Here is a 121,896-nt window from a genome sequence, read left to right on the forward strand (position 1 = left end):
GGCACTGTGCGCTGAGAATCCAGTTTTGCTCTTTGACCAGTAATCTAAGGCAACACGGGCCATCAGCCCAGGAGCAGGAAGAATGGCCCTGGTGTGACAGCCACATGGGAGGGAGGAGAAAATAGACTGTACCCTACTGGGGAATCAGAGCGCTCCAGGAGGGAGCTACACCGCTGTGCCTGTGCAGTCTGAACCCACGGACGTGTCAGCATGTCTGCAGCCAGGGCCAGTTGCAATGGAACACAGATTCTGCCCCCTAGCCCAGAGGACATTGACCATGATGTTTGTGCGTCCTGCTGCCAGCATCGTCTCCAGCCCCAAATTATTTTTGTGCCTCTTCTCTGCATCCTTTCCAATTCTTCAGCTTCCTTTTTAAAATGCACACACCAGAACTGTACCCAGTATTCCAGCATCAGTCTCACCAATGCCATACACACAGGTAAAAATCACCTTCCTACTTACCACTCTCCTGTATCACATCCAAGGATGGCAGATCAGCCCTTTTTGCCACAACCCCCCTACAACCTAAACCTTCTCCGAGTCACTGCTTCCCAGGGCAGTCCCCCATTCTGTACTGATGGCCTGTATCCCTTATTACTAGATCTATCACTCTGCCTTTGGCTCTGTACGACTGCCCTGTCCTCATCATTTATCACTCTGCTACTCTGTCATCTGAAAATTTTATCAGCAGTGATTTTATTTACTCTGAGATCACGGATGAAATGCTGAAGAGTTGGGCCTCATACTGATTCCTGCAGAACCCCACTAAGAGCACCCCAGTTGTGACCCCACTGATGACTACTTGTTGAGATCAGTCAGCTAGCCAGCTCTTAATCCATATAAACATAGGCTTTAATATGGTATAGCACCCATTTTAATCAGAATCTCCTACACTTCAAACTCATTTTACCGTAATCTGCGTTATATCTACAGTTACCTGTATCAGCCAAACTCAATCTCAGCAAGGAATGAAATCAGGTTTGTTTGACAAGTCCTATTTTCCATAAAATTATGTTGACTGGCATTAACAGGATTTCTATCCTTTAGCTATCAATATCAGCTTTTCCATCATTTCACCCAGGATTGCTATCGGGTTAATAGGCCTGAAGTTACCCAGGTAGCAGGACATGGTTGTGCAGGGACTTCTCAGAGTCCCTGAGGGTCAGATTCTCAAATGTATGTAGACTCTAGTGGGATTTTCATAAAAATCTGGCCCAGTGGGTCTCAGGACACTGAGTCAAAATTCCTGACTCACCTTTCTGGGCCCAGTAACAGCTCAACTCAGCATTGTGAGCTAACAGATGGTATAACGTGGCTGTTGCTAATCTGGTCCAACTGCAGGAACCCACTCAAGGCTAGACTTGGAAGAAGTTGCCCTGCTGCAAGGAAGTACCCAAGGAAATCCAGTTTGCTAAGCTACATTTTCTTCCTCCTAGGATTCAGCAATTTCTTTTCTGTGCGACAAAGAGACCCAACAGCAAGGGACCCCCCCCATGAGAGACGGGTGGGCAGAGGGTTTGGTTTTAGGAAGGTGCAGAAGACTAGGAAGCATGAGGTATTATGACGGTGGAGAAGCTATGTCACGGCAACAGATGAGCAAATGGCATTTGTAAGCTTTACTGAATAATCTGGAACAAAATACATTTGAGGAAATCTTAAACCACAGGCTGCATGGTCTAATGAACAGAGCACAAGACTGGAGCACAGGAGACATGAGTTTAACTCCTGCTCTGCCACTCACTTTCTGGGTGACTTCCCTTCTTTGTGTCACTATTTCCCCATCTACCTTTTATCTGTCTTGTCTATTTTGACTGTAAACTTTCCAGGGCATGAACAGTCTCCTTCTTAAAAAGGTACAAGCACTGCATTTCCTATCCCCTTCCTCATTCTTGCTATCATCTCTGCTTTTCCCAGTCCCCACACACACCTCCCTCCCTCAACTCCATACATGAGAAACTTTTGGGAAAGACGACTTTGGTGAGGGATGGGAGTAAAAAAGATCCCACGAGTCTTCTACTGTAACTGATTTTATTAAAAATAAAGCAATAGAACTGTGCCTGAAATCACAGACTTATTATTCCATTTTATTTCAACAAAAAATAAAATCAATTAACTGGATTCAAGTTAACAGCTTCCTAGATGGAGTTTAGGGATCCAAACAAGTTCATTTTTCACACAGACAGGTTCAGTAAGATTGACAGCCATAGCACTGTGGTATTTTAGAGGTAGCTCCAGAACAAAGAAATCTGTTTGCACTTAATACTTCTTACAAAAATGGAGTATGATGCAATTTCTGGACACAAGACAAGGGCTGTACCAGCACAAATAAAGATATGCCGCCACATGGGAGCATTACATGACTTGAAATCAATCAGAAGGACAATAACCATTTTCCATACTTCCAGCTAGGCCATTGCTCTCACAAAGTCAAATATGCTTAAATGAAATTTTTAGATCCATTCGGTATGTGAAATCTGCCTTTTGCATCTTGTTTATTAACAGAAAGGCAACCACAATCCTTTGTGTTTCCATGTATCCAGTCTTTGCAGCTCTTCTGTATTCATATATTATCCAATTTCTTTAAGATGTATGGAGCTGAAAAAGAATGTACAATCAAGATATAGATTTTTAGTTCAACTACACAGGATTACAAGTTGTTTTAGGCATACAATTTGCTCTGCCTATCACAAGAAAAAACTAAACTTGCTGTTTGTCCACAAATCGACGATCTCCTATTCAGCAAAGCAAGAACCTGAGCAACACCTGAGCAAGAACCGCAAGCAAGGTCTTGAAAGGTGACCTGCAAAGAAAAAAAATGGGTGCTTGCACCCCATCCTCCCTCCCCGCCCAGTTGGCTTCCTATGGTGTATGAAAGAGGCTTGGAAGTTAGGAGGATTTTGCTTGCTTTTTACATTATAAATTCAGATCTATCTACACTAACTAGACTAATTTCTTCATCCTGCCAACTCTTCCAGAAAGCAGAGTGCCAAGGAAGTTAGACTTGGGCCTTCTGTACATTAGAAAGGGTCTGGAAGTACAGCTATACTGGCAAACCCTCCTAGTGCAGATGCAGTTTACACTAGCAAAAATGTGCTTTTGCTGGTATAGCTTGTACCACTTCCATGAACAAAATAAACCGCACCAGCAAATGCAATTTTTGCAGTATAAAAAGGTCATAAAAAACCAACAAAGCAAGTTTCTAGTGCAGATCAGACCTGCATGAAGAGTAATTTTTATTGAGATTGTTAGTAGATTTGTTAACACCTGTTTAACTTACTTTGGAGGAAATCTGTCAGTTTCAACATTGCTCTAATTTTCAATGAAGGGTTAGGGCCCTGATCCTGCAAGCTGTGCCACAGGCAGACCCCTGCAATTGCACAGAATCCCACTGAGTCCCTGGAACAGCTTGCAGCTTCAACGACTGAGCAACTTCCAGTCTTCTTCTACAGCCCCCAACAACACTCCCAGAAAAACCACAAGAAACAGAACTTGACATGTTATTTTTACGGCTTAAAAAAACCCAACAAGCAAACACATCAATCCATTCAGGCTCTTGTACATGATAAAGCAGCAGACACTGGGATCAACCTAGTTTTCCCTTTGCAAGTCATCTGTAAAGAGGATAGTAGTGTGTCTTCCTGTAAAAATATTCCTTTACCCATCTAATTACATGTATGGTGAATATTTAAAGGATCCTAACTCAACGAATTACTCATACACACCAATGCCTTTACATGAACATACAATGCACACAGCAAAACAGTATTATGTTGCTGCGTTTTCTTGCCTTTGTAGTAAACTATATGTCAGTCTCACTTTGCTTTGCTGACAAGGGGTAATTATTCCATCACTTGACAAATGCAACACACTATAATGGACAGGAATGCCCTCAGGTAACTTTTGGTGTGCCTCCCTCTTACTCTTAGCTTTTTTCTTTATTAAGGGTGATCGATACCTTAATGCCGTGAGGGCCTGCAGAAGTACAACTTCAGAGTTACAACTTATAACTTCACGTTTTAAGGAGCTGAGTGGAAGGTTTACTTTGAAGACAGAACTAGCGTTAGAGAACCCAGAATTTAAGAAGCTATTCTGAGGTCTGAAAGCCAAAGAGCTGCACCAGGAGACAGTCACCCCGGGCACGTTTACCGAGACAACCGTGGGGCAGACAGATCCAGGAGAACGACCCTTGCAAAACGAACGTGAGCCGCTCCCCGTCCGCGCCGGACCCGGCGAACAATTCGCTGCAGCGACAGGCTCCAAGCCCCGCGGGGCAGCGCAGGCTCGGGGCCGTACACTGAGGCCCTTAGTTTTTTCTGTCTTTTCAGGCTTTAAAACTTGACACCTGATCTGCACATGCGAAAAACCGGGAGACTTTCCCGACGCCCTGTTTTCGCTGCCGCCGGGCGCGCCCTTCGCCGGGGGCAGGAGGTCCGGCCGGCCCAAGGCAGCCTGGGGTTTTTGCGGGGGGCTGCACCCCAGGGTCCCCGCAGCGTTCCCATCCGGGGTGCAGCTGGCCGCGGGGTGCCTGCACGGCCATCAGCAGGGGCCGCGGCACCAGCACGGGCCCCGGCGAGCAGCCCAGCGCCCCGGCCCCACGCCCCGGTGCTGCCGCCCCGCCCCAAAGCCGCCTTGCCCGCGCTAGCCCTGGCCCCGGCCCCGGCTTTGCCCGCTCCCCGCCCGGCGAGCCCAGGGGTTCCCCGCGCCTGCCGGCTCCGCGCTGCGCCCCACGGGCGGGCACGGCACGCGCGGAGCGCGCCCCGAGCGCCGGCCGGGTCACGGGCGGGGGGAGGGGGCAGCGCGCGCCCACGTGGGGCGGGCGGCTGGTGGCGAGGCCCTGGGGGAGGGGAAGGGCCAGCGCGCGCCCCGCCCGTCACTCACTGATCCGCAGCAGCGCCACGTAGATGAGGAAGGTGCGGACCGAGCTGAGAACATCCTGCCGCATCTTCCGCTTCAGCTCCTCCGGGTCCATCTTGGGCCCCAGCCCCTCGATCCGGAACATGGCGGCGGCCAGGCTGCTCGGGCTTTGTGGCCGGGACTGCTGCGGGGCGGCGGGCGCTGCTGCCCCGCTCCGCCCTCTGGCCCCGCCCGCGCTACGGCGCCTCAGCAGGGACACTCCCGGTGACAACCCCTTCACCGTCACTCCGCGCAGGGGCGGAGGAAAGGCCGGGAGCGAGTCACGTGACGACGGAGCGGCGCGGCTCCCATTAAGCCGTCGCGGGAGCATGCGCGGGAGCCGCACTGAAGCCTGGCTGCCCTCATGGGGGGGGGGGGGGCAGGAGGTGCTGTGCATCTAGCGGCCCTGTGGGCGCGGCAGGGCGGGGGCGGGTCTGGCTGGCGCGCGGCTGTGTCGGTTCAAAGCCAGGCGGGACCACTGTGAGCCTCTAGGCTGAGCCCAGGCCGAGCGCAGGCCCCGCAGTCCTGCCTAGCGCCGCGTTGTGCCAGCCAAGGCACTCACAAGCTTCAAGGGGCCTTTATTTGCAAAGTGGACACCTCTTTACCAAGCTGCTGCTGCACCCTCGGTAGCTCTCTCCGGGCACTCAACTCCTCTTCCTGTTTCCTGGCCTTTCAGGCTCCCGACAGCCCGCGCGCCCAAGGCTGATAGTTACAAGCAACATCTAGACACCACGTTCCCGCCTCGCTTAAGAAACCCTCCCGATTAAAATAAACATTTTTGTTCTCACCACAGGAACAAATATGAAACAAGACACTATACTGTTGGCAGAACTATTACACTGAAAACAGCGTAGATACTACATAACGTAGCCTCTAGTCCAGACAGGTGGCCGTCTGGGTCTGACAGGCCGTCTTTCAAGCCCCGGTTCCAGTGCAATGGCTTGTGTTGGTACTACGGTGAAGTCATCCGATGCAGACTGGGTGTTGGCATCATCTCCTCATAGGCAGGTGCAAGATAAGAAGCATTCCATACCCGCCCACCCGAAAGTCGATAGGTCCCTTCTTCTCTATGATTTTAAGAGGAGCTGTGAATTTATGGTCCCCTTTGCGTAAAATTCCAGGTTTTCGTATTCTAACGAAGGAACCACTCAAACTTTGGTTCCTTAGCACCCTGCCGCTTGTCTGTGAAAGCCTTAGACTTTGCTTGGTTCTGTTCAACTGTTTTTCTCACATCATCCTCATTTGGGGCATCAGGTCGTGCATTTAACAATCCAGCAATGTTCAGTTTAGTATTCATCTGTTTCCCATGCAGTAACTCTGCGGGTGATCTTTGTGTTGTGGCATGTCGTGGAGCCCAGTATGCTTGCAAGAAATCAGTAGTGAAGGGTATCCACAATCGCCCTTCCAGTTTAGCCGTTTGTAAACTCTCTTTCAAACGTCTGTTAAACCGTTCGATTTCCCCATTGGCTTGAGGGTAATATAGGGATGACCTTCTGTGTAAAATGTTCCTCTGTGCTAGAAAAGTTTCAAACTCCAGGGAAGTAAATTGACTACCATTATCTGAAACCAGTTCTTTGGGGTTACCTTCCCTGTTAAAAACTAAAGAGAGGAACTTAATTACTCTAGCAGAAGAGATTTGTGATGTAAATGCTGCCTCAGGCCATTTACTGAAATAGTCTATTAAAGTGATGGCATAACGGCAGTCAATTGGAGCAGTATCAAAGGGTTCTACAATGTCAATCGCCACTTTTTCCCATGCAGATTCAAGAAGAGAAACAGGCTGTAATGGAAGGGTACATGTCACTGCTGTCTTATCATGCATTTGGTAAGTGACACAGGATTTTATGAGTGCTTCAGTTTGAGAAAAGGAGTACTTGTGGCACCTTAGAGACTAACCAGTTTATTTGAGCATGAGCTTTCGTGAGCTACAGCTCACTTCATCGGATGCATAGCATATCGTGGAAACTGCAGTAGCTCACGAAACAAGACACTATACTGTTGGCAGAACTATTACACTGAAAACAGCGTAGATACTACATAACGTAGCCTCTAGTCCAGACAGGTGGCCGTCTGGGTCTGACAGGCCGTCTTTCAAGCCCCGGTTCCAGTGCTGTAGCTCACGAAAGCTCATGCTCAAATAAACTGGTTAGTCTCTAAGGTGCCACAAGTACTCCTTTTCTTTTTACGAATACAGACTAACACGGCTGTTACTCTGAAACCTGTCAGTTTGAGAGTCCATCCCTGGCCACCAATACAGATCCCGTGTCGTTGTTTGGTTCGGACAATTCCTTGATGAGAATCGTATGCCAGGTGTATGAGTTTTGACTGTAATTCTTCTGGCACAAGGAGCCGGTGTGTACCTTGTAGCACAAAGCCATCAAACAAAGAAAGTTCATCCTGAACTCTAAAATAAGGCAGCAAAACTGGGTCAAGGTTTTTAGGGTGACTGGGCCATCTCTTTGTCAGAAATTCCCGTAGTTTTCATTGAATTGGACACGCTGAACAAGCAGCTTGAAATTGTTCTCTTGTAACTGCAGTGAGAGTGCTTGTAATAAGCGCAACCACTACATCCTCATCCTCCAGTGGACCATCTGGTGAAAGCAAAGGCAGGCGAGAAAGTTTCCAGGTTTATATTCCAGTTCATAATTGAAAGAGAGTAGTTCCAGTTCATAATTGCAGACCATCGAGCAGTACAGTATCCTGCTCTTCCCAGTCCTTTCGTGGTGAGCAATGTCGTCAAAGGGCTGTGGTCTGTGAGCAACTTGAACGTGCGGCCCCACAGGTAAGTTCTCCATTTTTCAGTAGCCCAGACACAAGCAAGTGCTTCTGTTTCAACTGTAGAATATTTTCTCTCAGCATTACTTAGTGTCCTTGAAGCAAATGCAACAGTCTGCTCTGTGTTGTCCTCATGCAGTTGTGTGAGAACAGCCCCAAGTCCATAATCAGAAGCATCAGTAGTTACAATTGTGGGCAATGCAGGACTGAATAGTGCAAGTACTGGACTATGTACAATCAAGTCTTTCACCGTTTGGAAACTAGCTTGTGCATCTGTTGTCCACACTAAGGTTGAACTTCTCCATAGTAATTCCCATAATGGTTCAATGACAGAAGCATAATTGGGAATGAATTTTGCATACCAGGAGGTAAGACCCAAGAAGGTTGGAGGAGGAGCATTTGAAATTGCCACGATATGATCTGGATCAGGTTTTAGTCCAGCCTGTGAAATTGTATGCCCCAGAAAGGAGAGTTCAGTTTGTCTAAATTTGTATTTGGGCCTATTGAGCTGGAGGCCTGCTGTGCTGATGCAGTTTAGTACAGACTGCAGGTTATTGTCATGCTCTTCAGACGTATTTCCAAACACAATAATATCATCCAGATAGAACTGAACTCCATGTTGATTCTTCAGAATCAATGACATCATTTTTTGGAAGGCACTTGGGGCAGATGCGAGACTGTATGGAACATGTTTAAAACGAAATAGTCCCTCGTGTGTAATAAATGCTGTGAGTTCTCTGCTATCTTCATGCAACGTAACCTGGTGGTATGCGCTCTGCAAATCAAGAGTAGAAAACATCTTTGCTCCATGGAGTTCTGCAAATACTTCTTCTATGAGAGGAAGAGGATGACTGTAAATCACAATAGTTTGAGTCCACACAAAGGCAAATGCCTCCACCCTTCTTCTGCGTCACTACAATAGGTGAAACCCATTCCGAGGAGTCGATCTCTCCAATAATGTCCTTTTAAACAAGTTTTCTAAATTCCTCTGAAACAGCTTCCCTGACTGAAAATGGTAAGTGCCGTAACTTCTGTCCTACAGGCATCACGTTATTCCGCATTTTAACTTTATGCAGAAACCCATAAGCACAGCCAAGTTTCTCCTCAACCTGGTGTTGGGTCTCAGCTGAAACTGTTGTGTGTACCGCAAGAGTGCTTTGCTGAGGAAGATCAATTCATCCATTAACTATCCTGAGATTTAAAGCAGCCAATAAATCTCTGTCAAGGATAGGAGTGCCTTTGTGGACAATGTAGAACTCTGCAGTTACACAGCAATCACCAAAAGTAACTATTACTGGCAGGTTTCAGAGTAGCAGCTGTGTTAGTCTGTATCCGCAAAAAGAAAAGGAGTACTTGCGGCACCTTAGAGACTAACACATTTATTTGAGCATAAGCTTTCGTGAGCTACAGCTCACTTCATCAGATGCATTCAGTGGAAAATACAGTGGGGAGATTTATATACACAGAGAACATGAAACAATGGGTGTTACCATACACGCTGTAAGGAGAGTGATCAGGTAAGGTGAGCTATTACCAGCAGCAGAGAAAAAAAACCTTTTGTAGTGATAATCAAAGTGGGCCATTTCCAGCAGTTGACAAGAACGTGTGAGGAACAGTAGGGGGGGGAATAAACATGGGGAAATAGCTTTACTTTGTGTAATGACACATCCACTCCCAGTCTTTATTCAAGCCTAAGTTAATGGTGTCCAGTTTGCAAATTAATTCCAATTCAGCAGTCTCTCATTGGAGTCTGTTTTTGAAGTTTTTTTGTTGAAGAATTGCCACTTTTAGGTCTGTAATCAAGTGACCAGAAAGATTGAAGTGTTCTTCGACTGGTTTTTGAATGTTATAATTCTTGACGTCTGATTTGTGTCCATTTATTCTTTTACGTAGAGACTGTCCAGTTTGATCAATGTACATGGCAGAGGGGCATTGCTGGCACATGATGGCATATATCACATTGGTAGATGTGCAGGTGAATGAGCCTCTGATAGTGTGGCTGATGTGATTAGGCCCTATGATGGTGTCCCCTGAATAGATATGTGGACACAGTTGGCAACGAGCTTTGTTGCAAGGATAGGTTCCTGGGGTAGTGGTTCTGTTGTGTGGTGCGTGGTTGCTGGTGAGTATTTGCTTCAGGCTGGGGGGCTGTCTGTAAGCAAGGACTGGCCTGTCTCCCAAGATCTGTGAGCGTGATGGGTCGTCCTTCAGGATAGGTTGTAGATCCTTGATGATGCGTTGAAGAGGTTTTATTTGGGGGCTGAAGGTAATGGCTAGTGGCGTTCTGTTATTTTCTTTGTTGGGCCTGTCCTGTAGTAGGTAACTTCTGAGTACTCTTCTGGCTCTATCAGTCTGTTTCTTCACTTCAGCAGGTGGGTATTGTAGTTGTAAGAATGCTTGATAGAGATCTTGTAGGTGTTTGTCTCTGTCTGAGGGGTTGGAGCAAATGCGGTTGTATCGTAGAGCTTGGCTGTAGACAATGGATCGTGTGGTGTGGTCTGGATGAAAGCTAGAGGCATGTAGGTAAGTATAGCGGTCAATAGGTTTCTGGTATAGGGTGGTGTTTATGTGACCATCGCTTATTAGCACTGTAGTGTCCAGGAAGTAGATCTCTTGTGTGGACTGGTCCAGGCTGAGGTTGATGGTGGGATGGAAATTGTTGAAATCATGGTGGAATTCCTCAAGGGCTTCTTTTCCAGGGGTCCAGATGATGAATATGTCATCAATATAGCGCAAGTAGAGTAGGGGCATTAGGGGACGAGAGCTGAGGAAGCGTTGTTCTAAGTCAGCCATGAACATGTTGGCATACTGTGGGGCCATGCGGGTACCCATGGCAGTGCCGCTGATTTGAAGGTATACATTGTCCCCAAATGTGAAATAGTTATGGGTGAGGACAAAGTCACAAATGGCAGGCAGCCATGTACTGGAATATGGTTTTTCAAATAGCACAACAAGTGAAGTTTGAGTTCAGTAAGAGGCATATCTTTAAAGAAATGCAGATAGATGGAATCAGGTAGTATAGATACTGCTGAGCCAACATTAGCTGAATAGAGTGTGGTTTGCCTGTGGGTATGGCGGAAACATTTACAGTGCACTTTATCTGTTCTGGAATATGTGCAGTAGTGATTTTGTCCACGCTCAGCACAGTAACATCTGGTATTGTAACTGCATGCACCTGTTGATTGAACTGGCTGCTGCGACATACTTTAGCAAAATGTCCAATATTTTTGCAATGATTGCACTGAGCTACTTTTGCTGGACATCCTGTGTAGCTTGCAAGGTGTTGTGGGGATCCACAGTGAAAACATGCTTTTACTGTATTTTGAATTTGCTTATTCAGTGGTTTTTCATTAGTTTTCCTCTTGCAATTGTGTGTCTGCAGTGGTAGAGAACTTTTCTGCAAAGGAGTCACAGCCTGGACTGTGCCTCCTGTATCCATGCTCATTATTTTGGCTTCAGCTGTAGCTGACGCAATCTGAGTAGCAATGGTTATTGCGTTTTCTAGTGTAAGTTGTGGTTCTAGAAGTAAGCGTTCTCTTACATGAAGCATGGTTGTTTTCTCAATGAGCTGGTCTCTAATCATCTCATCTGCCATACTCCTAAAGTTGCAAATTACAATCAGACTCCTCAGGGAAGCAATATACTGCATTATAGTTTCCCCTGGTTTCTGCTCACGCTGGCGAAATCTGTAGTGATTAGCTACTACATTCACTTTTGGCACAAAAATTTTTTTTATTGCAGTGAGTGCAGTCTCATATTTATCATCTGCAAGGGGAAAAGTGTAAAATATACGCTGCCCTTCTGCTCCAAGGCAGTGGATTAGCAGAGCATGCTTTCTTACTTCAGAAATCTCTGTAGCACTGATTGCAAGCAGATAAGTCTCAGACATATGGATCCAGGCAGTAAAAGCAATTGGAGGCTCACCTGGGCTTTGCAGAAAGGGTGCAGGTGGGTTCAGAGGCAGAAGATCCATCCTCGTCGCCAAAATGTTGTATCAACCAGGCAAGGTACTAACAAGCTTCAACAGGACTTTATTTTCAAAGTGGAAATCTCTTTACCAAGCTGCTGCTGCACCCTCTATAACTTTCTCCCAGCCTCTCAACTCCTCCCCCCTCCTTCCTGTTTCCTGTCCTTTCAGACTCCCAACAGCCAGTGCTCCCAATTCTAATAATTACAAGCAACATCTAAACACCACATGTGGTGCTTTCAGGACCTCGTCCGCGATAAAACCAGACAATCGCTACACTCTGGAAGGAACTCACACAGGAAAATGATAGAAGACAAAGACACCCTGTCACCTATGGGAGAACACTTTGCACGGTATCTGATCCCTCAGTCCTCATCCCCAGAGGAAACCTGCACAACAAAAGACGAGCCTGGGAGCTTAAATTCAGAACTTTGCTAGGCACAGAAAATCATGGTCTTAACAAAGTAACTGGATTTGTGGTTTATTGCAACAACCTGTAACCCACTAACCCCCCTTTTCTCTCCCGCTTTTGTCCTATGACTGCAGAGGTGTTAACAGGCCACTCTACCTTGAATGGTCTCTTATAGCAGTGGTTCTCAGCCAAGGGTACACATACCCCTGGGGGTACTCAGAGGTCTTCCAGGGGGTACGTCAACTCATCAAGATATTTGCCTACTTTTACAACAGGGTACATAGAAAACACTAGCAAAGTCAGTACAAATTAAAATTTCATACAGACAGCGACTTGTTTATCCTGCTCTATATACTATCCACTGAAATATAAGTACAATATTTATATTCCAATCAATTTATTTTATAATTATATGATACAAATTAGAAAGTAAGCAATTTTTCAGAATTAGCGTGCTGTGACACTTTTGTATTTTTATGTCTGATTTTGTAAGGAAGTAGTTTTTAAGTGAGGTGAAACTTGGGGTATGCAAGACAAATCAGACTTATGCTAAACAATCTGTTCCACTCTATATTCAGCTGTGATGCTTGGAGTGCCTTTCCCAGACCTGAAGAAGAGCTCTGTGTAAACTCAAAAGCTTGTCTCTTTCATCAGCAGAAGTTGGTGGGCGAGGTAATATTTGTTATTGGACCTTGCCTTGCTGATAGTCCAAGTGTCTCATTCCTATTCCCACTGTATTAAGCTCATCCGTGAGGCCATGGCAGCTTCCCTGCCCACCTTGAGAAATAGGAACAGCAATAAGAAGCGCTAGCTAGCGAAGTGGAGCACAAGTACTTTTCAGGGACGATGACAAGTAACAGACCAGGTTTTGACATCTGCTTCTGTGTCCTCCATAAACCAACAAAGTCACAAAATAAGTGAAAAGAGAGTTGCAGCCAACCTAGCTGTAATGTGTGGCAAGCATTCTGGGTGAGCAGTACTCTCGAGTCTACAAGACATGAGAGTATCTTGTGAATTAAGACTCTGGAGTGTGTGTTATGATTTTATTTTATATGTAACCATTTGCTTCCGATACTTCCGCTTGCTACTCAAATTCTTGTGCTTTGTAAAATGAACTTACGCTTGATCTCACTATAAACATATCTAAGTGCTAATCTCACCATAAACATATCTAAGAACGATGATCTGAGGTGGACCAGCTAAGCTGGGATGCCCTGTTTCTTTGGGAGCAGCAAATCTCTGAATACTTTGGGTGTCCAGTGGGCCAGGGGCTGGACACTCAGGGAGATGCTTGAGGGTTGGAGTGGGCCTATCACTAGCCTGCAGAGTGACAACAGGGCCTGCAAGGCCTAGAGGACAGGGCTTATGTTGCCTGTGGCCGGTGGAGTTGGGGAGCTGACTCCTGGCAGTCACACACAAGGCTTCCTCAGGCTAAGGGCAGGTTGTAGTGACGCAACTCACAAACCTGGGTACCACCAGGAAGCATCACACTATCAAATAGAAAACATGCGTGAGAGAAGGTGAATAAAAGACGTGGAAAAGGACGGGAGGGAAAACAGGCACACAAGGTTGGGCAACTCCATTACCCAGGAGGCTCCAACAATAATCAGCTGGGAGCCACTTGTCCCTTGGTGATCCTAGTAACTACTCCTTTAGCTGTCAGAATGTGGATGTCACCAGCACCCACCCCAGAGCCACTCATCAGATATGGGCCTCGGGACTGTATGGCATGGCTGAGCAGTGTGGCAGAAGGCCTGGGCGTTACCTCACCAAGGCAGCCTGTCTTAGAAGGGTGCACTAACATGATTAATTAATCGTTCGTCATGTGTGGGTTCTGGCCTAAAGGCAGCAACGCTGTCATACTAAATTCAATATCCATCTTCATTCTTAAGATGAAATCAATAGAGGTGGTGGCTTCTTCTTTCTAATTAGCTCTGTGTTCCATCCCATGGAGGATCACAGTCAGCTCTGGAGTGGATTCAAGGCAGTAATTCACCTCAGGGGCTCAAGCAGCTTTCTCATTGCTTATGATATCAGCAGTTTTCACAGAGCCTAGAGAGTAAATTCAGCTGCATGTTCACACCGGTGCAATTAGTTGTTATCTATTATTCATTCTCACTCCTTGGGCTGGCAGGGCCTGGGAATGCTGCAGAGGCAGAGCACTGAGCCCCAGGGAGTTAGGGGAACATATCACTTCTCCGGTGGATGCATCAAATCATATTCAGAGGAGGCTGCCTCTTCTGCTTAATTGGAAGTGTGGGTCAACATGGCATTGAGCTGTTCGGGGAGTGGGCAAATGGGATTGGGGGTCCTTTTCTTTGGACTAAATATGACATTTTAATATTTCATTTTTAAACTCCTTAACCTTTATTATGGCCTAGTGGTCAGAGCACTAGATTGTCACACAGGAGGCCTGAGGACTCTTCCCAGCTCTGCTACTGTCCAGCTGGGTTACCTTGCACAAATCACTTCATCTGTCGCAGCCTCAGTTTCCCCCTCTGTAAAATGGGAATAATGATACCTCCTTTGGGAAATGCTTTGAGATCTACTGATGAAAAGTGCTATAGAACAGCTAAGGATATTATTTATTATGTTTCCCTTTGTAGCCCAATCTTTTAGTGGTTATTGATTATTGATTTCCAATTGATACTAATTTAAAGAGCTGGGAGATTGTAGGATTCTAGTCCAAGAATCAGGCACAACAAAAACCAAGGTGATCTAGTTCAATATCTGGTTGGGAACTCCGATGTATACAACAAAGACACACTGAGGGCAAAGCAACTTTTATTAACACAATTAGAAAAGACACCAAAGCACCAAATCACATAAAAAGAGCAAAAACAGAGTTCAGGAGATGTCTCGTACTGTTCCTCACCCAGATACACAGATACTCACACCCTGCCTTAGGGATCTGGAGGTCATAGACAAAATAGCTGCTCTGTCCCTGGCATGCCGACGACTATGATGGTCCAGATCCCGATCAACCAACAACGACCCCCTTTACATGGTGATCTGGCCTATTATGGGGCTTACGGGCTGTCATGAATATTCATTCAGCCTCCCTTGTCCATATCCAACTTCCTCACCCTAATAACGTTGGGGTGCCTTTTATCCCATAGGTTAGTATATTAATGATTTTAGCTTATTACCACATACGTCAATTTGTTGCCAGGGCAAATTCATGGTTAAGCATCTGCCCACAATCTATCCTAAAGTATCCAAGCCTAGTATCAGTTCAGTGTTCCTGCCTGTCAAGTTTCCTTCCCCACTCTGAACTCTAGGGTACAGATGTGGGGACCTGCATGAAAGACCCCCTAAGTTTATTCTTACCAGCTTAGGTTAAAAACTTCCCCAAGGTACAAACTTTGCCTTGTCATTGAACCATATGCTGCCACCACCAAGCGTCTTAAACAAAGAACAGGGAAAGAGACCCCTTGGAGATGTCTTCCCCCAAAATATCCCCCCAAGCCCTACCCCCCCTTTCCTGGGGAAGGCTTGATAAGAATCCTCACCAATTTGTACAGGTGAACACAGACCCAAACCCTTGGATCTTAAGAACAATGAAAAATCAATCAGGTTCTTAAAAGAAGAATTTTAATTAAAGAAAAGGTAAAAGAATCATCTCTGTAAAATCAGGATGTAAATACTTTACAGGGTAATCAGATTCAAAACATAGAGAATCCCTCTAGGCAAAACCTTAAGTTACAAAAAGACCCAAAAACGGGAATATACATTCCCCCCAGCACAGCTTATTTTACCAGCCATTAAATAAAAGAAAATCTAACGCATTTTCTAGCTAGATTACTTACTAACTTTACAGGAGTTGGAAGGCTTGCATTTCTGATCTGTTCCCGGCAAAAGCATCACACAGACAGACCGAACCCTTTGTTCCCCCCACCCCCACCCCGATTTGAAAGTATCTTGTCCCCTCATTGGTCATTTTGGGTCAGGTGCCAGCGAGGTTACCTTAGCTTCTTAACCCTTTACAGGTGAAAGGGTTTTGCCTCTGGCCAGGAGGGATTTTATAGCACTGTATACAGAAAGGTGGTTACCCTTCCCTTTATATTTATGACACTGCCATTACCTGGTATCATTATGGGCAAACTGCCCCCTTAAGCACGCTGTTCCCAGTTCCCCAAAAGTCAAGGTATAACAGTTGAGCCATTTATCTATGCCAAAGTTCACAAGCCTCAAAGCCTTATGCTAATGTATGCTAACTGCTTAAGCAAATGTTTTACAGGACACAGGCCTGTAGGTTCCTTGCGTCACTGCCAAGCAGAATAAAATGCAAAAGCTAGCTTTATCCGCTATACCTTTCAGGTGCGATTGGTGAAAGGCTGCTACTGTTGTGCTGGAAAGTGATCTACATCCGGCTTCTTCCAGAGCAAAATCTTGCAATGCTATTTTTATAGTTCAAGGCTGCAGATTTTCACCATCTAATGAATAACTGCTGTAAAGAATGACCTTACATTTCCTTCCCATCACTGGTCTCAGCTATGAACGGATCTTGTATAAGCAAGGGGGGGAAAGATTCCGGGGATTTTTTTTTTCTGCTGTCTAATTTAATATAAAATTATGTTGTAACTTAGTTTGTTGCTAGAGGAAATAGATACTGATGTCGCAAAGTGCTCTGTTACCAGTGCAGTCCCTAAAGAGAACTTTGTGGTCCATTTCATTGCTAGACAAGCAGTACAACTGCTACAGAGTTGCAGGCACTGAAGCATGGACCAGTTTTAGCCCTAATGAAAGGTACAGCTCCCAGTGACTTCAATAGGAGTTGCATCTGCTTCAGTGCTGAATTTAGATCATGCTGTATATAGCCTCTGTGGGTCCTAATCCAGTTTTACAACAAATACCCACAGCCACATATATTAATTTATAGCACATGTTGTTCATAGAAAGTACCTGAAATAAGCAATGGGCTATTTCATTTTTAGCCACATTTTGGAGAAGCTGTAGTAAGGCCAGCTTCTGACTGGAAATACTACCCAGCTCTTAGTTTGTGCTTTTCAGCAGCTTGTTTTGCAGCTGGGGAAACTGAGGCCCAGGGCAGGGAAGTGACTTGACCAAGGTCATCCAACAGCCCAGTGGCAGAGCTATGGCTAGAACCCAGGTGTCCTGAGTCATAGTCTAGTGGCCTGTCCACTGGCCCACACTGAAGTGTCTGGTGACTGCCTCCATCTCAGGGGTGGGGGGGTGAGGTATTCCAGCAGGGCACAAGGGCTCTTGGGGTGCAAGAATCAGTAGCCACAGAGTCCTTGCTGCAAGCGAGTAAGAAAAGCACAGACTGCCATATGATTATTCTGAACCGTCCCTGATGCTGGCTAGCAATGGACCATCACCAGCTGGAGAGCTACATTTGGTGCAGAAGCACATCCATGGACGGCATGTGTGGGTGAACCGGAGCATGTTTCTGAATAAGCAAGACCTTTCCCATCTCTGGGGGGAGCTTGTGCTCTCACTGGGATGCAAACCGCCTACGACAGCTCTGCGCACCTTATGCAAGAAAGCAGGGATTGCTTTATGGGAGCTGGCAATCCTGAATGCTACTATCCTGGATCTGCATTTGGCAATCCAAGCCATGCAGGCGTGTGATCAAAGTGCACAATGCCCCAGAGTTCCTGGAGCTTTTCCACATCTAGATTTGTCAGTCTGTGCTGGGGTTAACCCACATTGCCATTTTAGAGCTATCCGGCTACGTCAGCTGGGAAAGTGGCCACTCTGTGGTGCTGCGAACCCTGGTGAATTGGAACAGCAGATTCCTCAATCTGCATAGACTGGCCTGGCAAAATGCCTGGATTCGGGCAGATCCCTGGGCTGATGAGCAGGGTCAGAATGGCCCAACCCAGAGCCACATCCCGGCCACCATTCATAGGTCCTCTCTCCCCGCTGCCATTCTGGGAGGCTTTGCCCAGTTACTGCATCCCTGGTTTACGAAGCCCTACCCTAATTACACTGTCAGCGCCTGTGCCAGTCGGCACGAGCGGAACGGCCTAGTGCCCTTCAAGGCTCCCAGCTAGGTGGAATTCCCGTCGCTGGCTGAGCAGGGCTGCTGTTGGCTAGGTTGCCTTTATGACTCCTGCCTGCCGCATACGATGCAGCATGTGTGGAAACAGAGGGGAAGGATTAAATAATGAATGGCCAGGCCAGGCAACAGCCTTTCCCCGGCCAGAGTCTGAATGAGGAGCCCACAACAGCTGGCGCTGACAGGCATATTAATATAATTAGGGGGGCCGTCTGTCAGTGCTTTGCAAGACACCCTCTCGTGGAGACTAATCCTGGCCAAGAGAATGCTGGCGGAGAGGGGGAAGGGTGCCTCTGCGCTGTGTGTGTGAGGGTGGGGTGGATGACCCCAATGCACAGTCCTGTCTTGATGCTGGTCGGTGGTGCTGTACTCCCCTGTGTGGTGCCACTGGGGGGCACGGGTGTTCCTGGAACTGGTCAGAGCAGCACAGTGAACATTCGACTCAAAAGGATTGGGGGATTTTTTAAATCAAAGCCAAGGTTGTGTTTATTGAGTCCGAAAGCAGCATCATGGACAGCCCGTCCAAGCCATGCACCATTTGTCAGACGCCACCGGTCACAGACCCCAGGAAGGGGAGCATGGGGAGGCGCAGGCTGGAGATCGGAAGTGGGGGGAAGGGGTATGTTGTTGGGGTCTGGGCTCTCCCTGGAAGGCAGGCACTGACTGATGAGGGTACAGCTGTGTGGGTGACGGCGCACGGGAGGGGACATTCGCCGCTGGTGACAAGCCATGGAGGAGGAGTCACTCAAGGGGAGTGATGGTGCTGGCCAGCAGTGCCAGCAGCATTGGCTCACCCTCTCCAGAGGGGATTCAGTTTAAGGGAGCCCCTTCATCTTCTGATCCATGGCTCTGGAACGTGGCTCCATTTCCAGCACGCTCCCATGTCATCTCCCATTGGCACCCACATTCTCTGCTTCTCCTGCGTAGGCATCCCAGTGCCACTCTCAACCCACCAGGTCAGACTTTGTTCCCAGGCCCTCAGTGTTCTTCTCCTTGCATGGGTCTCCTGGCCACAGGCACCCTCCTTTGCGCTCCTGTCAGGTGGGCCAGCCTGCCCCATACCATCCAGCCAGGGACATGCCCATCCAAGCACGAATGGACTGACCACAGCCATGGGAGGGAGGGAAGAATCATTATTTTACACGTAGGAAACTGAGGCACAGAGAGTTTAAGTGACTTGCCACAAGTCAAACAGGGAGACGGTGGGAAACTCAGGGATTGACCCCAGCTCTCTTGAGGCCCACTTCGGTGCGTTAGCTCTGAGGCTGCCCTTTCTCCTATTCTAGTATCAGCATCACAATAAGCAATGGAAAGCAGCAGTCGTTAATGGACATGTAAAGTGCATTTGATTTCCTTCCTGTGTGTTTCAATCATGCCCTGTATGAAGGCCAGGGTGCTCCCGTAACAGGACCTGGACCTACATGCCTTTATTCTCCCCACCCCGACCCGATCATACATCGTTCCCTTTCCCTCCCCTGGCCAGGCAGAGAGCCCAGAGCCACACAGGAGATACAGTTTTGCAAGAAAAAGAAACACCTGAATTTTTTGATGTTGGGTCCATGAATTACCCTGCACCAGCACACCCTGCCGCTTGGCCAGCCTCGCCCCCCGCCCAAGCTCCCAGAGTGCTGGATAAAAGGCCTTGGGCAGACCATCCCTCTTCTCCAGCTGTGGGCTGCCGTGAACGGGCCCCTGGAGTTCTGGTCTCAGAGTCGGTCCCCGGCCCTGTCCCTCTCCTGCCTCACCTCCACATCATTCCCAGGCATCTCTGTGCTGTCCAAAGTCACATCAGGACCAATGGCGGGGGGGGATTGAAGAACAGAGCAGGTCTGCCTCCCCCTCAGAGAGCTAGCTGGGGTCCTGTAGCTCCCTCAGACAGACCAGGCCAAGGCAGCCTGAATCTAAACTGTCCCCCTGCCCAGGCACTCCTTTCCTCTGATGTGAGTCAGTGTCACGGGGCTGGACCTGCCAGGGAGGCAGAGGCCCAGCTGACCTGTGCCAGGCTTCACTGAAGGGAAGGAGCCAGCCCAGGCCCATGGGGAGAGTGACCCACTAAGCACTTGGTAGGCACTTAATCAAGGCAGGCGCACCTGGGCCTAATGAAAGGCTTAGGAGAGCTCCGCTGGAAAAAGTTCTGGAGGAGAAAGGAAGCTCCGGGAAGGGACCTCACAGGGAGCCTGAGCTAGGCCGAAGATCTCCAGGCAGGGAGACCCGGGAGAGACCCCGGGAGAACAGGGGAAATGGGGCAGAGCTCTCCAGGTGGGGAGACCCAGAAGAGGCCCCGGGAGAACAGAGGAAAGGGGGCAGAGCTCTCCAGGCAGGGAGACCCGGGAGAGGCCCCGGGAGAACAGAGGAAAGGGGGCAGAGCTCTCCAGGCGGGGAGACGTGGGAGAGACCCCGGGAGAACAGAGGAAAGGGGGCAGAGCTCTCCAGGTGGAGAGACCTGGGAGAGACCCCAAGAGAACAGAGGAAAGGGGGCAGAGCTCTCCAGGTGGGGAGACCTGGGAGAGGCCCTGGGAGAACAGAGGAAAGGGGGCAGAGCTCTCCAGGTGGGGGGACTTGGGAGAGGCCCTGGGAGAACAGAGGAAAGGGGGCAGAGCTCTCCAGCAGAGGGAGCTGCCACTGGAACTCAGAAACTTGTTTTGGGACTTTTTAAGTTTTATCTGGGCTCTGAGGGAAGAGCCTGCAAACCCTTGTGCTTCTTTCCAAAGTGTGTTTTAAAGGGGGTTACACTGCTGTAAAGTTGTCTTCTCCTTGACTGGAGAGTTGCCAGTTTTGGTCGGACGTGTTCCTGAAGATTTAATCCATGACATAATCGTTAATTAAAGATTAATCTTTAATTGCTGGATATTCAAGGCCAATCCTGGAGGGTTGGCAACCCTATTGATTGGGCTAGGTGACATCATTGTTACTTCATTGGATGGGGGAACCTGAGGCAGGCAACACAGCTGCAAGGGATGCTCGTGAGATGGCGGTGTCCCTTCTACAGTCAGCTGGTCTTGATAAGTCATAAAATCAGAGAAATGTCAGGCTGGAAGGGACCTCGGGAGATTATTGAGTCCAGCTCCCTCTGCTGAGGCAGGGCCAAGTAAACCTGGACCTTCCCTGGCAGGATTTATTGAATTTCATACTGTTCTTAAAAACCTCCAGTGACCGGGATTCCACAACCTCCCCTGGAAGCCTGTTCCAGAGCTTAACCACCCTTAGAGTTAGAAAGTTTTCCTAATATCTAACCTAAATCTCCCTTGCTACAGATTAAGCCCGTTACTTCTTGTCCTACCTTCAGTGGACATGGAGAACAGTTGATCTCAATTTTCTGTATAACAGCCCTTAACATATTTGAAGATTATCAGGTCCCCCATCCAACTTGTCTTCTCATGACTAAATATGTCCAGGGTTTTTTTAACCTTTCTTCATAGGTCAGGTTTTCTAACTCTTTCGTCATTTGTGTTGCTTTCCTCTGGACTCTCTCCAATTTGTCCACATCTTTCCCAAAGTGTGTGCCCATAACTGGACACAGGACTCCAGCTGAGGCCTCACCAGTGCTGAGTAGAGCAGGACAATGACCTCCTGTGTCTTACATAGGACACTCCCAATACTACACCCCAGCATGATGTTAGCCTTTTTCACAGCTGCATCAGATTGACTCATCTGTGATCCACCACAACCCCAGATCCTTTTCAGCAGCAGTGCCACCGAGCCAGTTATTCCCCATTTTCTAATTGTGCATTCAATGTTTCCTCCCTAAGTGCAAAGTACTACACTTATCTTTATTGAATTTCATCTTGTTGATTTCAGACCAATTCTCCAATTTGCCAAAGTCATTTGGAATTCTAATCCTGTCTCCTAAAGTGTTTAAAACCCCTCCCAGGTTGGTGTCTGTGACGCTGGCAGACCAGGTGCCAGCGCTTGCCAAGATTTTAGGCCTCAGCCAAGCACTGATCATTTCATTGCTGGAACCAGTCTGTTTCCTCTCTGTGTTTAGTCTGGCTAAGATGGGTATTGACTTACAACAATGTGTTTAGCATTTAGACTTTATGAAATGTTGTACATTGCTGCTTACTTGTAACATCTTTATCACATACTATATGGTAACATTTAAGTTTTTGCTTTATAACTGTAACAAGTGTTTGCCCTGAAACTGTCAACCTGTCAGAAGGGATCATCTCCTGCTCATCAGGAAAGCCTATCAAAACTAAATGAACCATTGTGGGACATGACAATACAAAGACTTTGCTAATTGTCCCCCTGCACACCTATGAAGAGGCTAGCTGTAAAAGGGTTCATCCCATCAGCTGGAATTCTTTCAAGAAGGTAGAAAAGATAGTGAACAAGAAATTTTTTTGTCAGTTTTGCTGTTTGAACTCTCATGGGGCCGGAGCTATGAAACAGAAGCAGAGATCCCCAGGGTCAACCTGGGTTAGTCCTAAAAGACATTCAGTGCTGACAGATTAGTATGTCTCCGTCACCCTTTGGAACCACAGACTGTAACTCATTTGTGTGTATATGTTTGCCTGCTTTAACCTGTAAATAACCCTCTTATTTCTTTTTCCTAGTTAATAAACCTTTAATTAGCTTATTACAGGATTGGCTGCAGGCGTTGTCTTTGGCATGAGATCTAAGGTGCAAATTGACCTGGGTTAAGTGACTGGTCTCTTGGGACTGGGAGTAACCTGAATATTTTGTGATCTTTGGTGTATAGCAACCAACTATCACAAGTCCAGTTCGCCTAGGTGGCAAGACATACCGGAAGGGGGCTGCCTGGGACTCCGTGGTCAGACAGCTGTAGTGTTTCAGGAGTCCACATTTGTTACTGGATTGGTGATATCTAATCACAAAGCATATCACCAGTTTGCGGTGTCTGCCCTGCTTTTTGACAGTCTACCCTGAGGTTGGCACTCATGGTTGTGAACCATTCCAGACAGTGTGACAGTGTTGTCTGCAAATTTTATAAGCTTCCTCTCCATTATCCAAGTCATTAATGAAAATATTGAGTAGTACCAAACCCTAGACTGACCCCTGCAGGACCCCACTAGAGACACCCTCCCAATTTGACAGCAAACCATGGATAACCACTCTTTGAGTACGGTCTTTCAACCAGTTGTGCACCCACCAGGGAGTAATTTCATCTAGACCTCATTTCCCTAGTTTGTTTATGAGAACATCATGCGGGACTGCATCAAAAGCATTACTCAAAAAAGTCCCTGAGCCCCAGCTGGGCTTGGTAAATCCATGCTGCCTAGCTGCATTTGCTCCTCCAGCTTACATTACTTTCCTCCGTCTGGTTCCAAGATCTTGTGGAGCTGTGAGGGAAAATTGACATTTTGGCCTTGTCTCTCGCTAGGCGGCACAGCCCAATTGCCCAGCACTTCCCAAAGCCCCGCGGGGTGCTAGGCCTCCTCACAATGGAGTTCAGCTCAGGCTAGCGCTCATTGTCGTCCCAGAGCCCTGCTGATCTTGGGCTCACCAGCAGCACGATCATGGGATGGCTGCTGTCTGGAAGGCCTGGTGCTGACCACCAAAATGAGAGGTGATTTGCCCACAATCTCACTGAAGGACAGTTCAAACGTGAATGCAGGTTCCCTGCTGGGGTGTGTTGTGCGTGTGCATGTGTTAAAAATGGAAAAATCCCCAATTTGAGTAAAGAAAATGTCTCTTAAGCTGTGACTCTATATGTTCCAGCCCAGATGCTTATCAGGAGTAAATTTGTATGACTGAATTCTAGAGAACCCCTGAAATTTCTAGTGTAAAAGAGAAACATGGATTAGCTCTTAACAAAGGTGGGAGTGGCAGACACTGTTGTAACACTCTCTAGTATATATTTTTCTGCTACCTTTTTGCTTTCAGAGGTCAAATGTATTTTATGCTTGAAATGCCCCATTTTTCGGACATAATGAAACTTTCCCTGCAGTGGCATTACGACCACTCCTGGTGAATTTCATGTTGCTTCTGGGAGGAGAATGCGATACTTTATGTAATCATCACATTAACATGTATCCCTTTGTGAACTCTTATTGAATATCATGGGGAGTGAGGCACAAAGCTATAGCAGTACCCAGAGGTGGAATTACTGGAAAACTTGAAGGAAACATTTGGACTCAGGACAGAAGAGAACTTACGCACATACGAGTCATTTGGGAATCAGCTTAAGGCAAATGGCATAGAAAAACAAAGAGAGACAGGATCTGCAGATGAGCCTTGCAATCGACACTGTTATGGAAACACAATCGCGGGGCTAGAATTCAGCAGCTTCATTGCAAAGGCAAGCAACCAAAATGGCACAATGTTACATGCAAAACATCATTCATTAAAAGTAGAAAATACTCCGCTATAAATGAGGGACAGAGCATCTGACAGTAAATTTGGAGCATACTGAGGTTGTCAGCTCTTTGGGGCAAGGACTGTCTTTTTGTTCTGTGTCTGTACTGCGCCTAGCACGGTGGGGTCCTGCTCCAGGACTAGGGCTCCTAGATGCGATGGCAATATACATTATAAATAATAATAGCTCCAAGAGACATTGGGTGGAAAGTGTAACCCCGGGTAAAATAGAATCTGGTTCTTCCCAGTACTTCATCTTGAAGGTGTTTTAGTGCGTTTTACAACGCAACAGCTACTGCAGCTCAAGATCTTCCCTCAGATGTACATACCTGCTGCCCCATTGACATCCTGATCTGAGTGGCACAGCAGGGAGAATTAGGTGCTGCATGGACAAAGGGAACAATTATCATGCGCTCAGTGATCATTTAGCTCTGCTTGTTGTAGCTTCTCATTTACAGAGCTCCATTGATGTCAGCGGACTTACGTCATAACTGAGAGGAAACTTTGGCCCAGTGACTTTCAGCATCCATTTCACTGACAGAAGGAAGACTGCACAAGGACATCGGCTACTCATTTTGAAAACCACTGTGTATCTTACTCCTGAGGTGGGCAGACGGGGCCTGAAACCTATATCTGTGACAGCTACCCCAGCCCCATACAACTCCCAGGAGTGTCGGCCCTGGTTCTGAGCCTCGGTCCTTGTGTGGACCTTAAACCCCAACCTTCTGAATTCCAGGTAGGCCGTAACCGGCTTAGCCATTCTGACAAGGAGAAGTGGGGACAGGACGCGCCAGCATGAGCCCAGCTCCAGGACACGGAATGAGAAGGATGGGCTGCCATAGCACAAACTCCGAGGGACTGGGGCTGAGCAAACTGGATTTGCTCAAACTGAACCCAAACCACCTGGAGTTGCCACAAATTTCCCCATGTTCCTTCATTTCCTGGTGTTGGTTGAGTTTGTAAACAACAGTCTCATAGGCCAGGCCATTCCAACATGCTCCCAGGCAGAAAGGACCAGGTTGTTTGGAACATAAGAAACAACAGCTGTATAAGGAAGCTAGTTTGTGTTCATACTTTTCAAATCTATTATACTTTTTCAGATACACGTATTTCATCATACACTGTGTATGCTTTTAAAATGTGTATTAATGTTTCAATTTCAATTCAAATTTCCAAACAGTCACTAAATTGGCGTGGAACTAGTTCACAAAACTGGGGGTGGGCGGGTTGGGGAAATTCAGGGGGGGTGTACACCCCCCCAGGGAGTGTGTAGGCAAATCACTGCTGTGGAAAGACCTGTTCCTGTGAGATTTGATGCCCAGATTCTAGACCAAAGAGGTTGGGATGATCTCTGAAACAACTGAGCTTCAGACCTCTTGTGGGACACCCTCTAGATGACCAGGCACAGGTAACCTTGGCAAGGTACATATCTGATCCAAGAGGAAAGGGCTCAATCTCTTGGCTATCTGAAGATGAGAATTGGCTTGTCTGGCCACTGGCTCTACCTGAGAGTCCAGGAACAGAGCAGTTTGATGTCTTGGGTCTTGGATTAATCTCTATCAACAACCAAGAGGCAAAATTCCTCAGTTGAGGGCACAGTTACATCCCGTCCTGGTTCCTCCAAGTATCTTCCTCTGCCAGAACCTGTCTCCTCCATTCTGAGCTCAAGCCAGCTAATTTCCATCAGCTCCTTTGGCCAGGGTGAAATATATGTAAATCAGTTTACTACAGTACCTAGAAAATGCCTGTCATTGTCTAATTACATTAGTTGCTGCATGAGTCGGCACACCGGATGGCTGGCGTATGGCTTTGTTATGCCTCCTGTCCCTTCCTGAATGACACATTTGTCCTTGGCACTGCTATTATAGCATTGTACCAGCAATGCTGGTGTTTGTTATTAATTCATTCATTCATTAGTATTATGGCAGTGCCTAGGAGCTGATGTATTAATTTAGATGGACTATATGGGCCAAAGGTGTTAATATAACCCAGTCAAAGTCCAACATTAAACAGGTTTAAACGAGGTTCAGGGTTTGGTATGTGTTTGTGTAGTGCCGTGGCAAACAAACACATCATTAAGCGTCCTTTTAACATTTTATTAAAGATCAAAGAAGGAAAACCAGTTAAAGCATTTGAAATGTAAAGTGTTAAATAAAGCTTCCATTTTAACAGCATCCCAGCTTGTTCCCTTTCCCTTTAGCTGGAGAGTTTTAGAAGGAAAAGCTCCCTCGTTGGCAAAGTCTCTTAAATGGTATCAAAGCTGGTAATAACCGTCCTTTGTGGGAAGAGAGTTGAGATGGGCTGCTGTGGTTACAGTCCAAGCCTGTTTAAACTCATGTCATGTTTGGGATCCAGCTGGAGCTGGTAGGGATGTGGCGTTATCTGGATCCCTCTCTCTGGCCCGACCTTGTCAGGACAGCTCTCCGAATGAGGACAGTGAAGGTCAGTGTTCCCTCTAATTTTTCCCACCCATGTGCGGAATGAATTTTTGTGATGTGCACCAATATGGAGGTGACGTGTGACACATCACCTCCATATTGGTGCACATAACAAAATTCATGTGGTGGGGGTGGGGCTGAGGGGTTCAGAGTGTGGGAGGGGGCTCAGGGCTGGGGCAATCGGTTAGATGCAGGGGGTGAGGGCTCCGGCTGGGGGTACGAGCTCAGGGGTGGGGCCGGGGATGTGGGGTTTGGGGTCCAGGAGAGTGCTCCGGGGCTACGGCGGGGAGAGAGAACTCCCTCCAGCACTCTCTCCTCGCAGCAGCACCTGGACTGAGGGGGATAGGAGCCTGTCCCCACAAGGGGAGCTCTGGGGCTAGGGTGGGGGCCACGCCTGGGTCCAGGCCAGCGTTGGGTTCGGGCCGGGGAGGGGCACCCCTCCCCTGGCAGGTCCGGGCAGGTTCCCTGAGCACCTGCGCAGTGCTAAATAGGCGGCCACATGGCTGCGCCGCTTACAGGGAATTTAGGTGAAGGCCGATGGTCCCAGGAGATGGCGGGGGTGGCAGCCAAGTTGGTGAAGCTTGCTCCAGTAGCCTCTGTCTGTTCTTCCATAAGGGTCCAAAACGGGAGCGATGGGTGGAACAGCCCGACCCCTTGTTGTTTTGTTGACCACTTAGGCCGAGTTTCTGACACACCGATTTTGGTTCATTGATTTCCAGACCCACATTTTCTTGGTTACCATGCATGATCTTAACACAGTCTTGAGTTATATCCAGAGACCTTTTTGTTTAGACTAATTCAGTTTTTCTGTCTCCCCATCAACATTTGTTATTAGACTCCTAACAGACTTTACTGTCAGAGGGGACCATCACGATCATATAGTCTGACCTCCTGCACATTTCAGGCCACAGAACCTCACCCATCTCTCCTGTAACAGACCCCTGACCTCTAGCTGAGTTACTGACGTCCTCAAATCATCATTGAAAGACTTCAAGTTCCAAAGAATCCACCATTTACACTAATTTAAACCGGAAAGTGACCCATGACCCATGCTGCAGAGGAAGGCGAAAAATCCCCCAGGTCTCTGCCAATCTGATCCGAGGGGAAATTCTTTCCCGACCCCAAATATGATGATCGGTTAGACCCTGAGCATGTGGGCAAGACCCACCAGCCAGACAGCTGGGAAAGAATTCTTTATAGTAACTCAGAGCCCTCCCCACCCAGGGTCCCATCACCAGCCACTGGAGATATTTGCTGCTAGCAGTCACTGATGGGCCACATGCCGTTGTAGGAAATCTCTTCATACCTTCCCCACCATAAACTTATCAAGTTCAGTCTTGAAACCAATTAGATTTTTACCCCCCTGCCGCTCCCCGGGAAGGCTGTTCCAGAACTTCACTCCTCTAATGGCTAGAAACCTTTGTCTGATTTCAAGCCTAAACTTCTTGAGGGCCAGTTTACACCCATTTGTTCTTGTATCCACATTGGTGCTTAACTTAAATAACTCCGTTCCCTCCCTGGTATTTATCCCTTGGACGTTTTCTAAGTTATTGTGACATCTCTGATGAACTTTCACCTATTTTTTACAGTTGAGCTCATGATTAGAGTTAATTTGTGGATCCAATTATCTCAACAGAGCCCAGCCGCAGACCTGGACCCAATGCGCTAGATGCTGTATAGACACAGACTGAAAAGACAGTCTCTGCCTCAAACCACTGACAATCTCAGTATAAGACAAAAGAGAACAGTTGAATTCAGACCAACAGATGGGGGAGTACAAGGCAATATTGGTCAGCATGACAAGGAGTGGTTGCAACACACCAACTGCTCACCCTTACTGTGCAGGAGGCATTTTCCCTAGAAGCCCTGGCTTTTGGGGTACTGATAACTGTCTGCCAAATCCCCCTTTGGCCAGATTCAGAACAATCTCAGAGCAAAGGAGATTTGTGTTTGTTGGCTTAGCTTAGTTTAATAAACTTAATTCGGGCCATTTGTGTGTTGTCTGAAGGGGGGAAATAATGGTGTTTTGTAGAATGAAAGAAAAAATTAAGTGTTTGGATAATAAAAAAAATGACAAACTGCCTCCCCCCCAAACCCCCCCAGAAAAAACCCTTCCAATTTTCCGTGGATGCAGGCCTGAGCCAGCACGCCCTTAAGCAGGGGAGTGGCCCCATTCTCCTAAGGACCATCAGCAAGGAGATCAGTGCCCTACTCAGACTGTCAGTTCCCTGGGGAAGGGACTGTCTTTTTGTTCAGTGTTGTACGGCATCTCGCACAGGGTCATCCTGGTCCATGGCTGGGGACCTACACACTACAATAATACCAGCAATAACTCACCCTCCTCCTCCTCTGCCTCAGAGGGTTGGCTTCCAGAGGAGAGGGGGGCTGGTGAGAAGGTACCTCCTGGGTCTAGAAGAGGCTGATACACTTGGCAGATGAATGGTGTCCATGGCCAGACTCTTCCACCGGGATGACTGGAGCAAGTCACACCCCGAGCTTCCTTTCTGGACAGGGCTGCAGGCAGCCACCTGCCACTTTGACTTGGGGCTTTTGAGGTCAAAGTAAAGTGGCTTGTGGGGGCACTTAATGCACAGTAAATATCCCAGGAGAACCACAGATAAACCCTCGTTAGTGACCCTTAATCAGAAAGGTGCCGATGTGCCTTCTTTGAGGGCTGGGACCAGCTTGGGGGGGGGAGTGGGAGCAGCGGAACCAGACATCCTGAGCGATGAACCAGACCCTCAAATCTGATCAACCCCTCATTTTGGAAATATCTCTGTCTCAGCTGTGTGGGTGGGGCCCATCTCATCAGGACAGCTCTCCGAATGAAGGTCAGTGTTCCCTCTAATTTTTCCCACCCATGTGTGGAATGAATTTTTGTGATGTGAACCAATATGGAGGTGACGTGCGACACATCACCTCCATATTGGTGCACATAACAAAATTCATGTGGTGGGGGTGGGGCTGAGGGGTTCGGAGTGTGGGAGGGGGCTCAGGGCTGGGGCAGAGGGTTGGAGTGCAGAGGGGTGAGGGCTGGACCTGGACCTTTCCTGTCTTTCTCATGTAGCTTTGGGAACAAGCCACTAGGAAAATCTAGGTAAGGGACACTTAATTGTCTGGATTAAATACAAACTCCTAATGACCCAGTTCAGTGGCATGACGGGGACAGGGGATACAACAGCCGCACAGGGAGGCGAAAGGGTTAAAGGGGCGCAGGGTTAGGCCAAAAGGATTGTGTGCTAAAGCTGCTAACACAGCACAGCCACCATTGCTGTCTGGGCCCACAGGCCCAGCCTCTCCGTGTCAAAGGGAGCGCTGGAATCACGGCCTTCCTCGGGAGTGGGCAAAGATTTTTATGGTGGGTGTACGGAAACAGGCCAGAGGAATCCGAAAAAGGATTTCATTCAACTCAACCTCCTGTGACCTGAAACAAAGCCAATTACAGAGCAGCTGGGATCATGTTTCTTTTGCTTAATGAGGCTAATTGCATCATCGTTGGTCTGCGCCGGCATCCAGCTCTCTCACCTTCCGTTGCCTCTTCAGGAGGCGAGAGCTAGACAAAGGGAGGCGTTTCCAACCTGCCGATATTTCCTGCAGCATGATGGTTCCCAACGATTCATCAATTATGCTGACAGGGGCCTTAGCTGTTGAGCCTCAGCAACAAATTAAGGAGAAATCGGCACAAAACCTTTTGTTTGTTAAGGAAAATGTTAGATTCTCCATCTTGAACTGGGCAGAGTATGTAGGGGTGCTCTGGAGGAAATTAAAACAATAACCGGCTGCATGTTCAGCTCATGTAAGCCAGCAGGAATTTAAATTGGACGGTTTTGGAGGGGCACGTTGTATGCCCCCCGCTGCGGCCCCGGGACCAGAGGAGCTCTGTGACCCCACCATAGCTCCTCATCTCCCACCACAACCCTGGAGCGGGAGGAGCTGCCAGCTCCTGCTGGGGCCAGAGAAGTTATGCCCCCTGCCAATTTTTGGGGGGACATGCCCCTGCTTGCCCCCCCTCGTGCACGCCCCTGTAAGCCAGCATTGCTCCACTGATGTCCAGAGAGCTACACTGATTTGCTCGAGCGTAGGTTACTGGGACAAGTTCTACGGCCTCTGTAGGGCAGGAGGCCAGCCTTGATGCTCACCCTGGCCCCTTCTGGCCTTAGAGTCTGTGCATCTGAGCCAGTATTTCTAGCTAACTGACCCAGTGGGACATGCTTTTCCCTGTAAGCAGAAGTGACAGTCTCCAGTGGAACACGGCTCCATGGCAGAGCAGGAAGCTAATGTGACTCGGGGCAGCGGGAGTTATCCGAATGCCTTTGAGAATCAAACACTGCTGGTAAAAAAGGCGACAGCTGGGAGGGGAAAGAAAGAGCAAACCTCTGGGCCAGTATTTCCAAAGGTGAGGAGTGGTGGTGGGTGCCTCCGGGGATTTCCCTAGACTCCCCCTGAATTTCCCCAACACCCCCCCCCCACCACCAGGTACATGCAGTGTGCCGATTTAGTCAGTTGGACATTTGAATTGAAATGGAAACATGAATACACACTTTAAAAGCATACACAGTATAGGAGAAAATACTTGTACCTAAGAAAGCAGAATGGGTTTGAAAAGTCTGAACAAAGACTAGTTTCCTCACACAGCTGTTATTTATGCCAGTGTCGGCACATTCGTTTCGGCTATATTGGACTACCTAATCCTTTCAAATGATTATTTGTAAGCAAGGTCTGAAGGAGCTCTCCCCTGACAGCTCATGATGAGCTGGGCTGGGTGGAAAGGCATCAGGACCAGACCGTATTTACGGGAACACACCTACTCTGCCTCGCTATCCAGCAGACGGAGCTGTGCTGCCCAAGAGATCAATTTCGGCTGGTGCTGGGTTACGAATCACTGAAATGTTGTTCTCCTTATTGTCTGACTACAGGGCAGCAGAACTGTGCTTAGCCTGCCTGAATGAGGGGGTCTCCCTCCGTGCTTACTCTAGGCTCCAGCACCTCTAGGCTCGGCCATTCAGAGCCCTGGGACCTCTGGGCTTGTCACGTCAGTTATGAAAGTAACAAACGTGCTTGAGCCCCGGCACCTGTTTGGTTACAAATTAAGCCCTGGTCACCCTCCGCTGAACGGCACTCCCCAAGCAGGAGGTTTGGATGCCATCGCCTGGTGCAGAGAGAGAGGGTGGGGCACAGGTGTTTTGCTTGGCGGGGTGGGGTCTGCCTGTGAGTCAGAGGCACTAGTTGACCTGCCCCTCTCTCCTGTTTAGAGAGAGAGCTGATTAGGCTCCATAGAGAGTCTTGGTTCGTTAAGTTTCAGAGTAGCAGCCATGTTAATCTGTATTCGCAAAAAGAAAAAGAGTACTTGTGGCACCTTAGAGATGAACAAATTTATTTGAGCATAAGCTTTCATGGGCTAAAACCCACTTCGTCAGATGCATTGGTTTGTTAAGTGGCCACTGGAGCTGAAATCACTGATAATCAGGGCTAAGTGCGGACAGCATTTCTGTGGAGGAGACAGCCCAGCCTGCACTAGCACCGAGGTTCCCCGACTGAGAGCTGGCAGACCCTTGAGAGACCGACTCACACAGACGTCACAGTGACAGGTGGCAGAAGAAGGCGACAGTGCAGGGCCATTGGGACGGAGCAATAGAGTGAACAGGGGCACAACAGACAACAGCGGCCAGAGCATTGGACTATGTTTTAGTGACTTCACTCCAGAATGCTAGGTTTGTGACTGGGAAACTTATATAAATATACATTTCCTAGTAGGTCAAGATTTTTTAAATGTATTATTTGCCAAGGTCATTATCTCACATCATCGCTATCTCAAGAGGTCATTATCCTGGGGAGTTTCTGTACTAAACGTTTTTATTATAATTATTTTTTATGTAAGAATGGCCATACTGGGTCAGACAAATGGTCCATCTATCCCTGGATCCTGTCTTCTGACAATGACTATTCAGACAGTGCTTCAGAGGGAATGAACAGAACAGGGAATCATCGAGTGATCCATCCCCTGTCATCCACTCCCAGCTTCTGGCGAACAGAGGCTAGGGACACTCAGAGCATGGTGTTGCATCCCTGCCAATCCTGGCTAATAGCCATTGAGGGACCTAACCTAGTTATTTTTTGAACTCAGTTATAATTTTGGCCTTCACAACATCCCTGGCAACAAGTTCCACAGACTGACTGTGTGATGTGTGAAGAAATACTTCCTTTTGTTTGTTTTAAACTTGCTGCCTATTAATTTCATTGGGTGACCCCTGGTTCTTGTGTTAAGTGAAGGGGTAAATAACACTTCCTTGTTCACTTTCTCCACACCAGTCATGATTTTATAAACCTCTGTCATATCCCCTCTTAGTCGTCTCTTTTCCAAGCTGAAAAGTCCCAGTCTTATTAATCTCTCCTCATCTGGAATCTGTTCCATCCCCCTAATCATTTTTGTTGCCCTTCTCTGTATCTTTTCCAATTCCAATATATCTTTTTTGAGATGGGGTGACCAGAACTGCACGCAGTATTCAAGGTGTGCGCGTACCATGGATTTATATAGTAAAAGTGGAGGAGCTTGGTTTGCCAAACTGATCGGATAAGCCAATACTGACAACCTATATGAAAAGGCTGCAAAACACCATGCCTCTGGACTGCATCAACATGCAGAAAGCCTTGTAAGCCAGTCACTGTCAAAACCAATTTTAGAAGAACTTAATGAGGCTGTTAAGAACACTGGAGACACAACTCAGTTTATGTGAACCAACATGGCTGTTGCATCATACTTTCTATTTAAGCAAGAGATACCACACACTACAAACTGGAGGCCAATGTTAAGTGCATTGTCACTTGTTAATCCTGAAGTTGGACACTGATTTTGAACAAGACTGGCAAATGCTCACTATCTTTCTGAAAAAACTCAGCTGACTCTCTAGAAGCATGCGGTGCAACAGTGAAAGACTCAGCAGTTGAAAAGGTGAAGAACTCTCTCACCATATCCAAAATATGTGCATACGTGGCTGATGAATGCACCGATGCAAATAGGCATCAAGTATTAAGTCATTGCATATGTTATCTTGATGTCCGTGGTAGGCCAGTAGAGGTGTTCTAGATGTTCAGGTTATAGAAGACACATCGGCTGCATCTGTGACATCTTAGAAAAGTTAAATGCTTGAAAATTGAACCCCAAAGAGACGGCTGCTTGTGCATTTGATGGAGCTACAAACTTCTCTGGAAGACATAATGGAGCACAAGCTTTGTTCAGAGAAAAGTGTCACCCTAATCTCTCCTATAAACACTGCAGAGGCCATCTACTCCAGCTAGCGCTAGTACAAGCTGCAGAATGAAAAGACATTAAAAAGCCATAAATGTAATGGCTTTTTTATACTCTATTTTCCAGCAAGAGTCAAAAACAAATAGAAAATACACTGGGATTGAAGTTCAAATTAGTCCAAACTGGGAAAACGTGCTGGCTTTCTCATGAGCGATTCTTGGCTGTTGTCTTAAAATTATTGCAACTGTTATTATTGGCTTTGGAAAGTATCTACCAAGATAGGACAGATCTAAGTAGTGAGGCTGGTGGACTACTTTTGTTACTAATTTCAGAGAAGACTATCACCATTCTGTCTCTTGTAAGTCTACTGTTGAAACCACTTGGGTCATTAAACAATGTCATCCAGGCATCTGCCACAACAGTATTTGATCTCTTTCTCCCCTTGGATCAATCAGAGGTATCCACTGAAAATGTACTGGAAGAAGCAAAGACTTCAGTACAGAAGTTGACTAATGAAGGCACTTATATCGACTCCTTAAGTGAAGAAGACAAGAAGTGTTTGTTAAGCCAGCTGAAAAAGTACAGACTTGATTCTTACAAATCTACAGTAGCGATTTCTGGATTCTACTCAACTGCCATGTAGCTTTTACAGATGCCTGTCTTATAAAACACCTGCAGTTGAGTGACATATTGACCCTTCAATCCCATCAGAACAATCAATAGTGATACAGACGTTAACAGCAGTTTTCTCCCGCTGTACAAACCATAAAGCGCGCTCTCTCCCTCGCTGGCTATTCTGCCTTGTCACTCTAAGAACTTTCACCGTGAGCTCTGGTGTGATGGGTCAGGCACTAAGTTCCAGCAAGGGCATAACGAAATGGTGCATTTCCTGGGGTTAATAAAAATGCCCCAAAATTAAACTAGTATTCCTGCCTATTTAAACTACACAAAAAGATCCCCACCAGCCCTCTGGCCCCAGGCACTTCAGAACGTTCCATGCCCCTTTTTTAGGGTGACCGGATGTTCCAATTTTATAGGGACAGTCTCGATTTTGAGGGCTTTTTCTTATATAGGCACCTATTACCTCCCACCCTCTGTCCCGATTTTTTACACTTGCTATCTGGTCACCCTAGCCGTTTTCTAGGTCCAGAGGCCAACCGTCATGTATGCCACAATAATTGTATGTGCATTGTGTATGCAAACATTCGTTTTGTGCACACACATTGACACTTGGTCATGACATTCAGCTAAAGGCTTAACAGCCTCTTTGTCTAATAGCCCTTTATCAGAGCTGCATGCACAAACCCCAGGTCATGCGGACTGCCCCTCCACGTGCATGTTTCCATATGTAAATGGTGGGTGTAGTGACTGTGTGTGCGTTTTTGCCACAGCACCTGCTGCTCTCAGCTTTCACAATTTAACCCGGAAGACGTGGTTGCAGTGTAGATGTGACAAAGCTTCTTTTGAGTTATTCATCTGAATATCAAATAGCAGCGACTGGTATTTGGGGAGCATGCAAAGCAGTTGCATAGAGCAATGTCTGCCACTATAGGATTTTCTATGGAAACGGCCCATTGGTCTAAATATGGAATCGGTTAAACCAGTGCAAACCCCTGTGGGGATGCACTTGTACCAGTTTCAGACTAGTTGTATTGATTTAGATTGCATTTGAATTGACAGGTGGATTTGCAGGCTAAATCAGTGCAATTCTCCCACGCAGCCCAAGTAGTGACGATGCTAGACCGTAGAAGATCAAGCTTCAAGGATTTCACTGGCAAACTCTCACCAAGTTAAACACATGAGCCCCAAAAATAATTTGCAAGAAAATACCTTATAGTGGGAGACTTAAAATCGCCCTAATATGTCCCATCCTGGGAGCTCTAGTGTAGACAAGGTGCTGGCAACCACAGGTTTATACCATCTAAGGGTAGGGTAGACAATAAGATAGTGGCTGATGTGCCTTGTCTACGGTAGAGGTCCCCCTGATGGTGGCAACAGTAGGGAAATACTGTAGATACTCCGTCACTCAGTGGTAGAAGCTGGAACAGAAGCTACCTCTCCTGACTCCCAGTCCTGTGACTTAATTTAACTATAAGATTATTTTTCCTTCCCTAATGAATAAGCAGAATGGGCTGACAATATATTGTCCTTTTTTTTGGTCAGAGGATGTTAGCAGATAGATAGTATAATGTAAGTATCTACTAAACCCTTTTAACAAAAAGGCAATGGATTGCAATAACTTTCAAATGTACATATCCAAATGCAGGGACAAGCAATTAAAGGGAAAGCAGTGTTACCTAGTGGCTAGAGCACTCAAATGGGACTCAGGAGACCTGGGGCAATCACTTTAAGAGCTCCATGCCTCAGTTTCCCCATCTGTAAAATGGGGATAAAGATACTGGCCTCCTTTGTAAAGTACTTTGAGATCTACTGATGAAATGCTATCTAAGAGCTAGGGATTACTATTATTGTTATATTTCTTAGCAGTACATCTGGGAAAATTATATAGAAACCTGAGTAATCCAAGTTATTAGAGAAAGCAGAGAAGGCTAGTCTCGGTGGACGTAACTGGTGTGTGGTGCATTCCTCAGCAGTCACTCCCTGCTCAGCCTGCACGTGGTAACTGGCAGCAGTCGGTGGCAGCTTGTGCACTGAGCTGCCTGACCGTCAGGGGCAGATTGCGGCTGTTACACAGGCGGGGAACTGAGCCCAGGAGCCCCTACAAAGGGACCCGTCTGTACCTGCTGGGCTTGGGCACCACGGCTGCTCCCTGCTATTCCCCCCCACGGCCTCCCAGCACCTCACTGTTATGGGGTGTCTCTACCCCGTGCTGGCCTGACAACCAAGGGGCTGATGCAGGAACTGCCTGCCAGGCCGATGGGCAGCCTCAGAGCAGCCAGGAGATTAAAACAGCTGGGACGCGAGGGTCAGGGCAGCTGCCAGAGGAGCAGGCAGGCTGGAGATGGAAAGTCCTGCAGCAAGCTGATGAGAAGCCACCCAGAGACAGCCCAGAGCAGGGACCCGACTGGATCTATGGGCTGGAGAAGCCCATAGAAACCCAGGGAGGTAGGAGCAGGTTCAGGGCCAGCAGGAGGAGTTGTGGAGGCCTGATTCCACCTGCCTGGTTTCAGGGCCCTGAGCTGGAACCCAGCAGAGTGGGTGGGCCTGGGTTCCCTCGCCGACCCCTTAACAGTGACTGAAGAACCAAAGAGGTTTCCAGACACCCTGAGGACCAGGCCCAGCTGATCCACCAATTATAAGGGGAAACCTGCACACCCCAGCAGGACTGAAACTAACCCCCTTCACAGCCCAGAATGGGACTGCCCTAGAGACCCGGATAAGAGGAGCTGACTGACCACCCTGCCAGATACTGCGGACTCTATGCAGTGCTCCATCCGACCAAAGAGGGCGCTGTCGCATTAGCACACCAGCCCTCACTCAGGCACCATGAATTCCCACAACTCAGCCGTGTGAAAGGGAAGGATCTTCAAGAGATGGGGAAGGAAGCAAGATGTGGAGAAGAAATGATTGATTTACTCAGGTCACCCAGAGCAGAGCAGGGAACAGAGCCCAGATCCCCTACGTGCCAGTCCAGTGACTTCCCCACGAGCCCACCCTGCCCCTTTGGCTGGACATAGACTGAACATCCAGCCAGACCTAGGTACAGATCGATCTGGAGGCTACAACCCTTTGGAATTTGCCATGATGGCGACAATGAACCCTCTTAAACAGCCAGGTCTGCTATGACAAACACTGATTGCTAAATAAAAGTGCCCTGAGCCCTGGGCATTAGGTGATTCAATATATTTTGTACCATGGTTCTTGCTACTGGCAGACAGAATCACCCCTAACAAAGAGAAACACAGTTGCACCCTATTGGCCTCACAATTAGTAAGAGCCGGGCAGAAAATTAGCTGCCCAGCTGAAACCACTTAGCAGAGTCACTGAAAACGTCCAGTGGGCTCAGTGCAGCCTGTCATGAGGCATGTTTGAGCTTCCAGTTGGGTGGGCTGGCTGGCCCATCCTGGGGCTCTGTGACCTGGTGTGGGGTCAGGGGCTTGGATCCCTTGAGCCCACCTCACATGCTTCACAGAGAGAGCTAAAGCTCTTTTGACTTTTTTTCTCCATGCCCCCAAAGGATGTTAGATGTGGGGGTGAGCCTGTGATGCCAGACAGGGAACCAGCCCGTAGTCTGTTGCATGCCTAGGAATACAAATCCCAAGTATTTCATCCCATCATAGCTGTGTATTAAACCAGCAGTGTGTGGGGCTCTTCGTTTGGAACAGAGTTCAAATCCCATTGCTGTGGAGATAGCTCAGAGAGCCCCCACTCCACAGGGTCAAGAATAGATTCACATACCCACATCAGGCCAGGTGTCTGGAAGCAAACATACAACATCCTTCAGATGCAGAGCCCTTGTGCTGAGCTATCGCAGATGGCATTCATCATCACTCCAGCAACCCCATAAAACGTATCCGGCCTGGTTCTGATACCCGTACTCTGCAAAGGATCCCATAAAAGGCAATAGTGGAGTGAAGAGCTGTGAGTGGTGTGAGATTAGACAGTTGTAAATTAGCAACTAGCAGTTCTTAGTCCAGACCCGCCAAACACAGACTCATTTTGTAGCCGTTATGTCAGGCTTGTGAATTGGTGTCCAGTGAATGTAGGACCATGTCAGGGCAACTGCTTAGCGCTGGGTGGGATAGATCTCCCTGCCAGCCCCTTGCTGCGCAAGCCACACCCTGTTGTACAGGTGGAGGAGGCCGACCGTGGATGGTGTCACCAGAGTCTGAGACCTCCTGGGCTTCAGGTAGTGGGACTGGGTGATTGCGTGGTGCTAGCCTGGCTAGTCCATGGGGCTGCCCACACCGCATGTTGTCGGCCCTGTGCTGCAGGAGGCGAGGACAGCATTGCCTCCCAAGTGGGTCCATCCTTCCCATCCACCCCACACCCCGGCCCTCTGGTCATTGAGCTGCTGCCTCATAAGCCCCCTCACAGCCACCTCCAATGCACTACCCAAGGAGGCTGAATGCCACCCAGCCAGCCCCTCTCTGAACCAGGCCTCGCAAGCACCTCCCTGTGCTCATTCACTCCCACACCAGCCACTTCCTCGCCCTCATGTCCCACCCTGATACCAAGTGGCAGGACTTGCTGCCACCCGTGGAGGGTGGGGAGCCTCGGTGGGCCAGCCTGTACTTCACCCTGGCCCCACAGCCCACCAGGGACATATGTTGGCAGCTGCTCATGGAGCCATGAGCAAAGGTGCCTGGCTGACGGGGTTCACAGTCTCCTGTTGCTGCTTGCCCATTCTGTGTAGTTTTCTAGTTCCTCCGGAGTGTGCTGAGGGCCTGTCCGCACTTTTCCCCACATCTCCTCAATTGCACCTACACCATCCATGGCGCCACAAAGTCACAAGACATCCTCATCGACCTCCTCCCAGCACCAGCCAAGATGGCCGCCCACCAGACGGGAGGAGGAAAGTCAGCAGGGAGGGGCTCGGTGACGGTGGGACCTATTTCCATTCCCGACTAGTTTCCTGTCTCCAGGCAGAGTTTCTCTGAGCAGCATCCACTGACTCCTTGAACTCTTCACAGAGCTGTGGGCACTGTCTGGGGTTCTTTGCTCAGTGTCCTCATCTGGTGCCCTTGTTTTGAGCCTTTGACCATCAGTCCTGTCCCTGTTTTCTCATTTGTTGTCCCCGGCAGTTAGTTGTGTTCTGTGTCTCCTCCCTCAGTTGAGGAGATGGGCCTTGAGATTTGGGTGGCCCTGGGCCCACCTCCACCCAATGTTGGGGAGCTACTTAGATTCACACTACACTGAGCATGATCTTCCATGAGGCATGGGTCATCATGCTGCCATCGAACTGAATACAAAACTCCAATTAACATCAATGGGAGCAGAACCTGACCTAGTCTATTTATGCCAGGGGTTCTCAAACTGGGGGTCATGACCCCTCATGGAGTCGCGAGGTTATTATATGGGGGGTTGTGACCTGTCAGCCTCCACCCCCAAACCCCACTTTGCCTCCAGCATTTATAATAGTGCTAAATATAAAAAAGCGTTTTTAATTTATAAGGGGGGGGGTCGCACTCAGATGCTTGCTGTGTGAAAGGGGTCACCAGTACAAACATCTGAGAACCACTGATTTATGCTGACTTGTTCTGCCACTTCTCAAGCCACAAAAGCTGCTGCCCTGACAGTCTGTGTTGGTTCACGTGGTCGGATGATGCAAATCTGTTTCCATCAATAAAAGCTTGAAATGGAACTTCCGGCCCCGGAGATCTTTAAACACAATCCATTGCTGAATAGCACTGGTGTCTTGAAGAACCTTACCGAAAACAGATCCATGTGGAATAGGATCTTGTACTCAGTCAATAATGTGGCATAGGACAAGAGAAATGTAAGGCAATGTGGTCATAAAAAAATATGGGATTTTCCTTTGACATGGTCACAATATGTGTTGTCCAAGCTGACCTGGTCACGTTTTAGTGACGTGTAATGGTCCCGCCCTTTACTATGAAGACAACAAACCTGGACCGCTTCTAGAAAGATTGCCACGGCGAAGATCAAGGTTTTCACTATGATTACACTGCAGATTGCTCACTTTAATTAAGGGCTCCCCCTCCAGTGAGAGTGGAATGCCAGCTTCCAACAGAAGCCCCTCTCTCTCTCCGTTGCTCATAGCGGGGAGCATGTGCATTTCTTTTGGGCTGACATTTTCTGTTTTCTCCCATTTTTTGTTTCAAAGTACACACCCGCTGAGCTGCGCCATTTTTGAGTGATCAGAGATCGAAAAGGCCCGTTTCCCCCCTACGTTCCACTCAGAAATGTGTGATGAAGCTAGAAACTGGGTTGATTTTCTATATCTCGTTGAGTTTTGAAAGGTAATCCCTGTCTGAAGAACATCACTCGAGCAGGTTTCTATTTCTATTCCTTCCCCCCTCCCTCCCACAGCCTTTTGAGGAGGAATCTTCAGGGCACGGCAGCTCAGAGGGCTGTAAACTCCGTAGAGTAACTAGCACTATGGCAATCTACAAGCTCTGCCAGCAACGGTGCACATAAGCACCACGCGTTGAAGAGGTCCAGATCAAGTGCCTTACACGGTCTGATGGGGAGGCTGACAGTGCCTATAAGCAGAGCTGCTAAAAGTTTTCAAAATTCCAACATAATTCTTTTCATTAAAAGTTGTCACTGTTTTCCAGCAAGCTCTGTCAGTGGCCCAAGCCAAGTGGTTCCAGATTTCTTCTTGGGGGGGGTCTGTTATAGGTCAAAGGCAGCATCTTGAAGAACTCCATCAAGAGACCAGTTGGTAACAAGAGCAGATGTCAGAGTTCTGACGTTCTGGGCTCGCTGCTGGAAGTGCCACTGAACAAGCGCTAGCTGATGTGTCTGGCTAGTTTTAAAGCATGTCCCTACAGCCCAATCTCAAAGACGACAAAATTGCAGCTAATGAAGGACAAGAAATATCTGGTAATGTCCTGGAAGTATCTCCTCCAGATTCCTGAGCAGGAATGTAGAACAACCAAAGAAGAGATCACCCCCACAACATCTACCCCAGTTCTCCCTCTGGACCCTGTGCATGCTGGCACATGTTCAATATATCTGACGGTGTGGAGGGCGTGCAGATGGCCCCTTTCTAACAGAGCCAGCTTTTGGGCCCCCAGAAAGAGAATCCTTTTAATTTTCTAAACTGAAGTTTCTAATATCCCTTGTGCAGGTGGGCCGTGTGCAGCTGTGGAAATGTAAACTGATGACAACCTATGTGAGGCCTGGAACAAAACAGCTGTGATCTGTTTCTGCAGCAGGAGGCTGGGGACTTAAAGATGCCACTCCAAACGTATGCTGTTTGTCAGTGCTTAATTTGTGCCAGAGTTTGCACAGGGGGGAGCCCTGGCACCGCTAGGCTTGGCAGTTCATAGCCCCGGCACCTGTGGGCTTGCAGCAGCCATTATGAAAAGTAAAAAATGGCTTGAGCCCCGGCACCTCTTTCATTACAAATTAAGCCCTGCGGTATGTACATTATAAGATATTTCTTCTCTCTGCAGCATTCTTGTCATTCTTCATTACCCATGACTTTGACTCATTGGGTCTGGATTCCAGCAGAGCCCTCTCGCGGGGGATACACCTTGTTTCCCCCGATTCCTCAGGCGTAGCATGTTGCTGAGCGTAACACGTTACGGTCAAACCCCAGGAGTTTAGCCGCGGGCTCAGGCTTTTGTGGCATTTCTTGGGCTTGCCTCCAAAACTGCGGGGTTTCCAGGGCTGCAGCTGTGAGAGCGGCACTTAGCCAAGCAGAGGAGAGCTGCAAACATGGGGCCTGTTTAGGCCGGCTGTGAAGAAGACAGCTCTAGAGCACTGCGAGATACCCCATTGCCAGAGTCCCAGGGAGCTGGGAATATGTTGGTCTCTGGAGCAAAAGCCATCCGTTTCTTTTATCGTAGGCAGAAATTCTTGGGAGACGGGGTCTGTGCTGGGGACTGTGGGCTGCTCGCTGGTGCAGCACCTCGCAGAAGGGGCCCCGTTCTTGGTTGGTCCTAGGCACTGCTGTAATGAACATGATTCACCACCATCATCAAAGGGGTGCAGGGATGAGCCACGAGGAACATCTCAGGCTCTGCACGTCCCCACTGCAGGCAGATACCCTGTGGTGTGGTAACGGGGGCCGGAACTGGCTCTCAGAGCCCCCCGCAAGAGTTAAAGCCAGACCTGCTTGTTCGGACGGTCATCACTGCCTGCGGCTAGCACTGGGCCTGACCTCTGCTCTTCACCCAGGCCACTGCTGCAGTGTGGACGCACCTGGCACTGCAGCAGCTGCTCTCTGGGCAGAAGGAGGGGAGGGAGCCCTTCCCGCATCCACTCACATTGTGGGCTGGGGGTGGAGCAGCAGGGATGGTGGGGTGGGGAGGGCCCCTCCCAGCAGCACTGGCGGAAGGTCCCCCTCGGCTTTCGTTTCAGTTGGGATAGAGAGGGCTCAGCAGCTCTCGGGACAGGCCCATGAGTACCATATTACGGGAAACAGCTCATCCGGGCACAGCCATCTCCAGGAAGGATCAGGGGAGAGTTAACAGGTGAAGGGAGAGGGATGCACAGTGTAGACACCCCGTGGTTAGTGAGCCTGGAAGGGTGAAAACAGAGGCACAAATTAGAAAAGCCAATAGCTGCCTTGCTAGGCAATTGTCTTCTCTTCGTGACATACCCCATGCTAAACAAAGGGGCTGCAGATTGTCACCCAGCACATTTTAAACACACCTCAGTGCTTTTGCACCCTGACAAATGTTATTCATTTAAAAGAGGGGGGGGGACGGAGGGAGGGAGGAAACTGGAGGCTGTGGGTCGGGTTCCCTTGGGCCATCGTCCGCCCCAGTGCAGTGGAGTGCAACACCCTGCCCATTGGAGTTCCTGCCGTGAGACCCGCACTTTGCTCTGGGGTCAATGGCTGCACAAGATGCAGGACACTGGGGACTCAGTCCCATGGAGGGTTGTAATCGTTTTCTTGATGCTGTTATGCTGAAAGATGCTAATAGCTGCCAGCCAGGCGGTCTCAGCTGCAAAGCTAATCCCAGACCTTGTGAAAGCCAGTGGACGTGCCGAGCACTCTCCGCCTCAATAGAAGGAGCAACCAAGGCCCTTTATGGAACAAAGACAGCTGCAGATAACTGGGGTGTCTGCCCAAACCAAGCTGCATGACAGATCAAAGCTAAGCTGTGTGGATTGAGGGGTTTCCTTGGTGGCAAAGGCAAAGGCTAGGAGGTTGGTTGCAGGTTGTCCGTGGAGGGGGAGAGACAGCCAGCAGGAGTTGTGAGCATGACTCTGAGAGGAAGCAGAGAGACAGGGCTTCTTGGGCACAGAGCCTGTGGGAGCGGCAGATGTGGGGATTTCTGAGCCAGGAAACTGCCTACTGCTGTTTGTTTCTGCTGGGTTCAGAGGAACAGGGTTGTGTGCACGTTCTTTGTAAACAAGCCAGACTCAACACCAAGAATATACTTGTCTCATATCCCTGATTTCTCCTCCAAATGGAAACAACTGTACAAGGCCCTGAATATTGGCTAACCTCTGGGGGTTTGCAACACAACTTGGACCTTGCCTAGACTAGAGGAAAAGGTGCTTTACCAGTCAAGGTAGCTCAGTGGACCTAGCTTAACTGGACTGAAAACCCTACTCAGCACCAGCGGGGTGCAGGTGGACACCTTCATTCGAACTGCTAATGTTGAGGTTTAACTCCATGTTTATTCTTGCCGAAGGGCAGATGCCAGGAGCTTAAAACAGAGGCTGAAGAGCCGAGCAGGAGTGTCTGTGCATCCTCTACATCTTAGCATAGACCGTGTATGGGGGGGCAAGGACAGCCACCTTGGAGGCTGTAGGTCCATGTTTTGTCCCCCACTCATAGATTCTAAGGTCTGAAGGCAAGGCACCATCTCATCTGACCCTGCATAGCACAGGCCAGAAGATTTCACCTGCTGATTCCTGCATCAAGGCCCCGATCCCACAAACACTTAGACAAGTGCCTATGTCAGGAGGAGTGCACTATCATCCCAACATGATTAGTGTTGCCTGATCTATTGATTGTGTATTAATTATATTGATTACTTAGGAATACCCAGTTAACACGGTGAGGTTTGGTAGGTTCTGGTCCCAAGATCAGGCCCAGTATTATTAAAATTGAAGTTCCAAGAGGAACCCCAATGTGCACAGCTGCGACACTCACACTTAGGAAAAACCTTCTGTATTTGGAATAGTTTTAACACACTTAGCAAAGTTACAAACAGTCCAGCCCAGCAAGGGGGACGGGGGATCAGACAGAATGCACATCTGAGCATCCATATGCTCACACCAGAAACGTTGTCTTCCTCATCCTCTTCCTCAACACCACCTCCAGCGGTTGGCAGCCTGGCGTCTCTCAAGAGCTACATCTCCCCACAGCACGCAGGCTGGGGTACAACTGTTATCCCGTGTTACGCGGATGCCACTATGCCTAATGCATGTGCCGTAGGGGTTTCTCCCCTCTTCCTTATTTCTATTTCCTCACCCTACTAATGTGGGGGTGCCCTTCTCCCACAGGTTACTAGTCCGTTTGCCTCAAGTTGATTAGCATATACATCAATTAGTTACCATGGCACTCTTGTGGTCAGACAGCTGCGGATGTTCCTAACTTAAAATAACCCCCGCTGGCATAAACTAGCATGTTGTGGTTACCTGGCAGCAGTTTTGTCATCCTGCTGTTCTATCGTGTGGCATTTTATGATCTAGGGCTACTCCTAGTTAGCTGCTTATGCCAAGGCTTATCCCTTGTTTAACTAAGCTATTGTTTTACAGGCCTATTGTTCAATTTCATTCCATTACTGCCTTAACTTATATCTGTGCCTTACCTAGTGAATACCTAGACCTATAGGCTACATTCGACTGAAACAGTCTGTCCGTTAAACCTGCCAAAGGCAGCTACAGGTGATCCTTTAATCAAGGGTTTCTTTTTTAGCCCATTTCTTTTCCTGTTCCCATCAATCACTCCATCATCTAGGCCAGAAAGTCAAAGCAGTTTAAAGAGAGATGAATATTCCCTTCCAGAAACACTGCTTCCGAGTCTTCTGAGGTGAAGGGGGTTGAAATGATTATTAACATAAGGTTATTTCCCACTTTGCCATCCCCCAACCACTTGTCACAGTCTCATTTCCCAGATCCCTGCACCTCACCTTAGAATTCAGCTTTCTGTACAAAATACTGATTTTCCAGAGTTGAAACCGACACCTTTCCCTTTTGGAAGGGCTAGGCCAAGGGTGTGTCTGCCCTGCAGCTGAGAGCAAGCCTCCCAGCCCAGGCACACAGACTTGTGTTAGGGGGCTGGTGCCAAAACTAGCAATGTGGACAGTCTGGCATGGGCAGACACCAAGCACTCAAGCCCACCTGACCCCTAGGCAGCAGAGCCCAAACTCCAGCCCGAGGTGGAATGTCGACATTGCTATGATTAGCCCCGCCAGCATGAGCCTGTCTGCCCGGGCTGGGCTGCTCGTTCCAGCTGCAGTCGAGACACACCCGAAGGTAATGACAATCTGTGCTGCAAGATTGGGCCTTAACCTTACATGGCTTAGATGGCAGAGCAGACAGCCTCCAGGGGTAGAAGCTTGGCACAGCCACTTGAAGAGCAAGTAAGTGTCACAGGGGAGCAGGTCCCTACAGGGCCCAGCTGGCCTGCATCAGAGAGCAGGTAAGCCTAATACAGCCAATTAAAAGGGACTGGGCTACATTTGGGCCTATAAGGGGCTGCTAGAGGCCAGGCAGAGGGAGAGAGGGATGGGGTAGGCTGTGCTTGGGGAAGACAAGCCCTGGTGGAATGGAGTTAATGCCCGTGGTGAGCCCCTAAAGCAAAGGGCTAGCGGGTCAGGGCGGCAGCACTAGGATTACTGCTCCAGGAACGGAGCAGAGCTGCCTAGAACTGGCAAGCTGCCAGGAGCAGGTGCCAGAGACCCCTGAGGGCACAGAGCAAGGGCAGTCCCACGCTTCCAGCACTGCAGCCATGTCGTTCTCTTACCGGGTGAAAGAGAATACACCTGCTTGGAAAGGGTCTGTCTATGCTGGAGTTGGACACCCGGGGCTGGTCTGTGCCAGTTGACTCGGGCTAAGGGGCTGTTTACCTGTGGTGTAGAGGTCTGGGCTGGCACCTGGACGCGAGAACCCTGCAAGCTGCCAGGGTTCCAGAGCTCGGGCTGCAGCCTGCGCCTGTCTACAGCCGGCACAGGCCAGCTGCGGGTGTCTAATTGCCGTGTAGACAGGCCAAAGGAGACTGGGTGTGCCAGCACATACTTGGCCATGGGTGGGGGGGAGAAGCCCTCCCTGGTTACAGTAATGTTTTGGAGAAGAGGGACCTCTGACAAAACTGAAAAGACTTTAGAAAACTTTGATTGCTCCCTGGCAGATGAAAATTGAGATACCCTTCGCCTTTCCTTAACCTCCCATTCCTTCTTTCTACCTTCCTGGCTGCCTTTTTGTTCTCGGCTTTCTTAAAATAGCTCTTTATATGCAAAGGTCCAATCTTTATTTATTTTCCCTTTTTAAGTAAACACCAGTGCCCTGCCGTGGAAGTGAGTTGGCTCACCTAAGCGTTTCCATTCCAAGGGCCATGTTCCTTAAACATCTTGTTCCACAGGGGGAGCCTCCTGTTGACTTCACCGGGGCTTGCTGCAGGCCCGGCTCTCAGGATCAGGGCCTTTGAGCTTGTCTACATGAGGAAGTTATTCTGGAATAAGGCTGCTGTGAAGTTAAAGTGCTACCGCTAGTCCAGAAAAGCGCATCCACGTGGGGAATTGTTCTGGAATGGCCATAGCAGGCTAGTTATTCCAGAAAAGTTACGCTGGCCAGTTGCCCCATGTAGACAAAATGAAATGTCCCTGAAGGGATGTAACTTCTGTTGCACTTTTGATAACTATCTCCCACTGCTGTAGATGACCAGTGGGGGCCAGGCACAGGGGCTGGTGTCTAACTTGTATGTAGTTACAAGTGAACCCAGCCCTGCCTCATCCAACCAGCCACGAAGCAAGAGCTCCCCAGGGAAATGGGGGGAGGGGGGAAAATCACCTCAGAAAGGGCCTGACACAAGCCCACAGAGGTCCAGGAACGTCAGGGAGGTGGGAAAGTGGAGGGGGAAGAGGTAAGGGAGGGGCTGAATAGGAGGAAAAGGGGATGGTGGGGAAAGGGATAGCGTATGAGAGAGCAGCCCTGGAGGGTGAGATAGGTAAGAAGATTGGCATGACTTACACAGGGTAGGGGGCACCCTTCACAGCAGGGAGCTGTGGGTCAAGGGAGGAGAAGAACGTAGGGGGAGTCGGTGAAAGGGGGCAGAGGAGCTAAGGGCACTGGGCGTCACTGCAGCATTGCCAGCCCCAACACTCAAACATCATGAGATTTGCTTAAAAATCATGGGGTGGGGGGGATTAATTATCTTTCTGGTTGTTTTCTTCCAGGTCCTGGGCCTTTCCAGGGTGCCTGGGTCACATATCTCAGGTTTTCACCCCAAACAGGAAGGGTGGGGACTGATTTTTGTATAAGTGACAGCTGAGATCCCCAGGACTCCAGCAGCTGGGGCTTTACAGAAACTACCAAACAGTGGGAGATTTGTGATAAAACTGCAAGGGCTGGCAAGGCTGGCATTGCCCAGGGGCTGGGGGGACAGAGCGAAGGCTCAGGAGCAGGTGAGAGTTTTGAGTGAAGGTGAGAGGCTGTGGACCTCAGAGGAGCCCAGGACTGGGGTGGCAGCTGCAAGGGGAGAGGAAGTAAAAGTTTAGGGTTCCTAGGAGCAGGAGGGGTGTGGGGGTCAGTATGGAGTGGGGGGGCAGTTGGCTGCACTACACTCAGGGAAGAATGGGGAGCAGAGAGGGGTTGGTGACAAATTAGGGTTGGAGGATAGGAGGGTGCTCCAGGCTCTGGGGTGGGGGTCTGGGTTGGAAGGAGCATGGGGAGGGGGGATAGGAGGTTGACCCAGGCTCAGAGAGTGGTCTGGGTAGGGGAGATAGGAGGGTACCCCAGGCTCTGATGGGCTCTGAGTTGGAAGGAGCATGGGGGAGGGGTAGGAGGGTGCCCCAGGCTTACAGAGGAGTTGGGTTTTGTGGGGGTGTGGCTGTGCCAAGCTTGGGGAAGGGTCAGGTTGGGGACTGGAGGTGTGGGCCACCCCAGGCTTGGGGGCATGGGATGGGGGAGGCACCCAGCTGCCCCAGGCTTGTGGGGGGGAGAGGGGACCTACCCTAGGAAGTTGGGATTGAGACTGGGTTAACCCTGGCTCCCAGCTTGGGGCCTGTTCAGACTGCCCCAGGCTCAGGGAGCGGGGTTGGGGCTGACCCAGCCCGGGGAGAGGTGGGGAATGGTTTAGGGATGGGGTGGCTGCCCCAGGCTCAGGGAGCGGGGTTGGGGCTGACCCAGCCAGAGAGGGGAGGGCGGGTTTAGGGAGGAGGTGGCTGCCCCAGGCTCAGGGAGTGGGATTGGGGCTGACCCAGCCGGAGGGGGGGGCGGGTTTAGGGAGGGGGTGGCTGCCCTAGGCTCAGGGAGTGGGATTGGGGCTGACCCAGCCGGAGGGGGAGGGGCGGGTTTAGGGAGGGGGTGGCTGCCCTAGGCTCAGGGAGCGGGGTTGGGGCTGACCCAGCCGGAGGGGGGTGGGACTGGTTTAGGGATGGGGTGGCTGCCCCAGGCTCAGGATAGCAGGTTTGGGACCGGCCGGGGATGTGCCCCAGGGAGGTTGGGGAGACCTCCCCAGGCTGGGGGGAGGACCCAGGTTGGGAGGCTGCCCTGGGGGGCTGTCCCACTCCCAGGATGGGGGGACACCCAGGTTGGGAGGCTGCCCTGAGGGGCTGTCCCACTCCCAAGCTGGGGGAGGGATGACACCCGGGTTGGGAGGCTGCCCTGGGGGGGCGCTGTCCCACTCCCAGGCTAGGGTGGGGGGGGGACCCGGATTGGGAGGCTGCCCTGGGGGGGTGTCCCAATCCCAGGCTGGGGGGTCGGGGCCAAGGGGCTGTACCAGGCTGGGGGGGCTTTCCTGGGGCAGGGCAGCGGGGTTGGGGGGGCTCCAGGTGGGAGGGAATGGGGTGCAGCCGAAGGGAGGGGCTGTACCAGGCTGTGGGGGGCTGTCCCGGGGCAGGGGAGCAGGGTTGGGGAGTTCTCCAGGCTTGAGGGAACAGGGTGCAGCCGGGGGGGGGGGGGGGGCTGTACCAGACTGGGGGGGTTGGGGCCGAGGGGCTGTACCAGGCTGGGGGGCTGTCCCGAGGTGGGGGAGCAGGATGGGGGGTTCTCCAGGTGGGAGGGAATGGGGTGCGGCTGGGGGGGTCTGTACCAGGCTGGGGGCTGTCCCGGAGCAGGGCTGGGGGGTTCTCCAGGTGGGAGGGAATGGGGTGCGGCCGGGGGGGGCTGTACCAGGCTGGGGAGCTGTCCCGGGGCGGGGGAGCGGGGTTGGGGGGGTCTCCAGGCAGGAGGGAACGGGGTGCGGTGGGGGGGGGGCTGTGCCAGGCTGGGGGGTCGGGGCCGAAGGGCTGTACCAAGCTGGGGGGCTATCCCGGGGCGGGGGAGCGGATTGGGGGGTTCTCCAGATGGGAGGGAACAGGGTGGGGCTGGGGTGGGTACCAGGCTGGGGGGCTGTCCCGGGGGGGTTCTCCAGGCGGGAGGGAGTGGGGTGGGGCTGGGGGGCTGTCCCAGGGTGGGGGAGCGGGGTTGGGGGGGGGGGAGTTCTCCAAGCGGGAGGGAGTGGGGTGGGGCCGGGGGGGACTGTACCAGGCTGGGGGGCTGTCCCGGAGCGGTGGGGGGGTTCTCCAGGCGGGAAGGAGCGGAGGGGGGACTGGGGGGGGCTGTGCCAGGCTGGGAGGCTGTCCCGGGGGGGGTTCTCCAGGCGGGAGGGAGTGGGGTGGGGCCGGGGAGGCTGTGCCAGGCTGGGGGGCTGTCCCGGGGCGAGGGAGTGGGGTGGGGGAGTTCTCCAGGTGGGAGGGAGCGGGGTGGGGCCGGGGGGACTGTGACAGGCTGGGGGGCTGTCCCGGGGCGGCGTTGGGGGGGTTCTCCAGGCGGGAGGGAGCGGGGTGGGGTCGGGGGGGCTGTACCAGGCTGGGGGGCTGTCCCAGGGCGGGGGAGTGGGGTTGGGGGGGGTTCTCCAGGCGGGAGGGAGCGGGGTGGGGTCGGAGGGGCTGTGCCAGGCTGGGGGGCTGTCCCGGAGCGGGGTGGGGCCGGGGTGGGCTGTACCAGGCTGAGGGGTTGTCCCGGGGCAGGGGAGCGGGGTGGGGGGGTTCTCCAGGTGGGAGGGAGCGGGGTGGGGCCGGGGGAGCTGTGCCAGGCTGGGGGGCTGTCCCGGGGGGGGTTCTCCAGGCGGGAGGGAGTGAGGTGGGGCTGGGGGGCTGTCCCAGGGTGGGGGAGCGGGGTTGGGGGGGGGGGTTCTCCAGGCGGGAGGGAGCGGGTGGGGCCGGGGGGGCTGTCCCGGAGCGGGGTTGGGGGGGTTCTCCAGGCGGGAGGGAGCGGGGTGGGGCCGGGGAGGCTGTGCCAGGCTGGGGGGCTGTCCTGGGGCGGGGGAGTGGGGTGGGGGAGTTCTCCAGGCGGGAGGGAGCGGGGTTGGGCTGGGGGGGGGCTGTACCGGGCTGGGGGGCTGTCCCGGGGCGGGGGGGGTTCTCCAGACGGGAGGGAGCGGGGTGGGGCCGGGGGGGCTGTGCCGGAGCGGGGTTGGGGGGGTTCTCCAGGCGGGAGGGAGCGGGGTGGGGCCGGGGTGGGCTGTACCAGGCTGAGGGGTTGTCCCGGGGCGGGGGAGCGGGGTGGGGGGGTTCTCCAGGCGGGAGGGAGCGGGGTGGTGCCGGGGGAGCTGTACCAGGCTGGGGGGCTGTCCCGGAGTGGGGGGAGGGGTTCTCCAGACAGGAGGGAGTGGGGTGGGGCCGGGGGGGGGACTGTACCAGGCTGGGGGGCTGTACCGGAGCGGTGGGGGGGTTCTCCAGGCGGGAGGGAGCGGAGGGGGGTCTGGGGGGGGCTGTGCCAGGCTGGGGGGCTGTCCCGGGGGGGGTTCTCCAGGCGGGAGGGAGTGGGGTGGGGCCGGGGGGGCTGTACCAGGCTGGGGGCTGTCCCGGGGCGGGGGAGTGGGGTGGGGGAGTTCTCCAGGCGGGAGGGAGCGGGGTGGGGCCGGGGGGGCTGTACCAGGCTGGGGGGCTGTCCCGGGGCGGGGGAGTGGGGGTTCTCCAGGCGGGAGGGAGCGGGGTGGGGCCGGGGGGGCTGTGCCAGGCTGGGGGGCTGTCCCGGGGCGGGGGAGTGGGGGTTCTCCAGGCGGGAGGGAGCGGGGTGGGGCCGGGGTCCTGTCCCGGGGCTGGAGGGGTTCTCCAGACGGGAGGGAGCGGGGTGGGGCCGGGGGGGCTGTGCCAGGCTGGGGGGCTATCCCGGGGCGGGGGGGGTTCTCCAGACGGGAGGGAGCGGGGTGGGGCCGGGGGGGGGCTGTGCCAGGCTGGGGGGCTGTCCCGGGGTTGGGGGGGTTCTCCAGGCGGGAGGGAGCGGGGTGGGGCCCGGGAGGCTGTGCCAGACTGGGGGGCTGTCCCGGGGCGGGGGAGTGGGGTGGGGGGGTTCTCCAGGCGGGAGGGAGCGGGGTGGGGCCGGGGGCCTGTCCCGGGGCTGGGGGGGTTCTCCAGACGGGAGGGAGCGGGGTGGGGCCGGGGGGGCTGTGCCAGGCTGGGGGGCTGTCCCGGGGCGGGGGGGGTTCTCCAGACGGGAGGGAGCGGGGTGGGGCCGGGGGGGCTGTGCCAGGCTGGGAGGCTGTCCCGGAGCGGCGTTGGGGAGGTTCTCCAGGCGGGAGGGAGCGGGGTGGGGCCGGGGTGGGGGGGGGCTGTACCAGGCTGAGGGGTTGTCCCGGGGCGGAGGGGGGTTCTCCAGACGGGAGGGAGCGGGGTGGGGCCGGGGCGGCTGTGCCAGGCTGGGGGGCTGTCCCGGGGCGGGGGAGTGGGGTGGGGGGGTTCTCCAGGCGGGAGGGAGCGGGGTGGGGCCGGGGGGGCTGTGCCAGGCTGGGGGGCTGTCCCGGGGCGGGGGGGGTTCTCCAGACGGGAGGGAGCGGGGTGGGGCCGGGGGGGCTGTGCCAGGCTGGGGGGCTGTCCCGGGGCGGGGGGGGGGTTCTCCAGACTGGAGGGAGCAGGGTGGGGCCGGGGGGGCTGTGCCAGGCTGGGGGGCTGTCCCGGGGCGGGGGAGTGGGGTGGGGGGGTTCTCCAGGCTGGAGGGAGCGGGGTGGGGCCGGGGGCCTGTCCCGGGGCTGGGGGGGTTCTCCAGACGGGAGGGAGCGGGGTGGGGCCGGGGGGGGCTGTGCCGGAGCGGGGCTGGGGGGGTTCTCCAGGCGGGAGGGGGCTGGGGGGGGCTGTGCCAGGCTGGGGGGCTGTCCCGGGGCGGGGGGGGTTCTCCAGACGGGAGGGAGCGGGGTGGGGCCGGGGGGGGCTGTGCCAGACTGGGCGGGGCCCGCTGGGAGCTCCGCCCCCGGGCCGAGCTCCGCCTGCCCGGGGCACAGGCTGCACCTGCCCCGCCGCCACCGCCCGCAGGCTCCGCTCGCCGCCGCCGCCGCGCTGCCGGCCCCCCGGGTAAGGCGCGCCCTGCGCGGGCAGGGGATGCCGGCTCGGGGCCGGGGAGCCCGGCTGTCCCGGGGGCTTGGATCAGCCGGGGCGAGCTGCGCCACACGCGCTGGGGCGCGATCCCCTCTCCCGCGCTTCCCTTCGGCAGGCGGCTCCGGGTGTCCGGCGCGGTCCTTGTCCTCCGCCCCGCCAGCAGCCAGCCCCAGGGGGTCTCCGGCGGGAGCGCCGCCGGGGGGAGGAGAGCCAAGGGAGACGCCCCAGGGGAAATGCCGGGGTGGGCTGGCCGGTCCGCCGGCCTCTCGGTGGGGCAGTGGGTGAATCGTGACACGGTCGCCCCCCGGGGTTGGTTTTCCTTCCTCCAGACTCCCCCGGGTGACTAGAGCAAACAGACCGCGTTGTTAGCTGTCGCCCTGCCTTTCGGCCTGATCCTTAACTCCCCTCCTCGGGGCCCGCTTCTGCCCTCAGAGACAGGGGCCGGGGGCAACTCCTGGAGGTGACCATGTGGCTCTCGCCCTCTTCCCCAAGGGGGTCTTTTACCCCCCTCAGGAACTTGGTGGCAGCATCATTCTGGCTGTGCGCTTCGGCACAGGATGGTAAAGAATAAGGTGCATGTCTCGCCGTCTACAGAGCAGCCCTCTTCTGGCTCCGGGACAATGCAATAATCCATACCCTCTTTTGCCAGCGTTCAGCAGGACTGCAATGGGATGTATAAATCTTTCTAAATGGACTCCCTTCCGGTAGAGCAGCGTCTCCACTAGCCTCCTGGTACCAGACTCATGCCAATGTGAGAGAGAGCTGCTGAAAAAAAGTTATTTCCCTTCTGAAGAGGTCTGTGTGTAAGTAGCAGGGTGTGTGTAGTCACTGTGCAGACAGTACGCAGGGCCCAATCCTGAGGGGCCCAGCGCCTCAAAGGTATTTGTGTGCCTAACTCCCATTGAAATCAGAGGACCCATAATTTGGACAAGAGCAGAGAACAATTGCCTGCATAGTGGTGCCCATGTTGCTTGTTTGGCTCTTGCATCTTGTGAAACTTCTAGAGTTCGCTCCTACCCAGTTTCTGTTCAGACCCTATTTCGCTGTAGATCCCTCCCTCCTGCTTATTATGATGATCTCCTCATGTATTGACCTCGTCTGGTTCAGCATCTTGGCAGACAACCACTCCTGACATGCAGGAGGCTGGTTTCAAAGAGGGAGCTGGTTGTATTCAGCGTTCCAGTGGATAAATGGTGGCTTATCTATGTATTTAGAGTTTCCAAAGTGATTATTTCTGGCTATGGAAGGCATTTTGGAGTCGCTTCAGTCAATTCTGAGCAAAACCTGCTAACGCTTCTTGAAAAACATCTAGCAAATTGCTTTGCTAATCCTGCTACACCAAGCTTCTGTAAGTCAGGGGAAAGAACTCCTTCCTCCCACCCCACCCCCGATATTAGTGAGCTCTGGGTCAGAGAAAGCTGGATGCATTTATGAATGGGATGTATGACGGGGTTGCTTATGATGGTGCGGGCAGGGCTTGGCAGCTTTGGGGCCCTCTGCTAGTTTGTGTCTTATGTTCTGAAAATCTCATGCTTTAGGGCTTCAGATAGGCACCTGCAGGAACTTTTTTTTGCTCTCAGTGTATTCTGGGGCTTGAGGGCAGGGGGTCTGTGTCCTTCCTCTGAAGCATCGTGGCTGGAGATGGGACACTGGACAGGGCGGGACAGGGCTCTGAGGGGGCACCAAACTTTCTCTCTCTCTCTCAGGTGCTTGGCTGATTTTCCAGGGTCTAACTGATCGCCATATATGGGGTCGGGCAGGAATTTTCTCCGGGGTTAGATGGGTTTTTTTTCATCTTCCTCTAAAGCATGGGGTGCGGGCCACTTGCTGGGATTATCTCAGTATATCTCACCTAATTTCTCTGCCATGGCAGGGCCTTGGGCACTGGTGCACCTCAGACCCTCCTAGTCTCTGTTTGTGGCACATAATAGTCTAGTATCCGCGGGGCTGTATGACTTTGGTCTAATTTTGTTTGTCGGGTTTAGTGTGCAGGTGCTGGATGGTGTTGGTGGCTGGATGATCTGGTGGGGCCTTCTGGCCTTAACCTCTCTGAGCCCCACAAACAGTGAAAGGGTAAAGACTGAGATTTTGCAGTAAGATCCAACTGTCTAACAAGAGTCCAACATTCCCAGATATTTGGGTTTTGATCTGATGTCCCATCGTCCCGTCTCATCCAAAAATAGCCCCTGGCTACACAGCAGCCTCCTTCTGCTGTGTCTGAGTGAAATGTTATTGACCTTGAATGTGAGAAGCTTTCTTTTCAGTGAAGTGCTTTGAGTTAGATGGCTTCTGGCATGATTTCTCTCTGATGTCAATGGGCCACACTGAGCCCTGCCTAGGGAAAAGCCTACAAGAGACCAACGAACTCCAGGAGAGGGACTTACATGATTTAAAGGGAAAATAGGAGATGGAGAAAAATCTCCGCAAGTTCTTATACATGGGGGTTGGAGTGACTGTTGGCATTTGGATGATGTGTGCTCTGGACTGAAGATTGCTAGACTAGGCCACCCCAGCTGGGATGGTTGTTGGCTCCAGGCCTGAGACTCCCTGCAGGTTAAAGAAGGTGAAGCGGGAAGGTGAGGTCTGCAGGAATGGTCATGAATAAGGTTTATAGTACTTGAGTCGCAACGGTTAGCAAGGACACAGAGCTCTATAATGGGGATGGTGGTATCTGTTCAGTTTGTGATGGCAGTAAAAACCTCCCGGAGGTTCCCCTTGAGTAGCAGGGTTTGCATCTCCCTTCCCATGCACACGGAATGGGCAGGGGTCTTGGGGGAATCATGAGAGGCAGTTCCTGATGGCCACTGGTCCATGACTCCCTTGTTGGGGATGGGGGCTCACTGCAATGAGAAGGAAAGCTCTCAGGCTATTGCTGACGGAGGGCCTGATCCTGTGATAGCCGCGCTTGTGGCTTCAGCCTGGGGATTGAATTGGGGATGTCCAGAGCTAAAAGCATGAGCTGCTGCAGCTTGAGGTGAGAAGCCAGAGCTTCCTAGTCGCATCCTCTGTGGGTGACCCTGGCATGTGCGTAACTTGGTGCGCGTGAGCCGTTCCATTGCAGCGAGTGGCTGCAGCAGCAGCAGGGTCAGTCAGTGCTACCTAAGGCAGGGCATCCTTCTGGGGTTAGCAGAAGGGCAATGCCTCGGCAAGAGGTTTCTCCCTCCCCGGCTCTGCCCCTTCCCTGGCAGCAGGTTCCAATACCTGTGAAAAGGCTTCTGTGCCAAAAAGAGAGGGGTCCTGATGCTGCAGTCTTCACTTACATAACGTCCTCATTGACATCAGTGGTGGCTGTACCCAAACTGGGACTAATGCCTACTCCACCTTCCCTTTCCCAAGCCTGCAGCCCCACTGTGAAACTGACCTGACTCAGAGGGGATTAACCCCTGCACTTAGCACCCCTGGGGGTACTGAAACTGACCAGGATCCTGTGGTAAAGTGATGAGCAGAGGCAGACAATGGAGGGATTTGTCGGTGTGTGGGGAAGACTCAAGCTAAGAACGGATGTCTCCACACCCAGTGTCCCAGCAGCAAGGAGGCTGGGAGAAGAGGAGAGGATGCGTCCATTCTCACACGAGCTGGGAGGGTCTGGAAAGGGTGGGGGGTGAAAGAAGGCAGAAGACCTTCTAGCAGCCACAGGACGTTTGGGCTGGTGGGGAAAGGTCAGATTGCACAGTCACAAACTGTGTCAGCCAGAGGCCAATATTCATTGGTCCCTTCTGGCCTTGGAACCTGGGCGATCATCTAATCTGAGCGCCTGTAGAATGCAGGCCAGGGACTGCCCCACAATCATTCCCTCAGCAGGTCTGTTAGAAAAACTTCCAGCCTTGATTTTAAAATGGTCAGTGGTGGAGAATCCACGTTGGCCCTTGGTACATTGTTCCCGTGCCTAATTATTCTCAACATGTAAAAACAATTTACAGCTTATCAGAGAGAGGTGCCCTTGAGCAGGAGCCACCACAGCTGGGGGAAGCTGAACTTCTCACCTGGAGCTGGCTGGTAGGGACATCCCGTCCTGCATGTTTCAGCCTCTGGAGAGTCGGGGTCTAGGTAATGGTTCCAAGTTGCGTACTGTTGAATTTGTCCAGGATTTTGCACCCCAGGGATTCTAGCCAACTATCTGCTGGAATTCTTACTAAGCAATCTTCTAGCAAGAGGAGTGTAAATGCAGGGCTGGAAAATGACACACTGTAATGCTGAAAAGAGGGTGACATTTTAAAAGCTCCAGAGGAGCCAGGAGGCTGGCCGGGAAATGGCTCCACGTGGAACTGCAATGGCAATGCTTTTCAGGTGTGTTTAATTTTCCTTGCCATGTTTGCTTTTCTTGTTGACAAGCAGTTACATTTGACAAGAGTTTGTGTGGTGAGAAATTACAACAGGCATAATCTTCCCACTCAGTGAAATCCCAGCAAAAGATCAAAATCTTTCAGAGACCTGGTGGAACCTGTTACAATGTATGCCCCCAATCCTGTACACACTCATGCATGTGAGCAAATTGACTCATCCTCTGCAACTGAACGGGACTACTCACGCGAGTAAAGCTACTCGTGTGAAAGTGCATGCAGGATCAGGGCCTCTATCAGCACACAAAGGGCGGTAGAAATGAGTGGGGCTTTGCATAGCATCCATTTGTGCAGCACAAATGGAAAGTGGCCTGGAAATGCTGCTGATAGACCCTGTACTGAGCAGGTGCTGCCTGGCGTTGCTGTGTTATGCAAGGGAGGCATGAGGGAGAGAACCAACTGCAGCCAGGGAAGATTGCTAGCATGTCTCAGCAAGGACGGTTATTAAGGAAAGGTGAGTTAGGAAGGGGAAAAACTCCAGAATGCTCTGTACTGTACACTCACTGTTCTTGTCCAGACAGATATTGTTGCAGGAATTCAGGTTTCCATCACATTTGCACACCGGGCTATTTTTAGAAGTGAAAGCTATTTAGAAGGAAACTTATTGATTCCCCTCTCCTCCCCCCACCTTGACCATTCTGTTTATAATTTTCTACATTTTGTCTGTAATGGGCCCTGAGTGCAGCTATTCTCAAGTCACCCCTTCTCGTGTTCTCCTTGGGGTCTAAATATATTAGCTAGCCTAGGATGTGGCTTTTGCTGAAGTGATTACTCGGTTCCAGAATTCTTAGCACACTGTGTCCCTAGCCTTGTATTGTAAAACTACTTTAGTCATTAAATACCTCAAGTCTTGACTCTGTTGTGTCAGAGTGAAAGGTCTGATGGGATGGGTCAGACATATGAAAAGCAGAGCAAAGGCTAGGAGGTACCTGCAGACAGACTTGGACAGGAATAGGCTAATTCAGTTTAGTTTAATTTCACTGAGACTTTGAGAAAGAGATGCACTTTTCAAATGCTGTCAATTTCTCTTCAATCCCATCAGTTGTAAGGACTTTTTTTCTGGGTTTATACTGTGCTTTTCACATTTCCACTTCTAGTTCTGTAGACTTTTAAGGCCAGACATGAGTCTTCTGACCTCTTGCATTAGAACAGAGAATTTCACCTCGTAGTTTCCTGCAAAAAGCCCAGATGACCAGTCTTGATTGAAAGGTACCACGTGATGGAGAATCCATCACATCCCTAGGTGAGTCTGTGGGTTGTTCCAATGGTTAATTAATTAATTACTAGGGCCCTATCAAATTCACAGTCCATTTTGGTCAATTTCATGGTCATAGGGTTTTAAAAATAGTAAATTTCATGATTTCAGCTATTTAAATCTGAAATGTCACCATGTTGTAATTGTAGGGGTCCTAACCCAAAAAGGAGTTGTGGGTGGGGGTCACAAGGTTATTGTAGGGGGGGTTTGCAGTACTGCTACCCTTACTTCTGCACTGCTGCTGGCAGCCTTCAGAGCTGGGCAGCGGAAGAGCGGTGGCTGCTGGCCGGGAGCCCAGCTCTGAAGGCAGAGCCCCCGCCAGCCGCAGCACAGAAGTAAGGATGTAAGAAGCAAGAGCTGGGCCTTTACTCAGCAGCTGCTGCTCTCCGGCCACCCAGCTCTGAAGGCAGCACAGAAGTAAGGGTGCCAATACCACAATCCTCCCTAACATAACCTTGTGACCCCCTGCAACTCCCTTTTGGGTCAGGACCCTGAATATGAGAAACTCTGGTCTCTTCCATGAAATTGGTTTAGTATAGGGTAAAAGCACACAAAAGACCAGATTTCACGGGGGGAGACCAGATTTCATGGTCCATGACATGTTTTTCATGGCCATGAATTTGGTAGGGCCCTATTACTTACCCTCCCTGTTTTTTAAAAAAATAAATAAGTCTGTGCCTCGTTTCCAGTTTGACCTTGGACTGCAGCTTCCAGCCAGTTCACGCTCAGTAATTCGGTATTTGGGGACAGACCGCCATAGTAACATGTGCACGTTTCACTGTCTGCAAGTGTGTGACCGTTCTGGGCAGGGATCTGTAGCAGTCTAGCTTTTCATGCACAGTGAATTCATGGGGGGTCTCCAAGTAAATGTGAGTATGAAGTGTGGTGCTGCCCTATAAATGCCCTTACCTAAATGGTGTGATGGGGTTCGCTATAAATGGTCATGAATTGCCCTATCTGATTTCCTGGGTTTGCAAGTTAAAAAGGTGTCTTTCTAGCTGGCAGCCCCACAAATTGGCCGCGAGCGCTGAAAGTGAAGCTGGGACCTCCCCTTCAGCGTGGGAGAGGTTCTGCATGGCAGGCTAGGCCTCCTGCTACACCTGTGCAGCCCCATTGCCTTCAGTTCATGTTGCCGGTGACACGTGCAAATCCATCCAAGGCTAGACAGGTTACATCGGTGCCTCTGAGGCCACCCTTCAGCCTGGGTTCATGGTGGAGAAGCATGAGATGGAAAGATCTCAGCTTGCCTGTCAGAGCCCCGGGGTGGACTTGTAAAAATAAAACCTGTATCAGTCCTTAAACGACTGTGCCCGGAGGCGAGGATGGCCTGAAGATTCTGGAATCTCTTTACTGTAGTTACACATGCACTGTAATCTATATGCACAGAGTTGTCTCTGCTAGTCCTAGGCACCAATCCTGTAATCCTTACTCAGCAAAATGAGGGACTTGGAGTTTTGCCTGAGTAAGGGCTGCAGAACTGGACACTAGAGCCATCTGTTTCGCATCCCCCTTATGCTTGCTCAAATGATTCAAAACCCCTTTAATTGGAGAGATTTAGCATTCAGTCCAGCTGAAAATTTTCCATCAGAACTGGATTTATGGAAATTGGGCTTTCAATTAAATTAAAGTTTTCATGTAACATGGCTGCTTTCCACAGAAAATTGTGATGGGGGGGTCAACCCCCCCACACCCCGAAAAGCTTTTGGATTTCAGCTAGAAACCAAAATATCTGGATTTGGCTATGCTGCTGCAGTGTCCCATGTGAATTGTAGTTTGGGTGCCTCATGTTCCCATTCTCAGCTATTGGTCTGGCTCCCCAGCTGGACCTCATCTCCCATGATGCACTCTGGCCATGCCACTGCCATGATGCGCCACTTCCCCAGGTCAAGAGGGGAAACCATGGTGCATCATGGGAGATGTCCATAGAGGAGAATAGCAGCATGAATCACCCAGAATACAGCTCCCGTGAGACACTGCAACAGCATTTCCAAATCAAAATATTTCAATGATCAGCCATAATATTTTGGATTTCAATTTTTTGCAAAAGTCAGAAAAAACAATATTTTCCAGGGTGTGGGAAACGACCCTGTTTTCTGACCAGTTCTATTTAGTGTATGTCAAACCCTGCTCTTGTCCTTTGATTAAAGCATGATTGTTTGATGCTACAGGCTTCTGAACCCCAAGTCTGTTCAGCACTCCCCCTTCTGATGCTGCGCACCAGGGTCTGCGCCCAGCCCATAGCTGGTGGAGAAAGCATTACCCTTTATTGTATAGAGAAAGGGCTACAGGAAGTTCCTGCCCTTGTGAGTGGGGCGGCTGGAGAGTGAAGGAAGGGCTGGACCCAGCAGGAGACTGTCTTTTTGTTTACTGTTTGTACAGCGCCTAGCACAATAACGCCCAGATCCGTGGCTGGGGCTCGGAGGTGCTGCTGCAATAGTGCTACTCCTAATAATTGACAATAAAACAGCGAAGGGTGACTCTAACCTTTTCAGTTTCATAGGTGTTTTAAACCTTTATTCTGTAAACATCTCCTGAAATGGCAAAACCCAAGACATGGAATATGAACTGTGAGTAGGGTTTGAATTGTTCAAGGTGGGCTGGTGAAAGATGAATTAATTCAGCAAGAAGAACAACTTTATCAGCCCTGCACTCTAACCCAAAACCTGACAAGTGATCACAGCAGCGTTAAGGCAGAATAACTTCCCCCGTGTGCAGAACGTGTGACAGTCAGATCTGTTGATATAATGGATACTGAAAAAGCAGAGGAGATCACAGTGAAGGTCTGGTGTTGGAGCATGAGTTTAAAGTTGGCGTCTGTATTGGTTCCGGGTATCTGTTGGAGATGGAAGCGGAAGACTTATGGAGCGCCGGAGCACGCAACCTGACCAGCTCCCAGGGGCAAAACTCCCTCTGGTTTGTCTTGTGCTGAAAACAAGGACATTGTTTCTGCACTGGGCTGTGATCCAGACGCTCCCCGCTCCTTGCGGCTAGTGCGGATGAACAGTGCTGCCCAGAATGGGCGTGGCTGGGTAACCTTCCAAGGTGCCCAGAGAGCTAGATCCCCTTAGAATACAGTGCAGTCAGTGGGTTAACAATACGGAGCCAGATCGTCAGCTGGTGTGAACTGATGTAGCGCCATTGAAGTCAATAGGACCATGCTGAGGATCCCAACCAGGGTGCTAAATTGGCACTAGTTGCAAAGCCAAAATAAAATGGACTGACTATATAACTGGGCTGTGTTCAGTGGGGGGCCGGCACAGGGAGCACCTGGTGGTGGGCTCATGGAGGCTTTGGATAGGTGGCCACTTTCTACTAGGCGAAGCTTCCCAGGGCATGAGGCTTCTTTCCAACATACGAACTGCAGTAATCAAGCCGGGATATAACCAGTGTGGCTCACTGTGGCCAAGTCTGTGTCTGATGGGAGGGTGCTTAGGCTGCTGGCCAGGGATTGAAGTGGCTGCTGCTTCTGCTGCCATTGGGACCTCGCCACAGCTGGGTATCCAGTAGCAGTGGTGAGGTCCCCACGTTGTGGAGCCACTTAGTGACTGGAGGCCAGTTGCCGTTGGCACTTGGGGATGTTATGGGAGAGCTGAGTTCCACGTGGCATTTCCTGCAGGCTGGCCTGGGCTCAGCTTTTGCCAGCTGCCCTTCATCCACGTGCTGATTGTGGTAGTGGTCTGTAATGAGATTCCTCTTAACAGTTCCCTTCTGATGCTTTGGTTTGTAGATTCAGTGAATGGCACAACCATATTATAAACAGTGGGGGAGAGGGATTGTGTCCCTGCTCTTCCCCGCCCATTATCAGCGCTCGTGCATTTGGGCTCCCTCCAGAATCAGCACCTGTGCACTTAGTCCCAGGGGACAACAATGAGGTTATAGTTGTCTTGGCAGGTGCGCAAATCAGCAACTGTGGGTCTCTCTCCTTGCCCCAGAGAGTTCCGCGTGCCCTTTGAAGGGTATGCGGTCTAACAGGATCTACGGGAACGGCAATTCACGTACAAATGCCACAACTGTTCAACACCCAGCAGCTGCTGCTTTTCAAAGGCTGCTGTCTTTGAGCGGTGGCTCAGGACAGGGGTGTGTTTGTGTGTGCAGTGAGTTTCTGTGCAGACGTTTCGTAGATCTGCCATGGCCTCCTTAACAGATGGCCTTAATAAACAGGAGTGTGTTTGGATTTCAGGCTGTTGGTTTTGACAGCCAGAAGGAGGCTACATTAACTAGTCTCACAATTAGGCTAACAGCTTCATAACCCCCTGCTCTGCAATTCGCAGCTTTCTTGTCCCTGTGACCTAATGAGCAGAAGCTTTTCATCCTCAGCTGCTTGGCTTCTCAATTAAATGACGTGGGCTGGAGAACCGGTGATGATTAGCCAGTTTGAAGTACAGGATATCACAGCTGTGGCTTCCTTTCTTTCCAAAAGGCTTGTCCTCTGGTACCAAAGTGATTGAAACAAGGCCATCAGCAGTGATCAGATAAGTGCCTGACGTAATAACACAGAGGTTAAACTATGCTAAATAGACTCTAATCCTATTAGGGAGATTTGGAAATGCTATGCCCTGTGTTCCAGGGGTTGTTTTTCTTGTGGGGTGAGAATCGGTGCACCTGTAGAAGGTAAGAGACTGATAGAGTGGAAGGTAGAAGCCGTTTCTGATTTTCACATGGGGACTGGATTTTATTCCAATTTCTTCACCTTGGTCAATGGAGTTCAAGAGACAGATTTGGTTTTTTTTGTAATGAGTGGAGAGAAAAAAGAAGGTGGAAAGAGCAGTTCCTTCTCTGTGTGACGCCTGATCAAATGAGCACCGGACGCCTTTTCCTCGGGAAGTAATTTCTGTTTCAGCTTGCCAGGCTGGCCTCTGATCCCACTGATGCCAGTGAAAACACGGTGCAACTCTGCTGAAGTCAATGGGAGCGATTCTGGATTTATTCGGGTGGAACTGAGGTCAGACTCTTGCCCCATGACTTTTAGCTCCTTCTCAAGGCTCAGGAAAAAAATAAGATCTTATTACCATTTGCACCCCCCACCCCCGCAAATCATATTTGGTACTGGAGTGAGATCTGCTGTGATGAGGGGAGGCGGGGGAGGATGGGATATATTTTTAAACTCCCGCTCTTGTATGTGTTGGTTTATAATCTTCTGAAATGTAAAAACATTAACAATGCAGGCATAGTTCAAATAGCTCCTGATCTTCAAAGTAATGTCGCTCCCTCTCTGACCAGCATCTGGCTTTGGCAGTCTGTTTCCTTACTGTTTTCTATATTTGTTCTGCAGACTCTTCTCATTCCTCATGTAACACCCCTAGGATGAGTTGTCAAGCAGTGGGGACTGAACCTCGGAGATCTAGATGTAAAACCAAGAGACTTTACCAGCTGAGCTAAAAAGAGCCAGCTATCTTAGCTCCAGGGCTGTTGCATGGTCAGAAATCTCTACACGTGGGCAAGCCCCCAGCGGGGGACAGAGCGCGGTGCTGCTTCAGGCCGCGTTACACTCATTTGGTAACGCGTAGGGAAATCGCCAGCTCTGAACTAAGATGCTATGGGAGGAAGGGTGGTCTTGTGGTGAGAGCACTTGGGTTGGGCTCAGGAGTTGAGTTCCGTTCTTGCGTCTGCCACAGACCCCCTGTATGACTGGGGCAAGGCGCTCAGTCTCCATTTCCCAGCTGCAGCACGAGGGTAATCATTCCTTTCTCCCAGCCCTCGTCTATTAGACTGCAAGTTGTCTGGAGCCAGGGTGTCTCCCTTACCATGTACCAGGCTTAGTGTAACGGGCCCCGATCTCAGCTGGGGCCTGCATACAATTAATGATGAGATACCTCAGCCGTTTGTGGCTAGGATTGATGGGAACGCTGGGTTCCCAGCGCAGAACAACAAAGGGTTGTATTTCCTGAACCAACTAGCTCACATTTGGCCCCAGCCTGCTACAGATGGATGCTGGAGCTGAAGCGTTTCTCATACCAGCACATTCACGGACACCATTTAATCCTTTCACTCACATAGCTGTAAACCCAGGGTACTGGCTGCGTCACGTGGGAAGCGTGGGCAGGTGTGAAGTCTCCTAAGTTAGGTTTCCTCCTCGGAAGAATTAAAGGCATGCCTGTGTCAGCCTGGCACTTAACCCAGACAGCGGTGTGAGGGGTTGATAAGGTTACATATCCGAGCACAGGCTGTCTCCAGTCTGGTGGCAGTCAGAGTGGGGTAGCAGGAACTGTGCCAGGTTCATGCCATCCCCTGGGCGGTGCCTGAAGTGCTCTTACAGCCCCTTCGCGGAAAGGCCCATACCCGAACGACTCCTCCCCCAGGAGGCTGGCAACATGGAGCCGACCTTCTAAAGCTCAGCTACACCGAAGATTGCTCGGTAAAGCATGAGCCCAGGGCTGCAGCTAGGACTGTAACGCTTGGTGCTACAGCCCAGGCTACAGGATCACTGAGTTTTCTGAGCCATCCTCATCCTGCTTCCTTAGTCCCTCCTGGCCAATGGAGAACAGAAGAGTCCCCCGCAGGGTGAAGTCAGTAAGGAAGGCCATTGGGAAGGGCTGGCCTAGCTTTATCCGTTAGCCCACGATGTCTCTGAGCTGTGGGTGGTGTCAGTCAGAGAATGGCAGGCGGCCGGGGCGGTCCATAACATAGTCCGGAAGATCTCTTTTCTGCAGGCTGGTTCCCACCCCGGTGTCAGTGAATTGCAGACATGGGCTCCAGCTTTGGAGGTATATCAAGCTATACTCAGACACATCAGTCATATTATTGAAAATCTCCCTACGTTTCGCTGGGCCAGGCAGGCTTTCACTTAACAAGGGCAGAAGGCACAGAGAGAGGGGATTTTCCTGCCTGCACGTACCAGTCCCCTTCCCCAGGCTGCAGCTGGCTGTGTAGGAGACACTCTGTGACTCTTGGCTGCTTGGGGGCAGACCGGCCAGCTGGAGAGTTAAGCTGCAGGGCAAAGAGGTAGATGTCACTCTGGGAGCGCAGGTTCTCCTGCTGGTCGCAGCATCTCCCACCCTTTGGCCAGCTTTGCGGGGGAAGGAGACAGGTGGTGATGGGCTCCCAGCTAGCAACAGCTCTTCTGGGGGCACTGCAGGCTCAACATGCCCCTGGGCAGAGGGCTGAGTTTCTATACCTTGAGCCGCACAAGTGACAACACCTGCCCCATCCCCTTAATCCTCCCCACTCCATTAGTCTCCCTTGGGTGGCGTGCCAGCTGGTGGCCTCATCACCCTGCCCAGCTGCTGGAACTCAGGAGGGACCCTTCATCCCAGCTGCTCCAGCCTTCCAAGACCGCAGCAGCTGCTGGCCCCTTGGCCCTGAGCTCGGGGTTGACGGCTCTGCCCTCAGCGGGGGACTGTGGGCAGAGTAACTGTGAAAGAAACTTGATCTGATCTTTTCAAAGACGACCCCAGGGTGGACTCTCGTGAGGGCTGGGTTTCTCGTCCGTTGTCGTTGTTTACAATTTGTGTGATCATAGCACCTACGTGGGCCAGGACCCCGCTGTGCCAGGCGCTGCACAGCCACAGAACAAAAGGATGGGCCCTGCCCTAAAGAGCTGCCAATCGAAGCAGAAGAGAAGAGGCAACGGGTGGCTGCAGACGGATGGGGGAGCAAGAGCATCCTATGAGACAACACCGGTCGGGCTGATGGGCAGCGCTCTCTGCACACCGGCAGCCAAACCATTGCCAAGCTTTTGGTAGCTGTCCCAGTGAAGAAGGGGTTTGAAGGAGGACGAGAGGGGGTAGTTTTACAGATGATGATGGAGCCTCCTCCCCAGCACAAGAGAGAGCACAAAGGGGATGGTTTGAAATTGTAACCAGTGGTCAGTGAGCCGTGTCTTAGCCTGCCGCCGCTGGCCACCGCCCGTGAGCCACGTCTGCTCTTGCCTGGAACTGCAAGGCAGGCAGGGTCCGTGGTGAATCCGCTCCCAGGAAGTGAGATGCTGGGGCAGTGGCTGGCACAGCTGAGGGCTTTAGTCCGTCTAGTGGAGTGGTGGAAAATGTTCTGAAGTGCGTGCAAGTAGGAGGCAGGATGGACTAGTGGTCAGGGCACTAGCATAGGGCTCGGGAGACCTGGGTTCAAGTCTCTGCTCCGCCACAGGCTCCCTGTGTTACCTTGGGCAAGTCACTTGGCCTCTCTGTGCCTCAGGTCCCAGCTGTCCAGTGGGGATACCAGCCATGTCCTGCCCCCAGGGTGCTGCAAGGAGAAATACAGTAAAGAGCGTGAGGCCTCACAACACTGCAGCGATGGGGGCAGAGAAGCGCCTTCCATTGATAGGTTAAATTGGTGCAACTCATCAGAAAGGACGGGTGTCATTGGCCTGGGGACCCCAGTGTAACCTCATGATTGTAGGTGACAGACAGCCTTGGATTTAAACATCCCAGGCGTTGCTGTGTCTGCCTAGCTGCCTCATGCTTTGTTCTCTGGGATCCTCAATGGTGAGTGCCAGGGCACATCTACGTGAACAGGTCATTCGTGGCAAGCTGGCGTGTGAATCTACCCAGCACTAACTGGCCGTGTGGACCTTGCTGCCGAGTGCTACCAATTCCCTTGTGTGCTTTGATCTAGCTGGCTGTGAAACAGAAGTAGGCCAGTGGGCACTAGGAAATTTATAGTGCATGCTGGCAGGGTCCACATGGACAGTTAGTGCGTGGCAAGCCAGGCCGTACATCTACAGTACACTCGCCTGCCACGCACGAACTGTTCATACAGACACACCCTCGCTGGTTCTTCCTTTTGCTCCTGGCCGGCAAGGAGGGAGCTGTCCATCAGCAGGTGGGGGTTTGGGGCAGCCAGGGAGGCAAACCGAATCTCTTTGTCTGCTCTCTGTGTACATGTACTCCTATCCCCAGAGGCAGCCAGGTGACAACAAAGGCGCTCGGTGCGAGCTGTTGGCTTTCCCAGGGTTGCCAGCTGAAAGCCCAAGCGGATGCTGCAGGAATCTGCCTGCTGCTGCTCCCACCCTGGCCGCCTTACGACTGTTTCCAAGTGATAAGCTGCGTCTTTCTGGTGACTGGCACGGCCACCGCCAGATGGGTTGTCGCAGCTCTAACAGCGCTGAGAGGCCCACCCGCCCCGGCCTGTTGCGGTTCGTCACAGGCCATCAGACAGTCATTATCACAGGCAGTGTGGTGTCTCGAGAGAGCGTGGGAAGCTTTTAAGCGGGGTGCAGCAGTTGGGACCCAAGCAGGTCTGGGTTTGTTTACGTCTCTTTGCTTTGATGCCCTGGGTTTAATGGCTCTGTGGTGTCACGGGGAAGAGCGAGTGGGATGCAATGAAAAGATCTCTTTTCCGACAAGGGAGTGCTTTCGCTCCTTCTCGGAAGTGGCCTTCACAGCCAGAGATCCCAGGATTCTTAATGCGCTAGGTCTCAGTGATAGGAGAATTTCAGTTTTGGCAGCAGTGCCAGAAACTCCCAATTATTATGTGTATTAGCACCTAAGAGCCCAAGCACGGAGCAGGACCCCACTGGGCTAGGTGCTGTACAAACAGACAGTCCTGGCCCCACAGAGCTGGCTATCTCAGCATCAGACAAGAGGCAACAGGTGGATACAGATAGATGAGGGACCACAAGAAACGAGACCATTCTGGTCCGCATGGTGGGCAGTGGTCTCGGCACACCTGTGGCCTAACCCTATTCTGTAGGCATCATGGCAAAGGCGACTAGTAAGGTGACTCTGTGGGTGGCAGAACTTGTATAGGCAGCAGGTTTAAAACAAACAAAAGGAAGTACTTCTTCCCACAATGTACAGTCAACCTGTGGAACTCCTTGCCAGGAGATGTTGTGAAGGCCAAAAGCATAACAGGGTTAAAAAAAGAGCTAGATAAGTTCATGGAGGGTGGGTCCATCGATGGCTATTAGCCAAAGTGGTCAGAGATACTACCCTGTGCTCTGTGCGGTCCCTAAACCTCTGACTGCCAGAAGCTGGGACTGGATGACAGAAAATAGATCACTCACTGATTGCCTATTCTGTTCACTCCCTTTGGGCCATCCAGCATTGGCCAGTGCCGGAAGACGGGACTCTGGGCTGGATGGACCATAAGTCTGGCTGTTCTTAGGTTCTAATGGCTATGGGGAGCCTCCTCCCCAGTGTGAGGGGCAGCGGGAGGGTGCTCATTTGAACATGTTACACGTGGGTGCTGGAGGTGGGAGTGGACATCTCCGTGACTGATGCCTAGTTCTGAGCTATCTACGCCTTTGGAGAGCAGGGGGAAGTTGAGTGTTTCTGTGCCCAGATGAGCCCCACGCGCGCGCACACCCCTAAGTGCAGCTTTTGGCCGCTTGTTTCAAAGTCCTGATTTTGGGCTGCAGGCGCTGGGACCCTGTCACATGAAAAGTGGAGGCTTTTCCCTTCCAGTGGACAGGCTCACAACTCATGGCTGCCCGCTGCCAGGGGAACGTGCCTGGAGACGCAGGAGAGGCAAGCCTCACGGGCCATGCTTCTCTCCCCTGGTGCAAAGGGCTGAGATGGAACCTTTGACTCTTCTGTTTATGGGCAGCCTTGATCGTCAAGGCCCCGCGTGGCACCCAGCCCTCCTGAGGCTACATCTGAGCCCTTACAGCTTGAAGGGCTAAGTTTGCTGGAGCACAGGTACGAACAGCATCTGCGAGACAGCCCCATGAATTCCAGGAGCCTCTTCCCTGAGCATGCGACGAAGGGGCTGAGAGGCCACGCCGAGGTCCGCCATGCGTCCTGTTTGCATTACCTAGAACCCAGCATGCTGCGTGGTCCCGTGGTGTCCTCTGCATCGCCCTTGTGAATCCAAAGCGCCGACTATCTGTGTGGGATGGTTTTGACATGGATAAATGTTTCCTCAGGACTAGACTGAGACCTGGATCAACTCTGAGCCCAACCTCAAGCATTTGAAGTCGAAAGGATGAACCCACGGCACTACTTCCCCCACCTCGCTCTGGTCAGCGGGATCGGAGCAGGCTGTGGCGAATCTCAGCGTGGCTACCCGTGCGTGATGTGCCTGGTGCTGTACCCGCGTGGAGGAGGGCCTGGTTCCTGACCCGAGGAGCAGAGCGCTGGAGGAGGGCCTGGTTCCTGACCCGAGGAGCAGAGCGCTGGAGGAGGGCCTGGTTCCTGACCCGAGGAGCAGAGCGCTGGAGGAAATGTTGCTAAGTATTTACAGCAGGGCTCTGGGAGCGAGGAACCCTTGATGGTCTGTTCCTGGCAGTTAAGGGATGCGAGTCTGTTGTTCAGTTTAGATCCCAGAGATGGGAGTGGGCACTGCTAAAACTGGCTTGTCTGTCAATGTACCTCCTCCCCCCAGCCCTGTCACTGCAAGGCTGGGTCTTCAGAGCTTGCAGACGCTTCCGTTGGGCTGCTTTTCTTACCGGACTTGCCCGGCCTCTGAGGATGTATTGTGGCAAACGGAGAAGAACGAACGTCCTGCTGCCACCTGAAGAGCTCTGTACAGTGCCGCCACTCCTTAGTTGTTTGCATGGTTCTTCTAACCAAAGGACAGAGTGGTCACGCGGGGTGATGCTTGTAACCCTTCACCAGCAATGCAGAGTCTTCTGAGGCCGTCACAGGGACCCCTGAGTTAAAAGAGAAGCGGCTCTGTCCTGCCAACATGTGAGCGGCCCCACTTAACCCTAGGGGATTACTCAACGTGAGTACAGTTACTCACACATGTAACCTGGCAGGATCTGAGCCTAAAGCCTTCTGCTCTGAAGGCAAGAAAACAAGTAGCGGTCACTCTGCCTCTTGGGAGGATGGAGACTGCAGATCAATATGCATTAATAACAGGCAGTTCTCTGCAGCAGCATGCACTTAACGCAGCGTTTTGATTTGGGGATTTTTCCCTCCAGGGATACACTCTGGTGGCTCATAGCAGCCCAGAGAAATGCCGAGAAGATCTGAGAGCTCTGCTTTGGGAGAGGCAATGAAATACCATATTCGTAGTCATGTTGGAACAGCTTTTGTATTTGTGCAATTCCCTGGCCCATGTTGAGCAGAAGATCAGATTAGCCTGTCATAATGATCCCTTCTGGCCTTAAAAATCTATCCTCTGTGTACATATATGGTCCCATTATGGTAGTATCTGAGTGCCTCACAATCTATAGTGCATTTATCCTTCCGACACCCTGGAATAGGGGCAGGGTCCCTTTTACAGTGGGAAACTGAGGTGCAGAGAGGTTAAATGACTTGTTCTGCCACAGACCTGTGACCTTGGGCAAGAACTTGAACCCAGATCTCCGGCTGGTGCCCCAACTACCGAACCATCCTTTCTTCCATGAAAACGCGTCTCCTGTATCGAAAGCCCTGGGGTAGCAGCTGCGATGAGACTGAAGCAGACGAGGCTACAATTGCTTGCTGTGCATTCTCTCTGCAGTCTTGTTTTCAGATGCCAACGCATTTAATCATGTCATGGGAAAATAATGGCCACAGTGTGCAATATCCATAGTGATGGAGGAAAATAACCACAAGCATTTACGCCAGAGATGGCCAATTAGCAGCCCTGGCATGGAAGGTTTCAGAGCAGGGTTGGTTTCACAAGTCTCTTCAGTCTGCACTTTCATTGAGGGATCTGTGAGGGTCCCAGTCGAGGGGGCTGGCTCTAAGATGTGGCAGAATTGTTTGACAACCCTGATCTTTCGCCCCTGGGAGAGCGAGGGGACTGAGGAGAAGAGTCCTCCTCTCATGCTGTTTCTGTAGCAAGCGTGGGGAGAGCTGCTGTGATTCTTGTGGCATCTTGCTATCGGTGAGACAGCAGAGGCTGCAGCAGTTATGGTCCCCCTCGGGTTCCTGAGCTTCATTTGGACCATGTGAGGCAGAGAAGGTCCCTGTAGCATCCTTCCCAGGTTCTACACAGGTCACTGCATGTGGGGATAGAACAATCCAGAAGAAGACGGTTTGCTGAAAGTCACGGTGCCGTCTATAACTCTATACACCTTGCCTTCTATACCTCAAGCCCACCCACCAGGAGAGAACACACATAATAGGATTTGATTTATGCCACGGCACACAGGTCCCCTGCCGTGAAACTTGCACCACATTATGTACGTTAAAACGTTACAGCTAATTACTGAACGAGAGAGACAAGTCATGACGTGCACCCTGAACTTCCACTCGCTGCTGTTAGGTCGGAGGTTGATGATCATGTATGAAAGCCCCGGAAAGGCAGATTAAAAACTGGTCTCACGTTTGCAAGAGCCCATCTCCAGTATGATGCTTGCTTTGAAGATGAGGTTGCTGTGATGACGTTTCAGTGTGTGAAAATTTCCATTGAAGTGTGGTGATTCTCAAGGTATTGCACAACCTCTGCTCTGGTGTTTGCTCCCATGACAGGTGACTCCACACCCTGTAGGAGCTTGGTTCAGTTTTCTGGCCAGCAGCTGCGGATACGGGGTGCAATCAATAACTCTGTTAACCTTTATTTTGTTAATAGAGTCCCCGACTGTCCGTTATACACCACGGGGGCTTTTTGCCTCTTAAATCTAAAAGTTTTCCCTATAATCTGGGATCTAACACGAGCCAGCTATTAAACTGCTGCAGTTCTCGTTTCCAGGAAGGTGAATCTGGGTAAAGAGGGGGTTAATTTTGTGCTAATTTTAACAATTCAGAAGTTACCAAAAAGCTGCCATGGTCCCAGTTCTTCGTTCACTTCGCTGAACAAACGTAATCCAGGTAATAGAATGAGACCCCCAAGGAGTGACTATGTTAATTATACTGCTGCTCTTGAAAGGTTCCTAAGGCCCCCTCCCCCACTCCCACCCTGTAACAAGGTTGGGGGGGGGGTTAAATTGTTTTTAATTATTTGTCAAGGGTTTGTTATTTATAGGAAGGCAGGGAGAGCACAGTAGGAAGTGGCAGTAATAACAGCAGAAGGAAAACAGCCCAATATCGGTTGACCACATGGGCCTGTGACATTCTTTTGGGGACCAGGAAACCACAGTTCAGGCTTCAGCTAAGCAGGATTTCAGGCTGTGGCTAAACACGAGGAGTTTGGACGCTACTCCTTGTGCGCAGACAAGGAGTCCTGGGTAGGCAGGGGCAGAAATTAACAGCTATTACTTTATATGCCGAGGAAGTTATGCTGGACGATCTCCCATTAGAAGGTATCGGAGCAGGCTAGTCCTTCAAAAACATCATCCTAACAATCCCTCGCTCTCCTATAGCACTTTACATCAGTAGCTCTCAAAGTGCTTTACGAAGGAGGCCAGTATCATTATCCCCATTATACAGATGGGGGAAACTGAGGCACAGGACATGGCTTGCCCAAGGTCACCCAGCAGGCCAGTGGCAGAGTGAGGAGTAGAATCCAGGTTTCCCCGAGTCCCAGGCCAGTGCTCTATCCACTAGACCCCACTACCTCTGAAGAATGAGGAGGACAAACTTGGAGCTGGCTCCTCTTTCCATTGAAGTCAATAGCAAAAAGCCCGTTGACTCCAGCGAGAACTGGACCAGCCCCTCAGCACTCTCTCCAAGAGAACGCAGGAAGCTGAATAGCCTCAAGAGCGTCTGTAAAGTAAAGAACATGAAGCTTACAGGATGGAAATGGAAAAATTCAAAGTTGCCTTGGGTGTAAACAAATTCTGCTGTGGGGAAAGAGAGCTTGGAATTCTAGGTGGTGGTCTGAAAGCTCATTATGAGATGTAGACGCAATTCCCTGGTGTATGTCCAAATCCCCTAGTCAGCTTTGAACATCTCAGTGCTAGAAAATAAATCCAACTCCAAGGACTCCTAAAAGGGAATGGAAAGTTTGTATTCATTCAGCTTCAAACACTTCTAATAATCCTACGTCTATGCTAGCACCTTTCCTCAGCACCTGTCAAAATGCCTCACGAAGGAGGTTGGTGTCATTATCCCCATTTTACTGATGGGGAAACTGAGGCACATGGAAGTGACTTACTGGAGGCCAGTAGCAGAGCCAGGATCGGAGGCCAGCTCTCTGGAGTGGCAGTCAAGAGCTCTATCCACTAGGCCATCTCCCTCCTTTAGCGACTATTGGCTTGATCCTGTAGCAATGGGCCAGATAGGGTCCTAATCGAGAAGCAACTGCTGACTTTAAATTTATACTTTGCAAAGTGTTTCAAGAAATAAAACACAGCCCAAAATACTCCCCAGACTTATTCAAAACCCTTGTCTCCTGCGCATGTGGAAAGAATCTCACTTCACTGCAGCCATACATGACAACAAAATCTCACCCTGCAGTTCCATCTGACACAAGCTAGATGTGACTAAGGAATCTTCAGAGTCACAAGCTGCACGACATCTCCCAGAACCCTCCTGTATTTCATTCCTTCCTCCCATTCTCCAGAAGATACGTTGCTGGAGTGTCGGGCGTCATTCTGTCTCCGCATATCATCTCAAGTCATTAGCTACAAAAATCTGTGGCACTGAGCCTGCAAACACACACGTACTTTACTTTACTTTACCCATGTGCATTAAGCTAGGCGTGTGCATATATTTTAATGCCTGGAGTCTATAGGAGCAACAGGAAGCCTGCAATTAACTTGGACTTATTTAAATACTTAGTATTTGTATATCCTATTGCAAAGGAGCCCCAGTCGTGGAACAGGACCCCATTGTGGGAGCACTGTACAAACACAGATCAGACATGTGACAAACTCTCAAAAGAGAGGTTTCAGAGTAGCAGCTGTGTTAGTCTGTATCCACAAAACAAAAAAGGAGGACTTGTGGCACTTTAGAGACTAACACATTTATTTGAGCATAAGCTTTCGTGGGCTACAGCTCACTTCATCGGATGCAGGTAGTGGAAAATACAGTGGGGAGATTTTATATACACAGAGAACATGAAACAACGGGTGTTACCATACACACTGTAACGAGAGTGATCAGGTAAGGTGAGCTATTACCAGCAGGAGGGGGGAAACCGTTAGTAGTGATAATCAAGGTGGGCCATTTCCAGCAGTTAACAAGAACACGTGAGGAACGGGGCGGGGGGGAATAAACATGGGGATATAGCTTTACTTTGTGTAATGACCCATCCACTCCCAGTCTTTATTCAAGCCTAAGTTAATTGTATCCAGTTTGCAAATTAATTCCAATTCAGCAGTCTCTCATTGGAGTCTGTTTCTGAAGTTTTTTTGTTGAAGAATTGCCACTTTTAGGTCTGTAATTGAGTGACCAGAGAGACTGAAGTGTTCTCTGACTGGTTTTTGAATGTTATAATTCTTAACGTCTGATTTGTGTCCATTTATTCTTTTACGTAGAGACTGTCCTGTTTGGCCAATGTACAGGGCAGAGGGGCATTGCTGGCACATGATGGCATATATCACATTCGTAGATGCGCAGGTGAATGAGCCTCTGATAGTGTGGCTGATGTGATTAGGCCCTATGATGGTGTCCCCTGAATAGATATGTGGACACAGTTGGCAACGGGCTTTGTTGCAAGGATAGGTTCCTGGGTTAGTGTGTTTGTTGTGTGGTGGCTGGTGAGTATTTGCTTCAGGCTGGGGGGCTTTCTGTAAGCAAGGACTGGCCTGTCTCCCAAGATCTGTGAGAGTGATGGGTTGTCCTTCAGGATAGGTTGTAGATCCAGACAATCCTGCTGTCAGGGTGCCAATGCCTGAGATGAAGGGGCGTCCAGGATTTCCAGGTTTATAGATCTTGGGTATCAGAATACCCCTGGTCTGCGTTTTAGGGGTGTGTCTGTGCAGATTTGTTCTTGTAGTTTTTTGTTTGTTTGTTTGTTGGCACGCTGACAGCAGGATTGTCTGGCTATGTAGACTCCCTCCTCAGGCCCTACGCTACCTGCACTCCCAGCTATCTTAGAGACACCACTGACTTCCTGAGGAAACTACAATCCATCGGTGATCTTCCTGAAAACATCATCCTAGCCACTATGGATGTAGAAGCCCTCTACACCAACATTACACGCAAAGATGGACTATAAGTCGTCAGGAACAGTATCCCCGATAATGTCACAGCAAACCTGGTGGCTGAACTTTGTGACTTTGTCCTCACCCATAACTATTTCACATTTTGCATCCACTTCCTGGACACTACAGTGCTAATAAGCGATGGTCACATAAACACCACCCTATACTGGAAACCTACTGACCGCTATTCCTACCTACATGCCTCCAGCTTTCATCCAGACCACACCACATGATCCATTGTCTACAGCCAAGCTCTACGATAGAGCCGTATTTGCTCCAACCCCACAGACAGAGACAAACACCTACAAGATCTCTATCAAGCATTCTTATAACTACAATACCCACCTGCTGAAGTGAAGAAACAGATTGACAGAGCCAGAAGAGTACCCAGAAGTCACCTACTACAGGACAGGCCCAACAAAGAAAATAACAGAACGCCACTACCCATCACCTTCAGCCCCCAACTAAAACCTCTCCAACGCATCATCAAGGATCTACAACCTATCCTGAAGGACGAGCCATCACTCTCACAGATCTTGGGAGACAGGCCAGTCCTTGCTTACAGACAGCCCCCCAACCTGAAGCAAATACTCACCAGCAACTACACACCGCACAACAAAAACACTAACCCAGGAACTAACTTGGTTTCCCCCCCCCCCCCCCCCCCCACTCTCCTGCTGGTAATAGCTCACCTTACCTGATCACTCTTGTTACAGTCTGTATGGTAACACCCATTGTTTCATGTTCTCTGTGTACATAAAATCTCCCCACTGTATTTTCCACTGAATGCATCCGATGAAGTGAGCTGTAGCCCATGAAAGCTTATGCTCAAATAAATTGGTTAGTCTCTAAGGTGCCACAAGTACTCCTTTTCTCAGAAGAGAGTGGTTCTATTTTCTAGTTCTCAGGAATATCGAAAATGAATCAAAGAATTCCATCATGCAGTAGAAAATACACTGTAAGCCAGGGTTTGGAAATTCCACTCCCTCACTTGCCACTGGCAAGCAAAGACTGGTGCAGAATCCAAGCTCTTTTAAAAACTGCATCTAGCCCTTGTGGTTGTGCACAAAGCTGGCTGAAACACAGAATTTCCATCCGGTCGGAAATTCTGACATTTCAAAATGTATTTTCCCAATTGGAGCAAAAACAAAACAAAATCAACATGTCCCAGCAAATCAAATGTTCAGAAGAAGTCAGAATGGATACAAAATGTTTTGATATTACCAAAACATCAAACAAAATGTTGTTGATATCAATATGTTCCTTTAACCCTCTGAGGGGAAAAATGTTCGATCTGAAAAATTTTGGACCAGTTCCAGTTGTGAATATTCAGCTGTGCAGTATTGTGTCTGAGTCTGCAGAAAGCACCAGTGCCTTTGCAGCTGCCCATAGCTTTCTCAACTTGCTGTGCAGGCACACGCTGACACTATTCAGTGGGGAGGAGAAAAAGGACGCAAAGCTGAGGTGAGGGAGACTCCCCCATTGAAGGAGCTGTTTGTGCTAGTGGTGGAGTATTTGAAACCTCCTTCGCCATCACAGCAACCAAGAGGCTGGAGTGGGTAGAATATTGAACATTTTCCTGATCCCCACCAGCAGCCAGAGAGGGGGATAGGATGCTCCTCATTGCCAATAGCCAGAAGGGGTCGGAGCACTTCAAACCTATCAGAGACCTGCCAGCCGGAGGCTGATAAAGACGTTCCACCCTGGCGGGCATCCTAGCATTCTCCACTCCTGCACCACCATTTTGGAGGTTGAGGGCAATAGGGCTTCTCTCCAGGAAGTGCCTCTGGCCTGCAGATACCTGGCATTATTTTATACAGCTCTCTGGCTGGCATTGCTCAAGCCCGGCTATCTGATTCAGCAGCAGCATTGCTTCGAAAGAGAATGAAGTCTCAGGGTTTCCCATGAGACATGTCACTTCTTACATTGGCTCTGTGTAGCCGCCCAGCCTGAGGCCTGTGTAATGACACAGACACACCACGAGAGGTCAGGGTCCGTCCTCTTCACGGAGTTTAAGCCCCTCTTGAGTATTTGGCTCCTGGGAGAGCCACGGTTCCTTGGTGATGTGCTGGGCTATAAAATTAGATGCAACGGAGTAAATTCTGCTCCCAGTTACACCAGTGTGATGGGGTTGTGCTGGGGTAAGTGGGGCCCAAATCTGAAAACCTACTTTAGTCCAAGAAGAATGCAGGGCCAAGAGCTCTCGGGCTCCCTGGGCACCCCCAGCAGCGTTTCGGCGCAGAAAGCCCGCTCTGTTGTGTGCCGTAGCTGTGTGTGTGCTCTGGGAGGGAATACCTGCAGGCACGGCTAGACCGTGGCGTTCTGGCGGGGCTCGCGTATCTGCACAGGGCTCCAGGTGCCTATTACACTCCCGCTGCAGCCAGCCCGTTCTGCAGCCTGGCGTGGAGGAGGATTGGGGCTATGACCCAGACTCCTTTGCGGTTGGTAGCAGTGCTGCCTAGGACCAGTCCTGGTGAGTCACTGTGTGGCTGTCCCCTGTGCTGGGGTCTCTCCTCGCCTTTTGGGCACCCCCTTAAGAGGCAGGACGCAATAAGAACGGCCATACTGGGCCAAACCAATGGTCCATCTAGCCCAGTGTCTTGTCTTCCGCCAGTGGCCAGTGCCAAATGCTTAAAGGGGAAGAATTATCAAGTGCGATCCATCTCTTGTTGTCCACTCCCGGGCTCTGGCAATCAGAGGCAATCTGGCCTTACCTTCCTATCTACCCTGCAACTTCAAGCCTTAAGCAGGGGAGACCAGCTCAAACTGCCCATCGCGGCCACGCCTGGTGTTACTGGGAGTTCAGCCCCTGAGATCGGTGCCTCTGTGCAAACCCCAGTGTCAACGTGACTGTCACCCACGTGTCTGACCCTGGTTAACACCCCGGAGAAGCTGCACCAGTGCACATCGTGCTGCACTGATGCAAACCACATCTGCACTAGGGGCTAGCACTGGTGCAATCAAGGGAAAGCGGGGGTGCTGACAGTGAGCTGTCCCCACTAGTCTGGGCTGGGCACATGGCCCCCTGTGCCTGGGGAGTGAGCAGAGCTCAGAGGTGAGCCTGGCATACAGGGATACTCTCCAGCCTCCTCTCCGCCTGCTTTGATCCCTTCACCCCGCTAGACCTGCCTCACAATTCCCCTGAGGGCCCTACTGGCCTGGGTATCGGTCTGTCTCCCACTGTCCCCCAGTCAAGTCTCTTTCAGTGTCAGGGATGGAATTATACAAGCCTTCAGAATCTGAGCTGACAGCTGGGTGCTCCAACTAGGAGGAAGTCCATTCTCCCTACCCATCTCTTGGGGGGGCTCCGTCCTTCGCACCTGGGCACCTACTAGCCAAGGATGGACATGAAACCCCTCCCCGTCCCCTCTGGCTGCAGCATGCTCGTCAGTTCTCCGTGCCCCCCCAGACCTCCCTGGCTGCTGCAGAGCAGGGGGGTGCGGTGGGGTGGGGCTCACTCTTCCAGGTCGGGTCCCCCTTAGAGCGCAGTGGTATGAGCAGTTCTGTGGCACATGCTAGCCCATGTGCCTGCTGGGATGCGGGCAGCAATTTGGTTTGTAAGTATCACAGAGCCATGTGTTGCGTGTTCTCTGTCCGTGACACCATGAGAATCCACACCTCAGGCTGCTGTCTCCATCTGGGGGAGGGTCTTCTGCACCCTGTTTCTTGGTGGTGTAAGGTAACTTTCCTAACTAAGGAAGGAGAAACCTAGGATTTGCTCAAGTAGCCTCCTCGGAGAGGGCACGCGGGAATCCTGCAGCCCCATGTTATTGGACTAGAGGCAGGAATCCCTACAATACTGCCACTCTCTCAACTCGTGATTTTTGAACACCATCTTAAAATGCATGAGATTTCTTAAGATTTTTTTTTTATTTGCCGTTGGGTTCACGTGGTCAAGCTTTTCTGACTGCTGTAAAATGGGTTGTGCATCCATCAGGAGTGGAATTTTGGAACAGAACCTTGTTCCCATTAGCTGAACTATTGCATCAGTAGACAGGTTTCAAAAAGGCTGTTTTCTCTGCTGCTTCTATTGCAGTATGGGTTTGGACCTGTGTGTCCCAGGAAAGCTAGAAATGGGGCCGTCAGAGCTAAACACGCATTTGCAGAACTTACCATATTATTATCCTTACTTGTTTGTTTGCGATAGCACCCAGGAGACTCCGCCCTAAATCAGGGCCCCATTGTGCTAGGCGCTGTACAGACACAGAACACAGACAGCCCCTGCCCCAAAGAGCTGACCGTCTAAGACAAGAGACCACTGATGGATACAGACAGACGGGGCAGCATAAGGAAATATCGAGCCACTACTGGTCAGCCTGTTCTCAGCACGCCAGCAGCCTAACTGTTGTCGAGTGTTGTGAGGCATTGTGGCAGAGGGGGGTTTTAAAGAGAGGTGTGAAAGGGACAATGAGGTGGCTTTGGAGGGGCTCACAGAAGATCCTCCCTAGTGTAAGGATCAGCATGAGAGAAAGTGCAAAGGTGTTTGTTGGGACATGTAACAAGCAGGCGATGGACCAGACGTCGTGGGCTGGGCAGCGGCAGGAGTTGACATCTCGGCAGTGCGTGAGAGATGATCCGTCGGGCGGGGACAGGCTAAGAAGGCAAGAAGTTTGCCCTTCTCTGTCCATCACATCCCACGCAATGTGGTCAAAGCGACATGCCGGGAAAGTGGCTCTTGCAGTAGCGTGTCTATCTCGCAAGGTATCATGTGCAGGAAGTTTGCGGGCTGGGAGTGGGCCGACAGGAAGCATAAAGTATTCACGTTGAAAGGGAATTAACTCTCCGTATGCAGGGAACTGACGCACCATGTGCCCTAATCAACAGCACTGCTTCCTTGTTTTGAACTGCTCCCTAGGCATGTGGTTTTCTTAAATACCCACCTGCAGGGCACTGTAAGCATCCATTAACCTGCTTTGGCATAGCGCTGCAGCCTTGTTTTCTTTTCAAGTTCCTGTTTGAGCTGAAATTTCTCCTCTTTCCTTTTGGAAAGTTCATAAGCGTCCATCCCATCAATCCTAGTTTGTTTCCCAGGTGTCTGCATCATAAAGGTGGCTGCATAAGGAATGCCCTGTTCCTCTAGAGGATTCTTGGCCATCTTTCAGAGACAGATGCAACAACAACATGACTGGAGGAACTGCAGGATCTGGAATTTTATCAGACAGGCAGGCAGGCCTAGAGGCTTCACTGAGGTTGGGTGTCCATACATCCCGTTTTGGCCGGGACTGTCCCTTTTTTAACCCCTGTCCCAGCCGTGCAGCCTCTTCTGGCAAAAGTGGGCGTTTGTCCCATTTGCTCTCGCGAGCTGATCAACTTGGAAAGAGCAAATGGGGCAAATGCCCATTTTGTCAAAGAGGAGGGTGAGCGGCGATGCCTGCCGCATGCAGGGCGGGAGGCACGGCTCAGGCGAAGGGCAGACAGGGCTCGAGCGAGCAGTGATGCCAACTCCAGCCTTGCATCTGGGAGGCAAGCAGGGCTTGGGAGGGCAACTCAGGCCAGCCCATGCGGGGAACGGGGGCAGGGCTTGGGCGGAGGGCTTCGGCCAGCCCTGTGTTGGGCAGGGGGGAGCCCTCAGGCTAGGCCCATGTAGTCTCCCGTTTTCCCTTTGGGAAATATGGTCACCCTACGCCAAGGATCTACTGGGGAATGGATTCTACGCCTTTCCTTCTGTCCATCCCGAATGGAGCAGGAAGTGAAATAGGTTACACAGCCGCTCCCTGAGGGCTGAAGAGAAGCCAGAGCAGATCATTGGGCCTGGCCCCTCTCCCTCAGAAGAAAACCTGAGCTAAAAGTGGTGTTTGGTTTGGTGCGGGGGAGGGGTTCTGTTGGGAGGGGTCCTGGGTCAGCCCAAGATTCACTAAACCTCCATGGATTTCATGTTTGGATCTAAAACCAGCTGAATTTACATGGTTCCAGCACAGACGTTTCATACATCTCTTCTGTAGCTGGAGTGATGCTAAATATTATTATTTATTATTTGTATTGCATAGCCCCTAGCTGTCCCAGTCACAGAGCTGGACCCTATTGCGCTAGGAGCTGTACAGACACAACAAAAAGATGGCCCCACCCCACAAGGGCTTACGCTCCGAGTATAAAAGGAGACACAACAGGTGGATGCAACAGCTATATTCTGGTTTTCTTTCTACAGCTTAATACCAGTTTTCGGCTTTCTAGATTAAAATATTTTTGCGGTGTCCCCTTTTATTTTTGTGTATTGTGGATTCAGTGATAGCGTACAACTTTTTCTGATCTTCTAGTGTGTGAAAAGTGACTCTAAACATGGCATAGTGGTATGCTGGATTTCTCTTCGAAAAAATGCATTTTTACCTGTAAATTAACTGACTATGGACGTTGTGGTAACTGTAGACTTGTAAGTTCAACTTGGGATCTGAAAGTCAAGCTGAGCCCTTTCTGTCTCATCACTAGACAGAGATTTTGTAGCTGAAGTTCTGGCTAATAAAAATAATTTACAGAATTCATCTAGCTCCTGCTTTCATAGCTAATTAGATCTGCAGAGCTAACGGGACTAAAAAAAAAACTTATTTCTGCCTGTAAAAATCAGCCCCTGTAACTCTGAATAGACAAGAGAATGGATCTGTTAAGAAGGTAGCCATTTTGATGTAATCGTATATCTGACCAGAACCTTCAAAGGACATAAATGAAGTTACAGTAAATGGAGCTGAAAAAGCATCTGTGGTATGTAGTCCTACTCTAGAGATGGGGACCGAAGCTCTTGGAAGGAATTATAATAATGTATATAAATATTGCCTAAATAACTGACAAATAGGAACAATTTGTGTGCAGGCAGCTTTCTGGAAGTCTTGTTTTTCTACACCAAAATCTCTACATCATCAAAAAGAAAACTCCAGAGAACTGATTTGGTAAGAATTGGAGCACAGTCCCCCTGACCCTTTCTAGGACCGTAGCAAAATCAATCTTCAAGGCACCAGTTCTTCAAACAAAAATATACATGTATGGATTATTCTTTTATTGCTTGAAATTGCTAATGCAGTCTGGCTGTTGATGCAATTTATTGTAGTTGTACGGTAAAATGATACAGCTGCATGGCTAGGTTGTATCATGGGCCCTCATGGCCATTTTTCAATATTGCCATAAACTATTAAGATCATAAAAGATCTTAATGTAAAGTGTTTGCCCAGAGACACAGGGTAATGAAATCTAGAGGGTTAGCATTGTCTTTAGAGGTTAGTCGTTCTTGTTCGAAAGCTTCTACACCCAGATGTTCAGTGATTTGACTTGAATGTTTTGGAGGAGAGTAAGAGTGCGTGGCCGTCCCTCCCTGTCAGTCTTGGAGGGAGGCCACACCCCCTCGCTGTCTTGTTCCACAAAAGGCAGTCTGGAAAAGGGGGTGGGGATTAGCTATCTCTGGCGCCCAGGCCCTCTGAGCTGGGTTGGGCAATAAGCAGTCTCTGGGGCACAAGCCCTCAGGCAGGGTAGAGCCCCAAACAGTCTAGAGGTCTCTGGCCCTCAAGCAGGGAGGGCAGTAAATAGTCTAGGAGCTCAGGCCCTCAGGCAAGGCAGAGCACCCAATAGGCTAGGGGGCTCTGGCCTTCAGGCAGGGCAGAGCAGTGAATAGTCTAGGGCCCAGATCCTAGACCCTAGGCATGGCGGGGCACCAAGCTGCAGCCCTCAGGCAGGGCAGCGCTGTACAGGATCTAGTGTCCTAGCTCTGGTGGATGGTAGATTAACACAGGCCTCCTGACCGAAGGTGGGGGAGACTGCCACCCCGGGGATGGAGTGGTAGGGGGACCTGGGCCCACGCTGCTCCTCCAAGTGCCAGCCCAGAGCCCTATCGGTGGCGGAGCATTCTGCCACTGGGTCAGCAGGGATCCAGCCGCAACGCGGCCAGACTACAATCGGCTGTCCCTGGGCCACTTCCTCCCCTCCCCTCGGGAGGTACCTGGATCCGGGGTCATCCTCCATCTCCCCGGGGTACACCACCAATGGTAGTCCCAGCAGCTCCTCGGTGTCTGGAATGGCGGTGGAATCCTCGGTGTCTGGAAGCTCAGGCAAGTCCTCGGAGGTCCTCCTCAGCGTCCCACTCCAGCAGCAGTGGAGAACTGTCTGTCTCCCTCGGCAGCTCCAGCACAACTGAGCTGCCAGGCCTGCCTTTTGTACTTCCTACTCCTGTCCCGCCCCTCTGCTTTTGGCAGGGTGGGTGTGGCCTTCCTGGTTCCGCCCACCAGGGGGCGGGCGGTGGTCCCTCCCTGTGAGTCTCAAAGGGGGGCCACGCCCCTTCACTACAATGAGGTTCTACTTTAGTCGTTAAGAGAGATTAATCTAACCAAACGCAGGCAGTCCAAGAATTAGCAGACCTCGGTACAATTAATTATTAGTATAGCATTTAGTTTTCAGCCACTAATTTTAACACCATTCCTCCCAGTGTGAATGAGCTTGCCAGTCCAGTTCCTTGTTTAGCTGTTAATCTCCATAGGATTTCTGTGGCTACCCAGCCAGTATACATATTTAAAATGAGACAGAATTCTGTCACAGACAGGGCATGGGGCTGCTCTCTGCAGTGGACATTCCTCTCCCCAAGATATCTGGAACCTCCTCATCCAGCCAGAAACATTCCTCCAGCCTGAAGAATGACTCCGTTCTCCTTAGCACTAGCTGAAGTCGATGTGGGTAATGACCAGCACAATCAGGTGGTCAAAGGCAAAAGCCCAGCCAACGATGAAGAATAACCAGAAGGGTGTTCCCCTGCACCCCTTAGCCAGGTGGGCTCATCCTCCCCAGTGTTGCTGCCTATGTATCAGGATTTCTTTGAACATCCACTGTTAAAGCTGTTGTCAGGTTGGACCTACATATTTCTGCAACTCACAGAAGCGTTGGCTGAACTTAACATTTAGAATGTGGATTTGCAGGTACCTCAAATTGTAATAATGTGGAGTCATTGCTACAGAGATGGGGGAGCGCTCCTCCAGAACTAGGCCATAGAGCTGCTTCAGTGCTCTGAAATAAGGATGCTCTTTTGCGCATCATGATTGTCTAAATCTTCTCTGGAATCTGCAGTGACTAGCCAGAATCAGTTTCTGTAATGAGGCACTAGTGCTGCAGGTGGCATCCGATAACTGTACTAATAACATTCACACAAGGTGCAGGGGATAGAATGGTAGGAAGTTCTAGATGTATTAACTCTTTCTGTTGGTAACACTGTATGTTTTATCCGGCAGTTTTCAACCTGTGGCCAATGGACCCCCGGGGTCCATAGACTATGCTTCAGATTTCCCAAGGGGTCCACACCTCCATTTGAAATTTTTTTAGGGATCTGCAAATGAAAAAAGGGTTGAAAACCCCTGGTCTACGGCACCAATTTGTGGGTTTATACAGAGTAATTGATCTCTTTCCACGTGTCCCTACATTATAAAGTCGGTCACATTTTGAGCATAGACTGCATAATACCTCTGTTTAAAAATACATGAGCAGTATTGTCAACCCCAAGCATTTGGAAAGTGAGTTGGGATCTCCCAAAATCATGAGCTTTAAAAAAATAATAATGAAGGCTGGGTCCTTTTTATTGTTACCTTCTGGTATTGGAGGCACTGGGGCTTTGTGTTTTCTAGTTTTTCTCTGCAACGAGGGCTAGAAACTTAATTTAAAACAAAATAAAAGTTGAGAGTCTCATGTATTCACACGAATCCAGGGGAGATGAGATTTGTGATTAAAACCATGGGAGTTAGCAACTGCCTCAGGCCAAATCCTGCCTCCCAGAATACGTGACTCAAGAATGGGCGCACGTGAGATGCGCTAGGCTAAGCTTCCTGCATTCAGACAGACCCTTGTGCAAATTGTTCCTGCTAGTAGCACACACTTGCACAGGGTGACTTGGTCAGTGCCGAATATGGCCAAACATGCAGCCCGTGCCCCTGATTCTCATGCTGCTGGCTGGAACACCCCACCCCAGGTCCTGTGCAACTGTTCCCAGGTTCTAGCCCATTCAATGGAAATGCCTTGACAAGAAACTTCCCTACATTTTAGAAGGGATGTCGACACTCGTGCTTCAGGGCTCCCCTAGCAGCCTGGGCCTAGGAATACACCTCCCTGTATGGGCAGGTAATCCCCTAACTGTCTACTGCAGGTTTGTTGCCCCTTGCATCTGGTACTGGCTTCTGTCTGAGACAAGCACTGGACCGCTGGTCTGATCCAGTCTGATGATTCCCATGTCCCTAAGTTTGTAATAACCTCTGTCTTCTTCAGGTAAATGGAAGATCTGGAGACTAACTTATTCCAAGCACGCAAAGCCTGTAGAATAGAACAAATGGTAGCAAGATGGCTCCGTCGATCTCGGGATAGCATATCCAGGTAAATACATTTTCATGAACAGGATCTTTACTAGTCGGGTGCTGAACAAACTGGTTTCCAGCAAGCTAGGGAAGGTCTTAGATCTCGGGTCTGATTCCTCCCTTTGTTCATTTCAGGGAACATGAATTCCATATGTTCTAGAACGTAATATGCATTACATTTTTAAGCAGCCCAAAGCTATTTACTGTGGGCCAGATGCTGCTACATTTACATGGTGGGCAGCGCCTTGCTATGCAATCCATCTCACTGTAATCAGTAGGATTATGTGTGGAATAATGAGCTACCCAGCCTGGAATGAGGGTGGCCAGGTTTGGCCCTGTATCAACTGGTTTCTATTTCTCTTTGCCATGTGCCATTTCTGTGCCTATTTTAGGGTCCGATTATGGCACTCTTACTGGAGTAGCATTGTATGCAGTGAGCAGCCTGGCCTATAGCGTCTTTGATCTCACCTGAGCTTTCTTATACGTTCCCTAGCTGCTAACATGATGTGTCATATCTAACATGAGATTATTAATAGTGATGGGCCAATAATGGAATTTTTTGGTTCACTGAAAAATTGGGGGAGGGAGAATTGTTTTGCGTCAAACTGAAAATGAAAATGTTGCTCAGGGATTTTCGGTGACTCAAAAAGTTGAAAAACAAAGGAATTTAGGGGTCAAACTAAATGTTTGATTTGCTCTGAAACAAAATGCTTCATTTTGAAGTTTGAAGATTTTCAAATGTTTTTAATAAAATTGATGGAAATTTGAAAACCAAGTTATTTCAAACCAAACTGTTTTGATTTTTCAGAATTTGGGGGGCAGAGAGGATTTGACACAAACATTGGTGAAACAGACACACGTTCGCAAAACATTTCTGTGTCGATCTGTATTTTTCTCCAAAAAAAAGTTTCCAGCAGAAAAATGTGCCCAGCTCTTTGGGTCTGGGGCCCTGTCTCTCCTTCTCTGTCTGTCTGTAAAGCGCCTGGCACATATGTTGAGTGCTATAAAATTCCAATAACGACGGATGTATTCTGCCTTTTAAAGGAAGTTGTTTTCTAGATTAGTCATGCCATAATGTGTAACATACCCAGCATTTGACATAAGAGGTCATTCTGGTGTGGGGTATACCCTATCAGACTGAATCCCAAAAACTTTACCATCAAGATAAGAAGAAATCTCTCAATCCCTTAGCAATGCAGAACTGCTCCTTGCAGTACATTTTTCCAGCTCTTTGGCCTGTCTAGTTTTAAATGCCCTAAACCTGAGGGGAGGAATCTTATCTTAAAATTTCCCACTTACCATACTAATACAGCATTAAAACATAACAGAATTTTTTCTGTCTCCATATTCCCAAGCCTCATGGAATGTGCAGCAATGGACCAGTAAACCATGTGATGTCACTTAACACTATTATAGCTTGTCCATTAAGTATTATTTGAAAAGACAGTGTGTCCTTTCTGTCTGGAAAATCTGCTCTAGCTCTCTGGGTTTCACTCTCTCCGCTACTCCCACAACACTCGAAAGGGAGCCATCAGCAAAACTCTACCCGTTCGGTAGAAAACGAGGTTGTCAGGTGGAGCATGCAGGTGAGAAGATGGCGTATTCTGGATCTCTCGGCTGTGCTGGGACGCAGCACTGCATGGGCTGTCCATTCACACTGCGCAGAATGACTTCTGGAAGCTCTCCCCAGCATGTATCCCTGCCACAGTTATGCCTGTGTGGGGATGCATTAGGGAATATAGTAGAGTATTTAACTGAAGCTAACCTTCCAGACCATTTTGGCTAAGACCCCCTCTTCAGCCTGTGTTCAGGAGGCAGAACAGGACGGCTGCAAGGCCTGGGGCCGGGACCTCGAGTGTCTGTCTTCTAGGTCACTGCTTCCAGTCTGATCCACGTCACGAGTGGTCACGAGTAGTTTCCATCCAACAGCTGTTCAGCAGGTGGCCTGAACCTAGTGCCCCTTTGTTAATCTCATTCCCTCATCTGCCCCCAAGTCCCTCTTGAGTGTGGGTCCCCTTATTGCCTCCTCCCTTTCCCCACCACTGGGTGGATGGAGGGGATGTTCTGTGTCCGCTCTGGGGATGGGGACTCTTTCACTCACTGGCCTAGAGCTGAGCCAACCACAGAGCAAACAGGTACAGCTGAGCGGGCTGGACTCTTCGTCCTCCAAGTTCCAGGCTATGAGGGTCTGGAGCTGGGGTAGAGCTGAGGCCCCCCTTAGCATGTCTGGTTCCTTCTGCCCCAGGCGTGGAGCAGGATGTGAGTGGCTAGAGGCACTGGTCTGAAATGGCTCCCATTCGCCAGAGCTTTCTTTGGCTGGCCGGGCAGGGCCAAGCTAGGGCCTCTGCTCGCCAGGAGGCCCTTGCTCCCCGGATGGGATTCTCCTGCTAGGGGAGGAGGAGGAGAACCAGGAAAAGGGAGTGACTGAGATGCAGCTCCTGGACATAGATGACTGAGAAGGTTCCTCCCAAGCTTTCCCTTCCATCTGTATTGGTCGCTGCCACCCTCCAGACAAAGTATGCGCTCCCATGTGCATAGCAAACCTCTTTAGGACGTACCTCTTATGATGCGTTGTCATCCCCGGGGTGCAGTCTGGGAGCCGTGAGAACTGCTTTGCCCCCTAACCATACAGCTGGGTTGGTCTCTCTCACACTGCTCTGCCGGTGATTCAGCCAGCCTCTCCAGGCCCTGTTATCACCCAGCAGGACAGCAGGTGGCACCACACACTCAACTGAGCTACCTGAGTACTTTACCTAAGCCACTCAAGGACAGACAGAAGACAACAACCAATTTCCCAGCTCCGCAGCCTTGCTGAAGTATAAACCCAGTATTATACCGTCTTGCACTGCACAGGGATTTGTACAATGCAAGCTCATTAATATAGTTCACTTTTCCCTTGATGTGGGGAAGATCTGCAACAGCCTTTTGTTTTCAGAGCTGAGATTTTCCCAGACACTTCACTCAAAACACACTGGTTAATATAAAACATAAAACAAGTTTATTAACTACAGAAAGATAGATTTTAAGTGATAGAAAACAGATCAAAGCAGATTACCTCGTAAATAAACAAAAACGCAAACTAAGACTAACATACTAGATAGCGTTTGAATTAGTAATTTCTCACCCTAACTGATGGTACAAGCAGCTCACCAAGTTTCCATACACAGGCTAGAAATCCCTTTAGCCTGGGACCAGCACTTCCCCCAATTCAGTCTTTGTTCCTCAAGTGTTTCTAGGAGTCGTCTTGTGTGGGGAGTGAGTCCAAGAGATGATGTCACTCCCCACCTTATATAGCTTTTCCATCGGGCGGGACCCCTTTGTTCCAAGCTCAGTTCCCAGTCCAGTTTGTGGAAAAATACAGGTATCAAAATGGAGTTCAGTGTCATGTGGGCTGGTCACATGCCCTTGCATGCCTTGCTGAGTCGTAGCAGTCATTACCCATAGGCTGGCTAAAACATTCACAGGAAGACAAAGCTGTTCCATGGTCCATTGTCTTTGCTGATAGATAGGGCCCTACCAAATTCATGGTCCATTTGGGTCAATTTCACAGCCATAGGATTTTAAAAATCGTAAATTTCATGATTTCAGATATTTAAATCTGAAATTTCAGTGTTGTAATTGTCGGGGTCCTGACCCAACGGGGGGGGGCACGAGGTTATTGTAGGGGGGGATGCAGTTACGGCTACCCTTATTTCTGCACTGCTGTCTGCAGAGCTGGGCCCTCAAGTCACCGCTGTCCGGCTGCCCAGGTCTGAAGGCCACAGCGCAGAAGTAAGGGTGGTATGGTATAGTATTGCCACCCTTGCTTCTGCGCTGCTGCTTGCAGGGCACTGCCTTCAGAGCTGGGCACCCGGCCAACAGCCGCCACTCTCCAGCCACCCAGCTCTGAAGGCAGCACAGAAGTAAGGGTGTCAATACCATGACCCCCTTAGAATAACCTGGTGACCCCCCTGCAACTCCCTTTTGGGTCAGGCCCCCCAGTTAGAAAAATACTAGTCTCCTCCATTAAATCTGTATAGCGTAGGGTAAAAGCAGACAAAAGACCAGATTTCACGGTAAAAGACCAGATTTCATGGTCTGTGACGTGTTTTTCATGGCTGTGAATTTGATAGGACCCTACTGATGGGCCATCAGCACTGTTCAGCTTCTTCATTGTTGTACTGGATAGGCTAGTTTTGGGTGTTACCTAGAGTAGGCACATTTGAAATACAGATACATAGACAATATTCATAACTTCAGATACCAAAATGATACATGCATACAAAGAGGATAATCATATTCAGCAAATCATAACTTTTCCAGTGACACCTCACATGACACATCTTGTACAAAATGCATCATAATTATGTCATAATCGTACCACTATGATGAATATGGGGTGTAGTGTCACACCTCTGATCTCCTGGTAATGGATGAAGAGCAGCTTTCCCGACAGACTGTCTGAGACCCATCGGTGCCTTCTAGGCATGAAGCTTCACTGGCACATCTGCAGCGCCAGCAGGGCTAGGAGGAGTCAGTCTTGAGTAGCCCCATTCCAATTTTGCAAGAGGTCCCAGAAGATCGTTGGTTTGTCTCGAGGGCTCACTCCTCAACTCTATGTTCTGCATGTGCCTGTGAGTGCTAGGAAGGCTGGCGAGGCGATAGGAGCAGTGGTTCGATCGGTATGCTGATGTCAGCCCGTTCACTGTCTCCATCTCATCAGAGCCAGCTAGCATGTAGAAACACCCTCGCCAGTGACGGAGCTGGGGGCTGGCCAGGGCTCGTCCCAGATCAGACCAGCAACACTGGCAAAGTGGCCCCAGGAGAGGTCAGAGCACCTGTGGCATGTGACTTAGCTTTGCCCTTAACTCTGTGCTAGGTCCCTACTTACTTGGGTGGAGGCTGTGGCCAAGGCCGCATTGTTGTTTCCGTCTCTCCTTGGTGAGGAGTGTGCACCCTTTGGGTTTGGACATGGACTTTGCTACCCGTATGCACACCTTGGTCACCCACCTAAGCCTTGGTCAGACCAGGCTTTGGTGGTGCATCCTGCATGGGGCACCCCTCCAAGCCTTTTTAAGGTTGGGGCTTTGTCTACACAAGAGAGAGTTTGCCAGTGGAGCTGTACTCCCTAGCGGAGAAGCAGCTTATGCCAGCAAAGGTGTTCTTTTGCCAGTCTAGTTTATACCAGTTCCCTGAACAAAATAAGCTGCACCAGCAGGAGGACTCTCTTTATAACGGTGTGTAACCTGGGGCTCCTGCCAGCATAGCTCTGTCGGGCAGGCATCACACCAGATGCATGTATGCTGGAGAAGTTTGTAGTGTTGACCTGGCCTAACACATCTTCGGAATGTGAATCCACTTAACGATGCTTTGTGGCGAGAGCATGTCACACCAGCACTCAGTAGTCTGCACTGGCTCCAGCTGGATTCGGGGTGGTGGAGTTTCAGATGTTGTCTTTGTCCTGTATAGCCCTACGCGGTTTGAGACATGGTTGCCTCCCCTCTCTCTGTAGGACACTGCTGTATGATCAGCCACAAGGCCTGATCTGACAGGGAGATGGATCTAGCAAGGGGTAGGATGGGCTACCGGGCAAGTCTGTTTTCTTGGGCTTTCCTTGGAGGAGAGGTGTGAGCCAGTCTGAGACAGGGCTGCTTCTGCTTTGGTGGGGGGCCATTATTCTCAGTCTGGGTTGATGATGTGTGGACAGGGCAACGCAGACTTTTATTTTCAATTCGTCTTGTACCGGTTCAATATTTGTAAAAGCCCCACCGCCCTTTAAAAAAAGCGGTGGTAACCGCATGGACAGGGTTCCATGTCCTCATAGAAATCATCACTGCATCAATGTCTGCTAATCCTCAGCCTTTTCTTTCCCCCTATCCAAATGCTCAGGGGCAGATCTTCAGTAGTGGACGTCCCATCTGACGGCCTTAATCAGCCAGTAACGCGGGTGAAGCTCACAGTCACCGTACACAAGGATTTGCTTCTCGGTCACTATGGCTTTGAGATTTCACCAAACCCGCCTCTTGCTATCACATCAGTTGCTGCAGGTAGGAATCGTCCTCTCCCCTTCCCCTCCTGGCCCCCCTGCATAAGTGCCTGGGGGAAGCTGCCTGGGGGCCGTGAACAGCTGGCAGGATTCCACGCTGACACACCCCCAAGTAAGGTTGATCGGGTTATGTCCATTTCTAGCAAGGAACTGGCCTGAGATGAGAAGCTTGGATCTGGATCTGAATTTTTCCAGGACTTAGCGGGCTTTGGCTCGAGCCTTTCTCTCTTTATAATGGCGGTAGAAGCAGTGTTCCCAGGAGAGCTCCGGAATGTGTAGCCCCATGCTTCCTAGAGTCGGAGAGTTTAAGGGCAGGAGGGACAACCAGATTATCCAGTCTGACCCGTCTCTGAGACGCCACTAACGCTACCCAGCACCCGCACACCAAACCCTCTGCCCCTTGGCAGAGCTTAGTGCGGAATGGTCTGCTGCTGTGAAGAGAGGCCTCTCCCCCCTTCAAACCAGCGACTCAGGAGCATGTTCTGCTAATCCGCTGCTTGGACTGGCTGAATTAGCAATTTCTCACCTTAAACCATCAGCACTTTGAAGCAGATTCATTGACAGGGTATTATAATTATCCTAAACCACAGGCGTAATGAATTCAGAGTTAAAGCGAAACTTAAAAGAAATCTGTGCTTGTTAAGGGATGGAAGTACACAGTTGCGGCACCCACATAGCTTTAATTTTGCCCTGGAGGGCCACCCTGAGGGGGAAACAAACAGTGTCTTTAAAACTGTTTCATCTAATATGGGCCCACAAACACACAAATGCTGTAGTCGTAATTCTGTGGCCCTTGTGTGGTGTCATCAGAGGGCAGAGTTAAAGTTATTTGGTGCACTGCAGACTTTAGCAAGCTTGGAGTTCTCCTAAGTTTAACTGTGAATCATGTACAATCGTAAGAAATACCTCTTAAAACTAAACAGACTGGGTCCTGCTGGGTTTGCTTTGAGGGTGAATCAGTGGAATGTCCCTCTTTGTCCTTTCTTTCACCTCTCCCACCCTTCCTGCTCTGGTCCGGTGTTCATGGGGAAGGGCCTTGTCGCGGCAACACCGCTTTTCACTAACGCTTCCCTCCGCCGTTTTCCCCAGCCCAGCCCTGCTCCTTCTCCTGCTGGCATTCATCCCAGGCACGGTCTCCCAGGGCTGGAAGGACCCATGGGTGCTGGATCAGCCTTTGTCAGGGGCTGGGTAGCTTGTCCAACTGAGCAAAGTCGGGTGTTGGAGTCACTGTCACCTTGAGTCCCCCTTCTCCAGAGGCCTCGGCCAGGAGCAGCCAAGGCTGGGAAGGGTGAGTGAGCCCCTACCCTTAGCATCTCCCCTGAAGCCAGAGGAAGCCACGCAGGGACATAGTCCCAGCTTTCATGGAGCCTGGTGTCCAACCGCCCTGGGTGCAGAGCTGAGCTGGGTTTGGCACCAGTGGCACCAGGCTGGGTTTGTTCTAACAGCATTCGTTCCTTTCCACCTCGCTGATCATGCCCCAGGCTGTGCCGCTCCATGACACTTACCCCTGCCTCATCTCCTCCCCCCTCCATCTGCATTCCCCTCCTCTGCCTGTGCCCCATCTCTGCCTCCCTGCCTTGCCCTCACAAATCCATGCCACACCTCCAATCCCTTCTTTGCCACCCATTTCCTTGGGTGACCTCTCTCCTGCCCCACCCACCCTTCCCTGCCAACAGCCCCAACCCACATTAGCTCCCCTCCCCTGGTTCCTGTACAATGCACACACACGTTCTGGGCCTGAGCCAAAGCCCCCGGAAGTCACTGGGAGCTGTGCTGCTGACCTCAGTGGGCTTTGGATTCTGCCCTTTGATTTCAGTGGCCAGTCATAGACTCTGAGACCAGAAGGGACCATTGTGAATTGTTTACTAGGGTTATTAACTCTGGCTGTTAACTGTAGTTGGGGCTACTGACTGGGTTGAGTGGTGACTCAGTTTTTAGTCACCACTCAACCCAGTCAGGAGCATAAGTCTTCCGCTGTGGGAGGGATAGAGAGAGAGTTTGTTCTCACCACCTGGGGCTGGAAAACCAAATATAGATGCTTCACTGAGTAGCAGTGCCTACGTTTGTGATCTGCACAAGCCATAGGGAAGCTGTTTTGAGCAAGTAGCTGACCTGCTGCTGATCTCCGCTAGGAAGCACAGCCGACGGGAAGCTGCTGCCCGGCGATCATATCCTCACGATAAACAACAAAGCTGTGGAGGACATTTCTATTGAGCAGGCAGCTGACCTGTTGAGGTAGGATCGTGTGGATGGTACTGGCCACTCCTGGAAACCAAAAGGGCGGATGAAGATTTAAGAGCAAAGTTCTAGAATTCCAATCCCGGGGCTGCCTGGCAATTGCAGTTGCAATCCTGGCTTTTCACAGTGGTAATTCCACTGGTTGTTTCATAGCGAGTGCATCAGACCCAAGTGTGGGCTGTTTTCTCTGTGAGTCTGAACACAGATGTGCAAGAGAAACTCTCTTGTTTCCTGCGAATCTCTCTCTCATGTTATGTGGGTTATGACAGTGCTGAGTGCCCCACCCCCTACCCCGAGCCTTGTTCTGCTTCATGCAGTCACACCATCAGTCTGTGAAGTTGGAATGTGTTAAGGTACCCCCCTCCCCGCGCAGTCACAGTTGCCTGTGGCTGTGGAAACTGCTTGGTGCTCCTGCCTGGGTGGCTCGTTGGCTTCAGAGATTGAACATGGGGCCTCGGGCTCTAAAAATATGAGCTGCTGCTACCCGCGCTGGAGGACCAGTTACGTTAGCCAAGGCTGTAAAACAGGCTCATCAACCTTTCCCTGTGGCCCAGCCGCCACAAAGGGGGACAGGGCTCCACACTGAGCGGGCGTGGGTTACACGCTTGATTTTAAAAACCCGTTAATGGTAAATGTCCCTGGTATGCCAGCTAATGTTAACACAAACTCCTCAACAGAGCTGGGCGGAAAACAGAATTTCCATTCCCTGAGAAATTGACATTTGTGGGGAGGGGTGAAAAATAGTTCCAAATTGAAACAAAGAGCTGAACTTTCCCATGGAACAAAAATTCCCCAAAACGTTGATTCCGGACCATAGAAATGTTTCATTTTGATAATGTCCAAACTTTATAATACGTAAAATATTAAATATAATTTATATACTGAATGCATATGTGATAGATTCTATTTAATATAAATCAAAGTTCAAATGAAATTGATCAAAACAAAGTCGAGATGAAATGTTTTTACCTTCCTGAAACGGAATGTTTCTGAATTGGCACAAGGAAATGAGAAAGTTACAGGTTTGTCAAAGTTGACGCATTCCCAGGATTGCAAAGTTGATGCGTTTCAGTTTTGGCGAAATTCCATCTTCTGATCCGACGGAAAACTCTTCCACCCAACATTTGTCTACCAGCTCTACTCCTAGCAGCGAAAGCATCTTTCTATTTAAGGTAGCTTGTGCTGGGTGGAACAGAGTGGAAACCCCATCAGCCTTCTCTGTGACCACTGCCAAGCCAGTGCTCCCCCCAAGAGCTGGTAAAACAGAAGCACCCGGGGGGGGCAGCGTATGCTATACATTACTGGAATTGGTTCTTAGTCAGAAGGCAACATTGTGTTTACTGCTACACTCAGCTAATTGTATTTGTCTGTTACAGGGAACCCGAAGACTCGCTTCTCCTTACTGTTCTGCGATGCACTTCGGTAAATTGCATTTCTCTAACCCTTTTGCTAGAACCGCTCCTTTGCGACAGGACATTAGCCCTAGGATGGGTAACAGGGCTGGGCTCACAAGTGGGGGACTGTGCAGCGGCCCCTCGAGAATGACTGGCCCGTTTCAGAGCACAGCAAGGCTGGGTGTGTAATGTTGAGTGGTACATCAGAAGCTGTAAAGGAGCTGTTATTCATTCCAATGCACACAGCTGTACACGCATCTCTTTGGGGCCTGGCGCGGCCCTTGGTGAATTTTTCCATCAGCATTGCCTCACAATTCTTCTGTTTGGGGGCAGTGTCGGGGGATTCTCCCCCATCCCTGAGGCCCCACAGTCCGACTTCCTGGCTCCTTGGCAACGGGGCTGTGACGTCATGGGCTCTCTGCCTAGAGACTGCCCCAGAGCTCCCACGCAGATGATGGGGGTCCCAGGGCTGTGTTAACATGCACTGGGAGTCGCATGGATTTGTGGGGGTGGGATGCTGCAGGCCCCCAAGAGCCACGGAGACATGTGTTGGAGAGAGTTGGTGCAGGGGACGCGGGCGTGCCTTAGAACTGATGCTCCACGTGCTTGTCCTGGAGTTAGGAGCTGGGGCCATGTTTGTTGTCTTGAAGGGCAGGCCGGCACTTGTGCACTCACAATAATGTTCCTGAACCAGCAAAGGCTGCTGAGGTCTCGAGATCTCCCTGCATCCAACGGGCAGAGAAAAACGTCTGTCTGAAGATCCTGGCACTTCTGAGAAGAGCCTGATTATTATTTTTTTTTTTAACACCTGGCATAAGCCTAAACTCAGATCTCCCTGGGACTTGATCACTTCTTCTTGCTACATCCCAGTCCCTGGTAGCCAGGGGAGGTCCTGCTGTCCTCTACAGCGAGCGCTCAGCTGTGCAATTAGGGAGCTCCGTAGGGGGACCCTGTGGCCGGGTCACCGAATGCTACTTCAAAGCTCTTGCGGTGGTCAAGCTGCTTTTTTGAACCTATTGGTTCAATTTAAGGGTTCGTCCTTGCTGTCTGGGCTCTGTGTGATCGTCCATCGCCGCCTAAGGAGACGTCTCCTTAGAAAGGTGAATTCCAGAAGTGTATGTTGCCGTTGGTTGTCTGGCCAATCTCAGATCTCGCTGCTTTCAGCTGCTAAACCTCCTATCTTGTTTTCCCCTCCTACTGGGTGGTTCTGTGACTCACTCCCCCCCCCCCCCCCCGAATCAGGAAGTTTGCTCTCACTCACTGTGTCCTCCTTCCATTAAGGTTGAAGCTGTGTATGTACCCAGGCCTTAGGAAGAGACCTGAAGTGTTCTGTTAAAACCTTAGCGCTTTTTGCTGATTCGTTTATGATGAGGAAATCTGGAAAGGCCGGAATGCCTCCCAGGATGTGTTTATCCGAACGGATTGACAGGTGTGCTAAAGCAGAGCTGCAAAGCAAGGACAAAATTGGGATTGTGCCTTCTATGGCTTCCTGTGATGTATGAAGACGGCCTGAAGCATTGGGGGAGGCGGGGGTTACGTTTTTAAAAAAAAAATCTTAGGAGTATAAAGAATGTCAGGTCTCCTTTTCCCCGGATTTCCTGGAAGAGTCACGAGAGCGCTCGGACTCAGAATGGGAGGTTTCTCAGGCCTCTCCTGAAGATGTGACGGGGATGGAGTCTTTTAACAGACTTTTTTTTCTCCCAAGTGTTTCTCAGGTGGTTGAATTACACAGGCATTAACACAGCTTTAAGCAGGCTGAGTACACAGTCACTCCCCTCTCCGTTAATCTGGCTTCCCCTGTGTGGGGTGTTAAAATCCTTCCAGGGCTTTGACTGGCCGTGGCATCTTGCAAGAAAAGTGAGGCAGACAAGACCTTAGCGCTTAACTTGTGAAACCAAGCGAAGAGGAAAAAATGCCTTTTGAATGAGAGAGGTGCGGAGAAAGGGACGGGAAATGTCGCGCAGGCCTTCACGCATCATAAAGACGCAACTCGGGCACAAACCTGTTTTTGTTTTTTCCTTTGCAGGTCACTTTAAGGTCTCCTGCAAATACCCAAGATCAGCCTTGGCTAGTTGGGGCAGGCACTTGCCCCTAAAAGGCCTGCCGCCTATTGAGCGGAGAGGTACTGCCCCTGATCACCAGCTACATAACAGCTCTGCTGGGGCCTCGTCTTTCGCCTGCTCTAGGCATGCTAGAAGTGATGGCTCAGTGATGGGCCTCCACAGATGCGCCCTGCAGTGTGTCTGTTCTCGTTCCCTGGCAGGGCGCTATAGTTCTCTGTCCCAATGGGACCTGTACTGTGTTCGCTTGGAGAAGAGACTTTTCTCCCCTAACTGTGAATAGCTTTTCTCCAATAAACAAGATCATTCTGTAAAGCGCTTCCATGTAGAGGGAGTCTCACAGGAACACAGCAGCACCCTGAGAGAGTGCTATGCCAGATCAGATCGGTTAGGGGGATGCTAACAGCCCCCCCGCCCCCCCCCCCCACCGCCAGTCTTCTTAGGAATTGTTACCATGTGAAAACAAATAAGGTCAGTACTGGTGATTCAGCCTGCAAGTTAATTGTTTATCAGAGATCATATGTGGCACCTAACAAGCTCTCTAGGCTTTCCATAAGCATAAACAATCGCCTCGCCCTAGGGCTTGGCTACAGAATATCTTGAACATGGAAACGTAGGCACTGCTGTGGGCGTGTTCCTAAATGTATGCAAATATGTAAACACCCATGTAAATCTACAGTCTGCTGATTGGCTGTTGTCGAGTAACAGGACACCTTTGTGGTCATGTGACACCTTTGACAAAACCTTTCTAGATCAGTGGTGGCCAGTCACCTCTAAGTGTGCCAGTAACACCAGCCTTATAAAACCCCCCTTCCAGGCACCCAGTGCTTTAAGGATGAGCCTCAGTGGGAGACCCTGGATGCCCCACAGGGTGAGCCTGGATTAGGGGGCAGCCCAAAGTCAATTGCAGGGTGCAGCATGCCTAGTGACATGGGAGTCGGCGGGCAGTGGCTGGCACCCCTGGGTCTTTCCGCTGGTTAGTCTGGCCCGGGTTCCCCAAAGGACTGCGAACCACCATTTCAGGTCATGGAGACCTCCCGCACATGTGTCTTGTTCTCCCGTTCAGCAGCGGCAGGTCACATTACAAATGCAGTGCTGTTGTTTTTCAGGGTGGCCCTAAATCGTCATTTCTTACGGCCGAGAAAAGGGCGCGGCTGAAAACCAACCCCGTCAAAGTGCGGTTTGCCGAGGAGGTGCTGGTGAACGGACACACTCAGGTCGGTGCGGTGCTGTATGAAATCGTTCACAAGAGCCTGCTCAGTGGCAGCGCTGACCGGCTTGAACTATGTTGAGCTAAATGGGCAATACCATTAAGCGCAGTTAGGATGGCGCAGATGCTGCTGAATTACAGAATAGAGTGAGCTCGTTCGACCTGGCACTCCCTTTGTTGTGTTTGGTCGTTTGTCTACACAGCGAGTGGCCAAGGAAAGGCCCAGGATTCACGTGGCTATATGTTGCTACCTTGAATGCACTGGAAACGGGTGCTTAGTCCTGTAGTTCTTCCATGCTGAGGCGGTAACCTCGGTACCTCTTCCGGTTCCCATGGCAATCGAGTTTAATGCGTTGTATTGTCTATTGAATTTGGCATCATATGTTTCCTTAAAGGTGTGTTACGTGACCTGATGTAACTGAATTGTGCTTTGTTTCTCTGCTGTAACTTGCCTCAGGGCATGTCTACGTTTAGACGGCTACAGCAGCCTAGGGCTTCTGTGTCGATGCTACCTCCGCCTCTAGGAGAGGGTCTCCCATCGGCCTACGGGACCCACATCTCCCAGAGGCGGTAGGTCGGTCAGTGGAAGAATTCTTCCATCCACCTAGCGCTGTCTACACTGGGGTTAGGGCAGTATAGCTACATCTCTCGGGGGGGTGGATTTTTCACACCCCTCGAGGCACGTGTAGCTATGCTGAAGTAAGTTCCCAGTGTGGACCAGTCCTAAGATGTCTGCAGGACTCCGACGTCTGCCTTCCTGATCTCTCGTTTACAGAAGTATCCAGTCGTCCTATCCTGGCTTGCAATATGAAATGCACTTGGGTAGCTCAGTCGTACAACAACGTACAGTAACGGTACAATTTCAGGCAACTTGATACATACAGAGTGTGCAGCATGTCTGTATCTCCGTCTGTCTGCAGCTCAGGCCAGGGAAATGTGGCAGAAAAGGATACCAAGCTGGAACACTTGGGGAGCCGTTCCTGGCTGTTAAAGGGAAATCATGTCATGTTTCCAAAAGCTGCCACCCCTTTCAGATAGAAACTGGGCTGAAAGAGCATAGCATCCATAATGGTTAGTGTAATTCCAACAACTGCATAGCCTTCTGCTTCAGGAACAGTACCGTTGTCCTCTTAATGGAACGTTGCTAACTGAGCTAAACCTCATTTGGAAATAGCCCAAACGCTCCCTCATGCCGCTGAAATCTGAAACTCCAGTTCTAGAGCAGGAATTATTGATGAGACCAAAAGCTTTCAAGCCTTCATTTTCCAGGGTAGATCTGGGTTATATCCTCAGAGCAGAGCTCTGTGTGGGGGACAGGTCATGCCAGGCTGAACATCATTAGATGTTTTAGATATACTTGGAAGCTGTAGACCAAATCCTAATTTGCCGTAAGTCGGTGTCGTGCCGTTGTAGTCAATGGAGCAGTGTTTACGCCAACTGAGGAGCTGGGCCTACGTTTTTAGAATTAATTTTTAAATAGTCTACAAGATCCTGCCAAGAAAGAGAGCAAAATTGTCAACTTGGCTGAACTAGCAGAAAGACAGCTTACGATAATTGTCGACTGGAACATAATCATTACATATGTTGAATGTAGCATCAGCAACAATGTGTGGTTTTTAATTTGTCCCTAAGCTCTGTATAGAGATTCCAAGATGACTTTTGAGCTGATGTTACAAAACAACAGCAACATCTTATTTATGCCAGTAGCCTCACCGGACACATTGGGTTAGATCCTCATCTGGTATAAACTGGCATCGTTTCACTGAAATCAGTGGAGAAATGTAACCCAATGGGTCCGATTTACCCAGCAGAGGGTCTGGTCTCTTGAGGCTACTAATGTGAGACCAACAGAACTTGGCTCGATTATAGCAGCATAAATGTGTTAACTTTCTCTGTAATAAATAATCATTCTTGGGTCCCCCAATAGGAACTGGACCAAATTCATTTTTGATGGGACCTGCTGAGTTGAGTGGGATTTTTATCAGGGGTGAATTTGTCGCTTGATGCCTCTTCTTTGTCCTCTGTCTCATAGCAGAACATAATGCTAACATGTCGTGAATGGGGCTTTATTTAAAGGCGGAGAAAGTTTTGCATTTAAATCTGTATGTGTTGCATTACCAAAGATGAGCCCTTGAGTTAGTCCCAGAATACCAAAAACCCTTGCCTTGCTGTGCTGTGACACTTGAGCTCCCAGCTTGTTTTGTTGTGCAGGGGAATGCTCTTCTGTGCGTGCCGAATGTTCTCAAGGTATACTTGGAAAATGGACAGACGAAGGCTTTCAAATTTGACACCACCACGACAGTGAAGGTATTGTGGCTTGTGTGGTTACCTTTATTCCACCATTTAATCTCTGCTACTTCACAAAATACCAGGAATTGATTGTCCAAGACGATCTAGCGAATGTGGACCCCAGATGGGTAAATACAAAGCTCACCGGATTTGGGGGGCAGGGAGTGGAGAGCGGCAATAGGCTCTGGGCTTTTACAGCCCACTATTTTTTTGGAGCGGCTCAACACCCAGATTGACATGGAGCTGCAGGGGCTTCGCCGTTGGCAAATGAAGCCGTTACCTTTTAAAATTGCTTATGATAAAGTCTAGTGCTGCAGCGGGTATGGAAGATCTGCAGGCCTGGGAATGCCCTGGGACTTCGCCTTCAGCGGGGCAATGGAGCAATAAGCAGGGGAGAGCAACTGCTGTTCATCCCGTCCTCCACTGAGCGGCAGGGGTATTGCTCGCTCCCCTCAGCCGAAGGCGGGTTGCTGAGCTCGGCCTGACTGGAAGGGCAGAGGCGAAGGAGTCTGGGAGGTATAGAGGGGTCAGGAAACGAGAAGTCCAGAAGGAACTAATGAGGAATCTTGGAGCGAGAGAAGAGACAGGGTTAATGGCCTGGATCGGGTACCACGAGAACTTAGACTTGAAGAGCTGGCGAAGATGCCAGGATCCCGAAGAACCTGTCAAAGGAAGTATCCAAACAGTGGTAGTAAAATGAGCCTGTTGCCCCATCTTCTCTATAATGGGTTGTGGGAAAACCGTCACCACTGTGCCCAGGAGGGGGGAGGGAGTGTGCGGGAAGAGTGAGGGAGCTCCTGGGAAGAGTGTCTCTCTGATATCAAATGCAGCCCTTCCAGCTGAAAAGTCCATGATAACCTTGCAGAACTGTCGTTAGCATGCTGGAACCTAGAGCCTCTTTGTTATCATCCAATCCCATTAAGCATCCTAGTGATGCCCGGCCATTGTGTTTAAAATGCTTGAAATCAGATTGTCCCTTGTGTCTTTCATTGGCAGGACATAATCCTCACCTTGAAAGAGAAGCTCTCCATCCAGAGCATTGAGCACTTCGCCCTGGCCTTGGAAGAACAATACAACATTTCTAAGCTCTACCTGCTGCATGAGGACGAGCTCATTGAGCAGGTCAGTGCTGCCTGCAGAGCTCCTGCCATGCCTGTCGGAGCAAGGCAGCGTTTGTCATGCAACCCGCTTAGAAAAGAGCCCTTGCCCAGCTGCTGGCGTTTCCCTGGACGCATCTCCACGGACACCCAGAATAAAGGGGGATGGAGGAGGGAGTAAAGTGCAGAGTAAACGGGAATGTGCAGTGCAGCGTAGACTACACGGGGATGGAGGAGGGAGTGTTGGGTGGCAGGATGGGGACTTGGTGGGAAGGGGGAGCTCAGTAGCTGAGTGCGAGACCCGATCACGAGCTCCCGCGTCAAAGGGGGGATTCAGAGCGGCTGTGCCTCCCCAGAGACGCCGCCGTCCTAGCTCTGCCTGTCCCACGTGCACTGACTAGTGACGGCACTGCAGCCTGGCCTTCCTGCTCTGTGACGGAACCGAGAGCGTAAACGTTCGTAGCGCCTCGCTCCCTTCCTGCAGACGGCAACGGGCAGCGCTCGTGGCTAGCTTGTTTTGCTGACGCTTCTTCCTGCTGTCCTCATTTCATAGCAATGAGGCCATCTAATCTGAACCCCTGCATATCACAGGCTGTTAAGTGTCACCAAGATCCCCCCTAAATTGAGCCCAAAAGCTTCCATTAGACTAAAGCATTTCAGGCTCCAGGCGACTAAACCATCACGTGCCCCAGGCAGAGAAGAGGAGAGGCCAAGCACCAGCAAAGGCAGGGAATGCATTGTGTGTGGCATGCCCAGATGATCCCAGCAAGTGGCCCATGGTGCTTGCTGCAGAGGGAGGTGAAAAGCCCCCAAGGTCCCTGCTAATCTGACCTGGGGGAAAATTCCTCCTCGACCCCAGGCCCAGTGATCATCTTGACCCTGGGCATGTGAGCAAGACCCACCAGCTGGGCACCTAGAAAGAGGATTCCCTTGACCACCTCTGAGCACTGGCCTGCCCTGTCCAGTGTCTCCTCTCCAGCTGTGGCCAATTCCTGCTCCTTAAATGGTCCTCCAGAAAAGGGCACCTCTGATCTGGGACTACATAAAAAGAAATCAAGGCTGGGGTTTTCCAAAGCAGTCAGCGAGGGGCGGCCTGGCTGGCCTCCCCTTTGAAGTCCATGAGAGTTTTGCCTCGGCAGAGTTAGCCCAACCTTGAGCGCTATTTGCAAATCCCACCCCTAACATTTCTCATTCTTGTCTTTATTTCCTGGGTACTTTTATGTTCCTAACTTTGAGCTAAGACTCTGAGCAGCCCTTCCTCACTCCCTGACATCTCACCAGTCAGTGAGACAGGCGCAAGATGTTGAGGCTCACTCGTTAAGATCCCATTACTAAATACCAGGCATACGTCTCTTTGGGAACTTCTCTTTCCATCCAGTCGATGAGCCAGTTCTGGATTTATCCAAAATAAAATATGCTAGTATAATCCAGCGACTTTCAGAAGGTTTAACTGACATTTCGGTAGGACAAACAGCACTTCAATCTTCTGTCTTTTTTTTTTTTTTAAATGCTTTCCTCTCTTGTCCTAGTAGGGCCATGTGATCAGTCTCTGGTGTAGGGTTTGTAGCATTACGTATTCACAAAAGATTTATATTTATGACATTGAGACCGGGGTGCAGGTCCTTTGCCCCAACTTGTTGTTGTCATTCCAGCTAAAATAGTGTGACTGGATTTGGTCTAGTTGTTGTACCCCTGTTGTACCTGGATCCCAATTAAACTATAACCTCGCTGGGGCAGAGCCTATCTCTGTGCAGCACCTGGCCCAACAGGGCCTCTGGGCACAGCCCAGTACAAATCAATCATCTTCCTGGCTTTTCTGGGAGGCTGTGGAGTCTTTAATGAAGTTCTGCAAAGGAAGTAGCGTCCACTTCATCTGACTTTAATTCTCACATTGCTTCCCTCTCAAAGAGTCACTCATGCCTCCTTGTCACTAGAGAAAGTGGCCCACTTGCCCCCAAACCAGACGCCGCATGATTTTTGTTCTGCAGGGTGTGAAGGGCTGCCCTGTGCAAATTCATTGCACCTGCTGGAATTCGCAGAGCTTCTATTGTTTAACACTATTTTATTTTGTTCATTCCAGGTGGTCCAAAGGAAAGATTCCCATGATTACCGGTGTCTCTTCAGAATCTGCTTTATCCCAAAGGATCCGTTGGACCTCCTACAAGAAGATCCAGTTACCTTTGAATACCTTTATTTGCAGGTGAAAACAGAACATCCCATGCTGTATTGATAACTCTTTCTGTCCTAAGGCCTTGCCTCCCATTTAGGATTAAAGTGTGATATTTAAATCAGTGTTGTTAAACTGGGGCCAAAAGCTGAGTGGACATTATCTGGCTCTGAGTGGCTTAGTGATTCCTAATCTGAGCCTTGACTTGTTAATTACTTATGCCCTTCATAGGTGCCGACTCCATGGGTGCTCCAGGGCTGGAGCACCCACGGGGAAAAATTTAGTGGGTGCTCTGCACCCACTGGCATCCAAGCTCCTCTTTTCCCCCCAACCCGAGCGCGCCATGTCCCCGCTCCTCCGCCTACCTCCCAGTGCTTCCCCCCCCCCAGCCGCTGCCAAACAGCTGTTTGGCAGCGTGCTGGGAGGGAGCAGGAGGAGCGGGAACCTGGCACGTTCAGGGGAGGAGGCGGGGCCGGGGCGGGGATTTGGGGAAGGAGTTGGAATAGGGGGCAGGGAGGGGGTGGAGTTGGGGCGGGGACTTTGGGGCAGGGGTGGGAAGGGGTGGAGTGGGGACGGGGCAGAGGGGGCATTGAGCACCCAGGGGAAAGCGGGGAAGTCGGCATCTGTGGCGCCTTTCACATATGGATCAAAAATGGTTGAGCCAGGCAAAAGGGGGTGCCCAAGCAAAGTCATTCCTTTGGCACGTGGCCCGTGCTGCTGAAGGTACTATAACAAATAGCGGGTCATTTGGGCTTCTTCCTCTCTGCCGTGCTGCCTGCGTGTGTTAACCTGGCTGTGTCCCTTCCAGAGCTGCAGCGATGTGCTCCAGGAGCGATTTGCTGTCGAAATGAAGTGCAGCGTGGCCCTGCGCCTGGCCGCGCTGCATATACAAGAGCGGATCTATGCTTGCGCCCAGCCGCAGAAAGTGTCTTTCAAATATATAGAGTAAGTGGAAAGTCCTCTGCCGTTCTAGCTGACCCAAGTCCCATATAACTTTTCTGCTGTGGCTGTGATAGGCACCAGAGAAATGGAAGATGGCTCGGTCAGGGCGGTGGTAGTAGATTGGATCGTGCTCTGTCCTTTTCCATTAATGCTGAGTCTATATATTAGTTACGCGAATCCTTTTAGAGAGAGAGGAGCAGCAGGTTGAGATGGCTGCACAAAACCAGCCCTCTCCTATCTCCCTTCTAAACCGCCCGCATGGCGTCCTGGCTCGAAATGTCAGCCGGTGGCTGGGCTGAGCTCTGTCTCTACAGCAGCACCTGTAATGTGTTAGGTAGTTATTGTTGCACCGGGCAGGATTTTATTTAAATCAAGGCTGCCTGTTGCGGGCGTGTTTGTTGGGAGTTCTGAGTGCAGTGGCCGAAGGCCGTATCCACAACTGCCCAGGAATGGCCCCCAGCAAATCTATAGCGCGCATCTCCCCTTCCTAGGCAGACACGCTGTGTGGCACCTTATTGCATGGGTTGTTCGGACGTTTGTAGCCTAATACCTGCAGCCCCAGCTGGGCTATGTGTTCACCTCTGCCACTGAATGAGTCTTTATAGTCAGATACGCCATGCCCCAACGAATAAAGGAATAGACAGACACGTCAACAGAAAGCTCCATGATGGGCTTAATTAGCAAGTAATACTTATTACATTGGAAAAATTCTCCATGGGAACAACTGGCCTGTAATCTTAGACTGGCGGGAACCATTAACCCAAAAGTCACCAAAATATTATCCTCTTTTAAGCAAAGCCAAGCGCACTTTACGAACGGAATCCTCAGTCCATAGGTTGAGGCCAGAAGGGACCATTATAATCACCTAGTCTGACCTCCTGTATGACACAGGCCAGAGAAAACTCACCCAGGAATTTGTGCAACAAACCCGTAATTTCTCTTGGAGCTATACCCATCTGCTCTGTCTTCATGGCAGGAAGGACTGGGGAATAGAAAACTTTATATCTCCAACTTTACTCCGAAACATGAAAGGCAAAGACATCAAGAAAGCCATCAGCTTTCACATGAAGAGGAACCAAATCTTACTGGACCCAAGACAAAAGGTAGAACCTATGCATGTGTGTGAGATCGCTCAATGAAAGCCAGCCGGCTCGGCCACTGAGCCCAGCCTCAGTGGGACTGAGCCGAGATGGTTTTAGCACCATGTTCTACACCAGCCTTCTCCAGCTGGGGTCCTCACAGCCTTGCTACTGCATTTTATTTTGTTTTCATGGGGGCTGCGTTGCATCTCTCTGTCCCCTCTCCTTTGGTACAGCTATTTCTCCCAGCATTAGCATTGCTTGTGCGCTGCTTCTGCAGGTATAGACAAGCCCTTGTCCAGAGGGCAGTCAGAGATGGGAGCCAGAAGTCACAAAGTTGGGTCTCCTCCTAAGCAGACTATTCCCAGTGACCCCCTGGGCTGCCACCTTTGCCTCAGTGGGCCCTGGAACTTACTTCTTGCCTGCTGTGTATAGGAGGAGGGCAGTCATCTAGGTAGAGGCGTGTGTGTGTGCGTGTGATCCATCCAGTCCTGTGAATTGTACACGGTGCTTTCATCCAAATGAAAAATTTAGAAACCCCTTTACCTACACGCCCAACTTTTCCCAGTGGTTGGTTTGTAACTTTCTCAGCAATATTTCTTTTCTTTAAAATCCAAGCACGTCCTCTCGGCCACACAGGTGCGTCTGAGCTACCTGCAGATACTTGGAGACCTGAAAATGTACAGCGGGAAAATCTTTAATGCCACCCTAATGGTATGTGCATTTGTTTGTCTGTGATTTTAGCAAATCTTTGTGTTTTCTCTGGCCATCCTTTTTGTGTGTGTTGTGTTACCATGCTGTGGGAAACAAACGCGTGCAATGGGGGTCATTTTTAGCACTACGCTGAAACTGACCACGCCTCGCCTTGATTAAAGCGCACTTTCTGTGAAGCAGGATGTCTCTCTTTTTTTTTTTTTTTTTTTTTTAACAGCTGAGAATCAAAAACAACCTGTTAACCTGCTGCTGGGGCATCTTCCCCCAGATTTGTTCTGCCAGCAACACCAGCTTCATCACCCATTAGTCGTAGATGCCCACAACCACCTTCACGCTTTCTCCCAGTTCTGCCTCCGATCAGCTCCCTGGAAAAATCCGTAAAGCTTTCCCGTGTCTTCCTTCACATCCCTCCCCTGCCCTCCCCTCTGCCATGCTGCCTACGGGACGCTCATCATCGGGTGTGTTGGCATTGCTGCGTCAACTAAACGGGCACATTTCTCTTGGCCCTTTCCAGCAGTCACATTCTAAATCCTTAGCCAGTGCAAACCAGCATAGCTCCTTTGAAGTCAAGACCCTAAAACCAGTTTTTGAGGATCCTTTTATTTATATGGTGTTAAGAAGCGCAGGTGCGGCATTCAGTGTTGGTCCTGTGGATCTTCAGATGTGATTGGTCTTCAAAGATCTGAGAATATTTTAAATGCCATTAAAAAATACCCTGACGTTGATTTGGGCCAGGAGTCATCCATTTTCAGGGGAGGTTAAGTCAGCAATGTGCCCTTGTTGCCAAGAAGGCTAACGGCATATTGGGCTGCATTAGTAGGAGCGTTGCCAGCAGATTGAGAGAAGTGATTATTTCCCTCTATTCAGCACTGGTGAGGCCACACCTGGAGTATTGCATCCAGTTTTGGGGGCCCCCGCTACAGAAAAGATGTGGAAAAATTGGAGAGAGTCCAGCGGAGGGCAACAAAAATGATTAGGGGGCTGGGGAACATGACTTATGAGGAGAGGCTGTGGGAACTGGGGTTATTTAGTCTGCAGAAGAGAAGAGTGAGGGGGGATTTGATAGCAGCCTTCAACTGCCTGAAAGAGGGTTCCAAAGAGGATGGAGCTCAGCTGTTCTCAGTGGTGGCAGATGACAGAACGAGAAGCAATAGTCTCAAGTTGCATTGGGAGAGATCTAGGTTGGATATTAGGAAAAACTCTTTCATTAGGAGGGTAGTGAAGCACTGGAATGGGTTATCTAGGGAGGTGGTAGAATCTCCATCATTAGAGGTTTTTAAGGCCCAACTTGACAAAGCCCTGGCTGGGATGATTTAGTTGGGGTTGGTCCTGCTTTGAGCAGGGGGTTGGACTAGATGACCTCCTAAGATCTCTTCCAACCCTAATCTTCTATGATTCTATGATGTTTTCCCTTTGAAAGAAGGTCTCCTGACATAAGGCATGACACAATCTTGGCTGACACATGGGATTGAACCAAGGACCTCCGCAGCTAACAGCAGGAACTGCCACAGTTTATGCTAGAGAGTCAGGTTCTAGAGCTGGCAGCTGAGACGTTCATGTCCTCTGAGGACCAGGCAGAGATGGGGGCCTGGAATGCACACTCACCAGCAGGGCCATGCCTAGGGGTTTTGGTGGCCCAGGACATAGGTGCCAAGTTTCTAATCTGCTCCTCCTCGCCCCGACTGCTGCTTGCCTCCCTGTTCGCCTCCTCAGCCGGCTCGCCCACCCGCCTCACCTCCCCGCCTACCTCTTGCAGGGACCCCCAAAGTGCAGGGCCTGGGGCGGCTGCCCTGATTTGCCGTACCCAAGGGACAGCTCTGCTCACCAGTGGATTACTATTGCCTTAGCCTTATTCACACTGAGTAGTACTAGTTGAAAATTTTCCATCTCTACGCTGTCAGGGGAAAATTGGGTTTTTGATTAATTTTTTCCAGAACAGTGTCTGTTTTCTGAGGGGAAAGGTCAATATTTCATAATATATAGATATATTTTCTTGGGCAGTAGTGGGGCTAAAACGTTTCAGAGCACAGAACTCCTGTTCCCCTTCCCCCCCTTCCCCCCACGATGCCAGCCGAGGGAGAGCGGCGGGTGTGGCGATGTGCCTGGGCACTGATCACCCCAGCGTGTGCATCTGCCATGAGATTGACGGGGCAGCCACGCTGGGTGGAAGGGGGCTACGTCCTGGCTCTCGAGCAGTGGAATGTCTTACAAATGGATCATTTAGAATCTGGGGAGGTCACTTAAAAGGATGTAAATGCAGCCCCATCTGGGGGCACCCAGATGCCCATGGGAGGGAGATCCCATTAATCCTCTCTTCTTGGTGCGCCACCCTGGGGCCGGTGAGCCCTGGGTTCACAGCGCTGAGTGCCCATCCGGAGCAGCCCATCCGACAGCTAGGCTAGTGCAATTCACAGATACGGTAAATGAAGGACCTGCAGAAAGATGACCAGCATTTTAGACCCACGAGGGACAGGGGTAAATTAAAAGATGGGGACAGGAGCAGGCCAAGGAAGCAAGGGCGTTAAACACATGATCTCGCAACAACCCCTAAAATCCCACCAACCCAATCAATATAATGAAAGAGCCCCACACCTGCCAAAGAGTGGGCAGAGGGGCTGGAGCTCCATGTGACAGGCTGGTGTCCCTTCCTGGGAGACCAACAACTCTCCTTCAGCTCAATGGAGGCCCTGGCAACCCCGAGCCCTGGCCATCCCCCACCAGGTCCGTGTCTCTCTCAACCGCAGGTGGGCAGGCCTGGCACTGGCAGAGGGAGGGGCAGAAAAGCGGACATTCCCCCTCCCGCCCCCAAAACGATATTTGGGGGGTCCCGAATTATTGTCAGGAAGGCCAAACTATGTACAAAGGTGTCCAGAGTTAGCCGGTGGAACAGCAGCTTGGAGAGTCTTCGTCCGTTCTAGAAATTCTAAATCTCTGCAAAATACTGACCCACCCGCCACATCTTACTGGTTTAAACTCTTAAAATCCCAGATTTTCCAGGAGTCGAACGAGCCTTCGGCCTCCTGGAAGGTGGCTTGTTGTTTGCAAAGCAACTGCCAGGAGCGTGCAAACACTTACTCCTTTGAACCTGAGAACCGGCCTGGCAGCTGGGAGGAGCCTCCCGGCACGGGTCGGCAGCCAGCGTGCTAGAAATAGCAGCGTGCCCAGCTGCCCAAATACAATGCTGCCTGATCCTGTGGGTACGTGCCTGGGCAGCTAGCCTGAGCCACCACAGCCACGCTGCCCTTTCTAGCACGCTAGCTCGCCTCTGTCCAGCCGTGCAGGGAAGCACCCTCCCAGTGACCGTGTAGATGTACCCGGTGAGGCAGGCCGTCTCCATCTCATTTTAATCTCTGCACTGCTGTCGCTGAAGCCCCCAAACTGGAGCTACCCACTATTCACATTTGGGGGCCAGTAGAAGGTGGCTGCTTCCCCTAATTGAAACATGCCAAGCCGTAATGGACAACTCTGGATTCTGCGTCCCGCTTTGTCACAAGGTTCCTGTTTAGATTTCTACGAAGGCTGGATTCTAACCCACCTTTTTCCGGTAGCTACAGGACAGGGAATCGTATGTCGCCTTGCTGGTCGGAGCGAAGTATGGGATCAGCCAGATTATCAATAACAAGCTCAACATCATAACACCCCTGGCGGAGTTTGCTAACATCAGCAGGCTAGAGCTTACCGAAGAGTCTGAGAAAGTGAGCATGGTAAAGATCTACCTTCAGGATGTGAAGGTAATTGCAGCTTCAGATGGTGCATGTGTTGGGAGAGTTGTTCCTCGATCTTCTCAGTGATCTAACCATATAATTGAATTCCTAATGCTAGTAAAGACAGCGATGTGTTTGTTTTGCTGTTTCTGTTATTTTAATAAATGCAGTGGTGGGACCTTTTTATTTTCCTAGTTACTTTGTAGTATATCGCTGGCTATCATGACCAATGTGTATACGGCACCAACATGTTAGAGAGCTTATTCCTTTACTCTCCCACTTCCCTGGTCCTTCTCACATGAACAGAGAGCAACAATACCCGAAGTCCAAAGGTGCAAACAATTCGATGTTTATTGGGGTGAACTTCCAGCAAGCTTAAATACAAGTTCCTTTTTCCTTATTTTCGAATCCCAACTTACTTCCTGTTTGCCCCTAATTTATATAGTAATATTCTTAGCTATACCTTAACCAATCATTCTACTGAAATTTACCTAACCAATCCTAACATATTGTAACATGATTAGCTAACCAATTATATCCCACCACCTTAATTAGTTTACACCCAGCAAAATTAATTATACAGCAGACAGAAACAACCACAGAACCAGACAGAGACCATGCCAATAAACAATAGCAAAGTGGGAACTATAATGACAAAACAATACAGAAATGAGGATTTCACAACTACATCTATAAAGACATGAGAGTTTCCCAGCTGTGTCTATTAATAAGTGAGTTCTTACCAGACAGAAAACTATCAACCTCAATTTCCTTTTACATCTTCTAGGCACTTCCCTTTCTCTGGAGGTGATAGGCACTATCAGGACAGGATTGTATTCCTAACAGCCCAATAGCACCTTCTTTCAGTGTGACTACTTTGGAATGTGAGGATGTGACCGGTCGCTTCCCAGCTTATGGCTGCCTCTGTCGCTTAGCCAAAGGCCTTAGCCTAAGAACAGGGCCTCAGACTGTCACAGTAAGAGAAGGACCTTACACTAGCAGACAGTGATTTTGATTCTTTCTTTTATACCTCTATAACTAGCCAAGTGATAAGAATACACCTAAATTCTTAAAGTACAGGCCTTTACAGACAGGCCTGAATATCTATATCCTAACACTGTGCATTAACACTGTGCTCAAAAGGCAGCATGTCTCCCTAGTGCCTAACCATTCGACACACTAGCAGACTGTATTTATCAGAGTTTCTATCACTTGACAATTCTTTTAAAGGAAAATATTTTGCATTGGATAAAATAGTCTAAATTAGCTGTTACCACTCAAGGAAGAGATCTTGGAGTCATTGTGGATAGTTCTCTGAAAACATCCACTCAATGTGCCGTGGCGGTCAAAAAAGCGAACAGAATGCTGGGAATCATTAAGAAAGGGATAGATAAGAGGGGAGAAAATATCATGTTGCCTCTATATAAATCCGTAGTACGCCTGCACCTTGAATACTGCATGCAGATGTGGTCGCCCTGTCTCAAAAAAGATATATTAGAATTGGAAAAGGTTCAGAAAAGGGCAACAAAAATTATTAGGGGGACGGAATGGCTTCCGTATGAGGAAAGATTAATAAGACTGAGACTTTTCAGCTTGGAAAAGAGACGGCTAAGGGGAGATATGATTGAGGTCTATAAAATCATGACTGATGTAGAGAAAGTAGATAAGGAAGTGTCATTTACTCCTTTTCATAACACGAGAACTATGGGTCACCAAATGAAATTAATAGGCAGCACGTTTAAAACAAACAAAAGGAAGTATTTTTCACACAATGCACAATCAATCTGTGGAACTCCTTGCCAGAGGATGTTGTGAAGGCCAAGACCATAACAGGGTTCAAAAAAGAACTAGATAAATTCATGGAGGCTAGTTCCATCAATGGCTATTAGCCAGCATAGGCAGGAATGGCGTCCCTAGCCTCTGTTTGCCAGAAGCTGGGAATGGGTGACGGGAAAGATCACTTGATGGTTCCCTGTTCTGTTCATTCCCTCTGGGGCACCTGGCATTGGCCACTGTCGGAAGACAGGACACTGGGCTAGATGGAGCCTTGGTCTGACCCAGTAGGACCATTCTTCTGTTATGTTAATGCAAAGACAGGAGAACCATTAGAACAGATGCAACGTGGTCAAGGAAAATGAGATTCCTTTAAAAAATATTTGGCTGTCCTTCATCAGTAGTACACTGGGCATCAAAGAAAAATCTGTTTCCCTTTACTCCTTGTGGCGCACTCTGTAATACTCCTCTCCATACCTGGGACAGGATGGGAGATCGGGAATGTCCTTTTATTAAGTGCACATCTCTTCCGGTCACTTCGGGGGCCAAGTGTGAATAGTGTAAAGCATTTTTTTTCGTTACAGTTGCTGACGCTGATGCTAGAATCAAACAGTGCCAAAGATCTTGCCTGCCTCGTTGCCGGTTACTACAGGCTGTGTGTAGACTCTGGCGTCTCCATATTCATCTGGGGTGAGACTAAGCAGCAGGCCCACCGCATCTCCACGGAAGAAGGTAAGAACTAGTCGCCTTTTTCAACAAAGGGTGGCGAGTGACAAAGCACCTTGACTAATCACTTAGGAGCGTCTGTCACCGCAGACGCATGTCAGGTGCAGAGTTTTCTGCTAGGAAGTTAGTGCCCTCTTGAGCCCCAGCTCATGGCTCACAACTCCTTGAAGCTATTGGAAAGACTGTTCTCCTTCCGCTTACACTGGAAGCTACTTGGGGCAGGGGCTGTCCCTTTGTTCGGTGTCTGTACAGCACCTGGCATAGTGGGACCTGGTCCATGACGGGGGCTCTAGGGGGGCTCTTACCCGAGGCACTACTGCAATACAAAGAAATAATAGTAACTTTTATAATAATAACAACAACAATAATAATAAGCCACACACAGGAGAGGGTTCAAAGAATAACCACGAGAATCATAGAATCATAGAAGATAAGGTTGGAAGGGACCTCAGAAGGTCATCTAGTCCAACCCCCTGCTCAAAGAAGGACCAACCCCAACTAAATCATCCCAGCCAGAGCTTTGTCAAGCCGGGCCTTAAAAACCTCTAAGGAAGGAGATTCCACCACCTCCCTAGATAGCCCATTCCAGTGTTTCACCACCCTCCTAGTGAAAAGGTTTTTCCTAATATCCAACCTAAACCTCCCCCACTGCAACTTGAGACCATTGCTCCTTGTTCTGTCATCTGCCACCACTGAGAACAGCCTAGATCCGTCCTCTTTGGAGTCCCCCTTCAGGTAGTTGAAGGCTGCTATCAAATCCCCCTTCGTTCTTCTCTTCTGCAGACTAAATAACCCCAGTTCCCTCAGCCTCTCCTCATAAGTCATGTTCCCCAGCCCCCTAATCATTTTTGTTGCCCTCCGCTGGACGCTTTCCAATTTTTCCAGAATGATTAAAGGATTAGAAGACCTGCCTTATAGTGATAGACTCAAGGAGCTCAATTTATTTAGCTTAACAAAGAGGTTAAGTTAGGGTGACTTGATCAGTCAATAGTACCTACCTGGAGAACTAATATTTCAGAATGGCTCTTCGATCTAGCAGAGAAAGGTCTAACACGACCCAAAGGCAGGAAGTTGAAGCCAGACAAATTCAGACTGGAAATAGAGTGTAACGTTTTAACAGTGAGAGTAATTAACCGCTGGACCAACTCGCCGAGAGTGGTCCGCAATGGGGAATCCACCACAACTTGTAAATCAAGGCCGGAATTCCTGTCGGAAAGCTCTGTGTTACCGGGCAGGTCAGACTAGGTGGGCCCCGTGGGCCCTTCGGCCTGGGAATCTAGGCATTAGACTGTATTAGTGACCAGCTCCAGCACTGGCCTCTGCTTTCAGCCGCAGGGTGGGACCTGGCCCTAGCTTGCCGGTCGTGGCCCTGTGGGACAGACTGTGCGCCGTGCTCGTTTGTTCAGAATCCGAGCAGCAGTCACAGGAGTGGGTCTTTCTCTAAGAGTGCAAGGGGACTGAATTGCTGCTTGTTCTGGGCTTGCTGGGCTGCTGTACCCAGCTGTTTGCATTGGCCTGTGCTCACCCGGTGTCTTTACATTGCAGGGTACGAGTCGAGAGCCTGCAGCGACTCCGAAGACTCTTGGGAACTGGATTCCTCTGTGGAGCGCTTTTTGGACCCCCCCTGGCTGAACCCCGGCAACGTCCAACCTCTGCGTGAGGAGGAGGCAGGGCACGAGGAGCTGCCTGAGCTGGAGCCAGAGAGCAGAAACCCTGGAGGGAGGAGCGACGGGACGGACAGTGCGTCCGAAGCCTCTGACTTGGCCAATACCGAGAGCAGAGACTGCAAGACCAGTGGCTCGAGTGACTCAATGGACGCTCTGGAGGAGGATGACTTGGAGGCCTGCTCCTCCAGCAGGCCAGAGTTCCTCCAGTTTTTCACACCCACTATTCAGGAACTCAGCTGCCAAGACAAGAGCGTCTTCGCTCTGGCCAGCAAGGAGGGGAGCGGTGGGGCAGAGTCTGAAGATTTCCTTTGTTTCTTGCAGTTCTCCCAAGGAAGCCACCCTGGGGCTGAGCAGACAAGCCTCAAGCAAAGAGGGGAGAATGAGGCGGATGCTTCGGCTCTCAAGACCAAGCTGTCGGAGGAGAACGTGATGGAGTATTACAGTCTCTGCTCCAGCATATCCCCAGCCAGCAATGGAGAGAGAAGCGTCCTCAATCATAGCCCAGGGAACGGCTCTGTGAAGGACCTGCCGGCCGAGTCGGGCCAGCAGGAGGGACTCTACAAGGTCAATCCAACAGCGGAGGAGAATGACCTCATCCTGCACCCGCCTCCGGGCTACGGGGACACCAGCTCCGAGGATGAATTCTACGATGCTGCAGACAGGCTGACCCCAACAGACGTCTTGACAGGTGTGCTCAGAGAAGAGGTTATGTAGCAAATCAGCTCAGTAGGGTAGGGACGCTCTCTTACCCAGCACACTTAGTACGGCAGGACCTGATCATTCCTGGGGTGCTCTGGTGGTACGGCTGGACGAGTGATGAATAATGAACCTGTGTCAGATCCACAATGCCGAGAACATGTCCCCCTTGTTCAATTTCCCAAGGTTTTCCTGGAGCTCTTTCGACTCGCAAACAAGCTTTGTACACAAACTTTAAACGTCCCTTCTCCAAGAATGAATCCCTCGCAGGCAGAAATGCTGTGCAGAGAGCACATCGATATCGTAGCTATAGGGTTGGGTGGGATTTTTCGGTAGCACCCAGGTGAGTTGAGAGCACCAGTCCCAGTGAAAGTCATGGGATCTGTGCCCCTAAGACCGTTCGGCATTCTCGAAACCCCACCCGCTATCACAAGCACACTAGAGTGGGGACATATATGGAACATGCATGTTATTTAAAGGTTTTTAAGCCTCAGTAGTACCCATGTGAGTTTGTCGTGTTCGCTGTGTACATGATGCACTTTGCAAAGTGTGTGTGGTCCTCACAAATGCCGTGGGGGGTGCAGCTGGCCCAGAGGCTGACCGCTGTGCTCGGGGGTGGCATGGGCTGGCAGGAATCCTGGGGGTTGTAGATACAGGAGCAGGCCATAGGAAAAGGAAGCGGGAAAGCTGTGTAGGGACTAAATGGTTCAGTCCAGAGAATGGGAGGGAGGGGACGCTGTGTAATGGTGGGAGGCTGCTAGGAAGGAGATAGGGACCCATTCCTGCCAGGCTTGCCTGACCCCTGACACCGAGCGGTGATTCTTAGCCATTCTTAAAACCTAAAGAAATCCCTAGACTAAAAGTTGAAAAAGTCTTATCACTTAAACTGAGCCCCAAAGCCCCAGGAGAACACACTGCAGCTTCCTCTCTCTTCCCCTCGGACAGATCACAAATTACCATTCCATTTTACAACCCACCAGCCCAAGTCTGGACAATACAGAAATGCATAGCTAGGGGCACGCTATCCATCCATCAGCCCCGCCAATGAAGGCCTAGAGTAAGCCAAGAAGAAGAAAAGTTTTCAAAAGAAAAATGATTCGTTACGCAAACAGGCATGCAATGAGCACTTACACGGCGCTGCGATTATACTCACGCTCAGAGATGAAATGGTGTAAGTCCCTGGACCACAGAGTGAGCTACAGCCTTACAATCCTGGAACCTGACCCTCCCTCTTCATGCTCATTTAGAAAATCAACTCCTTTTATAATTAACATGAAACTGCCCTTTCCCAGGATTCTTGTTCTACCGCCGCCTTATGGGCTCTTTACATTACACACTATTTAAGTTAACAGCTGTCCCTCCCACGCTATCAATATAGAGCACATTTTAACAACCCATTCTCAAAAACACTCGCTTAAAAACCCTGCAAAAACCAGTTACCACGATCAGCAGCTTGTAACGAAGCTAGACTAGCCCCTGGTCAGCAGTTAGTGTAACTTAAACCTGGGTCGCGTCCTTGCTAATTCTTTCTTTCTTTCCCATAACACTCTCTGTCTCCTGTACTCTTGTATGCTGAGGCCCCAAACCTAACTTCTGCTCGGTTCTTAACCTAAACCGTCCTATAAGCTGCACCCTCTGTGCTGCGCCACGTAGGACACAGGTTTGTCACAGCCCCCCGTTTACAGAGCTTTAGCTCAAGCTAGAGCAGCTCATGCTTTTAGTGCTCAAGGTTCCCCAGTTCAATCCCTGGTGTCTCAGCCAAGATGGCAGACGTTCCCGATGCATGGTTATCATCAGTGCAGGAGATCCCGTGAACAACCCATGGCTCTCTGTGTGTAGCCAGTTATGCACACGTGTGTGGAACACTACCATCTCCTTACCCTTGTATTCTCTTCTTTCCTGGCAGGCTCTAAGGCACTGTCCCATGAGGGGAAGGGCGATTCCTGCTTCCTGAAGAAGTCGAGGTGCTACAACCTTGGGGAAAGCTGCATGTCGAGACAAGCTACCAGGGAGAAGCACAGAAAGGAGAAGGAGCTGAAGCATGCGAAGAGCCTGAGAAAGAGGAGATCTTTCCTACAGACGGATTACACGTCGCAGGTTACCTTCCCGGTGGCTCCATCCCCCTCCCTGGAGAGCACTGATCCTGCATGCTGCTATGAACAGGAGCCCCAGCTGCCCTCCATCTCTCTCACTCACATGACATCCTCCTTGGACAACACTACCGGGGAACCCGCGCTGCTGGAAGCCAGGACCTTTGCCCAGCTAGAGCCTCAGAGCGAAGCCAAGAGTAAAAACCCTTCATCTAGCTTCATGGAAACGGAGCCTGACGCCACAGAAACCAACTCAGTAACCGCCTCAGTCATCCCTTCCATTTCAGCCAGTCAGCTCCAGGGTGACCAGGAAGGGAAAGAAAATTCGGACCTAACCCCATTGCCCAGCTGTGCGGAGAACAGCCTGGGGCCTCTTGATTCTGCATGCACGCGTGACAGTGGCTGTGTAAGTCCTTCTGAAATATCTTCCCATTTGGGAGACATCAGAGACCCAGAACAAGCAGGAGGCGCCTGGAACAGCCCCGGTGGCTGTGGTCGCCCGTTTTCTGAAACCGAGGATGGATGTATAACCTGCACGGTGCATGGACAAGAGCAGCCAATGCCACAGAGTGCCGCGGAGGCTCTGGAAGGCCGCTGTGAACTCAATACGGCTGCACATCAGGGCAAAGGAGGGATCCCTGCTTGTGCTGAGCCCAGGCCTTCTCCATTGGGGTGCTACAGAGGCCAGCTGTTGCCCCAGGCTGCAGCTTCAGACCTGGATTCTCCGTCTACTGCTGATAAAGGAGAAGCACGTGAACAGCTTGTGCCATCATCTCCCTTTGCAAGGGGAACAGCTGATCCCACTAGCTGGGCAGTGAAGCAAGATGCTGAAGTGGTATCTGGAGAGAGAACCAGCAAGAACCTGAATGGAGAACCCTTAAGAAGAGTGGAAGATAAAAACCATTTGGGTTTCTCTAATGCCACGGAGCTGCTTTCAGGCTTTAACAGAGCATCGGGAATAATCACTCGCCTCTCCTGGCTTTCGTTTGGAACCAGGACAGACCAAGCAATGCCCTGCCAGCAGGGGGGCGTGGAGGACGCCCCCCCAGCAGAGACTGCCCAAGCTGTTGGCCCAAGTCCCTGGACAGCAGGGCATTCCAACTCAGGTGCCCTCGGGAAGGAAACGCGTTTTTCCTCCGCTTCTCCAAAATCGCACCCTCCTCCGCAGCTACTTAGTGGCCAGTGCCCAGAGGAGAGAGAACCCAGAGAAGATGCACTAAATGCGGATGGTCGCCACGAACAGCCCCAGCCCACTCTGACTCCTCTCCTCATAGAGGAGACCACGGAGCAAAGAAAGGGCTGCCATATAATCACATCACCGGGGCTACGTTCTCCTTCCCCCAAAGATACTGGGGGCGCCTCAGCCCCCAGAGAGGGAAACTCCGGTGCAGATCAGTCGCTGCTTTGTGTGACCCACGAAAAAGATGCCCCAGTGTCTACGAGCTGTAACACAATGCGTCCTTTGGGTTTGACCAGTGTTAAGGGGACCCTCTTCCTCAAAGCTGGCATGGACAAGTGCAGCTGTCACTTGTCTTATGCCAGCTGCTTCCGCGGGCTAGACAATGACCTAGATTATGAGTGTGTTGATTCTGCACATAGCACTTCCTCCAGGCCTTTAACAACCCCACCGGCTGCTGGGAGCTTGTCGTTCCTAGGCCAGCCCCCTCCCAGGACCACGGACGAGAGTAACTGTGTGGCCGCTGAGCCTAGTGGGAGTGAAAACGGCCCATGGCCAGAATCTCCCCCAGAAGCGCTGGGTCAGTTGCAAGAGAGAGCAGGGAAGTCACCGGCTGACTTCTCTCAGTTCCTGGCAAATGTGGCAGAGCTCCAGGCCCTTGTGAGGCAGTTCTTGGGAAACCGAATGAAACACCCTCGAGACACGTGCGCAGAACATTACTCTGAACACAAGCACGTGCTCTGCGCCGAGTCCCGCAAGCTGATGGCCAGCTGCCAGAAGGTCCTACAACCAGACAGGCCTTCTGAAGAGCTGCCAGGTGCATTGCAGGAGACCTTCCGGGACCTCATGCGACTGACGGCGCTGTGTTTCCAGTTCACAGCCTGTGGGCTGTGTGGGAGACGTCACAAGGAGCTCACAGTCAATCTGAAGGACGTGGTTTGCACCTACCATGAGTTTGTCCACGCTGCTCTCCAGACCGAGGGGAAGGGCGGTCACGATTTAAGTGCGACGCTGCTCGCACGCCAGGGCACGGCCCTCACGGCAGCAGTGTTCTGTCTAACCCAGCAGTTCAGGGCAGCGTCGGCAGTGTGAAGACGGCCGCTCTGCTAGACAGACTCTCATACTCGTGTACCACTGACAGGAAAGTACCCAACAAACGTTTACTGTATAACCCATTAACCCAATAAAATATCTCCCACAGAAAAGCGACGTGAGTCATTCAGCAGTCTGGCCGCACACCTCAAGGCATGATCATAACGAAGCTAGACTAGCCCCCGTTCAGCAGTTATGTAACGCAGCGGCTGCCTTGAACCCCCTGAAGGCAGCAACTTACTAAGTAGAAGGCAGGACATTTTCCAGAAAATCCCCTCCCCTTCTCCCTGTAGCCATGCCTCCTGGGGCTAGGCAGGGGTGGAATGGGAGTGTGACTACAGGGCATTAGGCACTGCGTCATATGGACCAGCTCAGCGTAGGGTTAGACAACACTTAACACGGCCGTGGCCTCTGCTTGAAAGGCTGCCCTCCGTTAGATGACTCAGGCACTTAAACATTCCAGCAAAAGCTTCTAACAGCAACCCCACCTTCCAGATTCCACACAGCAGTGACACCTCCAGCAGGGCTGGAAGCTAAGCCACGAGACCACTTCAAAAAGCAAAGCCTCCCCCTGGATTAATAATCTACCTACAAACCACCCCAAAGGTGCAGGGGGCCAGGAGCGTGTCCTGGGGGAACTCTGCACCAAAAAATTTAAAAATTCTGCACACAGTATTTTAAAAATCTGCAAAATTCTGCATATTTTATTTGTCAAAATAACTAACACCCACACACACACACACACACACAGTTTCAATTATTTTGGTAATTTATTTCAAAATACTTGTCAGGGAGAATGTCCGTAACAATACGGACAATAAAAAAGATTCAGGAAATGTTTTTTGACAAATAGGTGCCTTACTAGGCATATACATACAGAACTCTGAGTAAGAAATTCATTTAAACTGCAATACAGACCTGTATTCCTCCCCCCCCCTCCCCCCGCTTCCAGAAACAGTGCAAAGGCTTGGGGGTGTTAGGGGTAACAGAGGAGCTGAGGGAAGTAATTGCCGGGAAGGAGCCTCAGTGGGAACTTGGAGGGTTGTTGGATGTGGGTGGGGGATGTATGGAACATATTTTTTTTAGAGGGGTGGGGATTGTTAGGGAGCCTCCCCCATGCAGACCCTGGCTGATCCCTAGCTGCTCCCATTCAATCAGGCACATCTGTCTGTCCCCATATGGCCATGCACCCCCCATTCCCATGTGTCCTTCCACCCTCTCTCAAACACCTCCATGTCTCCCTGCCCCCCCATTCCCATGTCTCTGTGCCCCCACTCAGCTAACCCCTTCCCCCATGTGTCCCTGTGCCCTCACTCAGCAACCCCTTACCCCCATGTGTCCCTACCCCCCTCCCTCATTCCCATGTGTCCCTATGCACCCACTCAGCCACCCCACCCCCCCGCTTCCCCCATGTGTCCCTGCACTCTCTCCCCTGTGTCCCCACAGGGCCTGCAACTCCATTCCCATTCAGCCCCTGCCCCAGTCTGTCCTCCCTCGGTATCCCTTATGAACCTGTCTGTGACACCCCCCAGCAGACCCATACGTCCCACACTGTCTGTCCCTCCATATCCCCTGTCTCCGGACCTGGCCCCACAGGCAGGGTGCTGCCTTCTCTGCCCTAGCAGCAGCTGGGGCTGGAGCAGCTGTCCTGTTCTAGTGCCACAGTGGCCCCTGGTGGGCAAAAGGCATAACTTCAGCAACTTTCCCGCAGAAGTTATTTTCTGCAGGGAAAAAGAAAATTCTTCTTGGCCCATAAATGCAGCGCCTGCGCAGAATTCCCCAGGCGTAAACATTGCAGCCCAGCCACAGCACCTGCAGCAGGTCTGTACTGTTTGTTAGCTAGGTGTCTCAATACGTTGGGCCCAACTCTCAGGTA

General features: G+C 50.6%; 2 protein-coding genes across 8 annotated transcripts; one reads left to right on the top strand and one right to left on the bottom strand.

Annotated features, from left to right (window-relative positions):
- Positions 1–2,014: 2,014 nt before the first annotated feature.
- Positions 2,015–5,175, bottom strand: TOMM5 (translocase of outer mitochondrial membrane 5). The gene is made up of 2 exons (XM_037902177.2): positions 4,879–5,175; positions 2,015–2,595 (listed from the first exon to the last, which is right to left on the bottom strand). Exons 1-2 carry the CDS (start codon positions 4,997–4,999, stop codon positions 2,561–2,563), a joined length of 156 nt encoding a protein of 51 aa, XP_037758105.1. The 5' UTR covers positions 5,000–5,175; the 3' UTR covers positions 2,015–2,560.
- A 47,809-nt stretch (positions 5,176–52,984) lies between these two features.
- Positions 52,985–120,151, top strand: FRMPD1 (FERM and PDZ domain containing 1). 7 transcript variants are annotated; one of them, XM_043547385.1, is made up of 17 exons: positions 53,065–53,120; positions 53,794–53,947; positions 85,795–85,899; positions 91,749–91,906; positions 94,038–94,140; positions 95,520–95,565; positions 98,707–98,814; positions 101,019–101,114; positions 102,093–102,218; positions 104,274–104,393; positions 105,169–105,305; positions 106,279–106,405; positions 107,000–107,095; positions 110,650–110,826; positions 113,157–113,304; positions 114,844–115,653; positions 117,568–120,151. In XM_043547385.1, the coding sequence occupies exons 3-17, from the start codon at positions 85,799–85,801 to the stop codon at positions 120,018–120,020; spliced, it is 4,806 nt and encodes a 1,601-aa protein (XP_043403320.1). In that variant the 5' UTR covers positions 53,065–53,120; positions 53,794–53,947; positions 85,795–85,798; the 3' UTR covers positions 120,021–120,151. The 7 variants fall into 7 exon arrangements, with proteins under 7 accessions (XP_043403315.1, XP_043403317.1, XP_043403320.1 ...); XM_043547381.1 differs by having other exon boundaries at positions 53,072–53,120; positions 110,644–110,826; XM_043547380.1 differs by lacking the exon at positions 53,794–53,947 and having other exon boundaries at positions 52,985–53,120; positions 110,644–110,826.
- The last annotated feature ends 1,745 nt before the right edge of the window (positions 120,152–121,896 follow it).

Source organism: Chelonia mydas, chromosome 5, assembly GCF_015237465.2.
Source record: "Chelonia mydas isolate rCheMyd1 chromosome 5, rCheMyd1.pri.v2, whole genome shotgun sequence".
NCBI classification, from domain to species: domain Eukaryota; kingdom Metazoa; phylum Chordata; order Testudines; family Cheloniidae; genus Chelonia; species Chelonia mydas.

Excerpts from the sequence above, each read along its gene's own strand:
- TOMM5 (XM_037902177.2), bottom strand. The coding sequence starts at position 4,999 with ATGTTCCGGATCGAGGGGCTGGGGCCCAAGATGGACCCGGAGGAGCTG. Across the intron at positions 2,596-4,878 it reads CGTGGCGCTGCTGCGGATCA|CTCCATACATCTTAAAGAAA; the intron begins GTGAGTGACGGG and ends ATTCTTTTTCAG.
- FRMPD1 (XM_043547380.1), top strand. The coding sequence starts at position 85,799 with ATGGAAGATCTGGAGACTAACTTATTCCAAGCACGCAAAGCCTGTAGA. Across the intron at positions 98,815-101,018 it reads TGGTGAACGGACACACTCAG|GGGAATGCTCTTCTGTGCGT; the intron begins GTCGGTGCGGTG and ends TTTGTTGTGCAG. Across the intron at positions 105,306-106,278 it reads GTGTCTTTCAAATATATAGA|GAAGGACTGGGGAATAGAAA; the intron begins GTAAGTGGAAAG and ends TCTTCATGGCAG.